Source organism: Leguminivora glycinivorella, chromosome 8 (assembly GCF_023078275.1).
Source record: "Leguminivora glycinivorella isolate SPB_JAAS2020 chromosome 8, LegGlyc_1.1, whole genome shotgun sequence".
Classification (NCBI taxonomy): domain Eukaryota; kingdom Metazoa; phylum Arthropoda; class Insecta; order Lepidoptera; family Tortricidae; genus Leguminivora; species Leguminivora glycinivorella.
Window position 1 is genome coordinate 765191 of NC_062978.1, and position 121038 is coordinate 886228.

The 121038-nt window shown below is 40.0% G+C and overlaps 3 protein-coding genes across 5 annotated transcripts; 2 read left to right on the top strand and 1 right to left on the bottom strand.

Moving 5' to 3' along the window:
* Positions 1-398: 398 nt before the first annotated feature.
* On the bottom strand, positions 399-26348 carry LOC125228716 (beta-1,4-mannosyltransferase egh). 3 transcript variants are annotated; one of them, XM_048133377.1, is made up of 5 exons: positions 26265-26348; positions 25276-26080; positions 24603-24694; positions 5000-5062; positions 480-535 (listed from the first exon to the last, which is right to left on the bottom strand). In XM_048133377.1, exons 1-5 carry the CDS (start codon positions 26282-26284, stop codon positions 532-534), a joined length of 984 nt encoding a protein of 327 aa, XP_047989334.1. In that variant the 5' UTR covers positions 26285-26348; the 3' UTR covers positions 480-531. The 3 variants fall into 3 exon arrangements, with proteins under 3 accessions (XP_047989333.1, XP_047989334.1, XP_047989332.1); XM_048133376.1 differs by lacking the exon at positions 5000-5062 and having other exon boundaries at positions 399-535; positions 24511-24694; XM_048133375.1 differs by lacking the exons at positions 480-535; positions 5000-5062 and having other exon boundaries at positions 24004-24694.
* A 356-nt stretch (positions 26349-26704) lies between these two features.
* Positions 26705-87070, top strand: LOC125228597 (DENN domain-containing protein 5B). Its single transcript, XM_048133229.1, has 23 exons — positions 26705-27056; positions 27136-27245; positions 27707-27877; positions 28778-29013; positions 29465-29609; positions 30742-30886; positions 32191-32325; positions 33629-33807; positions 40779-40881; positions 42101-42250; positions 42825-43006; positions 43280-43491; positions 46668-46877; positions 54713-54866; positions 55721-55988; positions 73156-73333; positions 74250-74500; positions 74785-74927; positions 76393-76511; positions 77827-77996; positions 80696-80878; positions 81315-81528; positions 86737-87070. The coding sequence occupies exons 1-23, from the start codon at positions 26951-26953 to the stop codon at positions 86912-86914; spliced, it is 3942 nt and encodes a 1313-aa protein (XP_047989186.1). The 5' UTR covers positions 26705-26950; the 3' UTR covers positions 86915-87070.
* A 9006-nt stretch (positions 87071-96076) lies between these two features.
* Positions 96077-114635, top strand: LOC125228635. Its single transcript, XM_048133291.1, has 11 exons — positions 96077-96385; positions 96655-97680; positions 99399-100171; positions 101304-101455; positions 101715-101787; positions 102732-102869; positions 103642-103888; positions 108229-108283; positions 108322-108502; positions 109636-109818; positions 114417-114635. The coding sequence occupies exons 2-11, from the start codon at positions 96819-96821 to the stop codon at positions 114495-114497; spliced, it is 2745 nt and encodes a 914-aa protein (XP_047989248.1). The 5' UTR covers positions 96077-96385; positions 96655-96818; the 3' UTR covers positions 114498-114635.
* Positions 114636-121038: the final 6403 nt, after the last annotated feature.

Consider the following 121038-nt stretch of genomic DNA (forward strand, 5'->3'; position numbering starts at 1 on the left):
TTGTAGTGTTACTACTTAAAAATACAAGTTAAAATATTTTCTATGAAAATAATGAACGAATGGTACTGCAAACATTAAATACTCTAAGAACAAATTAAATTATTTTCATAGAAAATATTTTAACTTGTATTTTAACTTGTAGTGTTACTACTTAAAAATACAAGTTAAAATATTTTCTATGAAAATAATTTAATTTGTTCTTAGAGTATTTAATGTTTGCAGTACCATTCGTTCGTTATATTAATAATAACCTGAAAATTACGGTTATTGAAATACCGTAGCTATTATTTTCATTGATAAATGCAATCTCTGCAGATTATTCGCTCTTACAAATTTCTAGCGTTCTCTTTTTCATACTAATCCCTTGATAAATTTTTCACATGCCATGTCACACATTTCTTAAATTACAAAATAATCCCCATTAACATACGTGTGAACAGTAAACTTAATATTTAACATTAGTAATTCACTCACCACATTACGGGAACGTATGCCATCAGGAACACGTATCCAGGGCAGAGTAGCACGTACTTACCTGCGAACCAACGAAATATTTTATTTTACTCGGGGTGGGGGCTAATTTTAGGGATGTATGAGCATTCGCAACAAGTGTTTTTCTTGCCCCATCTAACCTTATTTACTTTTCTACAAAAGAGGTGTCTTGACCTTCAAATTCTAGAAATAATTTAGCAAAGTAACTTAAAATTTTGACTTATCATAGATTTCTGGATAGTATGTGCGTTTTCACATTATCCGATCCGATGTCGGATGTAGGACCGATCCATACTAATATTATAAATGGGAAAGTGTGTGTGTCTGTTTGTTTGTCCGTCCTTCACGGCAAAACGGAGGAACGGATTGTCGTGATGTTTTTAATGGAGATAGTTGAAGAGAAGGGGAGTGACAGTCTAGGCGCCATTTTGGATTTTTTCCATTAAAATCAGATAATGTGAAAACTGACTAGTGGATCGGATAAGTTCACGAAATATTGACGTGTGTGAGGAAACAATGGAAGCTCAAACAAGTATCCTGCATTCGAACGCTCCGCTCCCAGCGTCCACTCAGGCTACGTTCACACGGCGACTATTCGATTCGATATTTTCTCGTAACCGGTTTTACCGTATAACTACGAGACAGCCGTTCACACGGTGCTAGGTCCATTCGGATTTTTCCCGTATGCAATCGGCAATTCATCTTCCATCATGACCTTCGCCAATGACGTCACAAACACAACTGCCGGTGACGTATACGAGATAAGAAACCACTAACCAGTGTGCCCGTGTGAACGAATCAACGTAAGGCACTGGTCTCACCGCGAGCTAGTAAGCTATCGGCTATAAAAACGAACAAAATAATCACACACATCACAAGCTCACCGCTGGGCGAGTAACTATAGGCATCGCCGTGTCTCTTTTATTTACACGGGAGTGATTATCTTTTGTTCGTTTTTATAGCCGATAGGTCATAGTTTACTAGCTCGCGGTGGGACCAGTGCCTAAACATAAGCGCCACTGAGCTTCGCATTCGATAAAGTCGTTGCGAGAATCTCGCACCCGCGGTGGCAAGATCCTACGGTATAAGGTAAACAATATGTCTCTCTCTCTCTATTTTCTCGCGTGGACGTCGTGTGATCGATTCGTGTGACAGAGTTGGTATACAAATTTTACTGTCACTACGATATTCGATAAAATCTCGTTCACGGTATACGGGAATAATTGTTCCATGAGAACGTGGCGTCAGGCCACACCTCGGACACTGGCGACCAAATATATGAAAGAGGCGCGTTCCTAGCTCACATTCTAAGCTCGTGTAGGTGAACGCGTACTATGCTTGTATGAGTGAAATGTGACAGGCCGACTGTTCGCGTTATTGACAGGCGGTAACTGTGAGGTAACCGAGAGGGGATGGGCGGCATTTTCAGCGGGGAGCGGGAGTGGCCGTACTGTAGGATAGTACTCTTTATTATACTATGCTCAGGCCTTACACTTATTCCATCGCTATCTTGACTATTAAAGTAAGAGATATCGTCTCCTCCACAGTGCAATGACGTCAACAAACTGTGACGTCTCAAAGGCTATTTTCATTTTCAGTTGTGACTCGTGCATAGAAAGAACAGCCTCTACCGTGAAATTTTGTCTTTGAATACGTCACTCATTAGCGCTAACATCACATTGAGAAAGTGATCACTAATGAACAGGGTATATACCAGAGATGGGCCGAATATCCGGTATTCGGCATATTCGGCAAGTTTTTCAATGTTCGTATTTGGCCGAATAGTTCGGTTTCATTTCCGAACAATTACCGAATAAACAAATAAACAAATAGCGTAAGTTATTTCGTAATTCATCGGATAATGGCATCCTATGTCAGCATTGTAAGGAACTACCAAAGGGAGTTAAAAATATAAATACAATAATTTTGTAAAAAAGTAAAATAACGTAGCATAAGAAACAAAATCCAAAATTTTCTTAAGCACTAAATTATAGGAACATTAAGAGCCTTAGTAAGATAAATATACCCATTACCAATCATTCAAAAGTTTCTAAGCCAGGATTTAAAATTCTGCCGAATGTTCGGTTCGGTAACAGCTTAACGAATGTTCGGCCAAATATTCGTATTCGTCAAAGTCCGTATTCGGCCCATCTCTAAATAGTAGATACGTAGCTTAATGCACAAACGCTTTCGATAATATCGTTACCTATCCGATTTTATTTGACGACCGGTCTGGCTCAGTCTGTTAGTGACCCTGCCTGCTGAGCCGCGTTCTTGGAAAGTTCGAATCCTGAGGTAAGGGTATTTATTTGTGCAATGAGCACAGATATTTGTTCCTGAGTCATGGACGTGTTAGTACTATAAGTTGTTTATTTTTGTTTAAGTAATTGTTTAATTTTGTCGTATTGTAGCAAACAAATAAATGATTATCTTTATCTTTGATCCGTATCCCCAAAATTATATATATACATATAGCTAGCTATCTTCACCGCTCTTCCGTATTGGTGCGTCAGAGCCAGACTGCGTTTCGAGCGGCGTTTAGCGTCAACGATTGTCATTTCGTGCCCCCAAACGGTTAGGTAATACTTACCAAGAAACCAAAGAACCAAAGTTTAGAACCAACAAGTATAAAGTTGAGGTACGTTATCGAGTGACGTATTCTAAAACGTAGTCTAAGTCTCAAGGTAGATCAAAATAATTTGATGTAAATTTAGAAAATAGAAGCTAAACTGTTTATGCAATAAGATTTGAAAGACGAAGACGAACTAAAGACCGGAGTGGCGATAGACACCCTAGAGCCTACCGCGAACACCTTTCGCAAATCACGGGCGTCTTTTGTGTCACTTTAAGGCACGCCACAAACAGTCTTAAAAATTCATAATCTTAAAAAAGATTTGTATGCAAGTATGCAACCTGTGAGTTCAAACTGGCAGAATTTTCAGATTGAATTGACAGATTGCATACAAGTCTTTTTTTAAGATTATGAATTTTCAATACTGTCTGTGGCGTGCCTAAAACTACACGTATGTACGTGCGACAGGGGAGCAATACATCAAACAGGTAAACAACTGCATTAATGCCATAGAGAAAACATTTCAAAAAACTTTTAGGCCCACTTGCACCAACCTCTTAAAAAAATATTTTTATTGCCATAACCACCAACACATGAGAAAAAATTACAAACAAAAAAAAAGTTAACTCAGGGTTAGTGGGCTGTCATCTATCAAATTCCATATAAAATATTGGGTTAATCCTCGGGATAACCCTCCATTTTCGTTGGTGCATGTGGCCTTACGGCTCAGCCACGACATTGGTCTAAGCGCGACAGCGGTGAGCGGGGGCCAAATATTAGCGAGACACAACGATGGGACTTCATTCGCGCGTATGGCTGCCGCTCACCGCTGTCGCGCTAAGACTAATGTCGTGGCTGGACCGTTAAAGGCATAGTGCAAGGCCTGAGTGGACACTTGAACTGGAGCGTTCAGCGGGGTCGGCGAGCGTTACCCTATGCAGCGTCGAATCAGGACCCTGTATGATCTTCAGTTGTTTGATATTCACGCCGTACATCCGCCCGGCTGCGCGTGAGCGGCAGTCATACGTGCGAATGAAAAGTCCCAACGCTGTGTCTCGCTCCAAGGTATGGCCGCCGCTCACCGCTGTCGCGCTTAACCCAATGTCGTGTCTGAGCCGTTAGGCCGGCAACAGAGTCCACAAACAGTCTTAAAATTCATGCTCTGAAAAATCATAATGCTCGAAGTTCAATACAATTTTGCAACTATCCACACACACGATTATTATGAATTATGAGATTGATCTGACAGATTCTATACAAATCTTCTTTTTCAGATTATGAATTTTAAGACTGTCTTTTGCCGGCCTTACACATAGAACGTATAAGTTACTCTATGTTTTATTAGAAAGAAAGAAAGAAAGAAAGAAAGAAGAAATTTATTCAAAAAACGCTTAAATTTAGGAATTACATAGACTAACCTGTGTGGTGACGGGTTAAGAATTTCACCACCCCCTTTCTTCCCGTGGGTGTCGTAGAAGGCGACTATGGGATATGGGTTAAATTGTGGCGTAGGCACTGGCAACCTGTCACTGCAATGTCACAGTTTCGTTTTCTTTCAACCCCTTATTTGCAAGAGTGGCACTGAAGCTTTAGTAGTTTCATGTGTTCTGCCTACCCCTTTATGGGATACAGGCGTGATTGTATATGTATGTATGTACATAGACTAATTTATTGTTAAGCGTCACTGAAAGGGTCTCCACTCAGCTTAATGTTAAGATACCACTTAAGGCCGTTTTCACATTATCCGATCCGATATCGGATGTCGGAAGGATTTTAATAGAAAAAATCCAAGATGGCGACCGTAATGTATGGGATATCGGTCCGACATCCGATATCGGATCGGATAATGTGAAAACGCACTAAGGATTATATTCAATGCCGTATTCCCAAGACTTCGGGTTTCGTGGTAGGCCCTTGGGTGCAAGCGGGACTCACGTTTCTCGTATGACGTCACTCGGGAATCGTACACGGCAGCCCAGTTTGGGGTCAATGGCCAATCTACAAATAGAAAATTCCGATTCAAATTCGTTATCGCACGTTACTGTGCTAAAAATGAAACGTTCAATTGCCAATAGTGTTTGTACATGACCTACATGAATGTTTGTTTCGATAAATATCAATTTCTGTGGTTAGGTATATTGATGGGGCAAATACTCCTAGTCCAATTCGAACTTCAAATAATTAGCTCTAGATAGGATAAGTATATCCTCAAACGTCTACTTATTCATACAAAAAAAATAATGTCGCATTGGTCTATTAATGTGTTAATGTTAAGTCATCAGAAGAGGTGCTTCTTGAAAGTTATACCATAAATCGTCTGCAATAGACGTTAAGGCCAACGATGATCGTATCTAGAGCTAATTTTTGAGTCGGTCAATATGAATAAGGTTAATACCGTTCCCAAGGATAACAGCTTAAAAAAGGAAAATTATCTAACCCATATACACCGTGTTTTTATTGAATTCCGTTAACTTCGGCATATAGTAAACTAGCTTTTGCCCGCGGCTTCGCTCGCGTTAGAAAGAGACAAAAAGTAGCCTATGTCACTCTCCATCCTTCAACTATCCCGACTTAAAAAATCACGACAATTCGTCGCTCCGTTTTGCCGTGAAGGACGGACAAACAAACAGACACACACACTTTTCCATTTATAATATTAGTATGGATAGGAAACAGAATAGCATAGTTATTTTTTTTTAATTCGTAACTTTTTCTGAAAAATACTATACCTACACCTGCGATAGATGTTACATCAATTGCTGTTAAGAAACGGGCTCTGTGTGTTCGATATGCGATTGACATGGCATGTTTTGATACTTGCTTAGTGTGAGTTAATTGTAAGGGTCCCCACAGACGGGAGACGAAACTGTTTTGTCTCCGTCGCTCGGTCTATGGGCTAGTATGAAGGTGCGCACACGAGGCGACGCAACTTTTCATACAAATACGAAAGTCGCCGAGCAACTGTTGCCTCCGTGTGCGCGGGGCCTAAAGCCCGTTTCTCAACACCAAATGAAGTTAATATCTATGGCCTGAGTATAGTTTTTTTTTTTTTTTTTTACAAATTTAAGAAAACTAACTATATTGGACCTAACTATATGGCATATATATATGCCAAAGTTAACGGAATTAAATATACGGTGTAGAGTATAATAATGGGCCTAATTTTCAATATCTCTACAGGGAATGCGTGAACATGGTTTTGATTTTGACTCAATAAAGTTTTGATTCTCTTAACTTTGTGATGTTTGAAAGACGGGCTCGAGTCTAGTAGAGAGTTCAAAGAAACGTGTGCCCTTGGCACTCTTAATATAATAAGTACACGGTGGAATAAAAAGGACCGTTCAAATTTTGCATACCTAGTGACTTTTGAGGGCATAATGAACTAGATTTACTATGGAACTAATGCTGAGAACGCAAAGAAAAAGGCTGTTTCATACATGCGCGGATCCAGGGGGGGGGGGGGTCATGGGGGTCATGACCCCCCCCCTGGAGCCTAGGTTGGCCATACAAATTCTGGGGCCTGGGCCTTTACCACGTGACCCCCCCCTCGAGGCAAACGAGCAGACAGGTCGCCTGGGCACGAAGCTGGATCCGCGCTTGGTTTCATACATTTCGACTGTCATGATACAGCTCATCTCTATGGAACAACCAATTTCTTTTGACCTCAAAAGTCACTATGCAAAATTTTTTTTATGGAATAGGAGGTAAACGAACAGACAGGTCGCCTGATAGTAAGCGATCACTGCCGCCCATGGACACCCGAAACACCAGAAATGTTGGAGGTGCGCTGCCGGCCTTTAAGGTGGGTGTACGCTCTTTTCTATTCACGAACGGTCCTTTTTATTTCACCCTGTATAATATGGCTAACTACACCAAAACATACTTTCACTTAAAACCACTGAACTAATCTTATTCTTAGAGAAAATACGCGCGGTAGTACTAAGGAGAGCCAAGAGAAACAACTACTTAATCTTGCAGCAAATAATCACCTAAACTAAGGTCAAGACTCACGATAGAACCTTCTTAGCTGTATGTTTTTTTATGATATACGAAGCAAAAAAAGAATCGTCCATGAGTACGATATACATAAGCAATTAAGCGACATCAGGCGGGAAAACAAGGATGGATTAAATTTAATTTAACAGGGATTAGTTGTCCCAGCGGACCCCAGGCTCCCATGAGCCGTGGCAAATACCAGGATAACGCAAGGAGGAGTAGGGAAAACAAGGTCGCATGATAAAGCGTATCACGTCAGGCCGTCCCTTTTCACACTATTTGTAAGTACGATAAGGGAATAAAGGTAGTGTTTAGGTTTCACACTAGTGTGCTACGCCTTCAGGGGCCACAGGAGGAGTGAGCCACCTTTGCCGACCTTGGAGAACCCTAAATACCTAGGTATGTTTAGCAGACTACCGATGTTTATAGTTTTTTTTTTTTTTTTTTCAAAATTCCCACTCACCCTTCGTCCTTTTCCTCGACGTCCCCATTTTCCTCCGCGTCTCCATTGCAAGCATCCACCACCACATCGGGAACTTCACTCATTTTCCACCACGCGACACAGACCGGACGAACGGATGCCGTGGACTGGTATACCCTTGGTAAAAGATTACTTCACTTCACATAGTATTATTAAATTAAGCGAAGTTAAGGGGTAAGGGGACCGTCGGTTTGATATACAAACTTAGTTCCCATTTTCCTTTATAAGTATTTATTTATTTTATTTTTTGCAAAAAGGATATGTTAGATGAACTTTTTTGCTAAAAATAGATAACGTGCAAGTCAATCAGTGCTAACCTGTTATAATTACTTTTTTTTTGCGAGTCAAGCGCGCATAGCTTCAGTTGTATCTACCATGGAACTACAAATTCCGTATCTTGGATGCCCATCACCGACACAAACACCAGGGAGGAGGAAATTATAATTCGCATCCAGAGTGCGCTGCGGTGCAGTGCAGCCCTCCATAAAGTGTTGGTGTCGAAGAAATACTAAGCTGAGAATATATAACACCGTAATTCGACCAATCTAATGTATGGCTGTGAGGCCTGGACACTAACACAAAAAGAGGAAAGTCGGCTCCTTAAAAGGAAGATATACCGCGCAAGAGAGATGACGGCACTAAGGAGGAATACCTAGAGGAGTTGGTGGGCAAGCGAACATCATCGGCGTAACCAAATCCCACAGACTTCGCTGGTTCGGCCACCTTCAGAATGGGAGAGGATCGGGCTGCCAAGAGGGCGTCTGGGAAGACCAACTGGTGCAGACAGCGTGATGGCGGATCTGTGTCATACAAGCCGATGATGGGCAGGAAGCTGCTCGATAAGTGGCGTGCCTCGTTTTGGAGGCCAAGATCCTCTTTGATCACAGTGCCATACTAGTTAGTTAGTTAGTTAATTAAAAAAAATACGCAAGTAATTATAATATAACTTAGCGATTGACTTGCACGTTATCTATTCGCGGATTAGCAAAGGAAAGTTCTAGTTTACGATTAACATGGATTTCCGCAAAGTAACGCCTGATTCCATCGATTAAAAGGATATGTAGATAAATATTTTAAATATAGCTTAGGTATACCAGTACCAGGGTACGCAGCCGAAAGGCACAAACGCTCACGAAACGAAACGCTCGTAGATATCTATCTCTATCGCTCTTAATATTGTACAACTACCTTTCACGGCGTTTCGTTTTCGTTTCACGTCGTAGAAATGCAATTCGGCTATGGGGCCAGTGCTCGACAGTGTCCCAGTAGATACTACCGACTGCGCCAATATTAGATGATAAAAGACCGAGATCCGTAGCAGACTGATTTATTTCAAAATGTACAACTACCGACATATTTATGAGTTTACCCTAAGTAACAGCCACTTTTAATGCTAAGTCATTGTCAATAAATGTCACAGGTGCGGAACTGGTCAAGCAGGTCTCTCCAGTCCGATCTATTTGTGGCATTCCTTCTCCAACTTTTCACTCCTATGGTCCTGATGTCCACCATCTGAGCTTGGGCTTGCCTCTACCTCTGCGATAATATAGCTTTTCCGATTTGGCGCGACAGAGCCTGCAAACTGCGTTTCGATCGGCGCGGCTTCCAGCGCCAACGATTGTCGAGGCCGGCATCGGTAGTGTTATATATATTTTTTTAATTTATTCAACAAATGAGTACATTCTATTAATACACATTTATTTATTTAAACTTTATTGCACAAAAGAACAACTTAATGTACAGAAAGCGAACTTAGTGCCATGAGGCATTCTCTACCAGTCAACCTTTGGGCAAAGCAGAGAATATTGTAGGCGGATTTATGTTTATCGCCAAACTGTATTGCAGTTTGTTGGCGAGATAGCGCTCATTTTTAACTTTTACGTATACATATTTGTTAGGCACTTAATACTTACGTAATCCTTACACAAAATATGGATATTTATTCAAAAGACCTCGGTACATGATTAGATTAGATTAGATATATTTATTTCACAACATGATTACAGTACAAATTACATTTATGTCAATTTATAAGAATCTATATTGTGATCGTCAAAAAAGTCAAAAAGTCATGTAAAACTAACTTAAAAATACTAATTAATATAATACTACTTAATTAACTTAAAACTATTTACATGCAATGCGCAAGCTTATGTTATTATTATTACATGCTAATGCTTCCTGGACTACTATATTACACTTATACTTTAGGTAAATAAATATCTTAGGGCAAATTCTCCAATAGCGTTTTTTTAAACTTTTCACTGAAAAATATGTAATAGGGTGTAGCCCTAACTTTACTTACGCCGACTAGGTTGTACATTCAGACTGTCAGTTCCGAAATACACACGGTTGAGCTAACTCGGTGTTTCATTACTGCTCCTAGAAATACCTAAAGAAGAAATGAAATGAAATGAAATGAAATGAAATGAAATGAAATAAAATAAAATGAAATGAAATGAAATGAAATGAAATGAAATGAAATGAAATGAAATGAAACAAATTGAATGAAATGAAATCATTTCATTTCATTTCATTCATTTCATTCCTAAAGAAGCTGGCTACTATCTCCGGGCTACATACACAATAGGTAGGAGAGGAAAACGAGGTCCAACTTTGTATAAAAACCCAGTTTCACTGCGGTCGTCCCCTTCCCTCTTACCTTACAGACAACATGGAACATAAGCATGCGCCGATACCAAACGGGTCACGAACGCACCATTATGGCTTCGCCTAATCCCCTTAAAGAGTATCGCCAATCGCGAATACGAGCTTTTCATTCGTATTGACGTGGCAGTAGAGGCTAGGTTTGAGAGATAGCGCGACTGCTCGAATGACACGGTGTACGAACAACTAGGATTGTCATGCCATACTTATTATAACTTATAAAATGTAAGTACTCATTTATGATTTTTTCCCCTCACTAGCTCGGAAACACGTGTTTTGTCCTTTAATACCAGTGAGTAAAAACGCATTTTATCCACTAGTGAGTAAAGTAATTTGACCTTGAATAAAGTCAAATTAACTACTTTAAAATTGATAAAAGTAGTTGAATCTAGTAATAAAGATGATTTACCACCTGTGAAACTACTGGAAGCAGTGATAAACGCAGTTTTTGCGTTGTAGTTTCCTCGCTATAGAGAGGGGAAAAGTTTTGTGTTACACTCGGGTGCAAATGTATTTTACTTCTCGTGTGTTAAAATACAACTTTGCCCCCTTGTATAACAAATAACTATTTTACAACTAATTCAAAATCCTTGCCAACGAATCTTCGCCCAACTCTATTACCAGTATTAACCCCGTAAGCGTTAGGCCTAATAAGTTAATAAGTTTACTGGTCCCCGGGAGACGGTGGCCAAATAAAATAAGCTATTCCATCAATCTGATCGCACCGGGGAGGCAATACCCTTTAATAGATTACCTTCCATATTAAAATGGATGCACTTACTTGATTGTTTACAAGTTACTAGCCTTGCTAGGTTAGATGAGCTAGATATTTATAAACCTGTAGTAGGCAAGGATGATTTATATAGGATTTACAATCTTCATACTAAGAATAGTAAGAATCGTACCTCATTTTTTTAGCGCCACCTATTAAATACTATCATAACTACACTGATGATGCCTACAATTTTTTTTTCAATGTGTATTGACGTGATATCATGATATTAAATTAAAGAAGTATGTCATTTGTTCTTATAAAAAATAAAAACGCAATATTATTCGACAATAATATGATTTTGGCCACTTGCAGGCTGCGAAACAGCGCCATCTAGTTTTAAGCCTGAAAGGCCCATACATTTCAGGGGTACGCTTTTTTGTATAGGCTGTTGTCAGTCCCGTATTACCTATATCGTCGTTGCCTGTAGGTAATAAAAATATATAGGTACACTAAAGTAGGTATTTATAGTTTATTTACATACATACATACAATCACGCCTGTCTCCCAGAGGGGTAGGCAGAGATCACGGATTTCCATTTACTACGATCCTGACAAATCACTTTCGCTTCACACACTTTCAAAACGTTTCTCATACACGCTCGTCGGTTTCGAGTACTGACCTGGCCCCTAAACTAATAGTTAAAATGCTTAACTAAACTAAAAATATTTGAATTTGGAATTCGGTGTACCTAAATACGAAGGTAACTCGTTCATTTAAAAACGCTCAAATCAATTTGAGGGTATTTGTATAAAATCTTATACTATTAAACGAGCAATTCTTGTATATTTATTTATTTATTTATTTATTTATTTATTTATTTATTTATATATACCGACGATCTCGGAAACCGCTCTAACGATTTCGCTGAAATTTGTTTTGTGGGGGTTTTCGGGGTGAAAAATCGATCTAGCGTAGCCTTAGATCCCGGAAAACGCGAATTTTCGAGTTTTCTTGAGTTTTTCTTTCGCATTTGTAAACGTAAAATATGGTCCTTAATTTCGCCGCGCGCGCATCGATTCCGCGTAGCTCAGTCGCACGAGGTCGGTCTAATGTACGCAGATAGATCGTAGGTGTCAGGGTTTCGAATCCCGGCCAGAAATTAAGTTTTTGTTTTTTGTCTTTTTTTTTGTTTTTGTATTTATAAGAGTTTTTTTTTATCTAAAGACGTGATATATTAAAATAGAACCGAGCGAAGCTCGGTCGCCCAGATATTAATATTAATGATAGCTATTTAGGTACATAGGTATGTAGTATTTTTTATGATACATAAGTTTAAAAACACAATTTAGTATAATAATATGTATTAACGTGGAGAAATCTCAAAAATATACCTAAGTACTAATAATGTTACGAAGGGGCCAATAGCGTTTACTAACAGCAACACTCTTAACTAATCATCGGTAGGCTTTATGCCCTTGTAATAAGGTACTAACATTGCTGCCGATGGTACAATGATAAAAATTAATTGAGATATCCGTAGTTTGCTACAAATTTAATTTCATATTTACGTAGCATTATTGAAACTTATATCGACGGCGAAGTAACAGGAACTCCTAACTAAGTACGAAAACATAAGTATATAGGTAGGAATTACTGTCACTATCACTAATAGTGTCACTATACCACTCCATTTTGAACAACGCGTATGTCAACCACAAATTACTACAATTGTCACACAATTCGACACATCTTAATCCTCCTGTCGAGATTCACCGACAATTCTACAAATATGTCGCCTAGAAATAATAATTATTGTTTCACAACATAATTGTAATACACACAATTGTAGCAAAATGCCTGTCATGTTTGTAAGCAATTCTATAGAAAATATTTTATAAAATTGTAATTTGTCACCTGTCATCGACAATTGTCGCTCGACATATGTCACTGACAATTGTAGCCTTTTTGAAATAGGGGCCTGGCCCCGTAGCCGAATGGCATTTCTCCGACGCCAAACGAAAACGAAACGTAGTCCGGCTCTGTCGCGCCAATACGCAAGAGCGATAGGGATAGATATCTACTAGCGTTTCGTTTCGTGAGCGTTTGTGCCATTCGGCTACGCACCCTGGCCTTTTTGCAATAATAATAGTTTATTTACATCATACAATATTATCTACGAAACGATATGTAGGTACCCACTTTTTCACCTTAGGTACTGCGTGGCGCACACGTGGATACATGGGTATCTTTGTATTCGACTGGACATCTAAATCAAACAATCTTGTTAAAAAGAGGAACTGGTTTATTGAGCTTTTCCAGACTGAAGTAGATAAGTAGTACTTGGTAGTACTTACAAACAAATGATTTACCAAATACCTACGCGGCAGTCGGATTTCAACTTAGGCAATCAGGGTGCGTAGCCTAATGGCACAAATGCTCACGAAACGAAACGCTCGTAGATATCTATCTCTGTCGCTCGTGCGTATTGGCGCGACAGAGCCAGACTACCTTTCGCGGCGTTTCGTTTTCGTTTCGCGTCGGAGAAATGCCATTCGGCTACGGCACCTGATCACTTGTGCCTTTCCACATCCTTATTCTTTGCTTTCCACCAAAGATGTGCTTAACTTGCCTACGTACATCAGTGGATGTGTTTGATATCCACCAATTGGCTTAGTTTTACCATTGCTATGTGGACCAATAAACATGTCAAATATTTAACTCAGATAGCACTTGCGGAAGTTGTGACTTGTCTTCAAATGAATCACCAAAGCAATGAAGGTTGAAGATTAGTGCGTCCTAAGAAAGAGTAAAGTTTTCCCGGAAATGTGTAAACTTACCGATATCAAAACTTGTTCGCCCAGCTGTTACCCTACCGTCCCCATTCATCGTGTCATTGACGATGACGCGTGCCATATCTTAATGTCAAAATACTTAAGGTTAGATTTGACAAATTTGCCCGACTTCGTGAATGAATCTCCCGTATTTCGGTATTTTCTCATGGAATAAAGCTATGGAATCAGATTAAAATGACGGATGACGAACGGATGGGCGTTATAGGGTTCAAAATATCGGGTACAGTGAGCTGTCAAAATTGCATGGAGAAATTAGTAATGAATTACCTAATTCATAATCTCACCATGCACTTTTGCAGCTGACTGTACATTTATATAGGCGATTTAATTAGTTTTCATAGATTTTCTCATAGTCATTTCTTCTGTATCCATACTAATATTATAATTTAATGGGAAAGTGTGTGTCTGTTAGTTTTACCGTCTTTCACGGCAAAACGGAGCCACGTATTGACGTGATTTTTTAGTGGAGATAATTGAAGAGATGAAGGGATGGACATAGGGTACTTTTTGTCTCTTTCTAACGCGAGCGAAGCGTCGAGCAAAGGTAGACTGTACTAGACTGTATAATAGTTTGTATTTAATTTTTTTACGTGTTTTTATGAAGTACAAAATGACATGAAAAACACACACACACACACAAAGACTGCAGTGCCCCAGTGAGAAGGACTCCGTCTATTAAAAAAGCTAGATGTATACATATGTTTACAAACTTTTATTCAACTCGTCTTGTTAGTACATTACTTTGGGTCAAAACATAGAAGTTGCTGGAAATCATGGAGCTGATCTGATGATGGAGCAGAAAGGTGGTCATAGGAACTCTGTTATAAAACGTCGTATCCCCATGACCAGTAGATGACTGTTGAAAGAAAGGTATAGTCGGCGATAAAAGCTTGTGACAAAAATGTTTTTTTCCACACAAAAACACTTCCCATGCAAAAAACGGCGAGGAAATTAGTTAATTTCCTGAATTTTAATAATACGAAACTCACGAGAACTTTTAAAATATTCATAACAACGAATTTTAATAAAAACTTTATGCTGTCGTCTTTTTCTTTATTCTCCACGTGTTTCTGACATAATTTATTAAGAGCGATTACCGCGAGTTTTTGACGTTTTAGAATAGTTACCCAAAATGTGTCCCCTTACCTTGCTTATCAACAATTTATCAGTAAAAATTTACACGTATACCTACAGTTTAAAATTAAATATGATATTATTTGCACACAATAAAACCACAGTCTGTAATAATATTCAATGTATTATCTGAATTATGTAACTATTTCCTAATTAAGCGATTATCAAACACTTTATTAATTAGCGAACATACACGAGCACACGATTTACACATTTATACAGATTACACACAACTTCCTAACTGAATAAATATCAATAATTTAATCACTGCCATGTCTCCCTACAGGGGCTTCCTTCAACTATGTGTTAATTTGTATTTTAAGCGGGTTACTCACGTATTATTCGATATAACGCTCGACATGTTTCGATCCATTTTCGAGAATCTTTTTCAAAGAGTAGCGACCCGCCTTTACCCTTCGAAAATGAATGGACTTTAATACGTGAGTAACCCGCTTAAAATATGTTTAAATGTGTTTGGGTCTGACGGGAATTTTAAAATTAAAATTGTTAATTTAGACGGAAGGAGACGTTTCACATAAACGTAGCACTCAGTTGCCTCTCAGGATATTACATGTTTGAAAATACTTGATGCAAATGCTTGTATTTTAAATAGGTACCTACACCGGTACCTATTTACATAAAATACAAGTAACCTTAGTTACAGTTTTATTATTATAGAGTTAGAAGCATTTCGCTTTAAGTCTACAAAAAACATAAAATCGAAAAAAAAACAGGCGTAGGGGCGGGGCATATCTATAAAGTGGTTAATACATATCTACATTTATGCATCAAATTATAGAAAAATGTCGTCCATAATGACAATATTGTAAGGGAAAAGAGGTCTACGTTTATATATTTAGAGAATCAAGCTACCTTTTCCTCTTAAAGTTTTCTCCTAGAGTCGGACCACGCTTTCATGCTATGCCAAGTATAAGCTTATTCGTAAAGATGTGTGCATTTAGTGCCGAATATGTGCAAGGTTAGCGTGGTCACCGTCTACAATATGCATAAAGTCGCCGTCAACAGAATTTGCGAACAATGTAAACAAACCTTTTATTCAAAATGCCTTTAATTTCCATTTTTACTAATCAAATACTGGCTTAAAAATGTGTTACTTAGTCAATTCATATCACACCATGATCCTAGAACATTAAGACAATAAAAGAGTGTTGGAATATGGATATTTCAATCATTCAGTTTGTTTACATTGTTCGCAATTTCCATAGACGGCGACTTTATAATAGGTTACTAGAAGTACTAGCTACGTGCGAACAAAGAACCAAAACTATTAGATTTGCGCCATCAACTCTGGCCTACAGATGTAGTGCAAAATTTTCCTTCGTATTTTCACGAAAACTCACGAATGTGTCATGTTATTCAATCAGTCTCAGTATTAGCCCCCCAAACGTCTAGCGTCTCGCGAGAGTAGCGTCGGGCCAACTGTATGGCAAAGCCGGCGCATCTTTTTCTATACAGTTGGCCCGACGCTACGCTCGCGAGACGCTAGATTTAGGGGGGGGGGGGGGCTAAGAAATGCTTGTACCAACTAGCCTGACTCATTCGTGTGTATCTACTATATCTCTTGTACTATATCTATACGTCGTTATCCTCATGCATCAAATCGTCACTACTTAGAAAAAAACTCGTATCTCCCTGCATATAGGTAGTTACTGCGTATCAACTTTGAGCAGCACTGTGAGTGTGAGTAAATTGACGAAACAAGTTACAATACAGGAAAAAATATGTAAAATTGCATACTTATAGTATACATTGGGTAGACATATTCCAAAACATATTTTATACTTATATAACGTAACCCGACATTGCTACTTGAAGAGTCATATAAATAAAGTGACAATGGTTATTTTGTTTTACAGGATTCTAAAGTTGAACAGTCACCGGCAATAAATAAGTGATGATTTCGGTACCTTGTCGCTTTTAATCATTTGACAACTTTGTATGACAAGTCATTTGAAACAAGATGTTAATGTGACTAACAGAAATCATCACTTATTTATGCCGGTGACTGATGAACTACGTGGTTCAAAAAGTGAAGCCTTCCACGGAAAAATCTTACAATTTCGGGAGTGTTTCGACTACAAAGCAGTATTTTATGACATTGACTTTCCATCGGAATACATTCATAAAAAAATATCAAAACATTTGTGACCGAAAACTATATAAATAAAATAAAAACAACTCTAAAACTAATACCAACTTATCTATATCTATACAATATTGATGTTCAAGTTTTCGTTTAAGGACAACACGGGCAAATCTGGACTGGGGGCAATTATAAATAATGCATTTTTTTCCATTATTACACTATGATTTTGAGTTCTACATGTATCCACTGAATACGCCTACCATATATAACCGGTGGACACTCTATTTAATAATGCAAACATTGTAAAACATGGAATAAATGGACCAGTTACATTTGCCCCCCAGTCGAGACTTGCCCCGCTGTACCTTACTCTGTAATGATTATTTCTTAGAAAAGATCATAAAAGGCCTAGTAAAAGTAATGCAAAATATTGTAGCAGATATGTACCACTGAAATAAAGCGCCAGACATTGTATAGAGGTTATTCCTACTTAGTCATCAGTGCGTCTAGGCCCACGCTAGTGTGATATAGCCTGTCACGTCGGTGTGTTCTTTTCGCACCTTCTGTAAATGCTAGACCCCCTATAATATTATTTCAGGTCTCTAAATAAACATCCTATATTCGTTAACTTGATTGTGCTAAGTTACTGGAGGCGCGTATTTTTTACATGTTCAAGATGGTCGATCTTGGCCTGGTTACCACCGCTATCTAAAATTCACAATAAATCTTACAATAAAGTTACAATTGGGGTGCGATGATTATATGTATTTATTCATTCTAAATTTTTCTGTGGCTGCCGTTCTTCTACCCACCAACGGATGGACAGCTGACATCCACGAGGATTCATTAGATACACATCGCTCTTATTAATCAGCTTACGAGACTTCGCCCGAGTATGCAGGTACCGGTAATATGGAAATCTGTTCCTACATTCCTGCTTGCGGTCTCTAATTGTACCTTACCATACTTCACAGGTATATCTTCACAGGTAGGTACATACTCGTATCTACCTACGTACATTATGACATTTTTCTTCCACGTTGAATATTAACAGTTTATTTAATTGACTTCAATACTGATAATATAATAAGTAATGAACAAAATGCATTTGATCAAGTTAGAACTTCGTTAAGACACTAATCCTAAGAAGTAAAGTTTAAATGACTAGTCTGGTGCGAACAGAAAAAAACTGAATACGCTCTTGGTATTAGTTCTTATATTAATTAAACGGTAATTTATAAAATATTGTATAACACTAGGTAAAGTATACTAAATAAGTAAACTTATTTATCCCTACATAAAGTAGGTAATCAATTTGGTAAAATTTTAAGTTTTTTGTAGGTAAAAATCAAATATCTACTCGATCGAATTTAGTGGCAGACATTATTGAGATTTCTACCTATAATTTTCTTATCAATATATTTACGAGATCATGTCATTTATTGCCAAAAATATGCCTAAACATAATATTTACATCAGACCAATTTTGCTATTACCTACTGAAATTTGAATTCCTAACCATTAAAGGTAGTGTCGTTTTGAAGCACATGGCGCGTTTTCTAATCTTTCAATCATTTCCGCAAAAAATAATGAAAACTGGATTTAATTACGATAGCTGTGCCACTTTACGTCTCAATTTACGAACATTTATGATCAAGTGACGATATATCTTCAAAAACACTTCGGTAAAATCTCTAACAATAATATGTTACAGATCTAGAGCGAAAAGATTTTCCTTCGTATTTATAATTTTTTTACGGAAACGTAAGAACGTATCATGCTATTTCAGTCAGTCTCAGTACAAGACGTACTGACACTGTCTGAACTAGCATGACAAATATATATACGTTTCCGGAAAAATACGAAGAACTTTTTCGGACTACATCAGTACTGTTTGACTTACAATAAGGACGAAATTTGCTTGTAACCTTATACAAGCTGTTAAATCGTCATTATGCATATAAGCGATAATGTAGTACCTTTTATTGAGAACGTCCATGTGTCGTTATATTAATAAGCCCTTCTCAATAAGTTTATCGGAGATATCAACACTCGTCTGTACCAGGAAAAGATTTGCCTATTTTAATGCGTACAATCAGGTAACAGTTATAATACCTATCGTCACATATCTAAGAACTGCGTTATCTACAACTGATTAGACCGAACATAACTGTACCTACGGTAGAAGCAAAGGCATTGGTCCCATCAAAAGCGAGAAAGCTATCGACGTCAGAAACGAACAAAAGAGTCGCTCCTGTAAATAGCTAGTCTTTGGCCCATCGGCGGAAAGTAGATTATATATAAGCATGCAAACATAAGTTCTTGTCGAGCAGCCATTTTTAACATATCCGAGTTATTTAAATATGGCGTTATGTGTGTCCTAGGTGGTATTTTGAAGCAATATCTAGCGCAAGCATTTTGTACTCTTTGAATGAGAAAGTCGCCAGTCTGTCGGTGTTTAACAGGTTGCACTTCGGGGAGTGTGCTCAAGAGCTACACGAGCTTATTCCACCGTCCCCATTCTACCATCGGACTCTTAGACGCACGGCCGGCACGGATATTCCGCGAATTCGCACGAAGCGCTTTGCTTCTTCTTTTCTTATGCGCACTGCCAAGAAGTGGAATTCCTAGCCGGCGGCTATATTTCCGAACTTATATAACCCGGCAACCTTCAAATCAAGAGTGAACAGGCATCTTCTGGGCGAGCTCACTCCATCGTAGGCCACGTCTTTGCCTTTGGCAAGTCTGTGGCCAAGAGTAAGCCCATTTATAATAAAAAGGAGACGCGATGATAGCGCCATCGAGCTATAGTTCGTCGCCGAGCGATGAACTATAAAATCGCTCGCTCTCTTTTATTCACACAGGAGCGACTACCTTATGTTTGTTTCTGTTGCCGATAACTCATCGCTCATCGCTAACTCGCGTTGGGTGGGACTAGTTCGTAAATATGTAGGTAACGTGACTATATTTGCCTTCAGTTAATATCCAACAAACAATGCACTTCGAATTCCAACATTTGTGGCTTGTCACTCATATTTGATGAAAGTTGGACTGTATAAATACAAATTAATTTAATTTATGATTAGTAAGATTATTATTGGTATTTTTAGTAAAATTTTAATGCGGTATGATTGATATTTTTAATATTTATTTTTTTAGATGTAGGTAAATATTTTATGCATGAATTGTCCATATTTATTAATGTGAAGTAGGCTAATTTTAAAACCCAATATTGTACACCCTAGCAGGGTAATCATGTACCTACCAGACCAAATGTAAGACCAAACTATACAAATGAACATGATTTACAATGGAATTAATGAATATGAATCTTTGAATGTGGTATTAATAATTTACTATTACACGTTTTAAAAATTCCGTAAAGCAAAATGTCCAGGATAGTGAATTTGTAATAGCCAACCCTTCGGTTCTCTCGTTATACATCCATACTAATATTATAAATGGGAAAGTGTGTGTGTCTGTTTGTCTGTCCGTCTTTCACGGCAAAACGGAACGACGAATTGACGTGATTTTTCAAGTGGAGATACTTGAAGGGACGGAGAGTGACATAGGCTATATTTTGTCCCTTTCTAACGCGAGCAAAGCCGCGGGAAAAAGCTAGTCGTGTATATAATTGAGTAATGTAATGGCGTCAGTTATAAAAACTGTCACGTACAAACGATTGTGCCGACATGGAAGGAAGGTCGAAGAGACTAATAAACAGTCATTGGTCAAACAAACATCTTTCACAAGGACACCATGCCTAAATAACACAGACACAATTAATTTATTAATAAATAGCTCATATTTTAGCCCTTACCAACCGAAGAAATCGAGATTTGCTAAATAAATTTTAATTTTAATGACATATGTTAAAATTTACAATTATATGTTAACCCGCTAACAACCTCACGATCGTATCAACTCGGGTTTAAGGGGTTATATCTGTTATTTTATACATTTTGTTTTTCTTCTGGCTGTTACCTTCCGTGAATTTCACTTGATGGTCTCATCGGAAGATCAGCGCTGGAAGGCCTGGAAGTGACCAGCAAGACGCTGACATAAGGTCATTTTGTTGTACTTATTTTTTTTTGTCTTTCTTATTATGTCCAAATCCAAATCCAATCATTTATTATGTGCAATATGTTTTGTCTATGTTCACGAATAAATATTTATTCTATTATACTCTATCTTTATAAAGAAGCGTACTGATTATCAGTTTGACGGACGAGATCAGGAGTCCTACAACGCGCCATGTACTGTCCAAGACATACTCTACCTACATTGCTTTTGCAATGCGATATATAAAAAATGAAATTTCATAAACTATGTGCTGTTTATTAGTCATGTGTAAAATATTTGAGGGACATGAGTTATAAAGTTACAAATACTTATGTAACACTACCACAAAGGTAACAATGATCAAATATAACTTTTACCAAACAAACTTATGGTTTAGAAAATAATCGGATTATTCTGAATTTAATAACCAAACCTCTGCCACCAATCACACTAACACTAATTAAAATTATTCGAAAATGTTTTAAATACCTATTAAGTACAGTGCGTAAGTTAAAAATAGGTAATAGTGAGAAATTCGGTCCGATACAAGAAATATGTACAGTCAGACAAAAAAGCGTAGTAAATAGTTTACCACTTTTCGTTTTCGACCTTGTGCTTAAAAATAGAGTCGAAAAGTGGTAAACCACTTTCTTGGCTGACCATACAAACCTACATTAATTAGTTATTTAATTGAATACATCCAAAGAAAGCTTATTTTATTCTTAATATAACTCAATAGGTTGCCAAATTAATAAATTAGTCCATTCCATGGATGTTTGTTAGTCCGGTTACCCGATGTCAATTTCAGAATCGATTAATAATAATTAATAATCTGTAATAGGCCACATTTGGCTTCTATCATTCCAATAACTATCAGGTCAATGTGAATATTATCATCATTTATTTCTTAACAGGTTATCACGAATCAATGACAGATGAAGGCTTATATTTCTTACATAATATATGTTACAAAATGTGTGGAAACTCAAGAGTACATTAATTATTGAGTGTTTTTATTAAACAACAAGAAAGTCTGCTAAAAACACTGAATTACATTTAATTTAAAACTGCTTGTATGCTAGGCCTATTTCATTAAAGAATACTTTCACTATTGATGCAATTAACCTAACCATAATTATAATTCACAGGTTTTATAATTACCTATGATACACTAGATAGACTGCCGCTATTTATTGACATTTACATCCACTACTAGGCACTGGTCCCACCAAAAGCGAGCAAGCGATGAGCTATCGGCGATAGAAATGAACAAAAGATAGTCACTCCCGTGTAAATAAAAGAGAGAGCGAGATCGCTCGGCGACAAACTATAACTTCTCGCACAGAATATATAATAGTACAAGTACAGAAGGCTCACTCCTTTGATGTTTACAAAATGCCGCTATTCTAAATTCTTACCTACATTAACAAACGGACCGCACGCGAGCAGCCACAGAACTTAATTTAGATAGAAGAAACAAATTCATATATTTGTATAGGGGCCGAGCGTGTCTAATTTTGTACTGAAGTTGATTCTTGCCTGTAATTTTAAATATGTCTCAGGCTCTTGATTGTTCATAATTTTTGTGTTGTTGCAATTGAATATCACGTAACGAGGCATTTTTTATGTTTTGGTTGACTTCAACTTACAAAAATTGACGCCCGAAAGCTGCAAGCTGCGAGTAAAGACGGACAACTCAGTGGATTTCACTGAGTTCATTTGACACGCTAAGTAGATACGTTTGCTTGATCTATGGTATATATGACATCTGTGCGAGCAGCCGACATTGAATTCTAATGCGCCGCGTGAAGGTCGTCACCACTGAATAGAACGCGAACTCGCGGCCGCCGGCATGTACTTATAGCGCGGCGATAGAATCGGGGAATGAGCCGCCCCTGCTGCTCGCGCTATCATCGCGTCCTCAGAGCATAAAATACTAATTCCTATATATAAGATCGCATCTCTTTTATTGACACGGGAGCGACTATCTTTTGTCCACGTCTATCGACCGTAGCTCATCGCTTACCTGCTTTCGGCGAGACCAGTATTATATGGTACAAATTCATCGCGAGATATTTTATGGTAGTGTTTTTTTGCGAGTATGCGCTCACTATTTTGTCTCTCACATCCAATCTATGGGCTAGTATGAAAGTGCACACACGTAGCGACGCGACGCAACTTTTCACACATTGGATTTGATAGGCATTAATAGCCATTTCTATTGTGTATCAAACTATCCAAACAAGATTTTACTGTAGTGAATTTTGTACGCATTTTGCTAAGCCATGACTTGTCCAGGCAAATTTTCTTAAAGTAAGTATGTAATATTAATCATATTTATCTCAATAATAAAGAAATATCAGTCACTTGCTTAATTTAGAAACAAACAATACTACATTTTCCGCACATTCAGATTCCCGACACATTCAGATTAGGAGGAGGTAGGGCATAGCGAATGATATTCCGCTTTGTGTGGTAGGGCACAGCACAGCGGATATCGTCTCGTTCGAATCTAGAGCAGAGCCCAACTGGGGTAGTACCTCCGCCTTACAGAAGACCGCAGCCAAATAGCACTAGACCCTACTCATAGTGTTGTGTTCCTGTCGGTGAGTAAGGTTGCCAGAGCTCAACGAGGGTGCGGTGTGCTGATGACGGGAGGACTTACGGAACTAACTTGTTCCGTTTATTGTCCTTTGAGTCGTCGGCAACCCGAACCCTCCTTGGAACTTGTACACTCCTTTTTGCTGTGTACTTAACGCAGCAAAAGGGAATGTACAAGTTTCTAATGGGGTGGCAACGCGCATGTGACACTGTTTGAGTTGCAGGCGTCCATAGGTTACGGTGACCGCTTTACATCAGGCGGGCCGTATACTTGTTTGCCACCGACGTAGTATTAAAAAAAAAAAAAATCCCATTTATCACACATTCTCAACACACTCGAGTTTAAGTGCAGAATGATTTCACTAAAGTATTTTGTGCACTTACCTTACCTCAGTAACAAAACCTAACAATACCAATAACTGGAGAATCACAAACCAAGAATCACACAGTCACCGGGACCTTAACTTCCTTGTTCACTATATAAAACTTATGCTTCTTCCCTAACACACCCCATATCACAGCAATATTCTCAATAATTATATTCAGAGGAATAGTCGCCAATGCACCCACCACAAACAGAATACATCTGATAGGACCATATCTATTTAAGGGGAAAGATTTGATGACCCCAAAAATGTACATGTAAATATTTACAGCCCCAATGAATCCACATATTACATCCAGAAACTGGGGGCCGTGGATCGGGCACAGAGCGGCCAGAAATACGTTACTAGTCGACAGGGGCAGTGTTACCCAAGAATAACATGATATGGCTAGGAATATCTTATTAAGTACCGGTATTTGCTTAGTATGAACTACTAAAAGAATACCTTGAATCCATCTTTTTCTCTGCTGCATAAAATCCCATAAGGTAAATGGGGATTTCTCCCACATTTCACCTTCTATAAAATTAAATGAGTACCCTTCCATGTACGCTTTCATGGCGAAGTAGCAGTCCTCAGCCACTGATCCGTCCAACCCGTTGTCGAATGACACTTTCTTCTCTGCTCCCATCTAGAAACATAGTAATGGCAATACATTATCAGGTCAACTTATGAGTTTCTTGCATGAGAAACACAAGTTACAGAGTTAAAATTTATATATCGTGTTATACATAGTATAGTCATGAACTGAATCATTAGTCATTTGAATGGAAGGGAATAACAAGAATTTTTGTCTTATCAAAGATTCAAGTTATCAAAGTAAGTAAGTAAACACTTTATTGTACAAGAAAATCCATACTAATATTATAAATGGGAAAGTGTGTGTGTCTGTTTGTTTGTCCGTCTTTCACGGCAGAACGGAGCGACGAATTGACGTGATTTTTTAAGTGGAGATAGTTGTAGGGATGGAGACTGGGAGAGTGACATAGGCTACTTTTTGTCTTTCTAACGCGAGCGAAGCCGCGCGCAAAAGCTAGTAATAACATAAAATAAGGTAAGAAGTTTCAGCACAAAGCTCAATAAAATTAAATTTGTTTTTGCAATCATGTTGGGTTTGTACAACTGACTAACAACTAAGGATAACAGCACAAAAACAAAGAACCAGAGTCAGTAGAACAAGAAAAACAGCACAAAAACAAAAGAGCTACATACCTGTGTAACTACATAAGAGCCTTTCCAGCTGAACAGAGGCTTGTGGAACCAATAAAACTGGAACCTGAGCTTGCCCATGTCATCCGCCACTCGGAAGCTATCTGCCAGGGTGGTCAGCCAGTTCACCACTTGCTCATTAGCATACGTAATCAGCCCTTGCCCAAATTGGTGCTGGCCATCTTGCACGAAATTTAAAATACCCCGAACAGAGTTTTCAGTCAACAGAGTCTCTTCATCTAAGTGCACAATCCAATCAGTCTCTGCCAATATATTGACATTATCTTCTAAACAATACTGAAGCGCCCTAGACTTGAACAGAGCCCCACTCTTTGTCTGGTATTCAGATGGCACCACCACTTCTCTTACTCTTCTGTGCTTTGGAAGATTCAAAGCTTTATCTGTGACCACTTCTATCATGAAGTTCTCCATGCCAACATCAATACAGGTGTTCATGTTTCTTGATACATTAGTCTTCACCAGCTTCGAAAAGTCACCGCGAGTCACGACTCTGACGCAGATGAAGGGCGCCAGTAATGGGGAACCTTTTAGTTTAACCTTTCCTGGAAAGGAGTTGAAAAATACTAATCCAGCAAAATTGCACAGGACCTGGGGTATTGTCAGCAAGGTACACAGCCTGAGCAGATAGAGGATGCTTGCTCCATAAAATCCGTAAGTCTCCCAGGGATCGGGAATCGCTTTTTCCTCTTCATTTAAATTAATTGCACCAGCAAATACGAGGAACAGAAATATGAAGGAGAAATAAAAAATACAGTGCAGTAAATGTTTCACACGTCCTCGTAACATTCTGAAACAAATATAAAATGTTCGATTATTTTATTATAATGGTAAATTACCGCAATTTGTGAACAAAACCGGGTTTGCTCAGATCATCATTCCGAAAAGGAAGTTGGTAGCGAATTTTTAACAGAGCATTATCCCTCAGTTTACGAAATACAAAGTGTATCCTCCGGTTTTTTTCGATAGCTTACCTAGGTCCGTTGGTTAGCATAACACAACCAACTCGTACGTAACCGCACCGAAACACACGCCCCTGCCCCTACACACAATCTGACAAGCAAAGCAAGCTGAGTGATCTGTCAATATTGACAATAGATATTACAGTGTTTCCAGTGAAAAATATAAGATAACCCTCTTAATGCCACTGAATCCACTGATGGACATCCAAGACATCCAAGATGGGACTGATGACATGCTTACAGCTAAAATCATTTCGCAAGTGCCTCTATCTCTTTTACTTAAAAAATTTTACTTGTAAAATTTCAATTTTTGGCTGTGTAGATCTTCGGACTTAGACCATTAGACTTAGACCGTATCATCGTACCATCCGTCTGTTATTACATTAATTTAATGGCGTTTCGATTTGGTTTAGTTCTATGTGCTGTCATCGATTCATTCACACGCTCTAGGGGCATCCCTAGTTCAAAATGACGTATTGACGTATAAAAAAATTTACGTTTCGAGATCGCGTAAATATATCTTAGTAGTAGAAATGTATTATGTTTTGTTGTGTTAATACTGTGTGGAATGAAGATGTGCAAACCCAGGAATAATAGTTTACACCCTTTACCAACCAAGCATTAATAAGATGCTGGGAAATATCATCTTATTAGTGACTAGAAGAGAAAGTGTCTCGTATAGTAAATAACGGGTCGATATGAATATGTCTGTCTCAGATTTATCTGTCGGATGTCGTTTTGCAGATTATTTTGCTATATGTGGGCTAGATTTTGATTCTGGCTTGGAGCCTGACAGACTTTGTGGTCAGTAATGAAACACCATATGTTTTGAATGTTACTTTATTGGGACCTAAGTTGCTGACAGACGATGTCTTTGTTTTAGGGGACAACTTGCATGTATCTCCCTTGGACCGCTCGTATAAGGGGAAGGTGTTAGCTCATTACCCTGACAATGTCTCAAGCAACCCTTTTGATGAACATGCTGTTTGTATGGTGAGCAAAATTATATATTATTCTGTTATTGATGTTTGTTTGTTGTCACTTGTTCATCAACAGCTGACACCATATAAGATAGTTATTTAGTACAATGTTAAAATTGTTATAACTGTAGCAACATTTTGCACATTTTTGAAAAAGAAAGAGCAGAGGGTCTATCACAGATATCTAAAACTGTAAGACTACAGACACACAGATAGATAAAATTACGATTTAGGCAGTAGGCCCCCAGATATTAATATATATTATGTTTGAATAGCCCCAGGGGTGTATTTCACCTCACTGATACTTGATACGGTCTGATGATATCCCCTCTGTTCTAGTTGATAAGAAACCATAGTACAAATGAACATTTTATTGATCAACATTACGTATGTAGTGAATGTTAAATAGTTTTTTTTTTACTTTTTCATCCTATTTGATTCCTTGTTCATCCAAACTGGTCAATCTCTCCACAGCTCTGCCTACCCGCGGGCCTCCAGTTCAGGACCCAGAAACATTCGCTAGAGCCAAAGTTCCACAGCTTTGTTGTGACCAGAGAGAATGCTTCCCGCTACTATGGCTTCAGTCTTATCTTTTACGAGGAGGTCAGGAATAGAAACATCTGCAGTGCCATGCATACTTTACAGGTATATTTTTAGTGTTTATATACCCCTATATTTTGTAAGTACTAGCCAAACTTTTCATAGTGACTTTTGAATTAGTCATTTAAAGTAAATTTGTGCAAACAAAATCAACATCTTCTGTTGTATTTTGAAAATCTGATTTCATATATTTAGTATATGACTGAGAAACTACATTGCGAATGCCACTCATTTCAGTATGGAACAGCAAATTATTTTTTAGTTTCTTGTAATAATACTGCCGAAAAACAATCTTCCACACCTTGGCCTTGTTTCTGCTCAGTCCATAAAACTATACTAATTCGGAAAAGTGTTTTTTCGCTCCACCCTAGTGCCCGGTAATTAATGGACAACCTTTTAACCACCAAGAGGGCACCTTATACTGGTCCAGAAAATCGACATTAAGGTTTAGTAAAAGTTGCCTGGTTTTCGAGATGTTCAAACTTTTTTAAATTTTAGGTAGTATTAAACCCTGTATATCAGATATAGGAATCATCACACATTTCATAAACAGTTATACAAATCAAATAAGGCCAAATCCGCCATAGCAAAATCAAAAAAGACAGACAGACAGACAAACAGACAGACAGACACACACACACAGACAGACTCAAACTTATTTTAATCTTTATTATTAGAAAAACAAAAAGAAGGGGTTTGGTCACGTGACGATGTCACCCCTGTATTGGAAATATATTACTACTAAATTATTTTAAGATATAGCTTGCACATGATCAAAATAGTTGATAGGTAATGTAATTTTTTCTTAAATAGTTGCATCCACACTGACCGAGCAGCCGCCTCGTGAAGCTGTCTATCTGTGACCACGCCAATTTCCTCAGAAAATAATGTATCTCAGTCAGCTGTTCAAAATAGATCCAGCTAATAACCCAAATATTGTTACAGGCAATGTATATCACCGAGTTATCTAGTGGTCAGACACCACCTGGTCACCGAAAGAGCACCGGGAAGGAGAGTTCCCGCTCCCTGCCCCGCTCCTTCAAGCTCGCCCCGCACTCGGGGGCTGCGCTCACGTACTACGACGTTACCAAAGATAAACTTTACGTAGCCAAAAGTATAGCCCTAATATGCCAATACCCATATGTGAGGGTCGCTCAGTTGTTTTTAGAGAATTTATATAGGTAAGGACAAAATGTTATTTTTATAACTATGTTATATACATATAATGGCTTTTATATATTACTAGCTTTTCCCCGCGGCTTCGCTTGCGTTCAATTCGAAAATTGCGAAAGCCCGATCAAATCAAAAAAAGCCGACATTGAATTCTATTGGGCCGCGCGAAGGTCGTCACCACTGAATGGGCCGCGAACTGGCGGCCCCCGGCATGTACTTGTAGCGCGGCGATAGAATCGTGGAGTGAGCCGCCCCTGGAAATATATCATGTTCATGAAAGTTGAAGAGTTTTTAGAAATAGTATCATGCTGCAATTAATTATGGTCTTTTGTTATTGTTTTCTTTTCTTGCAGTATTTTTTGTATTGCTAATATGTAATGTGTTTATGTGACTGCCTGGTTTCTGAATAAACTAAAAAAAATGTAAGCGCAAATGTTCTAAGGAATTGCATTATTTCAGATCATTGCCAAGACAGCCGGGTCCTGGGTTGAGTCCGGAGTCGTATGTGTACAACCTGTTGTATGAAGTGCCCGTGCCCTTGCCCGGACAGGCCCTGCGCCTGTACCTGCCGCCGGCGGAACCCCACTTAGAACCCGTGCCTGTTGTAAGTAGTATATGTTAAATCATATGACCTGTGAGCTGTATCTAGACCTTGCAATATACTCAGAAAATGTACAGTACCGGTCAAAAATTTAAGTTCACTCCTTGTTTTCAGTACAATTGACTGCTTTAGAGAGATAGTTTTTTGTAGTTCAGACGTCAAAATTTTGTTTCGTAAACAATTTATATTTTTTTAACATCTGTTTCCCTCAAATCTTATAGGCTAAATAATTATTTGGCCTATATTATCTGGCTAAAACTGTGTTTCGTGTAAAGATGTGTCTCAATAAGTGGCAAAGGCAAGGCCATAAATATAACTAGCATTTTGCCGTCATGTTTATTAGATTTTAGTGAAAGAAAGGTACGTGAATTGTGTCTAACTAGTAAAACAAATCTCCACAAAACAATAAATATAAGTTGAAAATATATTTCGACTACCAAACCGAAGATAATTATCGTACAAAAGTACTCATTTGTACCGAAATCAAAGGGTGAACTCAAACTTTTGACTGGTACTGTAAGAGTGCAAAATACTGAGTTCTTTGAGTCATTATCATAGCATACTCGCAATAGTTTTAAGTGTAAATGCCTTAGACATTGGCTTTTAAGTCCTTTAACTTTTGACGACCGGTCTGGCGCAGTCGGTAGTGACCCTGCCTGCTATATTTGTTCCTGAGTCATGGATGTTTTCTATGTATATAAGTATTTATATATTATATATATCGTTGTCTGAGTACCCACAACACAAGCCTTCTTGAGCTTACCGTGGGCCTCAGTCAATCTGTGTAAGAATGTCCTATAATATTTATTTATTTATTTATTTTATTTATTTATTATACTGCACTTTAGAAAAATTCCAAAACCTGGATTGACAATTACATAAAAAAACACCTTCACAGTCATGCAACCAGTCACTATCCTCCAGATGTTGTAAATATCTCTCTGTCGTTCTCGACATATTAATACCATGAAGTGAAAAAATGAAAACCTATAAGAAAAGTTAATTTTTGTACTTGAAATTTCATAATCATAACTCCCTCGGGAGAACAGTTTTTCTAAAACTTCCGCTCCGCCTGCCATTGCTCATTTAGCTGCCGTCTGCCTCGACATATTAATACCATGAACTATCATTCCAGGTGATACGAATGCCAAATTTACCTGAAGAACTGCCACTTTTGGACTACCCACTACGAGTGATGTTCTCAACGTTAGGGGTGGAGTGTGTCGTGCAGCTGTTCACCTGTGTACTGCTGGAACACCAGGTGCTCATCAGATCCAGCGGTAAGTGATGCCAACATAGTACCATTGAAGTGATTATCCATACTAATATTATAAACGGGAAAGTGTGTGTGTCTGTTTGTTTGTCCGTCTTTCACGGCAAAACGGAGCGACGAATTGACGTGATTTTTTAAGTGGAGATAGTTTAAGGAATGGAGAGTGACATAGGCTACGTTTTGTCTCTTTCTAACGCGAGCGAAGCCGCGGGAAAAAGCTAGTATGTAAATATATGTATATATTAATAACCTAACCACAAAATTTGAATTTTGAAAAAGCCTCGATATAGTAAACCAATTTCCATCAAACATGGCTCAGAAGTTCAGAACACTCCTGACTATTTTCAACTTTCAATCAAAAATACTAAATCTAAATCGGTTCATCCGTTCGGGAGCTACGATGCCACAGACAGACAGATAGTTCCTTTTTGCGTCAGGGGTTTAAAGAAAAGAATCTTGGAATGTATATGCAAGTATGAATTTTGTGACTTCTCATTAGTTCTGACTGGCACGGTGTTGACTCCTCATAGAAAAAAAAAAGTCAAATATCTGTGATTTTCAGCATATGTGTGTAAAACGATTTGATTTCTTCTTTGTACTATTAATGATACCTAATATTGTTTAATTTATTTAGGAAAGCGCATTGCTTATGACCTTCATAAGCTAAATTTGTATAAAAAACCGGCCAAGTGCGAGTCGGGCTCGCGCACAAAGGGTTCCGTAGCAGCAAATATAATAAACCAATAACTGAACCAAAATTACAGTTAAATCAACCTATCTCAAAAACTATAAGAGATACTTTGATCAAACCAAAAATCGTTGAAAGAGTTAATTAGCATGCATCACCTCTATTTTTTTTAGAATTTTATACCCCGTAGTTATAAAAATAGAGGGGGGGGACATACTTTTTACGACTTTGAGAGCTGATATCTCAAAAACCGTTCACTTTAAGAAAAATGTTTTTTAGAAAACTTTATATCATTTTAAAAGACCTTTCCATTGATACCCCACACGGGTATGTACATCGAAAAAAAAATTTTCATCCCTCAGTTACATGTATGGGGGGCCCCACCCCCAATTCTTTTTTTTACTATTTAGTGTCATAATTTTGTAGCGGTTCATACAACACATATTCCCATCAAATTTCATCACTGTAGTACTTATAGTTTCCGAGTAAATCGGCTGTGACAGACGGACAGACGGACAGACGGACAGACGGACAGACGGACATGACGAAACTATAAGGGTTCCGTTTTTGCCATTTTGGCTACGGAACCCTAAAAAGCGGCATCACGCCGGGTATTGTTGCAGACTACAGCAAGCTGATGCTGGTAGCGGAGTGCATAGTGGCGCTGCTGCTGCCCTTCACGTGGGCCCACGTGTACGTGCCCATCCTGCCCGCGCCGCTCTACCACTTCCTCGACGCGCCGGTGCCCTTCGTCATGGGTGCGTATAGGCTACTTGACCCTTTTTTAAAGTCTACCTTATATGATTAAGTTACTGTCCAATTAACCGAAATAAAATATTACCATTATGACCTAAAAACAGCAAAAAATATTCTTAAAGAATACTTTTACGTAATCACGCAGAAACAACACAGTCATGTTAATCTGTAGATTATCTGTGCATCAGGTCATTCTACTCGAAAACAACATTTTCTGACTTTTAAGTATAAGGCATAAAGTTCATTATGTCAGTGATTGTTTTGACATGAAGTAAGTTCGGATTCGATGACGTCACTACATCGCTGACAGCGTTTTCGGTGGCCAAAATAAATAAATAAATACACACATTTTTTATCGAAAATACGTAGTCATCATAGACTGTTAATACTTAAAATCTATAAATATTGTTTTTTTTATGTCAAATACTACAGACAATCATTTATTGTGCCAAATTCGATATAGGTCTAGTAGCTTATGTATGTTTTACTGTTTTTTGACCAATTTACAGAAGAAGGTTAAAAATACATACAACATACATACAATCACGCCTGTGTCCCATGAAGGGGTAGGCAGAGCACATGAAACTACTCAAGTTTCAGTGCCACTCTTGGCAAATAAGGGGTTGACAGAAAACGAAATTGTGACATTGCAGTGACAGGTCGCCAGCCTCTCGCCTACGCCACAATTTAACCCATATCCCACAGTCGCCTTCTACGACACCCACGGGAAGAAAGGGGGTGGGGAAATTCTTAACCCGTCACCACACGTTAGAATTTAAATATATATATACACCGTGTTTCACTTAACACTAAAAACCTGAAAACAGTTTGTTCAGAATCGAGAGTAGAATCGATTGAGCTATATCTTGATGGGGGTAATATTTTTTGTTTAATTTGTATTATTAGTTAATTTTACGTGCCCATTCTATTGTATTCGTAATGCGACATTGTGTATATCGCATTGCTAGAGAGTGACATCTTAGCTGTCTATTGGTCAACCTTATGTCGTTGCAGTAACGTACACAAACAAATAGTTTTAAGGTGTATGATGGTAGTTGGCAATTATTTTATTGAGCGTAGAGTTAAAAGTCGAGTAGAGCTGTACAGAAAATTAAAAATTCAATTAAAAGAAAAGTAAACATCCGATTTAAATACGAATACTCTAGATGAGTTTAAAAAAATAAAAATCAGTTGGGGTGTCTGAGGTTTTGAGTGATACCGGAAACACGTTGTATATATATAAAATATTGATATCCATTCTCTTTGACACGAAATAATATTAAAACTTCATATATTATTCCTCAGGGCTTCACGCCGAGAGCGCCGCCGTGAGCGGAGCGCGGAACGTCGCTCTTGGCTCAGAGGCGGCGCTATGTTTGGTCGACATTGACAAGCCAGACATACAACTACCAGAGGAACTACCCATCTTCCCTCACAGGACCGCTTTCGTGGACGAACTTAACCACATTTTAGACAAACACCAGGTGAGTGTCCTTTGTCATATTGTATACTTGGGACCATATCAGGTCAGACCATGTATTATATCTGATCGAATACCAGAAGAGGAGGAACTGATACACATTCGTGGATAAACTTATACACATTTTGGACAAGCACCAGGGTTACGGCTATACTGTAATCTTGGGATCATACCAGCTCCACCCTTTGTCTACAATTATTGAGTACGGGTGAAGTCACCTATCAGCATCAAGTTGCATTTTATGTATTATAAATCGCTTGTTGGTATTAAGACGCTTTCGTATCGGAAAGCTGTCGGACCGAGCGATTTCTCACTCACAAAATGATCGTTGCTGATAGATGTGACTTCACCCTACTGGCTCTCGACATTATGTCTTCTTGTGTCTTGGCGATATTAGTATTACGTTACACTATACGTCGTGTCAATCAAGATGACGCGCGAGTTTGACAAACATACCCTTTAATTGCTTGAAAGGATGAACCAAGGCACGCGTCTTCATGTATGACTCGATCTATAATTTGGGTCGGCTGAATAAAGACGGTTATTAGCGTCGCCTCGTTAAGAAATTATAAATTAACTTCAATTAAACCAATTAACAACCATTTCGATCGGCATGAGTGTATAATTAGGTGGTTCATGAATTAAATTGATCATGAAAGAATCTTCCCTATTAATTATCTCTTATCTTCGGTGAAATGATATTTATTGAAACAATAGGCTAGTTTCCTATACTTAAAATAATTTATGCAGTGCACGAAATAAAGCACCACATAATTAGAAGAAAAATATGGACAGTAGTTATGTTTAAACATAATTTATCCATACTAGAAGGAGGTAGGGCATAGCGAATGATATTCCGCTTTGTGTGGTAGGGCACAGCACAGCGGATATCATCTCGCTCGAATCTAGAGCAGAGCCCAACTGGGGTAGTACCTCCGCCTTACAGAAGACCGCAGCCAAATAGCACTAGACCCTACTCATAGTGTTGTGTTCCTGCCGGTGAGTAAGGCTGCCAGAGCTCAATGAGGGTGCGGTGTGCTGATGACGGGAGGACTTACGGAACTAACTTGTTCCGTCTATTGCCCTTTGAGTCGTCGGCAACCCGAACCCTCCTTAGAACTTGTACATTCCTTTTTGCTGTGTACTTAACACAGCAAAAGGGAGTGTACAAGTTTCTAATAGGGTGGCAACGCGCTTGTGACACTGTTTGAGTTGCAGGCGTCCATAGGTTACGGTGACCGCTTTACATCAGGCGGACCGTATGCTTGTTTGCCACCGACGTAGTATAAAAAAAAAAAAATACTAATATTATAAATGGGGAAGTGTGTGTGTCTGTTTGTTTGTCCGTCTTTCACGGCAAAACGGAGCGACGAATTGACGTGATTTTTTAAAGGGAGATAGTTAAAGGGATGGAGAGTGACATAATCTACTTTTTGTCTTTTTCTAACGCGAGCGAAGCCGCGGGGAAACGCTAGTATTTAATAAGTCAAAGAGAAAGATATAAAGTAAATGAATTAACCGTGACGTCACTCCTCAGTATTTCATGGTAATTCCATATTAGCAAATCATTTTGACAGTTCTTAAAAAGAAGCTGATTTGACTAGTAGGAAACTAGCCTATTGCGCCCATGTACCTTAAATTAGTTTGGATTCAGCAAAGAAGGGGAAGCAATGCATTCGTTGTGAAAAATGTAAGTAGATGTACTTTAGAGCCGATGGTCCTGAATTCGGAATGTTCCAATCCCGGTAAGGGCATTTATTAGGGTGATAAACACAGATATTTGTCCCCCAGTCATAAATGTTTTCTATTAGTCCATGGGCCAGCTGGTCTAATTTTGCCAAACGGTATAATTTGGGGGTACTAAGTTTCCTTTTTACAGCAGTTAGGTAGGCCTATAAGGATGTTAAAAAACCATGATTGCCATCTCAAAATGGTAGCTAAACAAAATGGCCGCCAATCCAAGATGGCGGATATTGAGTTTTAAAAAATCGACCATAACTCCAGAAGTATTGGTCCGATTTCATTTTTATTTTTTTTAAACGAAAGCTCTTTTTCTGTACTTAAATACTTGTCATATTCATTGTTTCGCTAAATTCAACCATTAGTTAGTAATTAACGAAAAATATAAAAAAAATATCTTTTTTTCTAAAACTTTCTGTCAAAAATCATGTTTCTACAAAATACCTTGCATATTCTAATAAATATTTAAATGCAGAAAAATAGTGCCATTAATCACCTTTAATTTGATGTATAAAAGATACATATTTAATTTACAAAAACACATAGAGGCTTAAATTTAAAGCTGCCTTCGTTGAAATTCACCGTTGTGCATACAGTACTAAAAGCTTCAGGTTGGAGTGCATACAGTACTAAAAGATGTGTGCAGTTGGGGTGCATACAGTACTAAAAGATGTTGTAGAGTACAAATATGCTGTTTTTAGTTTATTTTAGCAATTGTACAATTAGAATAATAGTTTATGTTAATAGAACATGATAGTATCCATGAGTTTGTAGATATTCGATAGTACTAGGATAAAATTTGTTTAGATACCATATGTGCAACACACCTCAATGATGAAAATTAAGTATTTAAGTGCACTAGGTATATGACTAACATGTGTCGAGACTGTAGAACCATTAACCTTTTGACCGCCACGGACGGCCACGGTGGTCACCGGAAATTCTTGCCAAGGACGCCAACGATACGGACGCCAAATGAAATAAAATTGGGACTCCGTAATGCCTAATTACGCTCATATATTCGCGAATTCGCAATGCAATTCTGTTGCGATTGTGCCTGGGAGACGGAATACTCCGTCATCATCTTGCGTATAAGGGTTAGATCGTATTCCGGATTGAAAATCGTTCCGCATTCAAGGACTCTCAGATTTGAAAAAAAAAACCTACGCACGAGCGGGTTAGTGAAGAGCACCCCAGAATTCGGGCAAACTTTAGAAATGTTCTTTAGTACAGAATTAATAGATATTTCTTACCTATATTTTACCGATTACTAAACAACGAAGCCGTTAAATACCGGATGGACAAACTTTGAGACAAATATCACCGCTTAAAGTAGAGCCAAATATTATTAACATGTATTGTTCGTCATTACCGAACGAAAAACGTTAGAAGACGTTAATAACAGACGTTTTAATTACCTACTCACGTGAGTTGAATTTTCATAAAAGGTGTACCTAAATGTGAATGTTTCTATGCAACCTGCTATTGAATCAGAAGAAAAGTTAGCACCCGTATCGACGAATCTCAATTAGTAGAGAGTAACTCCGGGGTTATGCAATCTGGCCAACTTTTTAAACAGGTAGGCATTTATAAATGCCTCAATAGGGATGATAGATGTATAAATGTATGCCTCAATTATCTTCGATATGCGGATAACATCGTCATCTTCAAAGAAGCACATGTTCCCCGTCAGATGCTGGAGGAACTGTATGCCGTCGGTGAGTGTTGGGTTAAAGTAGTTAAACATATAGAGGTATGTACAAATTGAAAGTTACGGCAAGGACAGACTTATCCAAAGCTCCATATTTCAGCCTTTATAACAAGTAACAGAAGATACGTTATCCCGAACAACAAATAAAGGTTGGGTTAAGGAATGCCATAAACGACTAACGGAGGTAAGTCATAATAACAAAATCATCCTTCAATGGACCAAAGGACACAGTGGATGTCGAGGTGATGATGCGGCCTACGAGCTGGCCAGGCAGCTGGGGTCGACTGCCGATTCTCCCGATGTCCTTCAGCAAGGTATGCTCAATATGAAACTACACACAGCACACTGGCAAAACTACTGGCACACTACATGAACAAATTTACATATAGAAAGTAAGGTAAAACAAACCACAAAATATAGCTTAAATCCACAATACAATACAATAAATTTCAAAAGCATTTAATTATTACAAAACAATATATAATTGTCGTCTATTATATTATATTTATACAAACACCACCCACCCGCCCACACACACACACACACACACACACACACACACACACGCGCACGCGCACTCACGCACGTACAAACACACACAAACAGACACACACACACACACACACACACACACACACACACACACACACACACACACACACACACACACACACACACACACACACATGCACGCACACACAATTGCGCGAACCGCCCCTCACAACGATTTTTTTTTTTTTCTTCTGCAACTCTAGATTTGGAATACAATAGAATAGAAAATATTTATTTGGCATAGAGATATACATTATAAATAAAACTCGTAAGTATTGTTACTAATGATGTTCACCCTGGCAACGGAATAAGGATCAGTCTGAAAATCAACGCTGGGTATTATAACCTAGCACATGTTGAGACCTGAATCCTTTTACCAAGCACGAAAAAAAAAATGTACTTAGCTCTTATTTTGCTTAGCTTAAGTGAATTAGCATATTACTTTTTTATTCCATTGCTGTACTCTTTTTGTGTTATGGTAATAAACGTATTTTTATTATTATTTTATTTATTATTATTAAAAAAAACCAGATCAAATGCTGCAGTCAAACAAGCCAAGCCTAGCATCAATGGAAAACTCACAAAGACGCTCCTTCAACTAGGGAAAGTCCGCCTGAGAATGGTAACCAATGTCAGAACAGATCGTAGACTACTTAACAAACATATTTTCATAACAGATGCTATGAACATTCCCCTGTGACGAGGGTGCCTCTCACCTGGTGATGGAGTGAGCAGAGTGGCTCCATACAGGAAGAAACATCTCGGATCCCCGAGAGACCTCTCCAAAGTTCTCCTACTCAACATTAAAGGTCTAATAGGATTTCTCGAGGAGATAAGCTGGCAGGATTAGCTAAATCCCCCACATCACGCAAAATAGGCACAAAACGTCGAGTTGTGGCGAACCATAACACAATACAGAGACTTGGGTCGGCCTCGCTGCCGGCGGAGATCACACGGAGGACTTGGATGCCTTTTGTACGCTAAAGGACGTATTAAGGGCAAGGATACCAGTCACTGAAGACCAACATGTTTGATCAGTGTGTAACTGGGTACTTCCCACCGTGACATAAGCTTGCGAGACGTGGACACTAACAATGTACTAAATGAAGAGGCTAAAAGTTGCATAGAGGTATAGAGCACAACACGTTCGGTATGTCTTTCTACGATGGAAGCGAAACGAGATGATGCTGATGCGGCGACGGGTCAGAATTATAGAGATCGTATTGCTACTCTAAAATGGGCTTGGGCCGGGCCAGGGCACGTAAGTCGTGATTGAAGGTGGAATGCCTGCTATAAAAGTTCGAAAAATTAGGAGAAAATTAATCTGTTACCTGTGATTGTCTTGAAAGCTTGATATTGGTGATATTGGCTCTACAATCTACATTAACGGTAATAAGTAATATATTTCTGTGCGTAAATTAAGGTTTATTCGGTAGGTACCTATATCACGTTGTTTAGTAGTCGGATACTCCATAGATTTGCCTTATTAATGCATTATAGTGCATTTCTCAAGACTATTTTTCTTTTGGGGTGTGTTCTTCACCTTTTGTATGCAAGGATTATTTTAACTAAATATAAGTTTTCTCGAACACGGATCAGGGTTAGGCTTAACCTTTTAAACGCCAAATAGTGAAAAAGAATACGTCGTGCCCCGGATACCAGACAGACGTGGATCGCGATTATTTGAGCAAAATTAGGCGTTAAGAAGGCCCGCATGGGTCCCCAATGTAATTGGCAAAACTGATGGCCATGGTTGGCGTCCTTATGAAGCATTTCCAGCGACGGCCATATCCGCCCATGGTGGTCAAAAGGTTAATGTGATGAGATAGGACCTCAACTATGTCTAGTTTATTTATTTTGTATTATCTCGGTTGGTTGGCGCTGTATCACTAAAGAAATTTTATACAAATAATCAAATATCTAAAACTGTACTTTACCTATGACATATTTTATTATATTCTTAAAGCTAATGGATTTCGGATACTAACATGTTCAGTTCTTTTCTTAATTGTAAGTACAATTGCAGAAATATACTAAAAACAGCATATTAGTAATCTACAACTTCGACCTGAAGCTTTTAGTACTGTATGCACAACGGTGAATTTCAACGAAGACAGAATTAAAATTAAGCCTCTAATGTGTTTTTGTAAATTAAGTCTGTATCTTTTATACATCAAATTAAAGGTAATTAATAGCACTATTTTTCTGCATTTAAATATTTATTAGAATATGCAAGGTATTTTGTAGAAACATGATTTTTGACAAAAAGTCTTAGAAAAAAAGATATTTTTTTATATTTTTCGTTAATTACTAACTAATGGTTGAATTTATCGAAACAATGAATATAACAAATATTTGAGTACACAAAAAGAGCTTTCGTTTTAAAAAAATAAAAATGAAATCGGACCAATACTTCTGGAGTTGTGGTCGATTTTTTAAAACTCAATATCCGCCATCTTGGATTGGCGGCCATTTTGTTTAGCTACCATTTTGAGATGGCAATCATGGTTTTTTAACATCCTTATAGGCCTACCTAACTGCTGTAAAAAGGAAACTTAGTACCCCCAAATTATACCGACTTCTTCACTGGCCCATGGACTATATGTATAGTATGTATATCGTCGCCTAGCACCCATAGTACAAGCTTTGCTTAGTTTGCGGGCTAGGTTGATCTGTGTTAGTCCGTTTTCACATTATCCGATCCGATATCGGATGTCGGAAGGATTTCAATGGAAAAAAATCAAGATGGCGCCTGTAATGTATGGGATATCAGTCCGACATCCGATATCGGGTCGGATAATGTGAAAACGCACTTAGGCACCAATAAGTTCTTCAAGACAAGACTACTGAAAATAAATTCTTCATGGTTGTTGAGCAATTTAGAGCTTTATACTAGGCACTACATAGCTCATTTATTGCGCACTTAGTGGGGACTGGGGACACCCACAATATTTATTTATTTTGATCCCCAGATTCAAAGGCCGGAAACGGAACCCACGAAGCTTGCCATGCCGATCAACGGGACCTCTTACAAACACATGAGCGATATGAGCACTAGTTGCACCCTACCATCTGGTAAGTACTCCGTTAATCTGGTTTCCAGGTCAAAATAAATACAATATATGGTATCGCCTAAGAAACTAGGTCTTTCCCGCGGCTTCGCCCGCGTTCTAATCTAATCTTGTTTTCCCATACAAACTTTGGACCCCCATTTCACCCCCTCAGGAGGTGAATTTTGAAAAATCCTTGCTTAGTGCTCCTCTACACCTTATAAGGAACCTACGTGCCAAATTTGGAATCTCTAGGAACAGCGGTTTCGGCTGTGCGTTGATATGTCAGTCAGTTTCTTCTTTTATATTATATTTAGATAAGATAATGGTTAACAACTCATATTATACACGCTCAAAGACAAATATAGAATGAATAATGAAAGCAGAATAGACTGAATTTAAGAACAACGAAAAAATGCATCGGATGATCCAAGATGATGCCAAATATATGTGTTTGAACAAATCAACTATCACGATGTCTAAACTCTAAGTGGACTGGTCAATTATTATTAAAATAAACATTTTGATTATCTTTGTTATACTGGTAACCCCAAACATACACCGTGTCTTTTTGTCGAAAAGTCACGGCTTTGTGAGTAGACTGCAAATATATAACATACATAGCATTTCCTGTATTTGGTCTAACGTATAGGAGGAATTTCTGCTTGTCAAAAAGTTTAATTTATTTTTATGTTGTTTTAAAAACAGATATATTAAAAATAGAAATGTGCCGACTATTGATTTGAGCCGACTAGTCAGCGCTTGGGTGGCCGATTAGTCGGCCAGAAGGCCAGAACATAATTTTCGACTGAATTCACCTAAATTTTTGAATGACATTTTTGGTCTTTCGTTCGCGCTTTTACTTTTTTTACAAGTTCAATTTTTCAAAGGTCTATGTGAATATTTATACATTTTCCATTTATAATAACCAGTTTAGTGGGTCCTAGATAGGACATTTACTTCTATGACGATCACAGATCTGTTCTTTTGATTAACAAAGGTATAACGAATCGGTACAAAACACAATTATATTAGCTGTTAATTTCTTATAAAGTGCCGATTAATCGGCCCTTTTTGCTGACTAGTCGCAGACTAATCGCCGACTACAAATGTGGCCCGATAGTCGGCTTTCCCGACTAGTCGGTACATCCCTAATTAATAACTTTTTTTTTATAATTTTTCACTTATGAATGAAATCTTACCTAAAATTTTAAACTTTTTGAAATCTTACCTATTTTCTGCAGGCGGTCTCCGCCGCAAGCACTCCTTCAACGACGTCCTAGACTGGGACGAGAGCCGCCCTCTGAACGCGTCCCCGCCTGGTTCTCCGACCCGACGCGCGCCGCGCCGACTCGACGCGCTCCAGCGGATAGTGGACATCGTGAAGAGGACGGGTGAGTAACTCCATTTTTTAGCGCCATCTATTAAATACTATCATCGTAAATGTGTTTTGACGTGATATTATCATATTAAAATAAAGAAGCACGTCATTTGTTCTTATAAAAAATAAAAACACGCAAAAATTATTATTATTATTTGTTAGCCTGTTGTGTCCCACTGCTGGGCAAAGGCCTCCCTCTCTTTCTTCCACGCTTCTCGGTTTAAGGCAATGTTCGGCCAATCTTTTCGAAAGACGTCAAGATCGTGCCGCCATCTCCTTCGCGGTCTGCCATCACGCCGCACTATGTTTGCCGGACACATCTGCCGCATGCCAAACGACCTGTGGGCCAAGAAAAGTACCGAATGGACACCAAACACGCAAAAATATTTGGGGAAAATATAATTTTGACCACTTCCAGGCTGCGAAACAGCGCCATTTAGTTTTAAGCCTAAAAGGCCCGTACATTTAAGGGGTACGCTTTTTTGGGATGGGCTTTGTCTGTGCCGGTATTACATGGTCCTTGGACTCCTTGGTCATGGCCAGTTGGTCACAACCAAACATTAAATTTAAATTCAATGTTGTTTCAGGCGTAAACATAGACTCAATGGACGCCGACAGCGTAATGCCGGTCCTCAAGCGCGGCCCGCTCACCGACGAAGAGCAATACGCGGCGGACGCGCGTCTCAACGTGGTCGTGCGAGAGTGCTTCCTCAACAGATTCGTGGCCATGTTCCTCGCTTATGAGAACTTCATCATCATGCTTGACCAGGTACAGTAAACTAAAGAGAAAAGGAACACCCAAGACTTAAAGATACGGCTTTGTTGGAGTGGCGGCGGAAGATTGTTCCAGCACGTCTTTTCTGCGTAACGAAAGCTGCTACGAAATGCATGATTTCGTTGTTATTTATTAGTCATAGATCAGACTAGCGTGAGGGCCTGAACCTGTTAAGCTCTTTTTCTAAATATGAAAATTCTAAGTACAACAATATGTTTAGATGGCTTTTTATAACACCGTCAGTCTATAAGATGACTCTCGTTTCAGGATCGCGAAGCCTGGCTATCAACGCGAGAGTCCATGGTGAACTTCGACAAAGCTTCCTTCCTATCCGACCAACCGCAGCGCCACAGGCCGTTCCTGTCCCGCTTCTTAGAAACACAGATGTTTGCCACCTTCATAGACAATAAAATTATGTCCAGCTGGGGAGAATACGACGCTAATCTACAGGCGTTCGATCACCGAGTGGCCTACACGAGGTTAGTTATCACACCACATAACCATAGAATATAAACGTTGACTACCTGTCTCGCTTCTTAGAAACACAGATGTTTGCCACCTTCATAGACAGTAAAATTATGTCGAGCTGGGGCGAATACGACGCTAATCTACAGGCGTTCGATCACCGAGTAGCCTACACGAGGTTAGTTATCACACCACATAACCATAGAATATAAACGTTGACTACCTGTCTCGCTTCTTAGAAACACAGATGTTTGCCACCTTCATAGACAGTAAAATTATGTCGAGCTGGGGCGAATACGACGCTAATCTACAGGCGTTCGATCACCGAGTGGCCTACACGAGGTTAGTTATCACACCACATAACCATAGAATATAAACGTTGACTACCTGTCTCGCTTCTTAGAAACACAGATGTTTGCCACCTTCATAGACAGTAAAATTATGTCCAGCTGGGGAGAATACGACGCTAATCTACAGGCGTTCGATCACCGAGTAGCCTACACGAGGTTAGTTATCACACCACATAACCATAGAGTATAAACGTTGACTACCTGTCTCGCTTCTTAGAAACACAGATGTTTGCCACCTTCATAGACAGTAAAATTATGTCCAGCTGGGGAGAATACGACGCTAATCTACAGGCGTTCGACCATCGAGTAGCCTACACGAGGTTAGTTATCACACCACATAACCATAGAGTATAAACTTTGACTACCCGTCTCGCTTCTTAGAAACACAGATGTTTGCCACCTTCATAGACAGTAAAATTATGTCCAGCTGGGACGAATACGACGCTAATCTACAGGCGTTCGACCACCGAGTAGCCTACACGAGGTTAGTTATCACACTACATAATTAGAGTATAAACTTTGACTACCTGTCTCGTTTCTTAGGAACACAGATGTTTGCCACCTTCATAGACAATAAAATTATGTCCAGCTGGGACGAATACGACGCTAATCTACAGGCGTTCGATCACCGAGTAGCCTACACGAGGTTAGTTATCACACCACATAACCATAGAGTATAAACGTTGACTACCTGTCTCGCTTCTTAGGAACACAGATGTTTGCCACCTTCATAGACAACAAGATCATGTCCAGCTGGGGAGAATACGACGCTAATCTACAGGCGTTAGACCATCGAGTAGCCTACACGAGGTTAGTTATCACACCACATAACCATAGAGTATAAACGTTGACTACCTGTCTCGTTTCTTAGGAACACAGATGTTTGCCACCTTCATAGACAACAAGATCATGTCGAGTTGGGGCGAATACGACGCTAATCTACAGACGTTAGACCATCGAGTAGCCTACACGAGGTTAATTAACACACCACACAGAGTATAATTAGGTGCATAGGTTTTCTCATTTTTAGGGTTCCGTAGTCAACTAGGAACCCTTATAGTTTCGCCATGTCTGTCTGTCCGTCCGTCCGTCCGTCCGCGGATAATCTCAGTAACCGTTAGAACTAGAAAGCTGAAATTTGGTACCAATATGTATATCAATCACGCCAACAAAGTGCAAAAATAAAAAGTGGAAAAAAATGTTTCGTTAGGGCACCCCCTACATGTAAAGTGGGGGCTGATATTTTTTTCATTCCAACCCCAACGTGTGATATATCGTTGGATAGGTATTAAAAAATGAATAAGGGTTTACTAATATCGTTTTTTGATAATATTAATAGTTTCGGAAATAATCACTCCTAAAGGAAAAAAAATCATGTCGAGTGCGTCCCCCCCCGTTAGACCATCTAACTTTTGAACCATATGTTTAAAAAATATGAAAAAAATCACAAAAGTAGAACTTTATGAATACTTTCTAGGAAAATTGTTTTGAACTTGATAGGTTCAGTAGTTTTTGAGAAAAATACGGAAAACTACGGAACCCTACACTGAGCGTGGCCCGACACGCTCTTGGCCGGTTTTCTTATTATAGATAATAAGATCATGTCTAGCTGGGGCGAATACGACGCTAATCTGCAGGCGTTCGACCACCGAGTAGCCTACACGAAGTTAGTTATCACACCATACAACAAGAGATCTTGTTATTTGGCGCTGTTGGCGAAACGATGCGACGTGTGCATGTCTGACTCAAGGACCTTCGATGTGTTTAAAATATGTTGCCGATAGTAAACGGTTAATCGTAAATTAAACCACTTTTTTTCAACATTTTTGTATTAAAGGAAAAAATGGAAAAATTTACGCTTCCGGCGGGACTTGAACCCGCACCATTTTTGCAATCCGTGCAATGCTCTTACCAATTGAGCTACGGAAGCCACGCCGGACTTCGCAAATCTTTCCATGCCTTTCCTTTTGTACACACGTCTTGGGGTGACGTCACGGATTGCAAAAATGGTGCGGGTTCAAGTCCCGCCGGAAGCGTAAATTTTTCCATTTTTTCCTTTAATACAAAAATGTTTAGAATCGTTAGCAGACGTTTCTGCTTAATAAAAAAATTCACTTTTTTTCAGTTCGATCTTTACTTACATCAAATCAGTTATCAAATTGGCGTCCTAAAAACAATGTACTGTGTCTGTTTGTTACTGTGTATTAGATTAACGCACGTTTGATGAGTTTTGAACGTTCTAACCAAAAGTTTGTACTAACATCGATTGCTCGCTCGCATTTACTAACACGGGTAATAGTATATTAGCACGACCTTACACCATAATTCAACTTCGTCTATAGAGAATGCAACGTCAGTGTAGGAACTGAATGGAGATAAATAAAAAGATTTGACTACGACTATTTTTGTAATGATTTATGAGATGCACAATTGCACATGATAACAATAATTTTCCTGTTTTAGTTTCTAAGTTATATTTTTGCTCGAGATACGGGATCTCTCTAGTTCAGGCGCCGAACAAATGTTGAAGATTCTTTTGTGTTAATATCGTTTATGAGTCGTGTGATTTTTGGTAATATAAATGCTTTTTTAATAATAGTAGCTTTTTAGATCGAGAACTGAACGAAAACTGTCAGGTATTTTAGCAAGGAGTATTATACCTCGCAACTTATAACATAGAGTAGGTAGATTTAGTCGTTTGCGGTGTCGACCACAATCGTGATCATCGAGTCGAGAGTCGCGTTTCGATATGTTTGTGACGGTTTTGATATTTGTGGAGGAATGCAATCGTGATGTCGGGTCGTGCGTGGTGGAGTAAGGCAGGGCTGGTGTTGTTGCAGACGACGCGGAGGCGAAGCGGGCGCGGCGCGGGGGTACAGCGTGTGGGCGGGGGCGGGGGCGGAGGGGGCGGGGGGAGCAGCACCAGCAGGAGCCGAGCTGGAGGTGGCGGCGGCGGCGGAGCGCCTGCCGCACCGCGCCGCCTACTACCGCGCCTTCCCCGCGAGACTCGACCCCGCCGCGCTCGCGCCGCCGCCCAACGACGATCGCAGGTGCGATCCGCCCGTCTAGAACACCCCTTAGAGAATGCTTTGCCGTTCCTGAGCGTGTGCCTTTGTGTCGAGTGAGGCGAAGCCGTCAATATTGATAAAAACTGGTTCTTGGATTAACGGTGTGGCAGAAAAAACTGTCAAAAATAGTAAAAAAACTCAGTGTTTCATAAGGAAGCGATTTTAGAACTAAAATTTTACCTAAACGACTGTTCATACAAGGTTCATGTGGGGAAAAGAAACTCATATTAAAAAAAATAGCAAATTTGTTAACTTTTAACTTAAAGTCAGAAGGCTCCTTTAGTGCTATAACCACGATTGAATAGGTATTATTAAATAACAAATTATTAACCTTTTTTTGCCAAAACCAAAACTGCTAAATAGGCATATAAAGAAAATCTATCTTAAGCAAAACATTTTGCTTCATATGAATTAAATTCAAATTTGATATAAAAGAAATAATTATATCCGGTATACTTGTATCCAAAATCGCCTTAACCAGCAAGAGTCATGAATAAAATAATTCAATTTATAATGATTCTACAAATGAACCGTTAAAAGTTATATTTCTAAAAAAACGGTTAAGCAATATTGACGAGCTTTGCCTCAATACACTTGTTCTGTGTTATATTGTCATTCCATTTTCAATCGTGGTTATGGACCGTAAGGGCTTCGCCTCCGCATTCTCCTTAGTTTTACGTTTGCCCTTAGGACAACCGCTGGTAGACGCGGGTGCACGGAGAGGGTGCTCGTGGGTTCCATGGTTATTAAATATCGACACGGACAAACTGCCAAAAACATGATGCTATCTTAACGGCCCAGCCACGACTTTGGTCTAAGCGCGACAGCGGTGAGCGGCAGCCATACGTGCGAATGAAAAGTCCCATCGCTGTGTCTCACTCCAATGTATGGCCGCCGCTCACCGCTGTCGCGCTTAGACCAATTTCGTGGCTGAGCCGTAACGTGTAGCAATACGGACTTGTATGTTTTGGCACTTTGTGTCCATATTTAATTCCTTGACTGTAGGTAAAATGGCTCGAAACCGTTATTTTCTCTATACAAAAATAGAATACCTGAACGTAAGAATACCGGTATTTTTGTAAAGAGAAAATACCGGTATTCTTACGTATTTTGTTTGGTTATTTCATTTTTAATAAGACAATCTAATAACATAAAATAATACAAAATATTCGATTGTTTCGGGGTTTTCTTTTTAAATACTGGTTTCATCAAACCCTGTGTAAAGCCATCGCACGCGTCCGCGTCATATAGTGTCATCTTATATTATGTTTTGGTGTGATCACCCGTTCCGCGCACCCGCGTCACCTAGCGGGCGCCCTTGCATCGGTTGTCCACGCCTGCATGCATACCGCAGCGCACCGAGATAACAGTAGCTAAATATTAATAAATACTAATGAATCCACTTGAAAATAATCCATTACACGTTTTAAATTATCCTGAAACATGTTTTGCATAGTGTATTAGTGACAGAATGTAATCTATACTGCATTCTAGAATGAAACCGTAAAATTATATAATTTTATTATGCTTTATAAAACAAGTATGATTCTTTTGCAATACGAAATGACGATTACCTACGTATTATGTACATATTGATATTGATTAACATAACAATATGGACCTGTAGTCACTGACTGAGTGATATGTTCCTGACGTCTATAGTCACTAAAACGTGGGTTCATATTAGTACTTCATTTTATAATGATATTTAAATTCAATAACATAATAACATGCTCATTGTTGACTCGGTGAGCTATTAGAATAGGTCATTGATCTCTAACAGTCTTAAAAAGACTTAAGGAGTATTATTATACATATAAATCAACAAGGCTTGGATACACTTGGATATAATGGATATGCAGTTGACTGGACGATATCGGTTTGCTAAAGCCTAATGAGTAATAACTAAAAGTTGATATCGTTTTGTGATCAGATTCTATGGGCCCCTATAGTTCGGAGGTAAACCAGTACTAACCGGTATATTATATACCGGTATTAACCGGTTTAGCAACCGATTCCAAGCCTTGTTCGACTCGCTTTCTTGGCAGCATGTGATTTGACCTGGATGTTGTGGTTAGTGATTTTATTTATTAGAATTAGCACTACCGTGTAGTGTATAAATGTAGGAACAATTAATGTTTCTAGAATATAATGTATTTTATTAAACTGTTGAATCTCTCATAGATATTTTCTTTATAATTATATAATAAGCAGGCGTTTTAATATACTTGTTTAATGTGTATTGATATCAAATTCTTCCATATTGTTGTGATTGTTCGATTTGCTTGTACTATAGAAATACTCAAATTTTAATAACAGTTCAGCATGTTATGTTGACTTGCATGTGGCTGCTATTCTACTCAATGCTTCGTGGCAGCTAAATACGCTTCATCATTCTGTTGATGTGGTGTAAGAAAATCTTATAAAAGGCATTAAATATTACTAGTTTAGGCATAAAGCAATAATAAGGATAAAATGTGCAGTTTTGATCACACATGATGGTTTAATTATTACTGCAGTGAGTTCCAATGAGGGTTTCTGAATCGTTTTTAGGGTTCGCTAGTCAACTAGGAACCCTTATAGTTTGGCCATGCCTGTCCGTCCGTCCGTCCGTCCGCGGATAATCTCAGTAACCGTTAGCACTAGAAAGCTGAAATTTGGTACCAATATCAGGGTGTCCACTTTCTGGAAAGTCAGGGAAAAGTCAGGAAAGCTCATAGTGGTCATGGAAAGTCAGGGAAAGTCAGGGAAATTATTTGGAGGTCAGGGAAAAATTTGGCACCAAGAAAAAAATTAAAAAGTATTGAAATAATAATATGATTTCTTGGGTTGGCCACATCCAGGACAGCAAAGATGGACTTTTTATGACAAGTATAGTAGCCTCCATCCCAGTGACTGCTAATGAGGAATATGTTCATGCTCTAGTTGACCTTAATTTATGCGGCCCAAAATCGTAATTGCGGAAAATCTAGGTTTTTCTATTTACATTGCATGCCCCACCCTCATATTCCAAAATGGCGAGGGGGTCGGGAATAAATTCAATTATTGTGATTTAGATTAACTGGAAAGTTGCACCACAATGTTACCATGTAGTGTAGGTACAACATTCATAAGGTATTATGTGCTTTTGCCAGGACAACTTGAAAACGATAAAGACAAACTTAAAGGCATGTATTGGAAAAACACCTAAATGGGCATCCCGACAATGACAACAGAGAAAAAATTTCGCGCTTGCTTCGCTCGCGTTTACTATTTCTACATAATAGTTAGTATATTTTAGTTACTTACTCAATACTTCGCGCTCACTACGCTCGAAATCTTGTTTTCATTTCAAGCCTGCTTTCCTGCCTCTGCTCTGATAGACTAGGTACTCCATTTTGTTTGTACATAATAACTACTACCAGTCCCAGGGACGTATAAAAAAGGGGAAAAATTTTCGCGCTCGCTGCGCTCGCGATATTTTTTTCTAGCGTAGTACATCCAAGGACGCCGTAACTCAAACTTGCTCTACCCTGATGTCCCTGTTAGAGTGCACAGACCGGCACTGGTACAGCCAAAAGTAAATGGCGATAACTACTAACTATAGATTTCGTTAATGTTAGTTTTATAAAACCAGAAATTAAAGTTTAATAGCTAACATAAAGGTAAATAACCGTAGGTACAAAAGTATGAACTGCCTTGCAAATTTTAATAGTTCGTACTTTAGAAAACAAACATATTCCCACAGAATTAGATTTAGATAGAAGAAACGAGTTCATTTATTTGTATGGCGGCCGAGCGTGTCAGATTTTGTACTGAAGTTGTTACTTGCCTGTGATTTTAAATATGTCTCGGGCCCTTGAGTGTTGATAAGTTTTATGTTGTTGCAATTAAATATCATGTAACGAGGCATTTTTAATGTTTTTGTTGACTTCAACTTACAAAAATTGACGCCCGAAAGCTGCAAGCTGCGATTAAAGACGGACAACTCAGTGGATTTCACTGAGTTCATTTGACACGCTAAGTAGATACGTTTGCTTGATCTATGATTTATATGACATCTGTGCATATTCCAGAAAAAAAATTACTTTGACAGACGGACAGACAGACGCACGAGTGATCCTATAAGGGTTTGTTTTTCCTTTTTGAGGTACAAAACCCTAAAAAAACTGCTTTTTTTCAAGTTTTTTTTTTTCAAGACAAAAAAAACGTTTTTCTGCGACCCTGAGCAAAATTTGTAAAATTAAATGTCGACAAATAATGAAAATTTGGTCAGGGAAATTTTCTTTAATGGTCATGGAAAGTCAAGGAATTTTTTTTAGGTTTAGTAGTGGACACCCTGAATATGTATATCAATCACGCCGACAAAGTGGTAAAATAAAAAGTGGAAAAAAATGTTTTATTAGGGTACCAATCAAATAAATGTCCATTTAATATGCTTGATGAATGTTGAAGTATGGCTGCCAGGAAGACTTGGCGCCTCAGTACCGCCGCCTGGTCAAAAAACGGTTCAGAAAATCCTATACCGAATTTGACTTTCATCAAGGATATTACCGGTATTCTGACTACCGGTAAATAAGGTATTACCGGTTACAAATGACTATGAATACGATAACTTTTGCGCATCTTTCTTTTCTATTGTGATTGGTTTTATTAAGCCTTTTATAAGTAAATTATATATTTGTATGTTTGTTTGATGTTATGGTTACAAATGCATGCTACTGTGACGTATGTCCTGCTCAGTTATCTACCTACTCATTTAATGAATTAATTTTACTGGACTGAAAGTCTAGTGTTAACTGAATTTAATATAATAATGCAATTAATGCTTTACGTTTTGATTTAATTTGAAATGTAAGATATTTAAGTTATATATTTATTTACATATTAGTTACGTTCCACAAGTAAAGGTAGATCTAGTAAATTTATTTATTACCTATGGTTGTTGACGCCTAAGTTCCGTGTATTATGATTATGATACGGGTTTGTGTATTTAAGACGTGTGAACTACCACACGGTATGTATTGTTTTAAACTAACACAATTTTCACACGTACTTTTTGAAACAAACAAAACGTGGGCAAAATAAACTTTAATGTTCCGTTCTTAAAACTACAAGGTATCTTTACTGTGGAACGTCTCGTTTGACTTGTGTGGTATTAACAATGCCTATGTTCAACGCATGTGTTGTGTAGATATTGTAGCGAGGGCTGTCGTTTCCTTAAAAATGTATCTTGCACTTATTAGGCAAGGTTGTTTGTTTAACAAAAATAAATTTGTCATTTCGTTCATGATAAATGAGCTATGTAGTGCCTAGTAGGGATGTTACGGAGCTTCGGCTTCGGTTCCGATATACCGAAACTTTCGGTTGATTTCACACCTTCGGCTTCGGCTTCGGTTCCGATTGATTTCAAGCGAAAGTCATACCGAAACCGAAACTTAATGGCCGCAGTACGCGGCGCGTGCCTGGCTATGAAAACAGGTTTGGACTTGTATGTATGTATTACATACCTGTGCTATAACATTTTCAATCGTACAATAAGGTGTTCATTTTTATTTCCCATGCCTGTTTGATAATGTCGAGACTATACCTACACACCTAGGTAGGTACTGATTTGTATGAAGGTACTTTTTTAATTAACAATAAAAAATACGAAATAATAATACCACTGTTTTATTTTATTACTTGACGCAGGCGAAGGGAGAAAATTAGGTACTAATTTCTCTCCCTCCGCGGCTTAAACATACATCTCCGGTTCCGGTTTCGGCTTCGGTTTCGGTTTCGGTTCCGATTTCGGTTCCGTTAATGCAAATTTAAAATCTCCGGTTCCGGCTTCGGCTCCGATAAAACCACCTCCGTAACATCCCTAGTGCCTAGTATAAAGCTCTAAATTGCTCAACAACCATGAAGAATTTATTTTCAGTACAGTCTTGAAGAACTTATTGGTGCCTAAGTGCGTTTTCACATTATCCGATCCGATATCGGATGTAGGACCGATATCCCATACATTCAAGCCCCCATGATTTTTGCCTTTAAAATCCTTCCGACATCCGATATCGGATCGGATAATGTGAAAACGCACTAAGACAGAAGCACTTCATTTGCTGCCACAGCCCTCACAAGTTTGTCATGTGATGTTATGTCCTCAGCTCAGTGGTATTTTGTGCAATTACCTACCTTAAACTTATTTTTGTTCGTGTATATGTCTACTACTATTTATAAATGTTTTTTTTTTATTCTGACAGTAGCTATCGATATTTACTTATCACCGTCAGACGAGTTAAGTATTCGAATGTTAAAAGCTTTATCTACCGCAATAGACATAAACATAGTATTCTATTTTTTAATTCCTCATAAATTAGTTATAAGTAAAGTTGATGGTAGCTAATATAAAGTATAACAGTTTATCTGTTTGCAGATTTCAACATTTATGTACATAATTTATAATGTGGAATAAATTTTGTTGAAATATTTTTGTGTATTTTAGTATTTTATGCCTTTTCCTTACAGCCTTGCAAAAAAGAGTAGAACATAATAGGGACGCCACCGTCTGTGTATACCGTTTTGCATGTGGCAACTATTGTGACATGTATGAAAACAGTGTTGCTATGATAAAAAATGCATTTCTACTCTTTTTTTTGCCAAGCTGTAGCAGTATAATTATGTACAATAAGCATCGAACATAAGCGGTAATTACACTGCATCATTCACCGAATGGAAAGCATGTTGCCGGGCAACCGACTTTGTTTTCATGCGGCGAACGACCCAGTGTAATTCCGCTATACTGTGACTGCCAAAGCGCCAAATATACCTAGCGGTACACACTTTTTTTTACGGTATCGGATTACAGACTTGGCTTGGCTATCACAGTATATTAAATGCTGATTGTTATTATAGGTAGTGCAAAATCACAGAAAATTGCTTACCGCTTCATAAGCTTGCTTCAACGTTTAGTCGCAGTATAAGATCTGTTGTAACTCTTCTAACAAACGTACGCCGCGCGGTATGGATGGATGTGTGCGCGCCGTGTACGCAACACATTGTATTTGACACTTTCAGAGACTTTACACCTCCAAATATTATTAGTTTTAGAATTATACATCGGGGACCTTTTACATCCATATTTTATTTTTATTATTAACTACAGAGACTACACTATGTTTTATTTTTATTTGTCAGAATTACATTTGCAATTTACAGCTAACACCATAGTTTTAAATGATTCACGGTTAGTTTCATCACTTTCATCAGACTCATCATTGACTTAATATAGACCGTGATTACCTTTTTGATTTTTATTGAGGTCCCAATATTTCGACGCAGTTGCGTGCATCATGATCACCCTCCGGAAACCGGATCCGCCGAACGGGATTGCAATCCCTAATGTAAACGTATGTATATTTCATGTATTGTGCCTAATGACGTGTAAACTAGCCCTTGTGGTTTACTTGCTGAATAAACGTTTGTATTTTTTTTGCATGTATTGGAGTGAGAATGATTCATTCTCGTTCATGCTCATCCGCTTACATGTGTTGCGTACGTACACGGCGCGCACACATACATACCGCGCGGCATACGTTTGTCAGAAGAGTTACTACAATGAGCTGTTTCATCAAAGTGACATTGACACATGACGCTGAAAATTCTGTCTATTTCTGAGTTGATAAGTAACATTGTTACTCAGCGACAATATTTCCTTGTAGAACAGGCAATGAACAGCGAAGTGTCACTGTCTGGCGACAATTGTCATTATTGTGAAATTGGCCACTGGTCTTATAAGCAGCTTATACTGCAGTTTATTTTATAGCAAGTAAGTTAAAAGCATTCTCATTTTGCAGAACGAATAGTTTGAAGCGCATTAAGAACGCCAAGTGGCAGGTGAAGGATTCGCCGGAGATGCTGCTCGGGGACATTGGGAGACGGCTGTCGACTGAGGTCACGAGCGCTGCTATTTCTCAGAACCATAGAACTTTCGTTGAGAAACTTCTCAAGGTATGGTTTTTGAGACTCGGTCATTAGTATTTTTCATGATAAAAATGTATTAGTTTTTTTGTAAAGAAGATATCTACCTTGATTTTAATTGAAGTGTTGAAAAGTGTCAGTGCGTGCTGGGAGCTATATATACATAGCCAATTGTATAGCGTTTATGGCAGTGAATGCGTTAAAAAATATCTTCAGTTATCTGCTTATCATCCGTAAACGTATTGTTTGACATGATGCCAACGGCCACTTTTCATCATCGCACCGCTCGCCATCGACAGGGCGCTCATCCACACACCTTGCAACCTAAATGGTCGCGCACCGTGCGGTTTCAGAGGAATTTCCTCCCACGAACGCTCCGGCTGTGGAATGAGCTCCCTGTCGAGGTATTCCCGATGAACTACAGTATGAGGTTCTTCAAAAAAGGAGTGTACAAGTTTCTAATGGGTCGGCAACGCGCACGTGACACCCCTTGAGTTGCGGGCGTCCATAGGTTACGGTGACCGCTTTCCATCAGGCGGGCCGTATACCTGTTTGCCACCGACGTGGTATAAAAAAAAATCCTCCTTGCGTTATCCCGGCATTCGCCGCGGCTCATGAGAGCCTGGGGTCCGCTTTGACAACTAATCCCAAGAATTCAATAAAATGCTTTCATCGATCAAAATATTTGCTCAGAAGCGTTGCATTTGTTGTGCAAGATTTAATTTGTAGCTCATCCATACTCTTTACACATCAGCATTTCGGCAAATGCTTAAAATGCAGGCACTAAGACTTGACTTCCCATAAGAATTTTGAATATTGACTTTTTTCAACTGACAAAATGATACTTTCATTTAATAATTCAGTCAAAATTCCTTCTTTTACAGGAATGCAAAAGCAAAACAAAACGAATGCTAGTTGAAAAAATGGGTACCGAAGAGACGGACCTCGGTCTCGGCACCGAAGTGTCCATAACAGGTGTAGAGGAGAGCACCATGATATCCTCCCTCTGCGACCTGCTGGAGCGGCTGTGGTCGCACGGCGTGCAGCACAAGCTGGGCAAGTCTGCGCTCTGGATGCACCTCACCAACTACCAGGAACTGGAGCAGTGCAGCCACTCCACCAAGCCTATAGACCCCAACTGTCTCACACCAGGTATGTCCAGTATCTTATAGCGAAGTATCCAGACCAATCTTAGAAAAGAGTACCATGATTTCCTCACGATTTATCAGGAGTTGGAGCAATGTAATAACCTTCACAGAACCATATGATCCTACAAACTATCAGGAGTTGGAGCAGTTAAGTAATTTGTCCAAGACTATAAAGCTCGTCTTACTCCAGGTATGTTTAGTGTCTTTTACACCGAACTATCTAAAAGAGCCCCCGAAGAGATTACCATGATTTCCTCACGATCTATCAGGAGTTGCAGAAGTGTAGTAACTTCAGGAAATCTATAGACCCCAACTGTCTCACACCAGGTATGTCCAGCCTTACAGAGAATCCTCCATCTAGAAGACATCACCATGATATCCTCCCTCTGCGACCTGCTGGAGCGGCTGTGGTCGCACGGCGTGCAGCACAAGCTGGGCAAGTCTGCGCTCTGGATGCACCTCACCAACTACCAGGAGCTGGAGCAGTGCAGCCACTCCACCAAGCCTATAGGTCTATAGACCCCAACTGTCTCACACCAGGTATGTCCAGTATCTTATAGCGAAGTATCCAGAACAATCTTAGAAAATAGTACCATCATTTCCTCACCATCTATCAGGAGTTGGAGCAGTGCAATAACCTGCCTTACACCAGGTATGTTTGTTTGTCTCTAGTCTTAACAGCGAAGAGTTCCTCCCAGAACCATATGATCCCACAAACTATCAGGAGTTGGAGCAGTGTAGTAATTTGACAAGGCTATAGACCCTAACGTAACTGTCTTATTTAAACCAGGCATAAATTATAAAACATCAGGCCGTCCCTATCTAACTATTTGTAAGTGCGCTAGGGACGGCCAGATGTTTTATCATTTATCGCGCGACCATACTTGCCTGCCGGGTATGTTTAACGTATTTTAGTCTTTGTCAGAGAAGTATCTACAGACAACCCTAGAAGAGTACAATGATTCCCTCAGAATCTATCAGGAGTTGGAGCAGTCTACTACATTCAATGTAGATACTGCGTCCACTTCATAATTGTCATTACTCACATCGCCCTCACTTGAGAAGTGTCTGTGCTGTACATTTTTTTTGTTTAAAAGTTTAAAAAGTTTTAAATGTTATTTATGAATTAAATTAAGGGCATAGGGGTGAATCAACTTTTTCTTGCCTGGTATTGCCATGGTTACGGTCCCCTGGTTCACGCTGGTTTTATGCAAAATTATGCTACTTAAACTATCCAAACATGCATTTTTCTGGTGTTAACAAGCCCTTTCCTTAACACTTTGCCACCTACAATTTTCGCTACATGGACCCATAATCGGCTACGCTTCTACGAGCGGTGTACCCGACAGTCGGGTTCTTGGTAGCGAAAGTGTTAATTTGCCACCTACAAACATGGACTACATGCATGCTTGCATAATTTCAGTAGCATCATTTTGCATAAAGCCAGCGTGACTCAGGAGACCGTAACCATGGCAATAACAGGCAAGAAAAAGTTGATTCACCCATAGTTAAGTTAAGTTACATAGCTATGTTAGATTACGCTCCTTTGAAAAAAGCCCACTTGTTTGTAACGCACTGTATATTCACTACTCCAAACTCATCCAACCTTTTATTCTAGAAATATGCGTATCGTCTTTTGAAAAAATCTATCTCACGCTAGTTGAAACGCATGATATTCTTTTATTTTCATTGACAGACGAAGATGCAAGTTTTTTTTAAAGTAGTGACGATATTCCTTATCACTTTTCCCACTGAAAATATTTTCACTTATAGGGGACTGGCTGGCAAATTATTTAGCTGTGCGTGGCTCGGTACTAATAAAACGTTTGTATATGTTGTGTAAGTAATTATTTTACAAATGTTTACATGCAGCTTTGGCCTGGTGTGTGTTACGGAAGCGACTAGACTGTAAGTAATATTTAGTGGTTTATAGAAAAAAGGTTTGCAATAAAAACAAATACCAGACTAATTAATTGAAATACGGTTGTACTCACGTTATTATATCGCTATTGCTGCGACATTTTTCGGGCCAATTCGGAGGTCCCTCTTCAGGCGTATAGGAGTTCACGCGACGGCTAGACTCGGACTCGGCTAGAGTTTGCGGAGTCTAGCCGTCGCGTGAACTCCTATACGCCTGAAGAGGGGCCTCCGAATTGGCCCGAAACATGTCGCAGCAATAGCGATATAATAACGTGAGTACAACCGTATTTCAATTAATTATTTGAATATGTCTCACGGAAGTTTAACGTGTATAAATACCAGACTGCTAACTTTGCGGTTTAAATAAACAAATAAATATTGGGCGACACCTTACACAAATCAACCCAGCCCCAAACTAAGCATAGGTTGTACTATGAGTGCTAGGCGATGATATACATACTTATATAGATAAATACATACTTATATACATAGAAAACATCCATGATCAGGAACAACTGTTCATCACACAAATAAATGCCCTTACCGGGATTCGAACCCAGGACCGCGGCTTAGCAGGCAGGGTCACTACCGACTACGCCAGACCGGTGCCTACGTTAACTGCACGCCGAATATTTTTCCTTACAAATTGCATTTTTTTTGCAGTTTGTTTGAATTTGCTCCTTTGCTCACAGTCGGGTATTGGTTATTATTGTCTCGCTTATCTTGAAAATTGAGGTAGTATAATGATTATTCTTACACAATATAGTTTAATGTTTATTTTGTAGCATTAATACTTGGGCTTTTTTTTTTTTCAAATTGTCCACCCCACTTTTTTTGTAACATGGGTATTTTTTACGCGATTCATACTCAGAATCGCGTGGTCTTTCGATCCTGATAGGAGAAAACAAATGTCCCAAGATTTCAAACCTTCCAATCCGTTACATTTTGTCAAACCTTCCATTCCGTTACCGCCATTCAAAATGTATGAAAAAATTTTCCATTTTTTATTTTTGCACTTTGTCGGCGTGATTTAAGAGGGGGTAGAGCAGGGAGAATTTTCAGAATCTGTCAAATTACCCCATTACACACACAAACACCCTTCACTCACACTACCTCAATTTACTGTGAAAGGTCAGTGACCCTTAATTTTTTTCAAGAGTGTTATTTTGAGTTTGTAGTCAACTACTGACCTCCTTTGAGAAATTAAACTGTAAAAAAGGTAGCGTACAAGAAGACAGAGAAAAATACGCATCATCTAGCTTTCCTTCTCTGTTCATGTCTCATGTGACTTAAATTTACCTAAATATGTAGATAACGTTCCTTACTCAGTTGATTGTTTATCTAGGTGTATTTCAAATTTCTTTGCACTTCATTTTGCGTTACTTTTCTATACTTAGATTAAAAATCGTCAGCCTGCCTATCCCCGCAAACATTATTCAAAGTCGTGTGTGAAGGCCGATACGTCCAGGCAGACAATTATGGTCGCGTGATAAATGATAAAACATTCAGCCCTATCGCACTATTTGTAAGTGCAATAGGGACGGTCCGATGTTTTATCATATATCGCGCGACTATGATTGCCCTGCAGGTCTTCAGAGGCCTGTGCTGTGCATTACGTATATGCGGGTTGTATTAAAGACTATCAGATATTTTCTTTATTCTTTTCGGTCGTTAGGTTTTTTCATCATTTAGTTTGATACAAAATAATTAAAGTATGTGTATAAAATAAAAACCTAATGAATAGAGTACAGCTAGCAGCAGTCAAGTCAGAGACACAAAGAAAGATAGGGAATATCGACGCATATCTTATCTTACCCCAATACCGCCATCGCCATCTGCATCAGACTCTTTATCTTACCCAATTTCCGAGTCTCTTCTCTAAATTTCAGTTTCTTGAGTTGAAAATGTTGAAACTCATACTTGGTAATAAATAAAACACAAAAAATCATATAAAAATCACAATATAATTTTAAATTATAGCTTAGGCCCTGTACCAGTTGCAGTCGCCACGTCTCTAAAGTCCCTTGTAGTTTCTTTTAAATGGCTAAATAGATGTTATGTCATAAACATCTGTGACGTGACTGAAAATTAAAAAACATCGCTCAGAGATAAGGTTCAAATTAGCATGGCAAAAAATACAACAGTGCAGTCAAAATACGAAAAAGCAAATGTTAATGTCAATAATGTCAATATCACTGTCGTATTTCAGGCAATAAGGGCTGTTTTCTCAAATATGAAAAAATCTCAAAAGCAGGACTTTATAAAGATTTTTTAGGAAAATTATTTTGAACTTGATAGGTAGACCAATTTAATAAAAGTTGTACGAAAAAAAATTCTGAACTAAGTTTGTAACTATACATGAAAAGCATTTTTATCTTAGATTGCATATTTTAGAATCGTAACGATTTTTCTTTCAAATAAATAGAGAATTATTAGAATAGATTCACGGTGTCTACCGTAAACTGGGGTTACATTGACCAATTTGGGAATTTAAACTTCTCTAGCTTCTACATGTAATGGGTAGCTATAGCTAGCTTCTACATTTAATGGGTATTTATTAATGTAAAGAAAGAAAAAAAATGGGACCATCAACTTTTTTAGTCTTTTCCTGCTAAAAATCTAGAAAAGTAACAAAATAATGTACGCAGAAAAAAAAAACTATGAGATCAAACTTAAACTGACATTGCGGTTACTTTGATACCCTATGTTTTTTTTAAATGGTAATTAGGGTTTGCAAGATCCGTCGATTTTTTGGATCCGGATATTTCGGATCTTAAGATTTGCCGGATCCGGATATCCGGAGATTTCGGATAAAACGGATCCGTATTGAAAAGGTCACTTTTTATAGGGGTTCCGTCAAATCAAAGCTGTTGTTACCGAAATAAAATAATTTTAACTCACAAAACGACATAAATATGGTCTATTTTTGCTTCATTAACTTTTTAGACGAACTTTTAACATACAATTGTGTCGTTTAACTTCAAACTCGCGTAAATCGATTCGGTTTTAAGGATAATTATAAAAAAAAGCAGAATGGATTTATCCGAGTTTGAAGTTAAGAGACACAATTAATGTCACTCCCATTGTACAGTACACCATATAACATTAAACAGTAGGCCAATATGTTTGTTTAACATACATAAGTTAATGCAGGGTAATTTAGTGTTGTTCACTAATACCTCCGTTTTACTGGGGCGTCTATCCATAACCACAGCCAATAAATACATCCATGCAAAATTTCAGGCGTAGGAAAAAAGATAAAATAATATAATTTCATTGTGTTACACGTATTAGACGTGTAAAGGGTCAAAAAGATTTAGTAAAACTTCTGTGGACAATATTATAAAAGTTATCGACTCTGGTACATTCGTATCCCGTTTTTCCTATTTGAGTGTCAAGAACTAAAAAAATGCTTCCCGTCATTAGAATGTCGTCTAAAAATTTGCACTAGATTTTCTTAACTTTTGTAATGTCCACAGGAGAGATATAACCAATTACCCATACATTAAAATCTGTTTGACCCTAAAATATGTTACACATATTTAGTTATCATGTACCATTTTCAATTGTTTTTCTGGACTTATGTGCAAAATGTCATTTGATATTTATTTAAATTTTGCCAGTCGCTTTTCAGTGAAGCTCTAAGGCTGGCAGCGCACCTCCAATCCTTCTGGTGTTTTGGGTGCCCATAGGCAGGAGCGCAGGAGTGATCGCTTACCATCAGGCGACCTGTCTGCTAGATTTCCTCCCATCTTATTAAATACAAAGAAAATGGATCTGGATTCAGCTTATAAAATAATTACGTATATAATTATATTAATTACTTCCATGATCTCAGAATTCATCATTAAGCTTAAAAATATCCATGGCAATCGTTTCTGCTTTATAGAAAATCAATAATTTATCGTTATTCCTGCGGGATGCATCCAGTTAGAAACGAAAGCAGTTTTAAAAACAATGGTTTACTGTTCATTTTATTTATTTTGTTAACATATAGTTTTATGGATTCATCGCATGGCGTAATGTACCAAACCTAACCTAGCTTGATATTCTGGAGTATTTGAATGAAATAAATGTAAATTAACATTTTAGGCGACAAAATTCAGGAAATAAATCATAAATTTTATTCGAAAATTCATTCTGGCGTGGATAGATACCCATATTTAACGGATCCGTATTATCCGTTTTATCCGGATCCTATGAGACCTCGGATCCGGATCTCAAATTCAACGGATATCCGGATAATTCGGATATCCGGATATCCGGATCTCAAACCCTAATGGTAATCGAATGTAACCCCTTGCAAAAGTATTTTATCTCAAGAAAAGATAAAAAAACGGTTCGCACAGTCAAATATTGCAACTCTTTAACGCTATTTTGGGGTTACTTTGATCAAAAATAAAAATTACCTACCATCTTCGAAAAACCAACTTTATTTGCAATTGTTTCAATATTTATCACACGAAGAGATCAAATTATCTGCCTCAACTCAACAAGTACCGTGACATAATCAGACAATAATCAACTATGTGTCATTATGGTCAATGTTACCCCATGCAAGTGATCAAAGGCACCCCACAGAGTAAATCATTAGTAATAAATGCCTAGTTTGACTTTATGACACAAAACTCAATACTTACAATGGTAGGTATAGCTAAGCAGAAACAAATTTCTGGCAAGCTACTTAATATTCACTGTGAACCTTTTACTTGAATACCACTACGTTAAATTTTAACTTCTGATTAGCAGAAACGTCTGCAATCGATGCCACTAGGCTTAGAATAAATTTAAAAGTGGAAAATGTCTGCCTTGGGTGAGACTTGAACTCACGGCCTCTGGACCACTACGTTAGTTTAGAAGTTATTTAAACATGAAAAATAGCAACAAACTATGCTTATATTTTAACACGTTATCCGCACTGCCCACGACCATACTTACTTGTTCACTGCGTCAGAGCACCATTTATAAAGGTTGGTTTAAAGGTTGGTTATCATATGTGTAGATTTCGATAAATTTATTTTATTAATACATAACCGACTACTCATAACATATTAGTTAGTCAGGTTTTGTTCGTAGCCTAAAAGGGTCAACCCTAGCACTTTTCCCTATTCACCCCAACGTTAGGGTGAGCGAAAATTACTAAATAAAACGACATATTTTCAAAGACAAACCGAAGTTCACACCGCTGGAAGATTTTTTGTGTAAAAAAATTAGCATGGAACATATAAAAAAAGTGCTATCGACGTTCAAAAGTCGGTTTTGGTCCTATTCAGCACAAATTACGGTAGTTCATACCCGTTCCGACCCCATGAACCCAAAATCTTCAGAAAACGATGTACTAAGTAGCCCAAAGTGCAGCGCCGTCTCTAGGTGAATTGGGTTACTAATTTATGCAAACTACTTAAGTCGCAATAGATGTCATTTCATTTAGTATTCTAGAGGTAACTAGTAAAGATAATTTAGTTTTACAATTGTGCGAAAAAAGATTCTCATTTCTCGAGATTTTTTAACCGACTTCCAAAATTCAATAGGTTATAATTGTATAGTTTTTTTTTAATATCACTTCTGGTCCAATTTCAAACCCCACAAATATTAACGGCAAACTGATAATGACATTAAGTTTTTTTGAAATAAATTTGTGACATATGTGGGTAGTTTAGTAATTATAGGCACCGACTGATTGTGGGTAGGTTTATATTTTCGCTCTCTGCTAATAAATCTTGTATGGAACGGACGTGTTTTCTTTGGTGCCTCTTCATCAGCGCTGATCTTCGGCTGGGAGCATACCTTACAAAATTAAATGCCAAAAAGTTTATCAGTAATCAGTAAAAATTACTTATTTGAAAATAAAGTCATAACCGTTTTCATGCTTATACATTGAAATAGATATCACGCACGAAAGTAAGAACGACAAGGCTGGGCCGGTCGTGGTTGAGCCGGGAATCGAACCCGCCATGTCTCTCGCTATACCGTAATCCTCTAAGTGCCACTGGCACCAACGAAGATGGAGGATTAACCTGAGGGTTAACCCACTATTTTATATGGAATTTGACAGTTGACAGCCCACTAACCCTGAGTTAAGTGGTTGGTGCAAATGGGCCTTATAAGATTCATATACGAGGTGGTCAAAATGTGCCTATCAGAGATAACATACACTAGAGAAATTTCGTTGGGTACCACACGGCGGGCGGGTGGCCTAGTGGTAATGACGTTAGCTGCGTAAGCTGAAGACCCGGGTTCGATTCCCGGCTCGGCCATCAGTAGGCCTTGTCGTTTTTTCTTTCGTGTATGATATCTATTTCAATTTATGTATGTATGTATGTGAACACTTTATTGTACATAAGACAAGTTAGGACATATAAATACAGTATAGTTATGGTGTACAAAGGCGAACTTATCCCTATAAGGTGTCTCTTTCAACCTTTGAGCGAATTGAGAATTTATTATTTATATAAACTTGAAAAAGAATAAATCAAAAATTATTCAATAAAATAATTTTATTTCTTCCCTAGTTGTATAGTTTCATACTTATGATTTTTATTTTAAAGTAATCCATTTATATTATAGCAATCATGGGTGAAACGTGGAGGTTGACAGAAGTGTAATTAACATTTCTAAATGTTGATTTCTTGTATCTAGTCTAACTACGAAGCAATACATTGACGTATAAATTGCGTCCATATACAGAGAGGTCATTCATAAAAACATCACTTTAGGTAAGTTATATATCTTTTATACAATTTGACAACCATTGACCACACATCCCAATTCACCCCTCTTCCGACCCTAATCACCCCCTTCGTAAACCTATTCACCCCCTTTGCGACCCGATTCCTCCCTGTCTTCCGATATGAGTCCTAATAGTATGTATAATTCATTCTTTCACACTTTTCTGCAACATTATAATGCAATATTTACTTCAAAATCGGTCGTAGTTAGTGGTGCATCAGTTTTTAGTGAGTGGGCTACTGCAGAGTTACATCAACGAAGACGTGCATTGTATGCCTTGTATGAAGAACGGCGGTTTAATACGAGTGATGAATTTAAAGAACATGTTAAGCAATATTCGAAGAAGTTCAAGATAGATTGTCATATCGCTAAGCGAAATTATCTTAGTAATAAAATAAAAAATAGCTCTGACATTATTAAAGCAACGTGGAAAGTAATTAATGTGGAAACTGGTCGCTCGAAACACGCAGTAAAAGATATTAAACTGAATATTGACAACAAAATTATAGATTCCAATTTCGAAGTAGCAACAGAGTTCGAAAAATTTTTCACCGAGATACCAGCATTCACAACTAAGGATTTAAATTCATCACCCTTATCTGCCGTCACATTATTAGAGGAAAACGTTCCTAAGTGTTGTAGAGACCTTTATTTTGAACATGTTTGTACCTCAGATATAGTAAAGGCATTTAAATCAATTAATGTCAAAAAAACTAGTGACCTCTGGGGGTCTCCGTCCATGCCGTAAAATCCTTAGTTGAGATTGTAGCGCCTGACTTAGCAGTTATATTCAACAACAGTGTTGACTGTGGCGAGTTTCCTGATCTAATGAAACATAGCAAAATAACTCCTTTATTTAAATCCGGCAGCCACTCTGACCCCACTAACTTTAGACCAATATCTGTGCTGCCAACTTTCAGTAAAATATTTGAAAAATTAGTTCTTTCGCAATTAGTACGACATTTTAACGTTAATAATTTAATGCATAATAAGCAATTTGGCTTCACACGGGGTCGCTCGACAACCGATGCTGGTGTTGAGCTAATTAAGCATATTTTCGATGCCTGGGAGGAGTCACAAGATGCTTTAGGTATCTTTTGTGATTTATCTAAGGCCTTCGACTGTGTTTGTCATGAAACATTGATCAGGAAACTACATTATTATGGAGTCAGAGGATCAGCACTAAATTTACTCAAGTCCTACTTAAATGGTAGAATACAAAGGGTAGATGTCAATGGACAGAGATCAACTGGGTCATTGGTCTCTATGGGTGTACCACAGGGATCAATATTGGGGCCTTTCCTGTTCCTTATCTACATAAATGACTTGCCATTCCTTGTAAAGACCCACCATGATATAGTATTGTTTGCAGACGACACCTCACTTATTTTCAAACTCAAACGACAGCAACAAGCTCACAGTGATGTAAACAATGCTATCTCTAAAGTAGTGAACTGGTTCAATGCTAATAATTTATTATTAAATGAAAAAAAGACTAAATGTATTAAGTTTGTCACTAATAGTAACGTAAGGAATGAGCAAACAAGTGTCGTTGTGAAGGATGAGGAATTGGAACTGGTAGATAGTACAGTTTTTCTTGGTATAACTTTAGATTCTAAACTTCAGTGGGGTCCCCATATTGTTAACCTCTCGAATAGACTTAGTTCTGCAGCTTTTGCAGTGAGCAAGATCCGTCAGTTAACAGACGTGAAAACAGCTCGATTAGTTTATTTTAGTTACTTTCACAGCATTATGTCATATGGTATTTTACTTTGGGGCAGTGCTTCAGAGATAAATACCATATTTATTCTGCAGAAGAGGGCTATTCGAGCAATATATAAAATGAACCATAGAGACTCACTTAGAGATAAATTTAAGGACATTAATATAATGACAGTGCATTGTCAATATATTTATGAGAATATTATGTATGTACATAAAAACATTTGTAATTTTAAGAAAAACTGTGATGTACATAATATAAATACTAGAAATAAACATAAACTCGCGGTGCCCTTCACACGGCTCTGTAAAATTAAAAAATCATTCATGGGTAATTGTGTTCGATTTTATAATAAACTTCCGAATCATATTACTGAATTGTCAATTAATAAATTTAAGAATCATGTAAAGCGTGTACTCATTTCCAAAGCTTATTATACAACACAAGACTACATGAATGATAAAACAACGTGGGATTAATTGTTATTCGAAATGGTTTCTTATTTTTACGTTTTTTATTATAATTATTGTTGATGAAATTAATATTGTATTTTTTTGGACATTGGATTTTTCCTAGAAATATTCTAGACATGTATTTTTATATATACATATACCTAATTATATATTTTTTGTTTAACGATTATTTTTATATGAAATTGTATATTATAGACTCAATATTATTATGAACAATAATTTACAACAATAAATTGCTCTGATAATTAGGTTAGATTAAGATCATAATATATATGTAATGAACTATTCATAAGAGCTTGTAACTAGGCCTACATGAATAAAGATATTTTGAATTGAATTGAATTCCTGATCCTATTCACCCCTCAGGCCGCGGATATTTATCCATCAAATTGAAATTGAAAATTGAAATTGAAATCGTCTGTCAATGTAAATAAAATTGTAGTAAGTATGTATGGAACATAAACTTTAGAAGTGTAGGTATACACTACATTCAAAAGGATAACGAACAAATTCTGAGCAAAATTTCACACAAAAATAAAGTTAAAATGAGTAAATAATACAATAAATTTAAATGCCAACTTTGACAGACATTTTCATGCCCCTAAATATATTATTTTCCCTGGAACTACGGAACCCCCCATATAACCATAATCGGTCGCCGTTCCTACGCAAATCCTCCTATTTTGTGTACACACAGGTCTTCGGGTCTCAATGCTTAGTCGCAGTACGGTCGACGTTTAGTCGCGGCGACCCAAATGGGGACGATTGGTAACAGGCACAAATGGTCACAGAAGTGACAGAAGTGTGAACTACGCGTGCACACATTGTTACCGTTTGGCGACTACTTTCCCAAAATCATTCGTTCATTTCATTCTTTTCAAATGGCGACTGTCAGAGACGTGAGAGACGTCAAAGTAAAAAAGAAATAAAATCATTTGACATTAAAATGTAATGGCGTAAGAATTTGTTAAAGATAAATATTGTTTGCATTTGTAATATAATGTGGGCTAATTACCATGGCCAATTAAATTGCTCGAGTGATTTCATAAAATAAGTCTAAATTTATCAACGCGCCATCAATTTACCTCAGTTTAATCAGTAATAATATTATTGGCTACTCGGTGTTTGCGTGTTATGTATATTGATTGGTGATGTTTTAGTGCTCCGCTGCATATACTATACTGAAATAATAAAAATAATGCCTAGAAAACCAATAAAGTTGTTAAAATATGGATTAAGACGGTAATATTCCATGTAAAAAACAGTCGCCAAACGGTCACCAAACGGTCGACAAACAGTCGCAAAATGGTCGCAGCGTACACGCGTGACCGAAAGCAGTGAATATTTATTATATTTTCAAAATGGCTTCTTGTATTCATTTTTTCCAGGTATCCTCAAACTTTATAAACAATTAAATATGCCGTCGTACTCAGTTGCCCTCACTAAAGAAGATTTAAAAAAAATTGTAACGTGCGTACCGAGCTGCTGGGTTGTAAAGGATCGGGGATCATATTATTATGGTCTTCTATAGAGCAACTAGTATTTTGCGGCATTTCACAATTGACACTTGTTGAAGTAGTCGTCATTAATATTACTATCAACATTAATTTCAGCGATCTGTACTTCTTTTGTCAAGATTTTTGTATAGATAAGTGTCTACAAATTTGTAATGTTAAAGAGACATAAATAAAACGTAGTAGAGTAAATAATGTGTTTTTTTTGTAACCCAAACAAAATACTTGTAGATACGAGTGCGGAAAAGAGGAAAATCGATACGAGTAGCGATATATTAATACACGAACGAAGGGAGTGTTTTAAATCGACACGAGTTGTGAATGTCCTTTTCGCACGTGTATCGTACGACGATTTTCAGTACCTAAATCTAAGCTAAGAGTTTCGACCAGACAAGAAATGAATCATTGCTTGATTTGCTCGCACTACTGCGTTAAAAAAGCAGCATCTGTACTGAAAAAAACTATCATTGCGCAACAAAAATTCTATTAATATCACAGTAAATACTCTATTTCATTTGATTCCTACTTTTATTGTGTAAAGCAACACTACACTACTTTATCAATAAGAATTAAAAATTATATATTTAATACATTAAGTAACTATAAAGTGCTTATCTATTTGTATTATCATTCTGCACTTTTCTTAACTTTCCCACATTTCTATAAAATGTCGAAGAGTGCTTAAATGGTCGTCGTCGTTTATTATTATTTAATTCGCTCATATTTAAATGATTCAAAGCAACCAGTCCACAACTTCACAAGACAGTTTGAGAAACCTTCGTATTTCAGATTGTCATTTGCGGATACAGTGGTTTAGGAGCAGTTCGGTAATCAGACCTACACATGTGTGTACAAATTCTGTCAATGTCACTGTCAGAAACCGTTCTGACAGTGACAATGACAGCCACAAATTCGTCCACATGTTGTTACCGTTATGTGTGCAAACGTCGACTAATAAAGTGTCGTTAAAAGTCATTCTGACAGTGACATTGACAGCCACAAATTCGTACACATTTTGTTACCGTAACGAGTGCACACGACGACTACATTTTGTTATTGTATCAATACGGTCGCATTGTTTGCACGACGTTACCACGCGTTATGTCACATTTGACAGTTAGTTACTGATTTGAAGATTTTGCGACTGAAATGGTTGTATGGGCCTACACTGACCGTGACCCGACGCGCTCTTGGCCGGTTTTTCTTCTCAATGAAATGCAGAGATAATAAAAAATTACACCTCCCAATTTATAATAATTTTTTTTTGCAAAAATTTCATTTTTGGCACAGGCTTTACCTTAGCCGACTGTAGTACCTTTCTTTCAACAATCATCTATTGCTCTCCGAGACGTTTCTAAAAACCCCTTACTCAATGGGGATACGACGTTTCATAACAGAGTTTGACCACCTTTCTGCTCCATCATCAGATCACCTCCATGATACCATAATATTGCATTTTCACGTGATTTACATATGTGTGCAAAATTTCAGCTCAATCGGAAACCGGAAAGTGGGTCAAATTTAGCTTCTACGTTTTGACCCAAACTAACAAGGCAAGTTGAATAAAAGCTTGTAAAAAGGCTTCTGATATCAGATTTGTAATAAGTTTAGTTGTCATAGTTTAAGAACAGATGAGACAGACATATGCAACGACAATATAATACTGCACGTGTTTCGTGAGATGTCAAATCACCTCATACAATTTACCGCTCTAAGGCAACTAAGGTAGGGTTTGTTATTGCACTTTAATTACATATTAATGATTTCTAGCCCGTAAGATATATATTTGCTTTAACAATGGATAGATAATTATGCGAGTGAGAGTGTAATTTAGATTTTTATAAGGAAACAAATATTTTTAAGCGACCCGATCAGATATTTATACGGATAAGGACCCTCCCACATCTACCGTCTCGCGATCGTAGCGTCGGGCCAACTGTATGGCTAAGCCGCGCCGACGCGACACGGCGTCTTTTTCCATACAGTTGGCCCGACGCTACGCTCGCGAGACGCTAGAAAGAGAGACTATGTTTTTGCCGGTCACGAAGCATCACAATTTTTTGCCGGGAATATGTCGTCATATACTTATGGCCCCTATAGAGAATCGGATACGTTGTCACGGCCGTTCATAGTCATATACGTATGCTGGTGACTGTTCCATGAACATCTGGTCTAGTTGAATGGAGAAGTGCCATTCAAAACGAGCGTTACTTCCTAAACAACGGTGAACTTACGGTTACTTACGTGTTCGTGGTATGCACAGGGTAATCTTTAATGAAATTGAAACATTTTTTTATATAAAAATTTGAACCAGAAGCACACCATACGGAATATTGTATTTAATAAATAGGTACTTATATACCCACCCGCATTTCCCTTTCTTCTATTCTAAGTAAGAATCGATTAATAAGTATCTAAATATGTAAAAATAAATTAAATTATAATTGTTTACATACAACCTGGTTGACAGAATTTGACGTAGGTGCTGTCATATATATTTTTTAAATGACGTACTGTTAATACCAGCGCAATGAAAATTTATTCCAATGAGTAAAAGAAAACATGAAACTCTTTTCAATGTAACCGAACTAGAATGAAATCATTTATACTCATTCGGTTGTGTTCGTTATTTTCTTTAATAATGTGATATATTTTTATTTATTTTTGATGCACAAGCCATGCACCTTTACACTTTAAATGAGATTGGATTTCCACCTGACATTATCGACTTACCCTATTTATTTTGAGCACAGTTTTACACTGGTATGGTTTTTCGTGTACGTACACTATTTTCTGTCAAAATATTTGTCAAATTTAATTGTCAACGCGGAGCGACCGGCGACACGTCTGCCTCCGATGAGCCGCTCACGGCATCTAATCGAAAGGAGAATTCTGACAGCAATGGCGAATGTATGGAAATTTTACGATAGTTTAAATTTAAGGTAAAATTTCTTTGTTGCCTTTGAGAGGAAAAATATAAAAAACCTCAAAACTTGTAGTCCATTTATCTGGCTTTCAGAATCACATAATGTTATAACTAGGGTATTGATTTTTTTTAACAAAGTTTACTAAACGGCGACATACGTTTTTCTCATTTTAGGTCAACTTTGTGTGGGTTTAGTTATTACACCGTTAATAATTGGAGATTGTGAATAGTCAAAAGTTGTAGACACACTCTTTAAGATAATAAGTACATTTATTTTATTTCATTTAATTTAGAAATGTGAGCAGCATTTGTTAAACGCCGAATGCATTTTTCGAGGATTTCGTACGACCCCCTCTTAAATACATATTGGTACCAAATTTCAGCTTTCTAGTGCTAACGGTTACTGAGATTATCCGCGGACGGACGGACGGACGGACGGACAGACAAACATGGCGAAACTATAAGGGTTCCTAGTTGACTACGGAACCCTAAAAATGCTAACGGAATGAGAAAAAACCTTGGGACACTTTTTTCTCCTATTAGAATTGAAAGAATGCGTGATTCTGACTGGAGACCACATAAAAACTTCCAAATGCAAAAATAAAGTGGGGTAGACAACTTTGTAAAAAATGGCCCTCTTGTCAAATACACGAAAATACACCAGCTACACAAGCCTAACGTAGCTTTACACTCATAAAATGCAAAGGGAAACACAGCTTACTCACATTAACAATGTTCAACACAAAAATACAGTAAGAAACTAGTGAAGTAATACAAATAACAATGGAAATACAGATGTAGTACGAAAAGTAGTACAGTAGAACCCGGTTAAAACGATCACGTTTAATACGATTTCCCGCATATTACGCTATTTTACGCCGGTCCCTACAATTTGAGACTTGTTTTCAGACATTTTTTCACGGTTAATACGACTCGCGTCCCCGCTTAATACACCATCTAAAACCACCCACCTTGCATTACTTTACAACTTTGTTTATGCGGGTGACAAAAATCGGAACTAATTGTACTGTACTAATTACGCGATTCTGGCGACACCGCCACCCGTAAAGATAAGTTTCTAATTTGTTGTCCTAACTCAGCGGTTAGTGCGATAGTTCGTACCTACCTACATACATACACTTCGCTCATTATCACTGCTGCGGTGTTGAGTGTCGGTGTTGAGTTTCGGTTTCAGTGATGTCAAACATAAGAAGAAAAGCATTATCGCTCCAAGAAAAAGTAACCATATTAAAAGTTTACGATGAAACACAATTTTTTCACGTTTAATACGATTTCCCGTATACTACGCTTTTTTGGCTGGGTCCCCTCAGAATCGTTTTAAGCGGGTTCTACTGTAGTTGTATGTAGTAGTAATCACTTTATTGTGTACAACAGTTTATTTATATGCAATTTGTAGGAATAGAGATTTGCCTTCATATTGTTACGGAAACGTACGAACGTGTACTATTTCAGTCAGTCTCAGTACAAGATGTACTGACATTGACTGAACTAGCATGACAAATACGAACGTTTCCGGAAAAATACGAAGGAAACCCTTTTCGCACTACGTCTGTACATAAAAATAACAACATAAAATAAACAAAAGGTTTAGTTTTGAGGTAGTGTTGCTACAAAATAAAGCTTACATCGCTTATCGAACCAGCCTGAAATAATTTGTTTTAAACTTAATAAGAAGGTTGCGTCGTGATATTGGCTGAAAAACAGTGACAGCAATATTACTACTTAATAACTATCTTTATTGCACAAAAACACATTAAAAATAACATATTGCATCTCTTACAGTTAACCTTCGAGTAAACGAGAAGAAATTTAAAAGACTGCAAGAAATTCTATATTGTGAATTTACTAGATTGAAATGTTTCTAGATTTATCGTCAGTCGGTGCGGAAGTGGAGGCACAGCAGAACTCCGGCGCGCGATCCCGGGACAGTTCCCGCGGGGGATCCCGGGACAGTTCCCGGGACCGGCTCAGCAACGCGGGCACGTTGGAGCGCAAGCCCAGCCCGCTGCGCCCGCTGCCCGAGAGCCTCACCTTCGACATGAGGTGACTCCAGTCTCATACCTCCTCCCTAGAGTCCCTAGCACAGTATAAGGACGACCCAGTATTGTCCCGGATTTGTAAGTTCACATTTTTGACACATTTGTTTTGAAGTATGTTGCGATGTGGCTAAGACGTATCGTTTGCCAAATCTAACGATTAATTTCAAATTGGTTGAATCGATTAGGCCCTATGTACAAGGAGGCGCTTAAACAAATATACGATTTCTATCAACTTACTGAAATGTCATTTATTCAACTTATCGAAATGACAGACTGCCACAGCACTAGTTTAAAAATAAAAATAAATGATAAATGACATAATAAGTAAATCCTGCGCGATAAATTAATATCGTAAAATACTCACTAACGAAGATCCGCAAAAATGTAACATGTGTCAGATTATGTTTAAAGTAAGCGAAATATTGTTGTTAAAAGTACTTGATTTTTTTTTTAAATATTATTACAGGAGTTTATTTAAAATTTCATTAGGTTGCGCGAGTTTACGTTTTGTGGACGCTGTCATGTGTCAGAAAGAGGTTCTTACAGCTCTGGGACAATAGTGAATCTCCCGCGATCGGCATTTGGCTCTGCACCTCGAGCCTCGACCTTGGCATACGACCGCGATCGTTGTTCCCACATGTACTCTCTGCACCTCGCTGTGTGCGTGTGTGTAACAGGTGTCCCAACATATTTCCTCTTCTGCATTCAACAGTTCTTAAAGTACATCTATTTTCTTTCACTCTGTTTAAGACTTCCTCGTTTGTGACTTTTTCTGTCCAACTTATTTTCTCCATCCGCCGCCAGCATCACATTTTTACTAGTATGAACATTGTAAACTCGAGCCCGGAAACTTTCCTCTACGCGATAGTACTTCTATTAACTCGCTATGACAATCTTATCTAACCCTATTCTGTTTTCAGGAACATCCAAGCTATGACCGACATAAAAACCGAGATAGGCTACGCCCGCGCGTGGGTCCGTCTCTCTCTAGAGAAGAAGCTTCTCTCCAAGCATCTCCGCGAGCTCCTGGCCGACACCACACTCCTCCGCTCCCAGTACAAGAAGACCGCCTTCTTGCGGTGTGAGGAGGAGAGGGAACAATTCCTGTACCACCTGCTGACCTTGAACGCTGTCGACTACTTCTGCTTCACCAACACCTATCCCACCACTAGTAAGTGCTGGTTTCCTGGTCTATTGAAATACCAGCTGGAGCAAGAAGACCGGCTTCTTGCGGTGTGAGGAGGAGAGGAACAGTTCCTGTACCACCTGCTGACCTTGAACGCTGTCGACTACTTCTGCTTGACTGAATCTTCTACTGGCTGGTCCATACAAGCCGATTCCCACCGAATTGCCTAAAATTGATTACTAGTAAAATACCTAATGTTAAGATATGTGGGTTTCTTTTTGCTTTGGTGTTGCCTAGCCGAAATTTTCCACATCCACATTTTCATCCAGAACTGCCGTACCGAGTGCTGATCGTGCCATCCCGCAAGGCCAGCCAGACCACCGCCAACTGCTGGATCGCGATATCGGGCGTCAACGGGGACTCCACGCCCAAGATACCGATACCGCGGAACACCAACGAGTTTGTCTTCCACGTGAGTTGTATATTATTACTTTGCCCAACAGAGGATGGGCATTATGTATAATGCCCGGGCAATTTAATTATTTGAATAGTTATTATTAAACTGCCCACTCACAATGGGCATTATTCATAATGCCCGGGCATTATGTATAGTGCCTGATTTATCACTTGGTCCATAACATATACATAGTGTCTTATTGACGCAGGAATGTCAAGAGCCCTATTTTAACCAAGCAGAGACGTCTGCTAACAAATCTCCAAATATTTATATTTTTGACAAGTATTGAGTTGAAATTCCTAAATTTGCACTACAGATAGAATTATAAGACCAACGGCATTCGGTTCTTCAATCTTTTATCTCTATTCGTAAGAGCCATATTTTGAAAAAAAACAAATACGTATTTTTTATGAATATTTTAAATATGGTCTAAAAACACTTATCGAAATTTGATTTTATTGAAGAGTGTTACATAAATAAAATTGACATGTTTGGATTTGTCTTAGCATTTCCTACAAATTCAAGAGAAATTTTAATTTTAAAGTAATTAAAACAAAAGTTATGACCAAAATAACAGTTTTTTGGCCCTAAAATTGTTCAACTTTGATGCCAAGTATCACAGAAACAATGAGCTGCGAAGTAATTATGAGATACTATTTTGTTTAAAGACGATGCTGTTAATATGACAGGCTTTAGAAACTATCATAATATCAATGGATTCAAATCGAAGTTCACTGGCGCAGGGAACGCCCTTGAGGAATCCGTCCATCGTTCTTAATCAGCCCCGCCATAAAATTCGTAGTTCATTTCTTATGCGAAAATCGTAACCATCATGTGAAACGTAGAAATCATTTTCTTATTCCTTGTGTCGACGGAGCCTTACTCCTATTTCTGAACAGTTTTCCTGTCGGGTATTCGAAGCAACCCAAGGAACTTATCCTTTACACTCTAACAAAAAATAGGACAAATGAAAGACGAGACAACGCTAGCTCCATGCTCTCGTGCCAGTTGTAAACGCCCTCAAGCCGCCCTTATGTCACGTAAACACATTTGGACGAAGATTTCCTGTTATTAAACGGCATCCAAAAATGATCAAGTTACAAAATGAACCGTCAATTATTTGATTTTTTTATTATTATTATAAATGGGATTACTCTTGGCCACAGACTAGCCAAAAGCAAAGACGTGGCCTACGATGGAATGAGCTCGCCCAGAAGATGCCTGTTCACCCTTGATTTGATAGTTGCCGGGTTATATGAGCTCGGAAATATAGCCGCCGGCAAGGAATTCCACTCCTTGGTAGTGCGCATAAGAAAAGAAGAAGCAAAGCGCTTCGTGCGAATTAACGGAATAACTACCAAGTAAGGATGGAAACCGGCCGTGCGTCTAAGAGTCTGATGGTAGAATGGGGACGGTGGAATAAGCTCTTGTAGCTCTTGATTGATTGATTTGTGTTAACGATTGACAAATGATGTTGCAGCATAAAAACTTGGGCGTGTTGTCGACACTGCGCATCGGGCACGACAACTCGGGGCTCTCGCCGCGATGGCTGCTGGACCAGGTGTACGTGAGGAACGAAGTCACGGGGCATACTTATACGTGAGTACTTTTTTGATTGTACTTTTCGGTAAAAAATATACACTTTTGCTGACGTTTTCTTTTATTGGAGACAGAAGGCACTTGACTACAACTTCACCTGATGGAAAGTGCCGATGCAGTTTAAGATGCAGTATGTTCACAGAACCAGGGGCGGCTCACTCCGCGATTCTATTGCCGCGCTACAAGTACATGCTGGCGGCCGCGAGTTCGCGGCCTAATCAGGGGTAGCGCGCGTTCTCGCGGAACGCACGTTCGCACTTTCTATTGTTACTTTACGTTGCGAATTTTTTTTTAGGTTCATATGCGTTGTCCTCGTGTGGAATGGCTAATAATGTTTACTTAAATAAATATCTTGAATAAAATAAATACCATAGGACATTTTTACACATATCTACTATTGATTAAGACCCCCGGAAAGGTTCAATAAGGCTTGTGATGATGGAAATTAAACAAAAATATATAAATACTATATATATACCTAGAAAGTACCCAAGACCTGAATATAATAGTATAACATTTTATTGAGTATTAATTTGTTTTAATCCATAGGCAACCCTATCGCCGAACGCCGCGCACGTGCGGTTCATTTCTTTGTTAGAATTTTGTAGGCATTTAAAAAGGCGGCATGTCGCGAACATCAAAGTAGTGGGCCTTCTGTACTTGTACTATTATATATTCTGTGACAGAACTTAATTTAGATAGAAGAAACAAATTCATATATTTGTATAGGGGCCGAGCGTGTCAAATTTTGTACTGAAGTTGATTCTTGCCTGTAATTTTAAATATGTCTCAGGCTCTTGATTGTTCATAATTTTTGTGTTGTTGCAATTGAATATCACGTAACGAGGCATTTTTTATGTTTTGGTTGACTTCAACTTACAAAAATTGACGCCCGAAAGCTGCAAGCTGCGAGTAAAGACGGACAACTCAGTGGATTTCACTGAGTTCATTTGACACGCTAAGTAGATACGTTTGCTTGATCTATGGTATATATGACATCTGTGAGTATGTTTATCTAAAAGATGTTCACTCTTTATTTGAAAAGATCCAAGTTACTCTGAGCTGGAAATAGATGTGCAGGAAGCGAATTCCACGTCTTTTTTCTCCTTCTTTACATCCTGTTACCCTCTGCTGGGGTGTAGGGCTCGTTGTTTTAGTTTTCTATATTTTCCAGATCAGATCTCGTGCTGCTACGTCATAGCAGGCGAGAATACCATTCATAACAATTTAGTTGAAAATTGGCGCTTAAATAGATTTTGGCAAAAAAGATACTGTAGCGAGCTTGATGATATAGATATTTGTTGGTGTTGTCCAGGTTCCCCTGCAACCGCTGGCTGGGCCTGGGAGTAGACGACGGCAGCACGGAGCGGCTGCTGGTGGCGGCGCGCCTGCGCGGCGGCCGCTCCCCGCGCACGCCCGCGCCCCCACCCCCCACCACGCCCAGCACCACGCACCTCTCCACCGCCACCATCCAGCACATGATCGGTGAGGACCTGCTGTGCGAGCTCCTCGCTCCAGCATGGTGAAGCTCCTCGCTCTAGGTGTAGACGGCAGCACGGAGCTGCTGGTGGCGGCGCGCCTGCGCGGCGGCCGCTCCCCGCGCACGCCCGCGCCCCCACCCCCCACCACGCCCAGCACCACGCACCTCTCCACCGCCACCATCCAGCACATGATCGGTGAGGACCTGCTGTGCGAGCTCCTCGCTCCAGCATGGTGAAGCTCCTCGCTCTAGGTGTAGACGGCAGCACGGAGCTGCTGGTGGCGGCGCGCCTGCGCGGCGGCCGCTCCCGCGCACGCCCGCGCCCCCACCCCCCACCACGCCCAGCACCACGCACCTCTCCACCGCCACCATCCAGCACATGATCGGTGAGGACCTGCTGTGCGAGCTCCTCGCTCCAGCATGGTGAAGCTCCTCGCTCTAGGTGTAGACGGCAGCACGGAGCTGCTGGTGGCGGCGCGCCTGCGCGGCGGCCGCTCCCCGCGCACGCCCGCGCCCCCGCCCCCGCCACGCCCAGCACCACGCACCTCTCCACCGCCACCATCCAGCACATGATCGGTGAGGACCTGCTGTGCGAGCTCCTCGCTCCAGCATGGTGAAGCTCCTCGCTCTAGGTGTAGACGGCAGCACGGAGCTGCTGGTGGCGGCGCGCCTGCGCGGCGGCCGCTCCCCGCGCACGCCCGCGCCCCCGCCCCCCACCACGCCCAGCACCACGCACCTCTCCACCGCCACCATCCAGCACATGATCGGTGAGGACCTGCTGTGCGAGCTCCTCGCTCCAGCATGGTGAAGCTCCTCGCTCTAGGTGTAGACGGCAGCACGGAGCTGCTGGTGGCGGCGCGCCTGCGCGGCGGCCGCTCCCCGCGCACGCCCGCGCCCCCCCCCCCACCACGCCCAGCACCACGCACCTCTCCACCGCCACCATCCAGCACATGATCGGTGAGGACCTGCTGTGCGAGCTCCTCGCTCCAGCATGGTGAAGCTCCTCGCTCTAGGTGTAGACGGCAGCACGGAGCTGCTGGTGGCGGCGCGCCTGCGCGGCGGCCGCTCCCCGCGCACGCCCGCGCCCCCGCCCCCCGCCACGCCCAGCACCACGCACCTCTCCACCGCCACCATCCAGCACATGATCGGTGAGGACCTGCTGTGCGAGCTCCTCGCTCCAGCATGGTGAAGCTCCTCGCTCTAGGTGTAGACGGCAGCACGGAGCTGCTGGTGGCGGCGCGCCTGCGCGGCGGCCGCTCCCCGCGCACGCCCGCGCCCCCGCCCCCCACCACGCCCAGCACCACGCACCTCTCCACCGCCACCATCCAGCACATGATCGGTGAGGACCTGCTGTGCGAGCTCCTCGCTCCAGCATGGTGAAGCTCCTCGCTCTAGGTGTAGACGGCAGCACGGAGCTGCTGGTGGCGGCGCGCCTGCGCGGCGGCCGCTCCCCGCGCACGCCCGCGCCCCCGCCCCCCACCACGCCCAGCACCACGCACCTCTCCACCGCCACCATCCAGCACATGATCGGTGAGGACCTGCTGTGCGAGCTCCTCGCTCCAGCATGGTGAAGCTCCTCGCTCTAGGTGTAGACGGCAGCACGGAGCTGCTGGTGGCGGCGCGCCTGCGCGGCGGCCGCTCCCCGCGCACGCCCGCGCCCCCGCCCCCACCACGCCCAGCACCACGCACCTCTCCACCGCCACCATCCAGCACATGATCGGTGAGGACCTGCTGTGCGAGCTCCTCGCTCCAGCATGGTGAAGCTCCTCGCTCTAGGTGTAGACGGCAGCACGGAGCTGCTGGTGGCGGCGCGCCTGCGCGGCGGCCGCTCCCGCGCACGCCCGCGCCCCCGCCCCCGCCACGCCCAGCACCACGCACCTCTCCACCGCCACCATCCAGCACATGATCGGTGAGGACCTGCTGTGCGAGCTCCTCGCTCCAGCATGGTGAAGCTCCTCGCTCTAGGTGTAGACGGCAGCACGGAGCTGCTGGTGGCGGCGCGCCTGCGCGGCGGCCGCTCCCCGCGCACGCCCGCGCCCCCGCCCCCGCCACGCCCAGCACCACGCACCTCTCCACCGCCACCATCCAGCACATGATCGGTGAGCTCTGTGATCACTTCTCGCTTCCATTCTCACTTATGTTATTACCATGAAACTTATGTTTAGCAATTCGTTTACCATCCGCCTTACCTGCCAGCGACCCCGTTCAACTAGCTTGACAGTTTCCGATGTGCTGCTACACGATGCTGGAATAACTACCCGCACTATAATGGAATAATATTACTAACTTTTGCTTAAAAGTCGAAAATTTCGAAATGCTCCATACAAACTTCCACTCCCATATTAGGGAAGTGGGGGTTGGAAAGAGACAAAAAGTAGCCTATGTCACTCTCCATCCCTTCAACTATCTCCACTTGAAAAATCGCGTCAATTCGTCGCTCCATTTTGTCGTGAAAGACGATCAAACACACACATACTTTCCCATTTATAATATAAGTATGGATATCCATACTAATATTATAAATGGGAAAGTATGTGTAGAAATAGTTGAAGGGATGGAGAGTGACATAGGCTACTTTTTGTCTCTTTCTGACCCCCCACTTCCCTAAAATAGGAGGTGGAAGTTTGTATGCAGCATTCCCCAATTTTCGAATTTAACTCGAGCGACGCCAAAAGCTGGATTAATACATGATTTATTATCACAGGTGACTGCGTGAACGCCATAGTGAAGTGGCACTACCAGTCGAAGAGAGACAAGGACGCGAACTCGCTCAGCGTGCTGCTGTGCGGGGAGAACGGGCTCGTCAAGTGCTTGGAGCAAGCCTTCCTCTGCGGGTTCAAGTCCACTCGCCTGTTCGGGAAGAATTTCTTCATTTGGGATTATTTTGGTTCGTTTTACGTATTTTGATAGTTATTAAATATGCAGGTTGGCTTTGATATATACTTTATTTTTGAAGGTATATAGTTTTTTTTTTCTTTCAAAGCGCCTATTTTCGAAAAAAATTTTTTATCAAAAACTGTTTCTGGAAAACCCTGGTTCTTTTGATCTATCGAACGATATCTCAAATGATAGTGTAAAAGTAAAGACACATACAACCTAGCAAAAAAGAGTACAAATTAAAAAGGAGCAACAACGTAGGGTTGTCTTTGTCTACATACATGTAAGAGAACGAGATTGATTCGAAAGAGACACTACAATGTCGACACTTTTTATTCCCTAGGTACTCTTTTTTGCCAGGTTACGTGTGTAGGAGGTATCTACCCTAAAATTTGTATATATAATTGTCATGGTAAGATGAGTATCTAAAATCTATTTATTTACAGCGAAAGTGAAAGACGAGTTCAAACTAAGCCTCTGCGACGAGCCAAGCGCGCAGGCGCAAGCCAGCACCTGCGGGGTCTCCTACAACTGCCGCCAGGACCAGGAGCACAGAGCCATCTGGCGGTGCTACTGCCACCTGATGGACGAGGTCAGCGGAGTGGGACGCACGCTCGGCAAGGACGGCAAGTTCCAGCTGTTCATCTGTCTGAGTCTGAGGTGAGTGCTGCCACCAGGAGCACAGAGCCATCTGGCGGTGCTACTGCCACCTGATGGACGAGGTCAGCGGAGTGGGACGCACGCTCGGCAAGGACGGCAAGTTCCAGCTGTTCATCTGTCTGAGTCTGAGGTGAGTGCTGCCACCTGGAGCACAGAGCCATCTGGCGGTGCTACTGCCACCTGATGGACGAGGTCAGCGGAGTGGGACGCACGCTCGGCAAGGACGGCAAGTTCCAGCTGTTCATCTGTCTGAGTCTGAGGTGAGTGCTGCCACCTGGAGCACAGAGCCATCTGGCGGTGCTACTGCCACCTGATGGACGAGGTCAGCGGAGTGGGACGCACGCTCGGCAAGGACGGCAAGTTCCAGCTGTTCATCTGTCTGAGTCTGAGGTGAGTGCTGCCACCTGGAGCACAGAGCCATCTGGCGGTGCTACTGCCACCTGATGGACGAGGTCAGCGGAGTGGGACGCACGCTCGGCAAGGACGGCAAGTTCCAGCTGTTCATCTGTCTGAGTCTGAGGTGAGTGCTGCCACCAGGAGCACAGAGCCATCTGGCGGTGCTACTGCCACCTGATGGACGAGGTCAGCGGAGTGGGACGCACGCTCGGCAAGGACGGCAAGTTCCAGCTGTTCATCTGTCTGAGTCTGAGGCGAGTGCTGCCACCTGGAGCACAGAGCCATCTGGCGGTGCTACTGCCACCTGATGGACGAGGTCAGCGGAGTGGGACGCACGCTCGGCAAGGACGGCAAGTTCCAGCTGTTCATCTGTCTGAGTCTGAGGTGAGTGCTGCCACCAGGAGCACAGAGCCATCTGGCGGTGCTACTGCCACCTGATGGACGAGGTCAGCGGAGTGGGACGCACGCTCGGCAAGGACGGCAAGTTCCAGCTGTTCATCTGTCTGAGTCTGAGGTGAGTGCTGCCACCAGGAGCACAGAGCCATCTGGCGGTGCTACTGCCACCTGATGGACGAGGTCAGCGGAGTGGGACGCACGCTCGGCAAGGACGGCAAGTTCCAGCTGTTCATCTGTCTGAGTCTGAGGTGAGTGCTGCCACCTGGAGCACAGAGCCATCTGGCGGTGCTACTGCCACCTGATGGACGAGGTCAGCGGAGTGGGACGCACGCTCGGCAAGGACGGCAAGTTCCAGCTGTTCATCTGTCTGAGTCTGAGGTGAGTGCTGCCACCAGGAGCACAGAGCCATCTGGCGGTGCTACTGCCACCTGATGGACGAGGTCAGCGGAGTGGGACGCACGCTCGGCAAGGACGGCAAGTTCCAGCTGTTCATCTGTCTGAGTCTGAGGTGAGTGCTGCCACCTGGAGCACAGAGCCATCTGGCGGTGCTACTGCCACCTGATGGACGAGGTCAGCGGAGTGGGACGCACGCTCGGCAAGGACGGCAAGTTCCAGCTGTTCATCTGTCTGAGTCTGAGGTGAGTGCTGCCACCTGGAGCACAGAGCCATCTGGCGGTGCTACTGCCACCTGATGGACGAGGTCAGCGGAGTGGGACGCACGCTCGGCAAGGACGGCAAGTTCCAGCTGTTCATCTGTCTGAGTCTGAGGTGAGTGCTGCCACCTGGAGCACAGAGCCATCTGGCGGTACTACTGCCACCAGGGTGGCTAGCCGAATGGCACAATCGCTCACGAAACGAAGCGCTAGTAGATATCTATCTCTATCGCGCTTGCGTATTGGCGCGACAGAGCCAGCGGCGTATCGCTTTCGTTTGGCGTCGGAGAAATGCCATTCGGCTACGGGGCCTGATGGACGAGGTCAGCGGAGTGGGACACACGCTCGGCAAGGACGGCAAGTTCCAGCTGTTCATCTGTCTGAGTCTGAGGTGAGTGCTGCCACCAGGAGCACAGAGCCATCTGGCGGTGCTACTGCCACCTGATGGACGAGGTCAGCGGAGTGGGACGCACGCTCGGCAAGGACGGCAAGTTCCAGCTGTTCATCTGTCTGAGTCTGAGGTGAGTGCTGCCACCAGGAGCACAGAGCCAGCTGGCGGTGCTACTGCCACCTGATGGACGAGGTCAGCGGAGTGGGACGCACGCTCGGCAAGGACGGCAAGTTCCAGCTGTTCATCTGTCTGAGTCTGAGGTGAGTGCTGCCACCTGGAGCACAGAGCCATCTGGCGGTGCTACTGCCACCTGATGGACGAGGTCAGCGGAGTGGGACGCACGCTCGGCAAGGACGGCAAGTTCCAGCTGTTCATCTGTCTGAGTCTGAGGTGAGTGCTGCCACCTGGAGCACAGAGCCATCTGGCGGTGCTACTGCCACCTGATGGACGAGGTCAGCGGAGTGGGACGCACGCTCGGCAAGGACGGCAAGTTCCAGCTGTTCATCTGTCTGAGTCTGAGGTGAGTGCTGCCACCAGGAGCACAGAGCCAGCTGGCGGTGCTACTGCCACCTGATGGATGAGGTCAGCGGAGTGGGACGCACGCTCGGCAAGGACGGCAAGTTCCAGCTGTTCATCTGTCTGAGTCTGAGGTGAGTGCTGCCACCTGGAGCACAGAGCCATCTGGCGGTGCTACTGCCACCTGATGGACGAGGTCAGCGGAGTGGGACGCACGCTCGGCAAGGACGGCAAGTTCCAGCTGTTCATCTGTCTGAGTTTGAGGTGAGTGCTGCCACCTGGAGCACAGAGCCATCTGGCGGTGCTACTGCCACCTGATGGACGAGGTCAGCGGAGTGGGACGCACGCTCGGCAAGGACGGCAAGTTCCAGCTGTTCATCTGTCTGAGTCTGAGGTGAGTGCTGCCACCAGGAGCACAGAGCCAGCTGGCGGTGCTACTGCCACCTGATGGACGAGGTCAGCGGAGTGGGACGCACGCTCGGCAAGAACGGCAAGTTCCAGCTGTTCATCTGTCTGAGTCTGAGGTGAGTGCTGCCACCTGGAGCACAGAGCCATCTGGCGGTGCTACTGCCACCTGATGGACGAGGTCAGCGGAGTGGGACGCACGCTCGGCAAGGACGGCAAGTTCCAGCTGTTCATCTGTCTGAGTTTGAGGTGAGTACTGACATACCGTAGGACTCATTTTGTGTAACATTATCCGTATATTTTATATATATGTCGGAGATTGACCAAAATGTGGTTTAAGATACGTTTTATGACGCTTTATTTGTCAAATATAGCGTATGCACAGACCAATACAACAAGACGGCCCTTACAGGGCGACTCGCGGTCACCAAGCATACGACAAATCAGGTTTATAAAAGTTTGAACGCGTGCGACACCGATCAGTAGCGCCCAAGTATACGACCCGCTAACAGTGTTCGTGTCCGCTCGGGAAAAAATCTTAAATAATCAAATTTGGTTGCAAAGAATGGTCTCTTGCAGCATAAAGTGGTGTGGCAAGTCTTCTAACACTTATACATATAAAAAAAGATGGAATAACATTCCACAGTTAAGTCAAAATAATTATTTTGTTGAATATTGTTTATTATCCGCGGAGTTCATTTATACTGGTCAATATGGCTGTACTGAGCGGCGCCGAGGCGCGTCCATCCCTTTTTGCCTAGTTAACAATGCGATATGCTATCTCTTTCACGTAAACGTTCTCATCTTCTCCAAGGTTAGCTGGAAGAGATCCCTTATAGGGATAAGCTCGCCTTTGTATCTCTATTCCTACAAATTGTATATAAACTGTTGTACACAATAAAGTGATTACTACTACTACTAAACGACTAGGGATGGGGCCATGTTAGTTTATGTCTGTTGCGGGAACTTCGTACTACCGTTCGTACCATGTGCTACCATTTAATGAAATATAAAAGAAAGCAGATTTGTAATTGTGAATAATTATCTAGAATCTGTAGAGTTTGTAGTGTTATTTAGTTGATTGATTAGTTTAGAATATTTAGTTGGTAATTTAACTTAGTAAACGTAAGTAAAAATGCAGTTTAGTTATTAGTTACTAGAATGATTTTTATTGAGGTGCTATCACAATCATCATCCTCCTTGCGTTATCCCGGCATCGGCATTCGCCACGGCTCATGGGAGCCTGGGGTCCGCTTTGGAAACTAATCCCAAGATTTGGCGTAGGCACTAGTTTTATGAAAGCGACTGCCATCTGACCTTCCAACCCGAAGGCCTTATTATAATTTAATTATAATATTATAATTTGTTGCAAAACAAATTCACCACAGTACTGGTACCGGTACCATTGTCTATAATAGACATGTCCCATTCCCATCCCTACTGCTAATCGTAAAGGCGCGCCATTATTTGAAGCGACCAATGGCAGCACCGTGCGCGCCCGCCTCACCCCGCAAGGATTGGTGATTTGCGTCTCGAACAATATCGCTTGCATTAGGCTTCTAGTGGGGTGTTCTGTGAGCGTATGTCACCAACGTATATATATAAAGACTAAACATGAAATGACTAGAGTTGAAATTTCGATAAACTGCATGACATATATGCATAGTAGGGTACAGATGTAGTGCAAAAAGTATTGCTTTCGTATTGTTACGGAAACGTACGAACGTATTATGCTATTTCAGTCAGTCTCAGTACAAGATGTACCGACATTGACTGAACTAGCATTACAAATACGAACGTTTCCGGAAAAATACGAAGGAAAGCCTTTTCGCACTTCATCTGTAGAGTTTTTAACCCTCGACGCAAAAACGACGGGGTGTTATAAGTTTGACGTGTCTGTCTGCCTGTCTGTGTGTGTGAGATTTAGTTTTGTTTTTGTTCGAAAGCTGAGTTAGTCGATAGTGTTCTTAGCTATGTTTCATGAAAATCGGTCCACTATGTCCGGGGTCTTTTAAAAATTTAAATTTTTACATGTACACCGTGGTTTTTTTTTCCGTTAAATTCGACACGTAGCTAGGTTCATTATCAGGAACCACCCTGTATATCACTTTTAGTTAAATTCGCAAAAACATTTTTTTCATAATTTTCATACATAATAAATCAATTTATTAGTGTGAGAGACCCTTAAGAATAACATTCAAGTTAGTGTCAAGTGATTGACGGCATATGTCAAAACAAATAACATTAGGAATTGGTAAAAGCTGTCACACAAGTGTTCAGTAATTATCTTTATTTTTTTAATAACTTGATAACCGTAAGAGTTAAGACGCTAGTTTCTTAGAGAAATTAATTGTATTTGATCTAAAGAACCTTCCCTTAAAGTTAACGGAATTCAATAAAAACAGGGTGTATAGTCTTTGGATTAAACTAACATTGTTTCTCGATGCACAGGGAGCACTGGCTGCACAGAATGCTAGTGCCCATGTCACTCACGCGCGTCACCGCCGAGATGTACGAAGAGCAGAGCTTCCTGCGCAAGCGCGGGCTGCTCACGTTCCTCCGCCAAATCCTGGAACCGCTGGACGAGTTCGACATTGTACTCGAAAACTCACTTACACAAGGTATTTAAACCTTTAAACCAGAAAAACTATCATGCAAGATTTAGGAACCCTTATAATGCAGAAGAGAAGTGTTACGCAAGATTGGGCCATATTTTTCAAAGTTGTCCACCCGACTTTTTGTAACATGGGTATTTTTTACGCGATTCATACTCAAAATCGCGAGGTCTTTCGATCCTGATAGGAGAATAAAAATATCCCAAGATTTCCATACATTTTTGAAACCTTCCATTCCGTTACCTCCAGACAAAATGTATAAAAAAATGGTAACGGAACGGGAAAAAAATCTTGGGACACTTTTTTTTCTCCTATAAGGATTGAAAGAGCTCATGATAGTCGCGATTCTGAGTGGAAGCCATATATAAATTTCCAAATCAAAAAAAAGTGGGGTCGACAACCTTTGAAGAAAAGGGCCCATTTGAACCTTTATAAGTCAGAAAAGGTATCATGCCAGGTATTTAAACCTTTAAAGTAGAAGATAACTCTCACGCAAGGTCTATTTCTAAAGCTCGGCCACACATGCGCGTTTTGATAGCGTAGGCGGAGCGGTAGCGGAGCGTGAGCGGAGCGCAACGATAGCGGTGCGCCGGACGAAAGCTGGCGTTGCGCCCACCGGACGCCGCCGGGAACTAACGAGCGTGGATTGCGAGCGGAATTCCGCCGGCGCACCGCTATCATTGCGCTCCGCTAACGCTATGAAAACGCTTTATGTGTGGCGGAGGCTTAAGTGAAGGGCGTCAGTTCTGAGCACAGACTACCCAGATACCGCATTAGAGCGGTTTCTCGCTACGTCCGATCATTTGTCATCTTACTTTTTGCATCACAATATGGATGATTCCTTTCAGATTCCTCAGAGATGATAAGATAAGCAAAATTACAGGGAAAATAGTTTAGCCTGTTTGACCACACTGCTTATAAAGGGTTAACTACCAAAGAGTATATGACCTTGGTTACTTATTGTAGAAGAATATATTTTAAAACCAAAGAGTAATCTGATACAGTCAACAACACAGCTGTGAATACAGACAAAGTGCCAAATATATGTATACAGAACTTTATTGCCTGTACATTAAGGTGTCTATACATATTTTTGGCACTTTGTATTCACAGCTGTGTTGTTAACTGTACAATCGTAATTCGTAATACGAGTAGCAGTAGGTACTTAGAAGTCGCGGAAAATTAACCTATGTTTGGTTCTGTTTCGAGGGTTTACTGGTGAAACCCGATAAGTTGAGCAAACTGGTTTTTAAATTCGAACTATGTGCAGTTTCCACAATGTTGTTATTTCAAGGATAAATTCACTAGTAAACCCTCGGTTTGTAAAACAACTATTTGATACGAATTATTTTTATTCGCCTGTTACTTATTGAGTGTTTTTTTTTTCATAATTGTTAAACGTGGCAACATTGCCTTCAGTGGTAACATTACCCGTCGGCATTACTAAACAAAAATTGCTTATATTCATTAAATAAAACTTAAATAGCTTAAAGTAATTATGTATTAAGATATCTATGAGCTATTTACCTTTAACTGTAGCAACTTTACTCATTGTAAATTTCTATAGTAAAGTTACCACAAATGATAAAGTTGTCACGTTTGACAGTATCATTTGTACGTCTGCGTCTACCAATCGCACCTCTAGAGCGAAATTGACACAGCTCTATAGCGACTTGTTGGAGCGTTTCGGTTTTGGTTAGAAGGTGCGCAATGGCATGTGCTTCTCAGTCGCATTAAAGAATAAAGAAAGAGATGAATTCGATCTGCCTACGGGTCAACTTATATCTACTATACGCACAACGTAGCACATTTTTTTGTGAAATATTCTTTGTATACATTCATTTGATATGGGATTAAGTACTCAGACATTTCACGCCGTAGGATTTTAAAATACTTACAAAATATTATGTTATTAACATATATTTCATATATTAATTTAACTCACTGTGGTAGGTTATTTTACATTATATCAGTGTTTATTGATATTAAGTAATAAATAAGTATGTCACACAAAATACTCAGGACAGGCCACCACAATATCTAGATGTTAGTTTTTAGATATTATTTTATTAAGTTTACATGTGATTTTATTATCTTATGTCTTGCCAGTTGAACCCAAAGATTATTTTTTTATGGTGCTTATGATAGTTAAGTTTATATAGTTATTATTTTTTACTATCTCATGTATTATGATTATGTACCTAGCTAATAGCTACAATTAGAGTACTTTGTATTGTAATGTTATCATATTTTGACATGACAGGATTGACAGGTAATGTATTTAGTGTTTTTTTTTATGTTATAAATGTGCCACTACGCCATGTATAACGATGTTATGTTATAATTTGTTTGTAATACATGTACTAATATCCAGAAATACAGAAAAATTACATTTCTAACATCATAACTTCATTTTATTTACTTATTTATTTTATTTAAGGCATGATAAGTAAATAAAATAATCATCATTCATATTTTTTTACAAAAGTATATATAAGATCGTATTTTTCTGTATGTGTGTGATTACAATACAATACAATTTCTGGATATTGGTATCGTTTCATCTCGCACGAAGAATCGACATGTGGACTGAATTGTTATCATTATAATATTCAATGAGGTATTTGTTCCTTACTGTACTAATCTGTCCTAGTGTCTAAATGGATTAACCCTTAAATTGGCAACAGGACACAGGAAACACATACCTTGGACCGTATTTATTTGCAAATTCTGTTTGGGAATGGAATTACAATATTAGTGTATTTGCATAATATATATTATATGTATCGTTGTCTGAGTGCCCACAACACAAGTCTTCTTCCGTGAGACTCAGTCAATCTGTGTATGAATATCCTATAATATTTTAATTTTATTCAAAGACAAATTGCCAATTAAAGGGTAAAAGGAATGTGCGTGTCAAAAGAGTTTTAGATCTGGTTCAGGAATCTGTGTGTGGTGGGTTTTAGATGTTATGTTGATAAATCTATTTTGACAAATTATGTCAAGCTTATGATATTATAGTTACTAGGTACATTTTAATACTCGAAGTGGCAATTCAAATTGGTGTTAATACAGTGCTATGTAAAAATTCGTAGATTTATTAAATGATTGGTACGTACTACAGAATTATTATCGTTAAAAGTGGCAACTTTACCAATATAAATACAGAGCTCAATTCAACCAATATACATTTTTAAACTGGATTTACACCTGCAAGTTTTGAGACGCAACTATGGGTAAGAATGAGTGGCAAATATCTGCATCTCTTTCTTGCAACCTTTGTTCAAAACTTGCAACAATAACTTGCAGGTGTAGGTAAATTCAGCTTTAGACTTCTCTGAGCTCTTTTCTACAACTGTGGCATCTTTGCCTTTTGTGGTAAAGTTACCACAGGAAGTAAAGTTGCCAAGTTTGGTGGTATTATAGATTTTCGTGTTATGGAAGGCACTAAAATAACTTTGATGAAATTGAATGATATTATAAGGTAACCTTGGTAACCCTCCATAGTGTATCGTTAGCAAAGCGAATAGTTAGTGGTTTAAATTGTATTTACCACTGAACCTTTTAACCTAGTTATTTTTAAAAGCAGGGTTTATTATAGGTAAACTGTTTTTTTTTTTAAATTCCGTTTACTTCGGGGTATTTAAACTGATAACAGGCCCTTAGGCGAGTATACTATACACACTCGTAGGAGTCTTAGGGGCCTTAAAAGATAAAAATAAATGATTGATTGTTTCTAAAAAAGACACCCTTGAATTTAACGGACTTTGAAATACACTTTGTCATTTATTTCTAAACAATCTCTTATGATATTTTAAGTCCCAGTTAGCAGCAAGCAAACCAAAGCAAAAGTGTGACTTTTTTTAAGTAGCTACATGATTAAGTATTACTGTACATGTATCTGGTCCCCGTAGCCGACTAACGTTTCTGCGATGCGAAACGCCGCAGAAATGTAGTCTGGCTCTGTCGCGCCAATACGTAAGAGCGATAGAGATAGATTAAGCCACGAAAGAGATATTATCGTGAGCGTTTCGCGAGCGTTTGTGCATTCGGCGACGCACACTGTTCCTTAAAATGAAACGTCAAAATTAAATCAGTAGGTCGATGTTATGGTTGTTTACGTCTGCCGTCCTAGGTGTCAACATTAAGTTTCTTGCTCGTGTATTGGCTAATTATTCTTTAGGGACAAAAGATGGCGCTTTCCGGTCACAGAATAGATGTAAGATGAGTAAACATCCTCCGATATTACGGGGCTGTTACACGGGCAACGCTATTGCCAACAATTCACATACCATTGCCGCGTTTTCTCCATAGTTAGTTGGTGCATATTGAACAAACACAGTATGTGAATTGCTAGCAATTGTGTTGCCCGGGTAACAGCACCTTCGCTATTATAAATACCTATACTTGCTGTTACTTATGCTCAAAGGCATTTCTTACCTTTGACTTTTTTTCTAAATATTATGATTTCATAATCATAATAAATACTGGTAGGGTTTATTACAGTTACAAAAATATTAGATGGTATATTGTGGAAGCTATAGAGATTGATATTATCTAGCTCTCTAAGAGGTTGGTACAGATCTTCAAAATTTCGATCGGTTACGTGTATAAGTATTTTCTAAACTTTCAAGATGTAGAGTAGGGTATCAGTTATCGATTTTAGACAGCGCCTAGCAGATGTCGAAGTTAACCACAACTTTAGCGTGCGTGCCAAAATTTTATACCAGCAGAATAATAAAGCCTTCTATAGACGGTCAAGCAAAACTAGTCACTAAAAATATTTTTTTTTTATGATGGACGTCGCCCCTACATTTTTCAAATGTGCCGCCTTTTTTTAGTGACAAGTTTTTTTGACCGACTATAAAACCTACTCAAGGCGTAAAGTAAACCATGAATGAATTCATTTTTTATATGCCAAGCCAACGCGATTAGTAATAAATATTCCTCCGTGCGTGGCTGTCATCCAATCTATATTTTATATGTGGGTGAATCAACTTTTTCTTGCCTGCTTGCACAATTTCAGTAGCATAATTTTGCATAAAACCAGCGTGACTCAGGGGACCGTAACCATGGCAATAACAGGCAAGAAAAAGTTGATTCACCCCTGTATTCAAAATGAAAACTTCAATTGAAGGAAGTGGGTCTATAATTATCGAGTAAAACTAAAATTTTACTAGTACAAAAATAGTTTCATACTTGAATTAAATAAAAGCGTGTAAAAACCAAATACTTGCATGCCTACTCAATTACTTTGTTTAAATGGAAATAGGTACCTATATGTAATATGTGACTATTTGTGTATAGTTGTAAATGTTACGTTTAAGCCTTAAATGTAATATTGTAACTATGTATTGTTCAAGTACCTAATAGGTATTTAATTTGCCGTCCTATTGCCAAAAATATGTGACATCATTACAAAATTTATTCGTTTCGAAAGTTAAATATTATATGGGATTTCATTTCATACCTAAAAGGTGCAATTCTCATTGAAAAGCACATATTATTCATAAAAACCACTACAAAAAAATTGCAAAATGTAGGGGCAAAGGGTTATCGTCCTATAGAAATTGGGCTTCACCATCTATTTGAATTTTGCGCCTTTTAATTATGACAAACTTGCATGACCACTATACTTCACACTGACTCAGGGTTCGTACAGATGTATTGAACACAACAGCAACTAGTATAAAAAAAAAAACCGGCCAAGAGCGTGTCGGGCCACGCTCAGTGTAAGGTTCCGTAGTTTTCCGTATTTTGCTCAAAAACTACTAAACCTATCAAGTTCAAAACAATTTTCCTATGAAAGTCTTCATAAAGTTCTACTTTTGTGATTTTTTTCATATTTTTTAAACATATGGTTCAAAAGTTAAGGGGGGGACGCAACTTTTTTTCCTTTAATCGATTATTTCCGAAAATATTAATATTATCAAAAAACGATCTTAGTAAACCCTTATTCATTTTTAAATACCTATCCAACAATATATCACACGTTGCATGAAAAAAAATATCAGCCCCACTTTACATGTAGGGGGCGCCCAAATAAAACATGTTTTTCCATTTTTTATTTTTGCACTTTCGTGATTGATATACATATTGTACCAAATTTCAGCTTTCTAATGCTAACGGTTACTGAGATTATCCGCGGACGGACGGACGGACAGACAGACATGGCGAAACTATAAGGGTTCCTAGTTGACTACAGAACCCTAAAAACAGTGGATCTGTAGTACAGATGCACTGTTTTTTTTTATACTAGTTGCTGTTTCTGATGCAGATTCTGTACCGGCCTTAGTGAAATCGTATATGTATTCTGTTATTGAGGTATAACTTCCTGATGCAGCTCACCATATTAGTAATCTAAATATTAAACGACATGAAATGTAATTTTAATTACAACGGTTTTTCGCTGTAATTAAGAAACTTGCTAAAAATATTATCTTTTTTAATTTCCCAAGTCTTCCTGTACCTGGTGTACTTAATTAAAGCTGGCACCAAAGATTTGTGAAAATATGTCCTCTTTTTACTGTTTAGACATAGGTAATAGCGGAATGTCCAATAAAACAAACTTATTTGGTCAAAAAACGCGTTTTATTAATTTTGCCTACTCCTATCCTATGAACTAAAACGATCTTCAGAATTAAAAAAAGTAAGATATTACATATAAAGCGCCCTCCACACTCGCGGCGTAGCGCGGCACGCCGCAAGCGTGAGTGTGGAACTTTCTGCGTATCGAATCCACACTACGAGGGCGCTCAGCAAGTGACGTAGAGGCATCTACTAACCGCCTACTTGTGAAATATTTTCATGAATGTACCTACCTCGCAATACTACTACCTATCTCTTTCTCATTCTGAATATCATCACTTCTATTGGAATACTTAATGTCATAAACTTCAATAATAAAACATACCTACCCTTAATGTTAATATAAAGGTTACTGATGGACTTTTCACTGAGTACTACGACGTCGATGGTAAGTAGTCACAGTAGCCTCTGGACGCCCGGAACTGCAGAAGTATTACATGCTCTTTGCTTCCCCTCGCTGAGCTCTGGCAACCTTACCGGCAATAAAACCCTAATCATTGCTGACCTGCACGGAACCGAAAAAACTTATAGTGCTACCACATAACCGTACCGCACCAAGGTCATTAACATACTATCCTGTAAGTGGGTGCGAGAAAGAGTTATTCTTTTCTTGCTCTCACTTACGTGAAAAAACTGCACCTTGGATTATTTCTCGTAAGTGAGAGCGGGAAATAAATAAATATTTTCGTGCGGTGCAGGCATATGTTAGAACTTTTACCGGGACGGTCCAAGGTCCAAGGTCATCAACAGGCCGCGCTAAGTAAAAATGAGAAAAAAATATGTTTTTAAGCACTCACGGGAGAGAAATAAGATATTTTTGGATTCTTGCTATTTTTAGGGTTCCGTACCAAAAAGGTACAACAGGAACCCTTATGGTGCGACTCTGTCCGTCTGTCTGTCCGTCTGTCACATTCCTAAATATCTCGAGAACTACTAATGCTATCAACTTGAAATTTGGAATAGTTGTGAACATTGTAAACCTCTACAAACAGAAAGTATAATTTTTTTAAATATATTAATTTTAATTGTAGAAAATGGCCAAAATGAAAGGGGGGCAAACTGTAAATTTCAAGTTACTAGGTCAAGTGGGGTATCGTTGGAAAGAGGTCAAATTGAACGTAAATAAGCTATTTTTATAATTTTTTTGTTGTGGAAAAAAAATGAATTTTGAAGGAAAATGTAAAAAAAAATACCGTCCCCCCCCCCCCTTATCTCCGAAGTTTACCAACGAAAAAGTATGAAAATTTTAGTAAACATTGGTTTTATGCTAAATATTACAGGAAAAATATAATCGTGTTTGTATTTTGAATACTTTTTTTTTTATTCACAAAAAACTTTTCAGATTTTTACTTTCAATTTACCCACCCATGCGGATGCATATCGTACTTCAAATTAATACGAGATGTTACGTAAACCATCTTCTGTCCAATAAAGTTAAAACTGTTTAAATCGGTTAACATTATAAAGAATTATCCCTGAAAAACCAGGTCGCGCAAATTAGTTAGCAAATTGACCGGGAGATGGCGCTATACACAATAATACTCATTAGTGCCTATACTTTTGTCTTCTAGTCAAGTCATTAGAGTTATATGAAAATATGAGATTATTTTTACTAGGTAGTTTGAAAGAAAGTTTGTACGGAACCCTCGGTGGGCGAGTCCAACTCGCACTTGGCCGGTTTTTTTATTTACTTGGTGATGACCTGATGACTTTGGTGGGGATTAGTCCGTGAGCCATGTATTAGCGGTCGCACGATAAACCACCTTCCACTCGATTGAACAACCGGAACTGTACCACACGGTACGCCGTGGGTACGCCAGTTTGTAAATGCCTTTAAGCCCCACATTCACGATACGATTCATCGCTCCAATCGATCGGACAGATATGTGATGTGAACGATCGACCGTATCGAAAGCGCCAGCCACACACGAAGCGATCGATCGTTTATAACGTAAATTTTGTAGCGATTTGCGATATTGTATGCGATCAAGAAAATCCTTAACGATGTTGACTTGATGTTGACATACACTGTCGATCGGTCGTTTCGATTAATCGGTTGCGGCGGATCGTACAGATATATCGTCCCGTGAATAGGGAGCTTTAGAAACTATTAAAACGTGACGCCACATGACGCGGCACGTGTTGAGTCGATCAAACAGTATTATTTTTACATAAGTAGCAAAATTTACGTATGGACGCTTTACATCATATGAAAAATACTAATTTCTGATCTTGATTTGTAATGCCTGCCTCGTCTGTGCAGGCCTTAAAATTGCCTCATGTAAACTGAGTACATATTGATTACTTTTTATTGTCCAAATGCAAAATCGAAACGCAGAAACAAACGGAAGTGGCGCCAATATAATTGTTATTTAAAAATATTGATTTGCAATTCAAACTTGTCTTTTAATTGTTATCAATATTTATATGAACCAGCAAGCTAACCTGTGAACGTACATTATTCCAATTTGTATAAAATTATTTTAGTTCCTTGAATATTTATTAGAATAGATAGTAAAACAAGTAAAAACTTTTGTTCCATCTTGAGGTTATATTGTAGATGGCGCTGTGTAGCTTGTTGTGCGGTTGTTCGACGTTCGTTCACAAGTAAAATGGCGGCGATTAATGTGAAAGGCGAAACGTTGTCTTATTTCTAGTTGTAAATAAAGTAATTGGTAATCTGAAACGTTGTTATTGTTATACATAAGGAGGATGAATATATACAAAGTGGAATTTGCAAAGTGAACAATTGTAAGCATTGAAAAATCCAAGTGATTCTACACAATAGACCAAAACCCGTCGCAACGAGCACTCGAGGCCATATTTATGATGTTATCTGTTGTGTGAGCGTCCTCCGAAAGCACATTGATAAATGTATGCAGAAAACTAAGGCGATGGTATGTTTCTTAACACATATTCACACTCATTCATGGCCTTTTGTAAAACCTCTTTTCTATTGTTCGAACATATTGACGCTTCCGCGGCGTAGCGGCAGATTATTTTTATTTCACAACTTGATGCTAATCGTTTTGGTTTTTGATTTCCCGAATTTACCATGATTGTCAAAACAGTAACAAGATTCAGATATTTATTCCAATAGGAACTACTTGAAATCATTTGTATTTAATATTGTTTGAATGCACGAATGTTTTTTTTTTCTTTTCAGGGGTTTTGTTTATGTGAAGATTGAATTGACATCATGAGATCAAGTGCTGCAAATTAGTGTTTGTAAGAATACATTGACGTGTGCTACAAACTATGGATGAAAGTGTGGACATCTACTGACATATTACATACATTGACACTTAACATAACATCACGGAGGTGGTAATGGATCCAGTAGGACCATGGTCAGCATATGCTTCGTACAATCGATTAGCAGGGGTTCAGGCTGGTGCTGCGAGTGGGGACTTTCATCACCACCTCACAAGTGGTGGTTCAGGTCTAGGCGGCCAGTCAGTACCCTCCACAACCAGCCAATTGTTATTACAAGCAGCGCACACAACAGCCTCTTTGGCAGGGCAATTAGGTTCTTCGACAGCCTCACCCTTCAACCCTGGAGGATTTCTATCCCCGCCTGCGGTAGGGTATGATGCAGTGTTTTCACCACTATTTCATCATGCCAACCCGAAACCTGCACACTATAGTTCTTCACTACAAGCTCAACACCGGCAAGTGATTGCTCAAGCTCAGGCGGCAGTTGCATCGAAACAATCCTCAGTTGAATCTGAACTTTCCTCATTAAGAGAAAATTATTCTCATCAGACACTAGCTGCACAAGGGACAGCTTCCTTCTTTGACCAGTCATCAACACCAGGTGGAGCTGGTGGATTAAGTTGGCAAGGGAACAACCAACTACCGAGTCCATTTGGAATATTACCCCATGAGAGTGTAGTGCCCTCATCACCAAGTCCAGCAACAACAAAGGCGTCTACAACTTATGATAATTTTAATGCACATTTTGCTGCTGCCCAAACCCTCAATAACCACCTTAACTCTCAGATTTCCAGTGCCGGTAAACAAAGCAATAGGTCAGGTTCCCCGGCAACTGCGTCTAAGCAGCCAGCTTCTTCAACGTCTTCATCAACATTTTTTCAATCGCCTTCAACATTCGGAAGTCAGACTGATAGCGCATATAGTTCGAGCAGTGCAAAGAGTGGACAACTTTCGTCACAGCAGGACTATGCCGGAAGTAAGTCTTATTCAGGTTCTGCAAGTTCAACTACCCATTCACAACAATCATGTATTGTGTCAGCTCCCACAGTGACCTCCTCCTCCTCCTCTCCTAGCAAGGACTTCCGCTCCTCTTCCAGCTCCACTTCCAGGACCTCTTCTTCCATTTACAACTCACAATCACCTAAGAATTCCAGTAGTGAGAAGTCTCCGAGACAGTCATCCAGTAGTGCCAGCAGTTTTGTGTCTCCCACTACTAAAGCGCCACAAGTACAGACTAAAGCACAAAGTAAAATATACCCTGAGTTAAGTAGTGAACAAAGGAAAAGTTGTGAATCTAGTGATAAGCTTCAGCCCCAATCGTCTCCTATAAGTTACTCTATAATGGATGCTCCGGGCAGGCTCAATTATAGTAGTAGTAGTGGTACTACCTCTTCAAAATCAAATAGAATTGGTAGTTCTCAGTATCCCTCAACTCAAACTTCAAGCTTTAGGCATTATCAAAGTGGAAATAATGTTGAATCTGATTATCATGTCCGAGCTAAGAGCAGTTCAAGTACAGATACGGGATATTCCAGTAGTAGTTCACAAAATGGGCCAGATTGTAACGTGGCTGCTCCCAGGAGACCTAGTCCTCTGCAGGCGACTGCTCAAACGTCTCCCATAGGTCATGGATCTAGTCCGGCATATCCTATGTATCATAGTCCCATGAACTCCACTAACTCGCCCCAACAGCATGGGGATCATTACAGTAAGGTCAATAGTACGGCGCCTCGCTCTCCGCTGGATGCGTCCGTCTCTAGGCCTTCGTCTCAGAATAGTCAGGTAGCTTATCCTTCTGTTATAACTAGAGCCTTAGGTATAGAGCAAAGTAAAACCTATTCGGAGAATCGCTATGAAAGGTCTTCCAATCAAAGTTCAACGCAAGGACAGACCTGTTGGGACAGCGACCGTCAGGCGTCCAGGAAATATTCTAGTAGTAGTAACAGTAATAATTACACCAATAATGGATTATCTGAAAGTAATAATACTCATAATGAAGAATCTTATCTCAGTCTACGTCACTTAGGACGTTAAATTTAGCTGAAAAACAACACAATTATTTTGATGGCACTAATGTAGCACTACAAGATTTATCTAGCTGTCGTGGCGATCCCATGAGCATAGTAAAAAATTTACAGAGTTTACAACAAAGTTGTCAATTACAAGATGTCAAATCCAGTAAGAGCCAACCACCAGTTAGTGCTCCAACAAAAGTCACGCCTCGTAGAAAAAGTACAGAAAAACCGGTTTCACATAATATGAACGATATCTCGAACGCGGTGATGGCAGACTATCTAGCCAATAGGATCCCTCCGCCCGCTCACAGCTCTACCAGTAGTCAACAACAAAATGGTACCTACTTTGACTTTGAAAGATGGAATCTACCACCACCTCCACCTAAAATGTTTCCTGGCACTTCCGCCTTCGGTTCCCAAGCCACACTTCACGCCACCAACTTCAACCAACACCAAGCCCTCGCCATGCAGCACGGCCATGCACTCACCTATTTCCCTCCTTTCCACTTAGGTCCTCATCCCGATTTCCAGTCATCTGTGGAGTTAACACCGCTGTCGTCATTTAGTGAGACTCCACCTTCGGCTTCCTCGTCATCTTTTTCAACACCCGAAACTCGTGAAGAGGAACAGCCTAAGGTGGTAGTGCCTAATATAGAAGAAGAACTTGGTTTCCTTGCAGAACAACGGGGAAATGCGTCTTCGGTAGCACCCTCTTCTCAGCAGCAGAATCTAAACAGCACTTCACAAGACGCTACTTCAAAAATAATGGAAAAAAAATTCAATGTGCCAGTCACGGGCCCCGGATCAGGTTTCATGGCTTCTTATTTGAAATTTTTACAAGGAGAGCGTGATACCTCTCCACCGCCGGCCGGCAGAGGCGCCAGAAAGTCCACGTGGTCGCGCACCACCACGAATAATACGAATAATAAAATTTACAATGACCACGTGAAATGCGACGGAAACGCGCAGAGTTCGAACGGCGCCATGGGAGCGAACGTAATAAACTCGGCAATGGCCCTCGGCAACCCGGCGATGACGGCGCCGAGCATGAGCTCGGCGGGCCTGATGGCCGCGAGCCAGCTGCAGGGCGCCTCGGCGAATCTCCTCGGCTCGCAAGCGAAGGGGATCGAACTAGACGATCCCCGGTATTACATAAACAAGGACAGAAAGCGCAAATATGACGGTAGCGAAGAGGTCGGGTACGACGCGGAGGAGGAGGCGCGGCGGCTGAACAAGCCGGTGCTGAACGTGCCGAGCACGCCGCTCAGCGACAAGGGCAAGAAGGCGCGCGCGGCGAGCAAGCCGCCGGCGGCCGTGGTGGCGCCGCAGCCGCAGCCGCCGTCGCAGTCGCAGCCGCAGTCCAGAAGCCGAGAGCGCCCGCGCCGCCGCCCGTGGCCGCGCTGCAGGCCGCGCCGCAGCACCAATACTATTACCAACACCAGCCCGACGAAGGTGCGTTCAATTTACTAGATTTCCACTTGAGAAGTAGAGCGCGATGGTGAAGAGCTAGCCCTGAAGCTTGTATGACAGGAGCAAGCTAACCGCCGATCTGGTGGGATCTCGTGAAAACTTGTTACATTTTAACTGTGATACGTACTATAAATTTTTATTAGATGAAATCTATGAGTATTAAAATTGTATATATTTTCTATAAAGTGATTGCGTGTATCTTAGTAGAGGTCGATATTTTAGGGTTAGTCTGTAACAAGATTTCACTCGAATGTTGTTAATGACACATAATTAGTGCCATTTTATTGTAAATTGTAGAATTGTGACTCTTGTCATACTCGCTACTGAAGGGGTGCTACCATTAATAATTCCAAATTCGTCGTATATTTTTTTATGGAATTAATACCAGTGGGTGTCTGTTGTATATATTATAATAATAAACAATGTATTGTATTTTAAAGTATTTGACTTTAGTTGGTACTTACAAATAGTGTATGCATATTCTTTGCTGTTAGCTGAAAGTGATTTTATTATAAGAATGAAATGAATTGCATAATAGACGACAGCTATAAATAAGTGCAGATAATGTATTAGAAGGCCATGTCCTGAACTAAGTTTTTGTATTTCTATTTAATTGTTATTTGTTTATGCACAATTCTCAATTATTATGTAAATACTTTTGTATAATAGAAGAAAACATAAAATAAACACGAGTATAATACTATGATGTGTAAATAATTTTAGTGTCTAATTATTCCTGGTAGCACCCCTCTCTTCGCCGAATAGGGATAACATGTACATTACTATTGTAAACTAGGATAACAACTGCCAACTCATTTATAAATACTAGCTAAGCCCTGATTGTGAACTAGCCTAGCGATGTACATGTTACCACTAAGATGACACGGCTCTCGTGTCATCTGGCAATCCATATCCCCACCCTCCCTCCTTTAGTACATTTATACAACCAAATCTAATTGGATACGTTCATTTTAATTATTGACCGCATTCAATATCGCGTGTCTAATTAAATTAATATCGAAGTTTAATGCGCAAAAAGGTAATGATATTGGAATATAATTTATTTATTTTACGAAGTGATTAAAATCGACTCATTTATAAAATGATATTTTAGTGGCGCACAGCACAAACTTGGGCTACGGGTATGGGGCGGACAACGAGAGCAACGCGAGCCGGAAGTTGCATCACATTAAATCGCATCAGCAGCTCGGCTCCGGACAGGTCGACAGCTCCAGGCCCGGCCAGATTGAGGAAATGCCCTATCAGGTACGATTGGATCACCTACTTTTAAATAATAAGGCGCCTAATATTGCCCAGTTATCTATTATATACCTATGGGGCCATCCACAAATTACGTCACCCCACACGTTTAGGGGGAGGGAGGAGGTCGACGAAGTGTGTTAAGGGGTTGGGAGGGGTTCTAAATTTCGTGACGTCACATTTCAAAATCGATTATAATCTAAGTGTTAAAATATTAACTTTAAACTGTTAAGAGTTTTGAATGATTCACGGTTATTTTCATTAGACTTATATTGACCGTTCGGCGCAAATTGGTGTTTGATGGACGTACAATCTACGACAATGTCGACCACTGTTTGGTTTGCGGCACTCGCAAGTAAGCGAGCCAAGCGTTATCAGCGCTATACTTCTTCACCACGGATACACTACACCTGCCAGAGTTGTGGTCGTGTTTGCCGCTCCCGTATTGGCTTACACAGCCACGAAAAACGTCGCCCCACCTGACACTGCTTGAATAGTCTGTTAGAGACTTGAAGGTCGATGATGATGATATTGACCGTGATTACCTTTTGATCATGATGCATGCAACTGCGTCGAAATATCGGGAGCTCAACAAAAATCAAAAAGGTAATCACGATCTATATCCCATCCCGGTCAATATAAGTTTAAACTATTAAATAAATAAATAAATAAAATAAAATAATGACTTCCTAAATTACTTTACGAAACTTAAAATACTATATCTGTAAATTCATGATCATACCAATTGTTTTGTCGACCACTCGCTCTATTGGTGTCACGCACCCACCGCCTTTTGATAAATGCCGCCAATCGTATTGTTTGAATTATGATAATTTTATTACAAAAAGTCGCAGAAAGCAAACCGAGACTAGAACCTCAGGTGGTCTGAGTTTTCTCTGCCAAAAATGTGGTAGGTCGTGCCGCTCGCGAATCGGCCTCCACAGTCATCAAACCCGTTGTCAAAGCAGCAATGTGTAAATCGTCTGCAATGGACGCAAAAGCCTGTGATGTTTAAAAAAAGTTAAATGGATATAACTGATTTCGGATTCGCTGTTTTCAGTCAATAATTTCTAAGTGTAGATTTGCAAAATAAGTGACGACGACGGAGCGGAGGGCAAAAAATCATTCGTGTGACGTGACTGGTTTATAGATGACCCCTATAGGGGCTATAGGTAGCCACGAAAACTTCAGAAAACTTAGTACCTAGTGGATCTACAAAATTTTCTCTAGCTTTAATAATACTTAATTTTATGTGAAATAACTTAATATGTTTTGTTTGTAGTCGGGAGAGTTTGTGGCAATTAAGAGCGAGTTAAACGAAATGTGGCCGTCCATCTGGAGAGTCGACGGCAAGACGCTGCTGCAGAAATACGAGCCCTTTGAGGAGAATGGCAAAGTTTTATACCGGAACATTTCTACGGTGAGTATTATTGCAATACTTCATTTTCCATGTTTGGCACTATTACTTTGAGTGCCATATCGTCAGTACTTTGAAAAAATCTCGTATCTGACTCTCCTACTCAAAGTAAAAACGCAGTAATTCCATATGCAGCCCATACTCATACATAGTTACTACATTTGTCTTTACATTGACACAAAAACATACGAGATTTTTTCATAGTAGTGACGATATGTGTCCATTGACCAGGCGTGCCATGTGACCAGTGAACACTTCCTAATCTAAAAGTTAATAAATCATACATTTAGTTATTAGTACAAGGCAAAGATGTTCATAGTCTCAGAAAAAGACGAACTCCGGAAAAATCAAAATGAGTTTATGCTCCTTTAAATGTCACTACACCAATTATTTGGCAAGCACATAGATGGCGATACTGATTAATTAACTGTAACTGTCTATCCATGCATTCTCTTAGCTACAAGGTAAAGAACATCGAAATAAAAACTCGATTTTATGACCTGGCAGGCAAGAATGGTCGCGCCATAAATGATAAAACATCTGGCTATCCCTATCGAACTTACGAATAGTGCGATAGGGACGACCTGATGTTTTATCATGTATCGCGCGACCATTTTGCCTGTCTGGTTACGTTTAACGCTCAGTGTTGCCAACTCGAATTTTGAAATACCCCTTCCTATTTTCATTTCCACATTAGGAAGTTTCACTTCTTCCACGCGGAGGGACTCCACACACTTTTTTTTTTATGTATATGAAATTTTTTCTTATCTTACAGTATGCGGCATGGAACCCCGAAAATAAAAAGCTGTACACCCAAGTGTCCGTTAAAGTTAGGTCTCAATCCCATTTGGAAACGATAGTAGAGCTAGTGAGGAGCGAACTACAATTCGACGACTGCAACTTCATAGAGAAAAGGATGCTGGAAACTCAGATGTACCAGGAGAACTTCGAAGTTTATATACAAACTTTAATATCACACGCGTTAGACCCCAATTTTTTGACGGAAATCTTTCAGGAACAAGGTAAGGATTTTATGGACTTATATGTTCTATTTCAGCAGTTTAATCTTTTCGTGAGATTAGAAATGAGTCCTAAAAATATCACCATTGGGGTTTTAAAATAAGTCAATAACGTATGACGTGATTAATGGACGCCCCCTTAGATATTTTTATATTGCAAGTGTGATGAACATCTGTGTGTAATTCGAAGCGTAAGAATAATGCAAACTTTAGTTTTAAAATTGCTCCGGCAAGACGTCGGGATTTAACTTTACTGTGTTATTAATATTTTATTTACGTCTCATGCTGTAAAATTACCGTGGATTAGGTCTTCTTCTCACTATAAAAAAAAATCGGCTATGATTACTCTCATAAGCCGCAGCCACAGTATAAAACCAGTAATAACTCTTCTTACAAACTTCACGCCGCGCGGTGTGTCCCCCTCCCACCCCTCGCATGCGGCGAAAACATGCGAAACTGGTGATTATTGGGCTGAACAGTCGGGGCCGCGTTTGCGCGCTGTGTTGACGTGTTGAGTTCGGGAGAAAATGACGTCAGCACCGAAGACATATTTTCGTTACTGTAGTGTTTATGGGTGTATGGAAAGTTCTCAAAATGCGGAAATGTCATTCTTTAGAATTCCTAGACACCCAGAAAAGTAAGTGGTTGTTATATTTTTGCAGTGTTAGGTGGGTGATTCTAAGTTAAGAGGTACTTTCGACGGCACTGACAAAAAAATATATTTTTTCAAGATAATACTTCATAATAACATATTTATTTTATAAAACTAAATGTTTTCTACCTGGGCACTCAAAATTATTACAGAAATTCATATAAATTAGTCACAATCAGCTCTAATGTAGGAAAAATGTCTCTCCCCTGGCCTGTCCCCCAACCGAATTTATTTGTCAACAAGTAATTATGACTTTGTTAAAATTCACTTATTATTTTAATAGCCTTAATTTTACAAACATAAATAACTAAGGAACAGTATTTTATGAGTGGAATTTCTTATATTACTGTATTTAACAACAATTATGAACTCCAAACTTTGTCCTACGTGTTTCGTGTCTCGTCCCCTGGCTTTTTAGTTTTCGTTCAAAAGTCGGTTTAATTTGTTAATCTGTGGAGGTTCTGTCCTCTAATACACAGGGTGTTATGTGAAGTTACCGTCAAGAGGCGCGTAAGGCAACTATGCATCCGTTTTGTTGATTATTTCGGCCACGGCACTCGCTGGGTACAGAAATGTTGAGTGAATGCAGTCTTTCCTCTGGTCACTTTTATTTCACAATCATTTGTTTAAATACTAATATATATAACAATATCCACTGTAAATGTTGAATATATTGTTACGTTTATTTATGAATTGCGTACGAGAAACACTTTTACAGCTATTTTTGATTTTCATCAAAAATGTATCTCCCCTGGCGTATCAAAAAAGCCAGGGGAGATACTTTTGCACTAGTTTTGATTATTTTTATTTCCGTTTTCTCTTAACCTTTGTTTAGCGTTGTACCTATTTTTATTTTAGCTTTACGATAGAAGGTTTTCTTTCCAGAAAAACGCAACTATTAAGAAAAGAGGACACATTCACATTCAACTTCATATGAAATTTTCGTGAAGCTGTTTAATAAAAAGGTTTAATACTGATATTAATAGGATAGGTTTTTGTTTACTTGTTGCCTATTGATTGTACATTAAAATTATTTTTGTTTTAATGGATAATATGGAGAAGTGAAAAATAAGACAACTCATTAAGGAATTATCACTTTTCTTGCTGTAAGAATGTTATGAAATGTAAAGTCTGAGTATAAATAATCAATAATTATAATAAAAACAATAAATAGAGTTAATTCTTAAAAAATAAAACTAAATTTTTCATACAACTGTCTCTTCCCTGCTCACAAAGTATCCTCCCCTGTGCAACAGTATCTCCCCTGGACTGAGTATTTCCCCTGGTCGCTGATAAAACACGATAAAACAAATAAATTGACTGGTCCTCTTTGTAAACACTTCAAATTGGCAGTTTTAACTAATACAAATAAACAAATAGGTAAAAAACAACAAAAAAGTTCGCGCCGTTTCTCCATACAACGTATTACCTCTTAACTTAGAATCACCCAGGTACATTATTGCTTACGTAAATGGCGTAAAAGTGAGATTTAAAGCTAGAATGACACATTAAAATCAATAAGGATTTATCTGTAACGACATTTAGGTAGATGCTGCGATCTATCTAGCTCGAAAGTTTGGTACCTACTTAAATATTGTGCAAACATCTATTCAAACATTTTATGTAAATATGATTTCGTCAGTATTTAAGAAACAAATACGTACTTGAATCTTTATTAGATAAAAAGGTAGAAAGAGCGTTGGTACTAGCATAGCGCCATACACAGTTACTACGAGTAGGACAGTAGCACAGGTACAACCCTGCGTGACCTTGCGCAGTAGTAACGACCGCGCCGCCGCTGCCGGAGATTAACTACTGATATATCCTTATACTGTGCCGCAGCCGTTTTCTGCGACCTGTCGGGTGCCTTCGACATGGTGGATCACCAGCTCCTCCTACAAAAAATGTGGTGCTACGGAAACGGGGGTAATTTTCACAAGTTACTCGCGTCATTTCTAAAATCAACACCAACACAGCGCACCAACGACCTTAACCCTTAAATGCATGAATTTTTCTTTTAACGAGATATTAATATATGCTGATATTGCTGATAGATAATGGTTTTCTGACTCTAGGAAAAATAATAAAAAAAAATATTTAATACCGATTTTAATACTAAATCAGTGTTAGAAGCCAGAGAGAGTGTTAGAATCAGTGTTAAATAGGCCAAAACATATAAATATATAATTATTGGTAAGTTTTATTTGTAAAGTTTGACTACTATTAGAAAGGGTTATTTGTGAACCCCCCATGATAAAATGTTTAATAGGGTGGTCCACATTTGTATAGAAGAAAAATAAATATGACTAATTCTTTCTCCACATGGTTCCCTTTGTTCTATTATGAATTAGTAGTTTATGTACCAAATTTTAACCCATTTGCTCATTATTTACAGGTCGCTCAAGATACATTTAAAATTGGATATCTCCTATAATAAAATAAAAACCGAAATAATAAAAACATTGCAAACTGCCCGGTTCATGTTTTATTTAGCTCTAATGAAATAGGGAAAAATATAATTAAACCATTAAAATACCTCCATGTAAGATTTTTTCTTTAGTCAAGTTCATTTCATACATTTCAGTATGGCATTATTGCTTTATTTTGAGCGACCTCTAAATAAAGTCTGATTGTTCTCAAAATTGGTTGACATGATTTTAATAAGTTTTCGTGTAGAAATAACCATGTGGAGCTCAAACAATAAAAAAAATTTTTTTTTGGACCACCCTAATGTTTAAACATAAACTAATTACTAACTCCGAAAAAAACTGCCTAAATCACATACTAAAAATCGCCTTCATCCTGTTTTTTCACACTTTTCCGCTATTTCATCATTATCCTTAAATAATAAATCATATATTTTTTTAAATTATTTATTAAATAATAATAAATACTGAATAATAATTAAGCTATAAATGTGATTTTGGATAGCTACATATTGAGCTACAGGCCATCAATTGTATGATGCCAAAGACCTATATAACTCCATCTAGACGGATAAAGTCTAAGAAAAAAACGTACCTCAGTACCATATAGATAAAGCAGTGGTGACCTAGATGGCGTTACACCTTTGGGGTAGGCTCAGCTAGATGGCGCTAATATTAAAATTTGACATTTTAAAACATATCAAGCTCAGAATATGGGCCAAATTGTCAAAACTGAGGTTCAAAAGTTTTAAGCCTGTGTGGAGAGATGGCAGTCTATGCACTGTGATTACACATTTTGCTTTGACAGTAACGCTCTTTAATACTCGATCCTCTTTGATGATGCATATAAATATTACCATGCATTTAAGGGTTAATTCCAAATTCAGTCTGGATACCACAGGAGAGTGTGTCGTCCCGCAAGGATCGACGATTGGGAATTATTTATTTTTATTTCTGGTGGACGATGTCACGGCTGCCCGCTTCGATGCCGAGTACGTAGCCTATGCGGATGATACTTGCAATAGTCAACGCCGAGGATACCGAAACACTAACACTAAAACTGACCAATGTTACGACGCAACACATGGTTCCGCGTCAACGGTATGCTCTTTAACGCGAAGAAAATGCGCTTAATGAATTTCCAACTTCGAAACTGCCACACTGACTTAGAAATATTACTAGATACAGGCTATATCAGTTTTTTAACTGCCCGTCCGCTTATTAAATAACATATGCACACATACAAATCTCGCTTGTCCTTCCAGACGAGTACTTCCTGTCGAACGTGAAGACGGTGGACGAGGTGACGGAGACGATGCGGTCGCGGGTGTCTAGCGGAGCGGGGGTGGGGGTACTAGCGGCGGGCGCGCGCTGGACTCGGCGCTGGGCACGTGGCCCGGGCTGAGCGTGGCGGGCGGCGCGGGGGCGTGCCGCGCCTGCGCGCGCGCGGCCGTGGCGCGCCTGCTGCTGTACGGGCAGCCCTACAACCCCGCCACGCTCGAGCCCGTGCAGCCCGACGCCCGCCTCGCCTACGAGAAGGTACGCCGTCTGCGGCGCTAGGAGCGCGTGCGCGTGCGCGTGCCTGTCTTGACTGCGTTCGGCGGCGACGACGCATAAGGCCGTTTTCACATTATCCGATCCGATATCGGATGTCGGAAGGATTTCAATAGAAAAAATCCAAGATGGCGCCTGCGATGTATGGGATATCGGTCCGACATCCGATATCGGATCGGATAATGTCAAAACACACTTAGGGTCTTATCGCACGAGATTTGCGAGCGAGTTGAAAGCGAAGCGAACGCGCAGCGAGTTCGCCACGAATGCGCAACGAGGTCGCCGCGAGTGAGCACCGAATCGCCGCGTCTAGAGTTAAGACGTCATGCTGTATATTCGTCAGAAAATGTCATTTCTACAAACTTTAATTTAAGTAGATATTTGTTGTAGTTTCTTATCTACGGATGTGGCCATATGAACAAGCAATAATAATAGTACCGTCCGAAGATTAAAACACTGTTGCAACGGATATCGTGACGCACTCGCTTGATTTCATCTCGCTCGCAAATCGCAAATGTGTTACGGTCCAACTACATTGGTCTAAGCGCGGCAGCGGTGAACGGCAGCCATAAGTGCGAATGAAAAGTCCCATCACTGTATCTCGCTCCAATGTATGCCCGCCGCTCACCGCTGTCGCGCTTAGACCATTGTCGTGGCAGAGCCGTTAAGGCCCTGAGCGTCTTGATACTAACAAGCGATTTTTAGTCGACTAGAGCCGATTCCACGTTGATACGTTTGAGAAAACCCTTAGGGCGCTATCACATATGGCGAATTACATCAGTGAGGCGAGCGCGCAACGATATGCCGCGAGTGTGAAACAAACTTAGTCAAAAATATTAAACACAATCGCAGCAAAAACACTGCGTGCTTGCCACAACATGACTTCACTTCGCTCGAAACTATAATTTGCCTTTATGAGACACTCCAGGAGAACGTCCTATAAGGAATATGATATATTTTTCTAATACCAAAGAAGTGAATTTTATCTTCATGACAGCATTGGCATTCATTCTCGAGTTTTACACATTTAGTGCGTTCCTTGAGATGTCCCTTACGAAATGCTGTTGATTTTTATGACAAGAAAACTACTTTAATCAAACCTATAATACCTACTACAGGAATTCCTCGTATGCGCGACGTGCTGCGGCCGCGTGCAGCTATACTCGCGGATATCGCACCAGAAGTACCTCATGTACGCGGAGTGCAGCAAGCGGGTCGCCGAGAAACGCATGCAGAACCCCAGCAAGGACACCACCGTCATACTCAACGAGCTGCTGGCGGACGAAGTCTGGCTGTCGCAGGTATACACACCGCCTCATACATTATATACCGCACCAGCTCCTCATGTGGCGGAGGCTAGCCAGTCGAGAAACGCATGCAGAACCCCAGCAAGGACACCACCGTCATACTCAACGAGCTGCTGGCTGCTGGCGAAGTCTGGCTGTCGCAGGTATACACACCGCCTCATACATTATATACCGCACCAGCTCCTCATGTGGCGGAGGCTAGCCAGTCGAGAAACGCATGCAGAACCCCAGCAAGGACACCACCGTCATACTCAACGAGCTGCTGGCGGACGAAGTCTGGCTGTCGCAGGTATACACACCGCCTCATACATTATATACCGCACCAGCTCCTCATGTGGCGGAGGCTAGCCAGTCGAGAAACGCATGCAGAACCCCAGCAAGGACACCACCGTCATACTCAACGAGCTGCTGGCGGACGAAGTCTGGCTGTCGCAGGTATACACACCGCCTCATACATTATATACCGCACCAGCTCCTCATGTGGCGGAGGCTAGCCAGTCGAGAAACGCATGCAGAACCCCAGCAAGGACACCACCGTCATACTCAACGAGCTGCTGGCGGACGAAGTCTGGCTGTCGCAGGTATACACACCGCCTCATACATTATATACCGCACCAGCTCCTCATGTGGCGGAGGCTAGCCAGTCGAGAAACGCATGCAGAACCCCAGCAAGGACACCACCGTCATACTCAACGAGCTGCTGGCGGACGAAGTCTGGCTGTCGCAGGTATACACACCGCCTCATACATTATATACCGCACCAGCTCCTCATGTGGCGGAGGCTAGCCAGTCGAGAAACGCATGCAGAACCCCAGCAAGGACACCACCGTCATACTCAACGAGCTGCTGGCGGACGAAGTCTGGCTGTCGCAGGTATACACACCGCCTCATACATTATATACCGCACCAGCTCCTCATGTGGCGGAGGCTAGCCAGTCGAGAAACGCATGCAGAACCCCAGCAAGGACACCACCGTCATACTCAACGAGCTGCTGGCGGACGAAGTCTGGCTGTCGCAGGTATACACACCGCCTCATACATTATATACCGCACCAGCTCCTCATGTGGCGGAGGCTAGCCAGTCGAGAAACGCATGCAGAACCCCAGCAAGGACACCACCGTCATACTCAACGAGCTGCTGGCGGACGAAGTCTGGCTGTCGCAGGTATACACACCGCCTCATACATTATATACCGCACCAGCTCCTCATGTGGCGGAGGCTAGCCAGTCGAGAAACGCATGCAGAACCCCAGCAAGGACACCACCGTCATACTCAACGAGCTGCTGGCGGACGAAGTCTGGCTGTCGCAGGTATACACACCGCCTCATACATTATATACCGCACCAGCTCCTCATGTGGCGGAGGCTAGCCAGTCGAGAAACGCATGCAGAACCCCAGCAAGGACACCACCGTCATACTCAACGAGCTGCTGGCGGACGAAGTCTGGCTGTCGCAGGTATACACACCGCCTCATACATTATATACCGCACCAGCTCCTCATGTGGCGGAGGCTAGCCAGTCGAGAAACGCATGCAGAACCCCAGCAAGGACACCACCGTCATACTCAACGAGCTGCTGGCGGACGAAGTCTGGCTGTCGCAGGTATACACACCGCCTCATACATTATATACCGCACCAGCTCCTCATGTGGCGGAGGCTAGCCAGTCGAGAAACGCATGCAGAACCCCAGCAAGGACACCACCGTCATACTCAACGAGCTGCTGGCGGACGAAGTCTGGCTGTCGCAGGTATACACACCGCCTCATACATTATATACCGCACCAGCTCCTCATGTGGCGGAGGCTAGCCAGTCGAGAAACGCATGCAGAACCCCAGCAAGGACACCACCGTCATACTCAACGAGCTGCTGGCGGACGAAGTCTGGCTGTCGCAGGTATACACACCGCCTCATACATTATATACCGCACCAGCTCCTCATGTGGCGGAGGCTAGCCAGTCGAGAAACGCATGCAGAACCCCAGCAAGGACACCACCGTCATACTCAACGAGCTGCTGGCGGACGAAGTCTGGCTGTCGCAGGTATACACACCGCCTCATACATTATATACCGCACCAGCTCCTCATGTGGCGGAGGCTAGCCAGTCGAGAAACGCATGCAGAACCCCAGCAAGGACACCACCGTCATACTCAACGAGCTGCTGGCGGACGAAGTCTGGCTGTCGCAGGTATACACACCGCCTCATACATTATATACCGCACCAGCTCCTCATGTGGCGGAGGCTAGCCAGTCGAGAAACGCATGCAGAACCCCAGCAAGGGCACCACCGTCATACTCAACGAGCTGCTGGCGGACGAAGTCTGGCTGTCGCAGGTATACTATAACTTGTAGATTCTCAGCTACATGGCGCTAATATTAATAATTATCTATTTTAACACATATCATGTTCACTATATGGGCCAAATTGGCAAAACGGAGGTTCCAAAGTTTTGATCTTGTGTCGAGAGATGGCAGTCTATGCACTGTAACTACACATTTTACTTTGACAGTATTTCTCTAAGTATTGGGTTGGTAAGAAAGTAATGAGCGAATCATAACCAATATTGTAATTTTTATTTAATTTATTATTTTAATCATTTATCAAAAATATAACGGCCTTCGTTATCTACTACTTGTCTCCATCGTTCTGGTAAAGAATGAATAGCATCGGCGAAGAAGTTCTTAGGTTTAGATTCAAAAAACTCAGCTATGTCACACCTCGGACACTGGCGATCAAATATATGAAAGAGGCGCGTTCCTAGCACACAGTCTAAGCTCGTGTAGGTGAATGAGTACTATGCTTGTATGAGTGACATATGACAGGTCGACTGTTCGCGTTTTTGACAGGCGGTAACTGTGAGGTAACCGAGAGGGGGTAGGCGGCACTTTCAGCAGGGAGCGGAAGTGGCCATACTGTACGATAGTACTCTTTATTATACTGTGGCTATGTACTGTCGTAGATGGGCTTGATCATCGAACTTTTTTTCATTCAAGGCATTGCTTAGCGATCTGAACAATGCGTAATCCGTAGGTGCCAAGTCTGGAGAGTACGGTGGATAAGGTATCACTTTCCAACCTAGCTCCAATAGCTTTAGCCGAGTCACTTTTGCAATGTGTGGGCGAGCATTGTCGTGTAAGAAAAAAACTTTAGCATGCTGTGGACGATTCTGACAGATTTTTTGGTTTAAATTAGCGTAGCGTAGGTCGACCCATACTACGATTTAAGGATTGCATAAAGCGTGACTTGGTTGCGTTCGGCATCGACTGTAACACGTGGGACGAACTTGCATCGAACCGCAATGAGTGGAGAAGTATCGTCGCAAAAGGTAGAGAAACCCACGACAACACCTGGTTTCAAGACTTAGCCGTAAAGCGTTCAAAAAGACACAGTCGCGATACTCTCTCCTCGGCGGTGGGGCCTCAATTTACGTGTACGAAATGCGGACGGGCATGTCGCTCCCGGATAGGTCTATATAGTCACGCGAGGCGTTGTCTCTCGCATTCAGACGCTGCTTAAATCATCTGTCAAGATGTAAGAGGCCTTATGATTCCTTTTTCGTTTGGAGCTAGCCACTGACGTTTGCGTGTGTGATTTATATATAAGACCCATTTTTCATCTCCAGTGATAAGATGGTCGAACCAGTTGAATGTGCGGCGAAAAGACAGAAGTTGTATGCAGATATCGGCACGGCGGTTTAGTTGATGTCTATCAAGTTTGTGCGGTATCCAAACACTGTATTTGTAGTTTTTTCCCAACTCGTGTAAATGTGTTTCTATGGTGACATGAGAGCAGCCTAACTCGGTAGCAAGAGTACGACTCGTTAGCCTCGGATCTCCTTCAATTAAGGTTTTTAATTTGGCTACATCAATCTTCACCGGTCGACCAGACTTAGGTTGATCTGATAATGAAAAGTCGCCACTACGAAACCGCTGGAACCATCGTTTCGTCGTGGCCTCAGACACAACTTCAGGAGCAACACGCTGACATATATTACGCACTGCTTCGGCGGCTGAATGGCCAGACTGAAATTCATATAGTAAGCAATGCCTTACATGCACTTTTAATTCGTCCATTTTCTTCCTTATATTAGCTCGGCGACAGCTAGTGAATGACTGACGAGAAACTGTGCGACTCGCCCTTTATATCTTTATATACTTTCGACCATAGAAGATTCTAGAACTCTCTCAAAAATTTTATGTGAAATTCAATCGATCGCTCATTACTTTCTTACCAACCCAATATATACTCGATCCTCTATCGGGTCTATCTCTATATTTAGACTAGTTATTCAGAATGATCAGATATTTTTGGTGCATTGTTAGATCCGATATCATTGATGCTGACGGCCCGGCCACGACATCGGTCTAAGCGCGACAGCGAAAAGTCCCATCGCCGTGTCTCGCTCCAATGTATGGCCACCGCTCACCGCTGTCGCGCTTAGACCGATGTCGCGGCCGAGCTGTGACCGTACTCCAAATGAACAATTGACTGTTTTACTCTTAAGAAAATACACCGCCAGCTTCAGCAGCCAGATGCTATCATATCGAAAAGAAGTGAAGAACAATGTCCTACATTCATTAATCACATTCCAGCTGTTCCGGGACGTGCGGCACTCGTGGGCCGAGGCGGAGTCCTGGGAGCGCAAGCTGCGCCACGCCTGCCGCCAGATGTAGGCGCCACCCACACCTCCCGTGCGCACCACACACCGTGCTCCGTGATACCACGAGATAGTGTAATCATGTGGCAATATTGTAGCCTCAGAGACCCATTTCTCGAAGCTACAAGTTACAATTTACAATATGACAGGTTGGAAAGAGACTTCCGCTTGTAACTTTAACTTTCAGTTTTGAGAAATGGGCCCCTGTAGTAACTTTTTCTAACACGCGTACCCCGCGCTCTATGTAAGGTCAATACGGATAAGTGTGTTATAAGTTGAAGTGTGTCTGGCCTTCACATTTGACCTTTCTACTCATTGTCCGTAGTGTTTTTGCGAGTTTATACTTTTGCTATACTCACGATTAGTGGTAAACGTATGAACTCTCGCGGTCCCGGGTTCGAATCCCGGTAAGGGCATTTATTTGTGTGATGAGCACAGATATTTGTTCCTGAGTCATGGATGTTTTCTATGTATATAAGTATTTATATATATATATCGTTGTCTGAGTACCCACAACACAAGCCTTCTTGAGCTTACCGTGGGCCTCAGTCAATCTGTATTTGTTTATTTATTTATTTAATAAGCACTGGTTATTGGTTTACATAGGCTAACCCCCTTATTCATAAACGTTCTGTAAAGTTATCAAGCCGAAAAGGTCGTTTGTCCCTGCACTAATACGTCGGAAAGGGACAAACGAACTTTATCGGCTCGATAACTATATACTATTAAACGAGCAATTCTTGTATATTTAATTTATTTATTTATTTATTTATTTATTTATTTATATATACCACGATCTTGTAACGATTTCGCTGATTTGTTTTGTGGGGGTTTTCGGGGTGATCACAATGCGCATATGAACGTCAAATAAAGCTACGCCGGCTCTAACCCTACGCCTCAGCCTCGAGCCTCGAGGAGATTTCAGTCCCCCCTCAGTTGGAGGCGGGTATCCACTATGGGACCGGCAAGAAACTCGGCGGGCCACTTTTCAAAACATTACATCTTATAATTAACATGTATTAAAAAACAAGTACAATTTAAAAAGCAAAAGTATTCATTAAAAAAAATATGAACAGACTAGGTACCTACTCTATGGAAACTAATTTCAATCAATTATACAAAGTACAAAGCTACTATGATTAATAAGAACGTTTATGAATAAGGGGGTAAATGTGAATGCCAGACCCTTCACCAGTATTGCGCGCTATGTTCGTACCCAACACATGTAAGCGCGATGAGAATGAATCTTTCTCATCCGCTTACATGTATTGCGTACGTACACGGCGCGCATACATACAAACCGCGCTGCGTACGTTTGTTAGAAAAGCTACTACAAGTGCCGTAGTCGACTGGCATTTCAGCGACGCGAAACAAAAACGAAACGCCGCGAAAGGTAGTCTGGCTTTGTCGCGACAATACGCGAGAGCGATAGAGATAGATATCTACGAGCGTTTCGTTTCGTTTTGTGCCATTCGGCTACGTGCCTTGGTCTTATACTGTGGTGTTGTCCCTTTAAAATAAACATGAATACGGAACAACACTATAATGTTGCCCCTTTTTCTACTATTTCTTATCAAGATGATTTGATATCGAAATGAATGGGAATCATCATTCAATGCATCGCTTATGCAATGAGACTAGTGATGTATGTACAGTGAACGCGGTGCCGTTTAGTGGTACATATGAATAAGTTAGCGCCGACTTTGTACAGTTAGTTGTGTTCGCCCGAAGCCTACAGACAAATAGTCTTTGTTCCTCTTTCGTGTCGAGGCGAAATCATGCGTTCGAGATTCAAACATCGGTCCCCAGTCTCCTGACGATAGTAGCGAACACAGATTTAGATAAGTTAGCTATGCAGACCTGCTTTAATGTAAAGTATCATACTAAGTGCGAAAGGATCAGTAGATTTAGTGGTATAACTGCTATAAGGCCTCATTCAGACAATGTAGCCGAGTTAACTGAAGAATTTACAGACTGAACATTTTTACGTCGCGATTGCTCTAACGTTAGCGATGAAGTTGAGCAGTCTAAATATTTTCCAGATAGCTTACCTCGTTAAACCTTAAAAGTATGTCAATATCTTGTTTTTTATGACCAAATTTCAAACAAAACTAGATATAGGATATAGTAAGCTATGATGATGGCATTTGACAACCCCATTAATCAGAAGGTAATACACACAGTATAAGCTTTTTAATATTGTAATGTATATATTATATTTGCTAGTATTGAAATAATTTCCCCACTAAACTGGATATACAGAAGACACAAATAAGCTACTCAATTTTAGCATTTGATTTATCTTGGGCATACAGTTATACATCACATAGGTTTAGTTTTGTATCGGGGTATCTCGGCTAGTTGTTATTGGCTGTTACTTAGTTTTATCTGGTTTTTTAAGGCTTTGCCATTTTTCAAGAGTGAGGGCGCGAAAACATTACATTGCGATATTTGATTGGTCAGAAGACTGACTGGGACTTCAATACTCCGTAATGTAACTGGCCTCGACGTTCGCGCGACATTATAAGAGTTTTTACAGAATACTTATACATTATCCTATTGCAATGGGGATCTGTAATTTGTGTTTTGTTCAACACGTTCAGGCCTAAAACGTAGTAGTGAAATGACTTAGTAGTGCAGTTCCAAGCCTTACGATGACGATGTAATGCCAGGCATGGCAAATACATTGGACAATGAAAAAATATTAAATATTCCACCCTAATATATTTTTTCGGAAAAAATGCGATGTATATAAAATACCAGTGGATATATAATTTAATCGGTGAAAACATAGTTAAGTAATTTGTATAATTATGTAAATGAGACAGATATTTGAGTTGTAATAATTAGCGTAGGAGTTCAGTATCTGTCCACTGTGTCTATTTGTGAAACTGATAGGGAAACCTCTTACGTCGAAAACTAGTCCTTAACTCCTTATGTTATGACACTTATGACTATGACAGTTCATTGACCGAGCTTTAGCGTAGGTCTATGGTTTAACTCGGGAAGGTTGTAGATTTTTCCTTTACAGGCGACCAGTTTCTATAGGTTTTTTTTCGATCCAGATTTTTATATGTGGATATATTGCCATAATGGCGTTTAAGACCGTCGTGATTTAACTGTGGCAATTACTCTGTGACCTAACTGTTTTTCACTTTTACGAATTCTAAGCATATCGCGAGGTCTACAGATCACATAGCCATTAGTTTTTATGGAGTAGTTATCTCTAGATTTTTTTAGTTAGAAAAAAAAGTTTTATTATGTATCTAAAATGTTATAATAGTTTCTGCTATGGTGTTTCTTTTAAAGTGAAAAAAAAAACACTTGTGCGACAAGAGCACCGCTTTTCCACGCACAAAAATAATTTAAAATATAACATTGTAGTAATAAAAAATGGCTGAATTGCAATTGTTTTCTGAAGCCCAACGAACTGTCATAAGGACGATCTTTCGACACAAGAGGTGTAGCTAATCAACGCCTTTCATTATATACGTACTTATGTATTCAGTTTAAACATTATGTACATAAAATTAAATAATTGCCGGTACATATAAAATGGTTAGTTCTGTAAGGATAACTGACGCTCGCATATGGCCATAGACTTTTATATGAAAGCAATAATATACCTCGGGACTGAACGCTCTATTGGCTTACCATATTCATTATGAATTTTATGCGCCTACATTTACATTGAAAGTGAAAATACAGCTTTCTATAGTTCAGGCAGACACGCATGGTCAAACGATAAATGATAAAACATCAGGCCGTCCCTGTAGCACTATTTGTAAGTGCGATAGGGACGGCCTGATGTTTTATCATTTATCGCGCCACCATGATTATACGCCAGGCTTCGTACATTTTATTAAAAAAGAAAACTTTGTATTTAATTATTTTGTTTTATGATAATGACATATAAATGAATAATTGAATAGTGAATGTATGTTGGAATCATTATTTATGATAATTTTAATTACAAATGAGAAATTTGGCATAAAATGTTTTGTTTAAATATAATTTGTGCAAAATGTTGTTTTGTAACAACTGTAGGCAGTGCTTTCAAAGATTTAATAGAAAAGAGTAATGTAAGATGAATGTGTAAATTTTTCCACGGGAAATGACTACCTACCTGACGCAAAGCATTGATTGTAGTGAGAACACCCAGTGCCAGTGTATGAAAAAGTGTCAGTTATAAAAAAACATATAGGTGGCGCCACCTACAATATTAATTTGATAAAAAAATCAACTCACTGACAGCTTGACAAACTCGGCAACACATTTCTCGGCAAGAACCATGTACGATTTTCTAATACATTCCACAAATAAGTTTCGTTCCGTTAATTTGGAATCACTAGCATTTTTATTGAGTACCAAATACTGTTTGACTTTGTGAATTCTTACTAAAGTTACATTTCACATAATATGGGAACAAAGATTTTATAAACGTAAGGTTTTTCAATCTGTTCAAATGTAACTACTAATATGAAACGATGATCTATGCATAAATGCTAAGCGCATAGTTTTGACTACTGTACTCAGTACTGAACATAATATTGAGAACATTTTTTAACACAAATTTCACTGAAAGTTATAAATAAAAAGCATTAAATCCACAAATTTCTAGGCTGATTTGTAGGTAAATATATCCGTAATAATTTCGTTTCGCTACTGCTTTAAAATGTTGATGAGTAATAGAGAATCAATTCTGTTTTAGGTACCCTAAATTTGCCTGAATATATTCGTTTTTATTTTCAGCCCAGCCATTTAAGAGTGCTTAATCTTGAAAATCCAATGGGTTGGGAAAAGTCGAGAAAAAAAAATAGATAAGTACCTAAGGGGCTAAGCTGCCTAAAGACTACAACTGCATACTAGCTGAGACCCGTGAATTCTCATTTAAAGTCACTGTACATGTACAATCAATCAATTGGAACCCTAGGCCGTTCTACAACCGAGTCAAAATAACAATCAGAGATTTCTTACAATCTGATTTACAACGTCACTATGACATAGTTACATAGTACGCCGAGTCAGACGACGCAACGGAGCCACGCTGTTACGTCGTCGCCCAAATGTAATGTTTCATTTGTTTATTTTATGTATGTCTTTTGTCTTGTTTTGTATTCTGTAGTTTCACAGTGCCTTGGTGTAAACTGTAATGCTGTTACTTTTTGATTAAATAAATAAATAAATAGTTCTACAGTGGCTTAGGGTTCCAATTGGTTGACTATACGTGCAGCTGCCGAAGTATACCTACATGTTCTCTTGCGTGCGTTTCAGGGTTTAACAATGTATAATGACTGCACTATATCGAAAAGTACTACTTTACTCCGTACAATATATCTAACGCTGCCCTTATTTATACGTGAACAAATATGACGATATTATATTTTTACTTTACGAATAAGTACACTATAAATGATATTTTGTATAATTGCATTAGGTTGTATAGGATAATATAACAGATATAGTTAAAGGTAGGTAGTTAATAGCGGATAGATTTGTATAAATAACATTTCTGTCGATATATAAAGTTGGAGAGGACTTTATTTATTTGCTTAGAGTGGACCGAACTGGTCTCCATCGATTTGATCAACATCATTCTTATATAAGACATCCTCAATAAATGGCAATTTTAAAAATGTATTTTTATTTTAAGCGACGTCAAAGATTCGTATCATATACCTACTTACAGAGCCTATTTAAATATGTAAATCTTATCTTTGACGTCGAGTATCCAACACAAAAGCTGTATCTAATTATTAATATGTATACAAGAAACCATAAAAATACCACCAAAAACGGCAAAATTTCACAGTCACATGTCATTCCCAATACGGGCAATAATACCAGATTATTTTATAAAATTATAATTACATCATTATTAGGATTATTTATTATTCCATTTTTTAGCGCCATATATTAATTATATAAATACTATCTTAACTACACTGATGATGGCTACAAATTAATTTTTTTCAAAATGTGTATTGACGTGATATCACGATATTAAAATAAAAAAGCAGGTTATCTGTTCTTATAAAAAATAAAAACACGCAAAAATATTTGGGGAAAATATGATTTTGGCCTCTTCCGGGCTGCGAAACAGCGCCATTTAGTTTTAAACCTAAAAGGCCCATACATTTCAGGGGTACCCTCTTTTGTATGGGCTTTCTCTGTCCCGGTATTATATGGTCGTTGATTGAGACAAATGAAAATTTACTGTTGCACAAGAATTGCCTCATCCTGGCATCATATTAGCAAAGAGGATCGAGTATTATAGAGAGTTACTGTCAAAGTAAAATGTGTAATCACAGTGCATAGACTGCCATCTCTCGACAGAAGCTTAAAACTTTTGAACTTCAGTTTTGACAATTTGACCCATATTGTTAGCTTGATATGTGTTAAAATGTCAAATATTAATTTTAGCGCCATCTAGCCGAGCGTTCCCCAAAGGTGTAACGCCATCTAGGCCACCGTACCTTTTTCTCTATGGCTTTGAGGTACCTTTTTTTTCTTAGACCTTATCCATCTATACGAGTTACATATGTCTTTGATATTAG

Bases quoted from the DNA above. Each gene is read 5' to 3' on its own strand.
- LOC125228716 (XM_048133375.1), bottom strand. From the start codon at position 26,284: ATGCTAACCAACGGACCTAG. The intron at 26,081-26,264 runs GTAAGCTATCGA...TATTTGTTTCAG, and splicing joins ATGCTAACCAACGGACCTAG to AATGTTACGAGGACGTGTGA. The intron at 24,695-25,275 runs GTATGTAGCTCT...CTATGTTTCTAG, and splicing joins GCTCTTATGTAGTTACACAG to ATGGGAGCAGAGAAGAAAGT.
- LOC125228635 (XM_048133291.1), top strand. From the start codon at position 96,819: ATGGATCCAGTAGGACCATGGTCAGCATATGCTTCGTACAATCGATTA. The intron at 100,172-101,303 runs GTGCGTTCAATT...ATGATATTTTAG, and splicing joins CCAACACCAGCCCGACGAAG to TGGCGCACAGCACAAACTTG. The intron at 101,788-102,731 runs GTTTGCGGCACT...TTTTGTTTGTAG, and splicing joins ACAATGTCGACCACTGTTTG to TCGGGAGAGTTTGTGGCAAT.
- LOC125228597 (XM_048133229.1), top strand. From the start codon at position 26,951: ATGAATATGTCTGTCTCAGATTTATCTGTCGGATGTCGTTTTGCAGAT. The intron at 27,057-27,135 runs GTCAGTAATGAA...TCTTTGTTTTAG, and splicing joins GGAGCCTGACAGACTTTGTG to GGGACAACTTGCATGTATCT. The intron at 32,326-33,628 runs GTGCGTATAGGC...ATTATTCCTCAG, and splicing joins GCCGGTGCCCTTCGTCATGG to GGCTTCACGCCGAGAGCGCC.